The sequence below is a fragment of the Oncorhynchus nerka genome, linkage group LG10 (genome assembly GCF_034236695.1).
Source record: "Oncorhynchus nerka isolate Pitt River linkage group LG10, Oner_Uvic_2.0, whole genome shotgun sequence".
NCBI classification, from domain to species: domain Eukaryota; kingdom Metazoa; phylum Chordata; class Actinopteri; order Salmoniformes; family Salmonidae; genus Oncorhynchus; species Oncorhynchus nerka.
Window position 1 is genome coordinate 28,304,372 of NC_088405.1, and position 144,179 is coordinate 28,448,550.

The window sequence follows — 144,179 nt, forward strand, 5'->3', positions numbered from 1 at the left end:
TGAATTTATTATGCCACTGTGTCTTATTGTCTTGGCCTTAGGCCTCTAGCCTATATCACGGTCGCAAGAACAAAAAACAATGCAAATATCACAACACAGGTTGTAATGTGGGATTTTTTTTTCTGGCCTGGCTTCCCCAGTGATTTTACCCATGCACCGCTACTGGATCACAGAGAACTTCAACTTCATTCTATCAATTTATGAAATTATTCTGGTGAGCAAGAGTTGATTTTGTCTTCAAAATATAATTACATAAGAGAAGCTGCATGTTACTAATTATAGACAAGTTGACTAACAAATAGCCTACAAAATGTTGGAAATTATAAGCGGAAACGACTAAATCTGCCCAAAAATCTTTCCGCAATCTGATCATAGCCTATACCGCATTTTCTATATTAGAGGGTTAGGGTTGGGTGCAGGCCTCAGCTTTTCACTTTATCACATATAAACACATCTGTCTGGTGGTTGCGGATGGGTTATTAGCAATTGGGTGCGGGTGAACAAACAGCTGACCCGCAACACCACTACCAAGTAGCTATTTGGTTAACTATTTAGCAGTTTATGGCTTAGAAGTTTATGGTAGAAGCTGTTCGTGGTCCTGTTGGTTCCAGACTTTGCATCTGTACCGCTTGCCGTGTGGTAGCAGAGAGAACAGTCTATGACTTGGGTGGATGGAGTATGACAATTTTAATAGCGCCTGACCATATGGGATTTTTGGATCCGATTTTAGAGCAATATATCTGAATATTTCAATTATTATAGCTGGAATGAAAACAAAATGGTGCAGCCCTATAAAGGTAGTTGTAAACAGAAAGCATATTTCTAGAACATTAATGTAAGCGCCACATAACATTTAGGAGCACCAGGAAGACAATGTTTTTGTATGGGGCAAAACTGATTCTAGTGAAAGTTAGATAAACTGCACTGATTCCAGAAAAAAAAGTTGACTTAGGCTCTGAAGACTGAGCTACCCCATGCTAACCAGCTGGAAAACAATGACGACATATTTTTCAATGTACATTTTTCAATGTATTGGTATTTAGATATGTTTTCATAGATTGTAAAACTGTAGCCACTGAAGTAATTGCTATACATGTAATTGGGACGTCCCTACCCCCCATTGAAGCGAAAGGTGAATTTGGACTTGTCCCTGACAAGTGACAACCCAAACATCAAAACGTAGCTACGAAGCGCTACTTTGTAACCTGGTATTTTTTTAGTGTCTCTGGAAACATTTAAATGACAGAACTTGAGGAATACCCTTCGCCAAAACCAAATATAACACACGAGATTTCGCGGGCTTCACTAAAGGGCTGTAACGTTAATGTTACCTTGTAGTCTGAACGTTCAGCATGGCACTTGCTTTACATTTGGGCATAACATACATTTTTTTGTCATGTCACTTCACATAAACAGTATATGGCCAGTGCGCATGTTTTGCACTTCATAACTAAGATAGACTACACTACAGTCTGTCGTTTCCAATGGGAACAATGGGTCCCAGTGGGCAGAGCCTAGCAAGAGCTGTTCTAGCAAGCGTTTGCATAATTATTTTTCTGTGAAGTGCGAGTGTGCAATAACTCAATTCATCTTTACACTCCTAAACAACGCATTTTTTTTATTTGACTTTGGCAAAAGATAAAGTCTACAAACCTTTGTCCACCTTGTTCACAACATATTTTAGTTTTGGGAACAGAAAACTGTACTGAGTGACAAAATGTGCAGAATGCCGGCCAAAATCCATCTCGTTCCATCTTCTCCCACTGCCGGCCAATGGGCCTCCTCTCATGCCTCAGATTTAGTGAAATATCTGTGGTTATCGTGTCCAGTTTTGCTGTAGACCGCCAAGGCAAGATAGGCTTATAGCCATGCAAAGAGTGCCCTCTTCAGGACAAATAATAAAATGCAACAATAAAGTCAAATTCTATGAAGAACGGCTTTTCCCCCTAGCGTTTCTCCACATTTTATATCGGTCCTTTTCGGTAGATTAAATGCCAATAAAAATACATCCATATAAGGCTAATATCGGCCGGGCTCAAATTTGTAGGGCCTTCCTCTGATACTGCCCGTTATAGGGGTCCTGAGTGGCAGGGAGCTCGCCCCAGTGATGCTCTGAGGTATCAGTCAAACCTCTGTCACTGAGTAGGCTGATACCTATGGATTGTGTATCCATAAAATGGGGTAAGGCTGTACAGTCACATATGAATGTCAATATGTACGATAGGCTGAATAGTGAGGTGAATTCCCACTGTTAAAAGTCCCGCAATAAGAGCTACAATGCTAATGTAACCTGTGCTATACTGCACCGCTGTAACTCTGCGTTAGTACTTCGTAACTTCACATAGTACTTTAACAACTGTTACACTAATATGCGTGTAAACTCTTCGCAGTTGTGTTCTGTGGGTGTCACTGAGTAGAATGATAACCCATTTCATGAATCCACAATCCATAAGTACGTGAAATATAAGTATGCCCCCAATGCAATTCTTAAATCAATACATCCACAGTGCGATTTCATACAGATTATATTTTTCGGAGGTCAAATTAACTAATTATTGTCATTTGTTAATATTCCAAACTTGTTCAGCATGATCTAGTTCAATTATGTCATGATTTTGCTATTTGTATCCGTTTGCATCACTTTCAGTGAGGAATATTTTTATTTTGAAGGCGAACCGCAAAGTCCACAATTGTGGCTAGTCGTTATTGTAGCTAGCTTCACATAGGTCAAAACCACCTACCCACGAAAACAACCCCAAACCATCCCGGCTAACGTTACGTTCAACGGTGTTGCATTTATATCGTCTACCCATCGGAATATAAGGGAACCTAAAACGATTTATTTTGAAATTAAGAATATTTTTCATGTAATAATGTACGCCGGATAGCTACGCCACATTCCTCTGATAGCTACAAGTCGCCAATGTGATGTTATATGCGGTAAGTGTCAACTAGCTGACGTTACAAAGTAGCAAGTACAAGAAACCACAATTTATACATTATCGGGCTACACCATCTATTTTGAATCAGTTGTCATGCTTGCAATTTGTCTCTTTATCTAGCTAGCTATTTAACTAGATTTGTTGCATTGCCTGACTAGCTAACTAACATGTTATTCGAGCTAGCTAACACCCCTGTTTAATCTCTTTAACTTGATATTGTCAGTTAGCTAGCTAGCTCGCGATGTCAAACGCACCAACCGTTCGGTCAAATGAAGAATCTGTGGCCCTTTTAGCGAATGAACTCTGACTAAACTGAAGCTGTTGCTGGCTGTCATTTCCATTTAATATCTGGTAGCTAACAGGCTAAAGAAAGCCAGCTTGTTTTAGCAAACTATAACTTGCTATTTTTAGCAGCTTAGTTTAAGCCACACACGCAATGACTGGAGGAAATAAATTGACACCATAAACTCTGTTACTCAGTGGGGTAAAGCACTTAAGTAAAAATACTTTAAGTCTGTGCTTCGCTATTTATATTTTTGACAATTTACTTAACTACACTCCTAAAGAAAATAATGTACTTTTTAATCCATACGTTTTCCCTGACACCCAAACTTACTTGTTACAATTTGAATGCTCAGCAGGACAGGAAAATTAACCAATTCACGAGCATATCAAGAAAACTTCCATGGTCATTCTCTGATCTGGTGGACTGACTAAACACAAATGCTTTGTTTGTAAATTATGAAAAAACGAGAAAATGGTGCCATCTGGTTTGTTTAATATAGGGAATGACAATTGGGTACTTTTCCCACCACTGGTTACACCATACTTGATCTAGCTACCTGCAATTGTCTGTGTTGCAGTCTGGTCAATTTGACTCAGTTTGTTACCTTGCTGTGAAGGTTGAGTTAGTCTGATTTAATCAGGCTGTAATTAATACACAATTAATTGTTATATAGCATACAGCCTGAAACTAATGCTTGCCAAATCGTGTAAATGTTCCTTACAAGCCACAATGTTTTATACAATTACATTTGAACTTACTCTACCTGTTATCTGTGTGGGTTGTTCTTAAATGTCTCGACATTTGAGACAAAATATTCACAGTATTGTTTACCTGACTTTTCAGAGAGCTGGTAGGTTTTATATTGACTATTTGGTTCTACTTCATACCTATCAGACTATCAGTATGGTTGAAAGTATGGATTATATCCCCTGTGCTTCTCGTGCTCTGCACAGGTCGAGTTGGTTGTTGGATCGAATCCCTGAGCTGACAAGGTACAAATCTGTTGTTCCTCCCTGAACAAGGCAGTTAACCCACTGTTCCCCGGTAGGCCATCATTGTAAATAAGAATCTTCTTAACTGACTTGCCTAGTTAAATAAAGGGTTAGCTGCAGAGGCTGTGGCTTGAGGGTCATCAAGCTCTAGCCTAGCTAAGGCTGCACACAGGACAGCGCGTAGTGAGGCAGAGCTTCCTTCTGACTCTGCGTGATCCGAGGCTTGGAATGACTCCTCTGACCCATCTTTAGCGTTCACGATATGGGTAAACAACACTGGTTAGCACCTCCACCATGTTGTGCGTCATCACCCTGGTCACTAAAGTGCCGGTTAGCTGCCCGAGTGGAGAAGCCGGTCATCATCACGGCTATCTGTGTCCTTTGTTGCATCCCCCATGCTGGAGGGAGTGCTAGAGAGCCCCGACTCAGGGGGCTTGAAGGAATGCAAAAGCGTTTTTAGCTTCTCTATCTCAGAAGATAAGTAATCGATCTTACGAGTGAGGCTCTTACTTTTTTTTTTTTTTACAGGTGAAGGGGGCATCGGTTTCATGGGCTTTCCCTCTTTTTGTGGCCTTAGATGGGTCCTGGCGAACAATGCCAGACGCTGGTAAATTATCTGTGAAAACAAGGCCCTCTAATCTGGCTAGCCGCGCTTCTCTCACCTTCACAGGCAGGATGGCACAGTTAGGGGTCAGAAAGGGCTTCGGGTGGTCAACACCTAGAGAGGTGGGGCACAGGTCATGACCATCTTCTACTTGTAGTTCAGCCACAAGAGGATCAGCCATGCATGCCCAGCATCATTTTGATCTGGTGTTCTCTCAGCTCAGAATGTGTAGAAGAAAATTATAAAATATTTATTTTGGAATACTGATTTAATCAAATGAACTAGTAAAATAGTAACCGGAGACTGTATACAACAGCTACCACAATACACAGTAAGGGTAGAGAGCTACAATAATCTGGTGGGAGTTGTACAGCACCTGCAAAATAATTTTGGGTGAGCCTACTGTACCACAGGGCTAGAGCAGCAGAGATACAGTACCAGTCACAAGTCTGGACACACCTACTCATTTCAGGGTTTTTCTTTATTTGTACTATTTTCTACATTGTAGAATAATAGTTAAGACATGAAACTATGAAATAGCACTTATGGAATCATGTAGTAACCAAAAAAATATATTTTATATTTAAGATTCTTCAAAGTAGTCACCCTTTGCCTTGATAGCTTTGCACAATCTTGTCACCTGGAATGGGTTTCAATTAATAGCTGTGCCTATATTCTCTTAATGTTTTGGAACCAATCAGTGACAAGGTAGGGGTGGTATACAGAAGATAGCCCTATTTGGTAAAATAACAAGTCCAAATGATGGCAAGAACAGCTCAAATAAGCAAAGAGAAATGACAGTCCATCATTACTTTAAGACCTGAAGGTCAGTCAATACGGAAAATTGTGCAGTCGCAAAAACCATCAAGCGCTATGATGACACTGGCTCTCATGAGGACTGCCACAGGAAAGGAAGACCCAGAGTTACCTCTGCTGCAGAGGATAAGTTCATTGGAGTTACCAGCCTCAGAAATTGCATGCCAATTAAATTCTTCAGAGTTCAAGTAACAGACACATGACACTGTTCAGATGAGTTGCGTGAATCAGGCCTTCATGGTCTATTGCTTCAAAGAAACCATTAAAGGACACTAATAAGAAGAAGAGACTTGTTTGGGCCAAGAAACACGAGCAATGGACATTAGACCGGTGGAAATCTGTCCTTTGGTCTGATGAGTCCAAATGTGAGATTTTTGGTTCCAACCGCCATGTCTTTGTGAGACACAGAGTAGGTGAATGGATGATCTCTGCATGTGTGGTTCTCACCATGAAGCATGAAGGAGATGGTGTGGGGGTGCTTTGCTGGTGACACTGTCTGTGATTTTATTTAGGATTCAAGGCACACTTAACCAGCATGGCTACCACAGCATTCTGCAGCGATACGCCATCCCATCTGGTTTGGGCTTAGTTGGACTATCATTTGTTTTTCAACAGGACAGTGACCCAACATGCCTCCAGGTTGTTTAAGGGCTATTTGACCAAGACGGAGTGCTGCATCAGATGACCTGGCCTCCACAATCACCAGACCTCGACTCAATTGAGATAGTTTGGGATGAGTTGGACCGCCGAGTGAAGGAAAAGCAACCAACAAGTGCTCTGCATATGTAGGAACTCCTTCAAGACTGTTGGAAAAGCATTCCAGGTGAAGTTGGTTGAGACAATGCCAAGTGTGCAAAGCTGTCAAGGTAAGGGGTGGCTACTTTGAAGAATATAAAATGTATTTTGATTTGTTTGACATTTTTTTTAGTTACTACATGATTCCATATGTGCTATTTCATAGTGTTGATGTCTTCACTATTACTCTACAATGTAGAAAAAAGTAAAAATGAAGAAAAACCCTGGAATGAGTAGGTGTGTCCAAACTTGTGACTGGTACTGTACGTTTAAACGTAGGCTCCTTTATGTGAAACACGCATGAATGGCTGTTGTTTGGTAAACCAAGCTGACAACACAGTGGCAGCTCGGGGGAGTTGGTAAGCTAGCTGATGACACACATTGTTAGCTAGGCTGGTTTGGTAAACTAGCTAGCTAGTAGCGTGCTAGTAATACCAGGGGAGAGGGATGCCTAGGGGAGGCAATCTGAATTTCACTTCTTATAGTTGGCTAGGCTAACAACCTTCCTAGACGCAGTTATCTAGGGAAGTGATCCGTTCGAGTTTTAAATAGTCAAAGGACAACTGTCTTGCCCATGCCCCAATGTCCGATGACTCCAGACGGACGATGAGAAAGGTCCCAGTAGTCCCTGCGGCTGAGTGGGCCATTGAACTTAGAAAACAACTGAGTCAGGCTACACCGCTGTGGAGCCCAGAAACCAGGCATCCGATTGTGGCAGAGGGTAAGGCCTGACGTGCTTGAACCTCACCATTCTCACTCGGCCCAGCCCTACACACACCTTTGGTCCTACATCCAATCCTAACACAGGTTCTCGCCAGCCCCTGACGGCGATGCAGCTGTGGTCAATAACCCCACAAACAGGGGTAGGGACAGAAACTGAGTGGCGGAGGTCAGCCGTTGGCATCTCACTCCTAATACACATGGGTGGTGATGACCCTCTCACAAGGGTACAGGCTCTGGTTGGGTACAGGCTCTCACAAGGGTACAGGCTCCCACCATTCTCAGGGATTAGAATGACTTCAGTCACAGACCCTCTGAAAGCTTGCACCCTCAACAAGGAGATTGTAGGGTGCGATCACGAGTAAAAGCTTCAGAACAGCAAGATGGCTTTTACTCAACCTATTTCCTGGTTCCGAAGAAAGATGGAGGGTTCCGTCCAGTTCTGCATTTAAAATGATTAAATGTTCGCCTTCCAGGGCCAGGTATATCAGTTTGTGGTATTACCCTTCAAGTCTCTCCCTGGCTCCTCGCATCTTCAGAAGATGCATAAGCGCAGCCCTGAGCTCTATCCACCTACAGGGTAGATTCTTATTTATCTCGACGACTGGCTCATCTGCTTCCCCCCCCCCCCTCCATCGTGAGGGTGTGGCCAAGGGCACAGGGTTGACACTGAACCACGTCACCACACCTGGTCTTACCGTGAACAATGAAAAGAGGAACTTCATACCAAGCCAATTGGTCACCTTTGTCATGGCTCTGAACTCCTGCACTACGAGGGCATGTATAACACCTCAACACGTGGCCAGCATTCTTCTTCTTCCTCAACAATTACAGTTTAATAAGTTGGTGAAGGTAAGAACGTTCCAACAATAGATGGGCATGCTCAAGGTGGCCTCCATGGTGACCTGCTGTCTCACTACAAGTGTGGTTCAACTACCTCTGCTTGGACCCCAACCGGAACATAAACACCAAAATACGGGTGTCAAGCGTGTGCTAGTCTACTCTGCAGCCGTGGAGGAATAGTGCCTGCCTGACTACAGTTGTACTACTCGGATCAATTCCTGGGGAGCAGTGTGGCAACAGGTCTGTATGTGGAGAGTGGTGCCCCTGCTGGAGGAAAGCACACATCAACGTGCTGGAACTTCAGACAGTTTACCTAGCCCTAAATAACTTTCTGCCGGTTCTCAAGCCCAAACATGACCTGATTCAATCATACAATACATAGACAGTGTTCCACATCAACCATCAAGGTGATATGAGGTCTGTAGGGTCCCTACATGTGGCCCAACAACTCTTGATATGGGCCCTACCACATCTGGCCTCCCTACGAACCATTCCTTTTCCAGTCAAGGTGAACGAGGTGGCAGACTTCTTGTTGCAACAGAAACTGCCCCCGGGGGAATGGAGACTTCGCCCACAAGTATTGAAGATGATATGTCAGTGGTATGGAACAGCACATGTGAACCTGTTTGCCTCAGAGCAAACTTCCCACTGCTCCCTCTGGTTCTCTCTGGCAGAGTCTAAGAGCCCCCTGGGCATACAGTGGGGAGAACAAGTATTTGAGTATTTGATACACTGCCGATTTTGCAGGTTTTCCTACTTACAAAGCATGTAGAGGTCTGTCATTTTTATCATAGCTACACTTCAACTGTGAGAAACGGAATCTAAAACAAAAATCCAGAAAATCACATTGTATGATTTTTAAGTAATTAATTTGCATTTTATTGCATGACATAAGTATTTGATACATCAGAAAAGCAGAACTTAATATTTGGTACAGAAACATTTGTTTGCAATTACAGAGATCATACGTTTCCTGTAATTCTTGACCATGTTTGCACACACTGCAGCAGGGATTTTGGCCCACTCCTCCATACAGACCTTCTCCAGATCCTTCAGGTTTCGGGGCTGTCGCTGGGCAATACGGACTTTCAGCTCCCGCCAAAGATTTTCTATTGGGTTCAGGTCTGGAGACTGGCTAGGCCACTCCAGGACCTTGAGATGCTTTTTACGGAGCCACTCCTTAGTTGCCCTGGCTGTGTGTTTCAGGTCGTTGTCATGCTGGAAGACCCAACCATGACCCATCTTCAATGCTCTTACTGAGGGAAGGAGGTTGTTGGCCAAGATCTCGCGATACATGGCCCCATCCATCCTCCCCTCAATACGGTGCAGTCATCCTGTCCCCTTTGCAGAAAAGCATCCCCAAAGAATGATGTTTCCACCTCCATGCTTTCCCGGTTGGGATGGTGTTCTTGGGGTTGTACTCATCCTTCTTCTTCCTCCAAACACGGCGAGTGGAGTTTAGACCAAAAAGCTCTATTTTTGTCTCATCGGACCACATGACCTTCTCCCATTCCTCCTCTGGATCATCCAGATGGTCATTGGCAAACTTCAGATGGGCCTGGACATGCGCTGGCTTGAGCAGGGGGACCTTGCGTGCACTGCAGGATTTTAATCCATGACGGTTTAGTGTGTTACTAATGATTTTCTTTGAGACTGTGGTCCCAGCTCTCTTCAGGTCATTGACCAGGTCCTACCGTGTAGTTCTGGGCTGATCCCTCACCTTCCTCATGATCATTGATGCCCCACGAGGTGAGATCTTGCATGGAGCGGTGATTGACCGTCATCTTGAACTTCTTCCATTTTCTAATTATTGCGCCAACAGTTGTTGCCTTCTCATCAAGCTGCTTGCCTATTGTCCTGTAGCCCATCCCAGCTGTGTGCAGGTCTACAATTTAGTCCCTGATGTCCTTACACAGCTCTCTGGTCTTGGCCATAGTGGAGAGGTTGGAGTCTGTTTGATTGAGTGTGTGGACAGGTGCAGTTAATACAGGTAATGAGTGGAGAACAGGAGGGCTTCTTAAAGAAAAACTAACAGGTCTGTGAGAGCCGGAATTCTTACTGGTTGGTAGGTGATCAAATACTTATGTCGTGCAATAAAATGCAAATGAATGACTTAAAAATCATACAATGTACAGTTGAAGTGTACCTATGATAAAAGACCTCTACATGCTTTGTAAGTAGGAAAACCTGCAAAATCGGCAGTGTATCAAATACTTGTTCTCCCCACTGTAGATGCCTTAACAACCCACATGGCCAGAGGTCCTACTGTATGCTTTCCTTCCAACCCCCCTGTTCTTAGCAATGCTGCACAGGGTCTCTCAGGCTCAGCACAGTCTGCTGCTTGAAGCCCCCAGATAGCCAGCGAGATCCTGGTTTCCAACCCTCCTCAGTCTTCTGGAGGGAGAGCCATGGCAGCTCCCTCAGACAGGACCTGCTCTCACAGTTAGACGGCAGGATATGGCATCTCTGACCAGACCAACTACAGCTATGGGTGTGGCCTTTGAAGAGCTTGACCCTCTACTGATCAGCTGCGACTCTGCTATTATCGAGACGTTACAGAATGCCAGAGCCCCATCGACCAGGAAGATGTATGCTGGTCGCTGGAAGCTGTTTATTGAATGGTGCTCTACCAGGGCAGAGCTTCCTTCAGAAACTATTGTACTCAACCACTGCGCCACCCGGGAGGCCCTTAAGGGCGCTGTACTGAGATAGATAGTAGCTACTAAAAACAATTGGATACCACGAAATTGGGGAGGAAAAAGGGTTAAAAAAACAACAACTATTGTACTCCGGTCGCTCTGCCTCTACCTTGAAGGTGTATGCCTCAGGCATATTGGCTAACCATTTACACATCGATGGAAAATTGTCAGGGACCCACTACCTCATCTGCCAATTCAGAGGTTAGTAGTGCTATTCCTCGTGACCTTTTTGGTATGAGTCATCCGTACTTTCAACCATACGGACAATTGTAACTATGGTTCTACGAATACCTGGAAGACCGTCAGTACTTTCCCGTCACTGAATCTTTTGATGAGAAAATTCTCTTAGACAGTGCGTGGTCTGATGTACTGTTTTATATGAAACGCGGAGGCAAGACCTCCCACGCTGTCACGTCACCGGCGTAACATTGTTGTTATTATTACTCGACCTGCTCGGCGCGCCAGGGATATAATCCATACTTTCAACCGTACTGACGGTCTTCCAGGTCCGTAGTTACATTTGTAACTTCCGTTTTCTCTCGTCAATAGCTAGTGCAACCAAGCAGGCATGTCATAAAAATGGTACAGCACCTACAGAAAGTATTCATACCCTTGCTTTATTCCACATTTTGTTGTTACAACCGGATTTCAAAATTGATTAAATATATTTTTTTCTCACACATCTGCACACAATACCCTATAATAACAGTGAAAACATGTTTTTAGAAATTTCAGCAAATATATTTCACTTTTTTAAATGTAAAAAATAAATAAACAAACAAAAAACAGGTTGATTGTTCTCCATCCTCCCCTGATTCAGAATCTACAATTTTATTGTCATGGCATGCTTGGTTCAATAGCTATTGGCGAGAGAACGGAATATCCAATGCACATCTAACTTTACCTGGTGCCAAACCAACCATATACCGGCTGGGTCTCTAAAAAAAATATTTTCTTCAACTTTCTGGTGTGTACATTTACATGATTTTGCAGGCATTCGTTTCAGGCTGTATATAGCAATTAATTGTGTATTACAGCCTGATTAATGAGACTAAGGTTGAGTAGGCATACTAAGGAGCTACTTTTCAGTATGAACTCACTATGCCTTGTGAAAGTGTAGTGGTTGCAAAGAAACATCTACAAACAGATTTACAGCCATGTAGATACAGTTAAAGTCGAAAGTTTACATACACCTTAGCCAAATGCGTTTAAACTCAGTTTTTCACAATTCCAGACTTTATAATCAGAGTAAAAATTCCCTGTCTTAGGTCAGTTAGGAACACCACTTTATGTTAAGAATGTGAAATGTCAGAATAATAGTAGAGAGAATGATTTATTTCAGCTTTGATTTTTTTCATCACATTCCCAGTGGATCAGAAGTTTACATACACTCAATTAGTATTTGGTAGCATTGCCTTTAAATTGTTTAACTTGTGTCAAACGTTTCGGGTAGCCTTCCACAAGCTTCCCACAATAAGTTGGTTGAATTTTGGCCCATTCCTCCTGACAGAGCTGGTGTAACTGAGTCAGGTTTGTAGGCCTCTTTTCTTGCACACGCTTTTTCAGTTCTGCCCACAAATGTTCTATAGGATTGAGGTCAGGGCTTTGTGATGGCCACTCCAATACCTTGACTTTGTTGTCCTTAAGCCATTTTGCCACAACTTTGGAAGCATGCTTGGGGTCATTGTCCATTTGGAAGACCCATTTGCAACCAAGATTCAACTTCCTGACTGATGTCTTGAGATGTTGCTTCAATATATCCACATACGTTACCTCATGATGCCATCTATTTTGTGAAGTGCACCAGTCCCTCCTGCAGCAAAGCATGTGCCCCCACCCCCGTGCTTCCCGGTTGGGATGGTGTTTTTCGGCATGCAAGCCTCCCCCTTTTTCCTCCAAACATAATGATGGTCATTATGGCCAAACGGTTATATATATTTTTTCCCCTCCAAGGATGAATCAGACTTGTGGATGTCTACAATTTTTTATCTGAGGTCTTGGCTGATTTTCTTTTGATTTTCCCATGGTGTCAAGCAAAGAGGCACTGAGTTTGAAGGTAGGCCTTGAAATACATCCACAGATACACCTCCAATTGACTCAAATGATGTCAATTAGCCTATCAGAAGCTTCTAAAGCCATGACACAATTTTCTGGAATTTTCCAAGCTGTTTAAAGGCACAGTCAACTTAGTGTATGGAAACTTCTGACCCACTGGAATTGTGATTAAGTGAAATAATCTGTCTTTAAACAAATGTTGGAAAAATGACTTGTGTCATGCACGAAGTAGATGTCCTAACTAACGTGCCAACCTATAGTTTGTTAACAAGGAATTTGTGGAGTGGTTGAAAAATGGGTTATAATGACTCTAAATGTATGTAATCTTCCGACTTCAACTGTATATCTCACAATTCTTTGACTTGCAAGTTGCCACAGTGTTTTTTGTTTGCTCAATGTATGGTCCAGTTTAATCCTGATTTGAACTGATTTGGCCGATTTTTATTTTTTTTCATGGTTTGAATGTAGAGAGGACATGAGGCATGTAAGTTCAGGCAGAGAGTGTGTGACCTGATTTACTATTAGTTCCCATGAAGCTTCTCTAAATGGTCCTCCACCTTGGGGAGAGAGAAGTAAACATCAACACAGATATTTTTACACATGCTTTTGAAGAGCATATAGCAGGCTATGAATGCTGCCAGGCAACCTCTGAAGTATGAAAATAAAATCAACAATAGAAAGCAGCCCTGAGGACTTCCAAACTGTGTGTAAATGTCCAGAGAAAGGGAGAGGCTAGAATCAAAATGTGAGGTTTGGTTTCAAAAAGGGGGAAGGGTCATGGTGCTGTTCTTGTGAAAGCACTTATTATTACCAAAGATACTTCCTACTCTTGAGGGATGATAAAATGACGAATGTGTAAGGGGTCAGGGCATTATGTCAATGAACACAACAATTAATTGTTTTTTTATTATTGTCAGTATGGCCAGTTCACTTTGCAAAGGAATTATCTTTGCCAAGCATGTCTATGGACAAGCAGATGAGTTCAAAGCAGACAAGACAAGTCTGTTTTGTGTGCTTGCAGAAACAAGATTGCTGTATTTTGGATTCAAACTGAAGGCTTCTTGATTTTTAGCAAACAAACATTTTCACACAGCTCTTTGACAAGAGTTTTTATATCAACTTATTTTGGGAGTTATGGCTTTGCTTACTGAAAGCCTATACATTTATTTCTTATGTAGGCTATGAGGTAAATGGGACCCTTCCTACCTCGGTCTGTATGCATACTCTGAACCACATGATGGCAATGACTTCACTCTGTTCCTCTCCATGCATAATTAGAAACGCATGAAGTTCTACCAACACTCACATGATATGCCCAAGTTTGCCTGGCTAGCAACTAGTCTTGGAGTTCTAGTGCACTTGGATCTATGTTGAGTACTTGGATCTATGTTGAAAGAGGATATATTCCATCTAATGTTTACATCTGAAGATCTGAGTCGTACGTACATTTAGGGCATTTCCATGTAAAAGGACCCATGAGCACCAACGTGAAGTTCATTGGAATATGTCAAATTGGGTGTCAAATGAAAACTAATGCAGGGCATACAATACACGACTTTAAAATATCTAACGTCACTGAACCTCTCACATTAAACGACCGTCTTTCCTGTAGTTTTTCGTCTTGCCAACGTAGTGGTGCACACACTAAGCAATGTATCACAGATTGCGGATTTCACACACTACAAGATTCTTCAATTGGTTGTCAGGATTCTCGATACCACACTGTCTCATGAAAACGATGTGATTTAGATTGTTAACATAGCTAGAACGAGCTGTGGCTCAAAGCAGCCTCATAAACATTATCAGTCAGACGTTCACGCTTGCCATACAGAGTTGAATAGAAAAACATTGCTTGTGAACTTCAGAGTTGTAATAATTTGACACTTTGTACTTTTAAAACGTCTTAGGGATAGGGGACAGTATTTTCACGTCCGGATGAAAAGCATTGCCCAAAGTAAACTGCCTGTTACTCAGGCCCAGAAGCTAGGATGTGCATATAATTGGTAGATTTGGATAGAAAATCATCTAAAGTTTCTAAAACTGTTAAAATAATGTCTGTAAGTATAACAGAACCGATTTGGCAGGTGAAACCCAGAGGACAAACCATCCAGGGGGACAAAACTTGTGGTATTTCCTATGGGAAGCCCTATTTAATAGAAACCTGGTTGCAGTTCCTATGGCTTCCACTAGATGTCAACAGTCTTTAGAAATTGTAGAATGTTTTCTTTTGAGAAATGAAGAAGTATGGCTGTTCTTTGTAAGTGTCACTCCAGATGGACTCTCTGTTTTGGTGCGCATGAACTGGAACGCGCTTCACGTTGTTTTTATCCGGTATTGGAAACAGTTTTATCGATTATTTACGTTTTAGGATTCTTGAGGTTGGATTAGGAACGTTGTTTGAAATGTTTGTACCAAGTTTACAGGTAACTTATTAGATACTTTGTAGCCGTGTTGGGCGAGTTGGAACCGGTGTATTTCTGAATCAAACGCACCAAATAAATTGACATTTTGGGGATATCAAAGAAGGAATTTATCGAACAAAATGACCATTCATTGTGTCACTGAGACATTTGGGATTGCAAAAAGAAGATCATCAAAGGTAAGGCATTTACTATATCGTTATTTCTGACTTTTGTGTCGCCACCTGTCTGGTTAAAAATGATTTTCATGTGTTTGTATGCGGGGAGTTGTCCTCAGATAATCGCATGGTCTGCTTTCGCCGTAAAGCCTTTTTGAAATCTGACACTGCAGCTGGATTAACAAGAAGTGAAGCTTTATTTTGATGTATTACACTTTTATTTTCATGAATCTTGAAAATGGTTATTTCTGTAGTTTGAATTTGGCGCTCTGCAACTTCACTGGATGTTGTCAAATCGATCTTGCTAAAGGGATTGGTGCGCAAAGGGATCACTAACAGGTTAACAAAAGCCAAACACATACTAGTAGTAGTCATCGCTCCTTCTCGAGAGTCTACACATTTTGGGTGATGCGATACAGTGTCATTTTGGCTTATTCCCTAGCGAGCTCTAATTGGCTATTGCTGATCACTGTTCTCAACTTTTCATTGCACATCTCGAGCTCAAGAACTACAAGAGCATGGCAGATTTTGTGTCGATATTTGGCACATCTTGGACAGCTCAAAGACTAGATCTGTAGTCAGATTGCGTCGCTGACCCGCTCACGTTAAATGTGTGTCATGGTCAAAATTATTGTCACCCCTGTTTTCAATACTCTAGCACCCACCCCTTGCGAGGATAACGACTCTAAAATGTCCTGGTAGCCTAGTTGGTGAAGTTCATGATGCTTAAGGTCAACAAAAAACTGAGGACGATTTTACCAAAACTGTTAACAAATGTCACAGCTGCACAGTTATTCTGGTGCTATTGTAAAATGTTCAGTGGGAATTGTTAAACTTTTTAAAATGAATGGTTTTTGTTTTGTAACATGGAATTGCCCTTTACTTTTTGAGACTTGGATGACTTAATTTGTTCATTTTGTTGAATGCTTTTTTTGTTTTGAAGAACTCCACAACAACAAAGACTTGCATTCAGAAAACGATTCTCACAATTTTATATTTTTATTTCACCATTATTTAACCAGGTAGGCCAGTTGAGAACAAGTTCTCATTTACAACTGCGACCTGGCCAAGATAAAGCAAAGCAGTAAGACAACAGAGTTACCCATAAACAAACGTACAGTCATTAACACACAAAAAAAAACTATCTATGTACAGTGTGTGCAAACGTAGGGAGGTAGGCAATAAATAGGCCCTAGAGGCGAAAATAATGACAATTTAGCAATAATACTGGAGTGGTAGATGTGCAGATGATGATGTGCAAGTAGAGATACTGGGGTGCAAAAGAGCAAGAGGGTAAGTAATAATATGGGGATGAGGTAGTCGGGTGTGCTATTTACAGATTGGCTTTGTACAGTGATCGGTAAGCTGCTCAGACAGCTGATGCTTAAAGTTAGAGAGTGAGATATTAGACTCGAGCTTCTGAGATTTTTGCAATTCGTTCCAGTCATTGGCAGCAGAGAACTGGAAGGAAATGCGGCCAAGGGAAGTGTTGGCTTTGGGGATGACCAGTGCAATATGCCTGCTGGAGCGCGTGCTACGGGTGGGTGTTTCTATGGTGACCAGTGAGCTGAGATACGGCGGGGCTTTACCTAGCAAAGACTTATAGATGACCTGGAGCCAGTGGGTTTGGTGACGGATATGTAGTGAGGGCCAGCCAACGAGAGCATACAGGTTGCAGTGGTGGGTAGTAAATGGGGCTTTGGTGATAAAACGGATGGCACTGTGATAGACTACATCCAGCTTGCTGAGTAGAGTGTTGGGGGCTATTTTGTAAATGACATTGTTGAGGATTGGTAGGATATAGTCCGTTTTACAAGGGTATGTTTGGCGGCATGAGTAAAGGAGGCTTTGTTGTGAAATAGGAAGCCGATTCTAGATTTAATTTTGGATTGGAGATGTGAGTCTGGAACGAGAGTTTACAGTCTAACCAGACACCTAGGTATTTGTAGTTCACATATTTTACGTCAGAACCGTCCAGAGTAGTGATGCTAGTTGGGCGGGAGGGTGCGGGTAGCAATCGGTTGACGAGCATGCACTTAGTTTTACTAAGCATTTAACCTTTCTGGGATATGTGGGACGGTATCGTCACAGAAAAACACAGCCATTTTTCCAGCCAAAGAGAGGAGTCACAAAAAGCACAAATAGAGGTAAAATTAATCACTAACCTTTGATGATCTTCATCAGATGACACTCATAGGACTTGATGTTACACAATACATGTATGTTTTGTTTTCTAAAGTGTATATTTATATAAAAAAAATCTCATTTTACATTGGCGCGTTACGTTCAGTAGTTCTAAAACATGCGGTGATTGTGCAGAGAGCCACATCTATGTACAGAAATACTCATTATAAATGTTGATGAAAATACAACTGTTATACATGGAATTAGAGATATACTTCTCCTTAACCTCTTGCCTCTACTTGGGACGCTTGCGTCCCAACTAGAGCTCTGGAAATGCAAATGCGCTACGCTAAATGCTAATAGTATTAGTTAAAACTCAAAAGTTCATTAAAATACACATGCAGGGTATCAAATTAAAGCTACACTCGTTGTGAATCCAGGCAACAGATTTTTAAAATGCTTTTCGGCGACAGCATGAGAAGCTATTATCTGATAGCATGCACCAATACACTACAACAGAAAAGCACAGCAGGGGACGTAAACAAAATAATTAGCATTTCGGCGTTACACAAACCGCACAATAAAATAGAAAACAGTCATTACCTTTCACCATCTTCTTTGTTGGCACTCCTAGATGTCCCATAAACACTATTGGGTCTTTATTTCGATTAAATCGGGCCATATAAAGCCAAGATATCGTTATATGTAGACTGTGTGATAAACGAAAAAAACAGCGATTTCACAACGTAACGTCATTTTTTAAAATTCAAAAAGTAGACGATAAACTTTCACAAAACACTTCGAAATACGTTTGTAATGCTACTTTAGGTATTAGTAAACGTTAATAAGCGATAAAAATCATCCATAGGCGATTTAAAAATCATTAGCTGTCGTCTTGGAAAACATTTCAGGAGAGAGCTCTTCCGGAATGATCTGGGCGGAGACCGGAGGTAAGTGGTGCCCCTCTTTCGGTTCAACCAAGAATCAAAGATGATTCAATTCACAAGACTCTAGACAACATGGGGATGCTGTGGGAGTTGAATGCTCGGTCTTATCTAATTCGGCTCACTGTTAACAATTGCTGGAAGTGGCGCAAGGATATTTATTTCCATTTTCTGTGATCAGGTTTTCCTGCGCTTTCCGATGTAACGCACGTTATGTAATAGCCACAGTCGTGATTTAACCAGTTTTAAAAACGTCCGAGGGTTTCCTATCCACACATTCTAACCATATGAACGTACTATATTCCTGGCATGCGTAGCAGGGCGCTGAAATGTTGCGCGATTTTTAACAAAATGTTCAAAAAAGTAGAGGGTCGACTGAAGAGGTTTAATGCAACCTCTGTGTCAGATTTTTTTTATTTCTTTTACGGAAAAAGCAAACCATGCACTAATCTGAGTACAGCTTTCAGACAACAAAGCAGCCAAAAAGATATTAAATGTAATATCCGGCATATTGGGTAGTCCACATTAGTCATAAATAGCATTATAAATACTCACTTACCTTTGATCTTCATCAGAATGCACTACCAGGATTCGCAGCTCCACAATAAATGTTTGTTTTGTTCGATAATGTCCATCTTTATGTCAAAATAGATTCTTTTGTTAGGGCATTTGGTAAACAAATCCAAAAGCTCGTTCAGGTCCCATCAAAAGAAAAGTTCAAAAAGTTCTGTTACAGCCCGTAGAAACTTGTCAAACTAAGTATAGAATCAATCTTTAAGGTGTTTTTAACATAAATGATCAATAAGGTTCCAACCGGAGAATTCCATTGTCTGTAGAAAAGCAATGGAACGAGAGCTAACTCTCATGACCGCGCCTTGGAGCCTGTGGCAACCTGCCAGACACCTGGCTCAAACAGCCCCTATGAGCCCCCACTTCACAGTAGAATACTCAACAAAGTTCTAAAGACTGTTGACATCTAGTGGAAGCCTTAGGAAGTGCAGCATAACCAATATCCCACTGTATCTACAATAGGGGCTGAGTAAAAAAAAACAAATACAAGTCTCAGATTTCCCACTTGCTGGTTGGATGTTTCTCAGGTTTTCGTCTGCCATATGAGTTATGTTATACTCACAGACATCATTCAAACAGTTTTAGAAACTTCAGAGTATTTTCTATCCAATACTACTAATAATATGCATATATTAGCATCTGGGACAGAGTAGCAGGCAGTTTACTCTGGGCACCTTATTCATCCAAGCTACTCAATACTGCCCCATTGTCACCAAGAAGTTAAGAGCAGTTAGAGGCCATGGAAGGAGTGTTGTATGGCGTTGAAGCTCGTTTGGAGGTTTGTGTCCAATGAAGGGCCAGATGTATACAGAATGGTGTCGTCTGCGTAGAGGTGGATCAGAGAATCACCAGCAGCAAGAGCGACATCATTGATATATACAGAGAAAAGAGTCAGCCTGAGAATTTAACCCTGTGGCACACCCATAGAGACTGCCAGAGGTCCGGACAACAGGCCCTCTGATTTGACACACTGAACTCTATCTGAGAAGTAGTTGGTGAACCAGGCGAGGCAGTCAATTGAGAAGCAAAGGCTATTGAGTCTGCCGATTTAAGAATGCGGTGATTGACAGAGTCGAAAGCCTTGGCCAGGTTGATGAAGACGGCTGCACAGTACTGTCTTTTATCGATGGCGGTTTTGATATAATTTAGGACCTTGTGCCTGGCTAGGGTGCACGCATGACCAGCTCGGAAACCAGATTGCAATGTGGAGAAGGTACGGTGGGATTTGAAATGGTCGGTGATCTGTTTATTAACTTGGCTTTCAAAGATTTTAGAAAGGCAGGGCAGGATGGATAAAGCTATTTCACAGTTTGGGTCTATAGTCATGGCCAAAAGTTTTGAGAATGACACAAATATTAATTTTCACAAAGTCTGCTGCCTCAGTTTGTATGATGGCAATTTGCATATACTCCAGAATGTTATGAAGAGTCATCAGATGAATTGCAATTAATTGCAAAGTCCCTCTTTGCCATGAAAATGAACTGAATCCCTCAAAACATTTCCACTGCATTTCAGCCCTGCCACAAAAGGACCAGCTGACATCATGTCAGTGATTCTCTTGTTAACACAGGTGTGAGTGTTGATGAGGAGGCTGGAGATCACTCTGTCATGCTGATTGAGTTTGAATAACAGACTGGAAGCTTCGAAAGCTTCCGCTGTCATCCATGGTTACCTGCAAGGAAACACGTACCATCACCATTGCTTTGCACAAAAAGGGCTTCACAGGCAAGGATATTGCTGCCAGTAAGATTGCACCTAAATCAACCATTTATCAGATCATCAAGAACTTCAAGGAGAGTGGTTCAATTGTTGTGAAGACTTCAGGGCACCCAAGAAAGTCCAGCAAGCGCCATGACCATCTCCTAAAGTTGATTCAGCTGCGGGATCGGGGCACCACCAGTACAAAGCTTACTCAGGAATGGAAGCAGGCAGGTGTGAGTGCATCTGCACGCACAGCGAGGCAAAGATTTTTTGGAGGATGGCCTGGTGTCAAGAAGGGCAGCAAAGAAGCCACTTCTCTCCAGGAAAAACATCTGGGACAGACTGATATTCTGCAAAAGGTACAGGGATTGGTCTGCTGAGGACTGGGTTAAAGAAGTTTTCTCGGATGAATCCCCTTACCCATTGTTTGGGGTTTCCGGAAAAAAGCTTGTCCGGAGAGGACAAGGTGAGCGCTACCATCAATCCTGTGTCATGCCAACAGTAAAGCATACTGAGACCATTCATATGTGGGATTGCTGACCAACGATGCCTTTTCCAGCATGATGGAGCACCTTGCCATAAAGCAAAAGTGATAACTAAGTGGCTTGGGGAACAAAACATCGATATTTTGGGTCCATGGCCAGGAAACTCCCCAGACCTTAATTCCATTGAGAATTTATGGTCAATCCTCAAGAGGTGGGTGGACAAACAAAACCCCACAAATTCTGACAAACTCCAAGCATTGATTACGCAAGAATGGGCTGCCATCAGTCAGGATGTGGCCCAGAAATTAATTGACAGCATGCCAGGGCGGATTGCAGAGGTCTTGAAAAAGAAGGGTCAACGCTGCAAATATTGACTCTGCATCAACTTCATGTAATTGTCAATAAAAGCCTTTGACACATATGAAATGCTTGTAATGATACTTCAGTATTCCATAGTAACATCTGACAATAATATCTAAAGACACTGAAGCAGCAAACTTTGGAAAATAATATTTGTGTCATTCTCAAAACTTTTGGCCACGACTGTAGAGTGTCTCCCCCTTTTGAAGAGGAGGATAACCGTGGCAGCTTTCCAATCTTTGGGTATCTCAGACGATACGAAAGAGAGGTACAGCTATTCTCTCCTATTCCATCTAGACCTATAGCCTAATTGCATAGACACTCTAAATGTTTATCACCCGGAGAATGCTCAATGCAGTCCAAATTTCTCCCCCTCTTCATTATGAGGCTTTACCAAAAATGATCTATTGAAATTATAAGATAGTTGAGTGACCACACTAAAAATGGAAATACAAGTCCTCAAAGATGGAAGGCAGGCGGGAGGATCAGGTGGAACCATTCTAGCCAATGAGAGGGCAGATACGTGTGTGAACAACAGTCACAACTCTGATATTGTCATTTTCTTTGTTGCTGAAATGCCACGTGTCTAACTTAGACCATTTTGTGTGTGTGTGTGAATTAGTTATGTTCTTATTTTGCTGAGTAAATAACTCACGGACACTAGAGAAGCTTAAAACCTCTTAGAGCTCCCCCCTACTTTGTGCAATTTCCGCCTGAAGACATACCCAAAATCTAACAGCCTGTAGCTCAGGCACAGAACCAAGGATATGCATATTATTGGTGCCATTTGAAAGAAAACACTCAAAGTTTGTGTACATGTGAATTGAATGTAGGAGAATATAAAACAATAGATCTGGTTTAGATACAAAAATAAAAAACATGTTTTTTTTCATTGTTTTATCTTTAAAATGAACAAGATAAAACAAACATTCAGAGAGGATGATGGGGACAATTTCAGTGAAAAGTATAAGAGGGCAACAGTACTTGTGCAAAGTTTCAGAATGATAACTTCCAAAATGAGTGTGCCACATGACATTTATCATGAAGTCACCCAGGTGTCCCACACAAGTAGCCCAAATGTACCCCAGTGGCCAAATTGATGAAGTTATACATTTTGGAACAAATAACTATATACAAAATACAAAAATGGTATTCTAACCCCACCCCCCCAAAAAAAAAATTGAGAAAAGAAAATGGGGGGGAAAATTATTATTGATTGAAAAATATATGAAAAAATATATATACATTTACAAAATAACATGGGTAACTATTTACACACTTTCAATATTTGTAAGACCCTCAGTCCTCTGTCAAATCAAATCTATTTATATAGCCCCAGCCTAAACCCCCAAACAGCAAGCAATGCAGGTGTAGCAGCACGGTGGCTAGGAAAAACTCTCTAGAAAGGCAAAAACCTAGGAAGAAACCTAGAGAGGAACCAGGCTATGAGGGGTGGCCAGTCCTCTTCTGGCTGTGCCGGGTGGAGATCACAGTGGTTGTCGAGGGTGCAACAGGACAGCACCCCGAGTAAAAATGGAGAGTTTAGGGTTCCATAGCCGCAGGCAGAACAGTTGAAACTGGAACAGCGGCAAGGCCAGGTGGACTGGGGACCACAAGGAGTCATCATGCCAGGTAGTCTTGACGCATGGTCCTAGGGCCCAGGTCCTCCGAGAGAGAGAATTAGAGAGAGCATAATTAAATTCACACAGGACACCGGATAAGACTCCCATTTGGAGTCAGTGTCACTGTGAAAGAAAATGTTTAGTTAGAATAGTTTCACATATGAGCCCTGTATCAACAGGTATAATAAACAGATATATATAGAGAGTACAGGGAACATAAGGTTGAATATATTATTATGACCTGTTAGATCTCTTTTATATTATGTTTTATATATCTAGATCTACTGTCTTTATTATATTATAACAGACCAGCTGTGTCTGTCTCCATTTCACTTTGGCCATTGTTGTGGGCCTCCCCTCCCCTCAACAGCCTCAAATAGGCTATTTCATGTGGGTTGGGGTGGGGCGGCAGACACACGCATCTCACATTTCATGACATTACATGTTTATATATTGCTTCTAAAATGTAAATAAAATCACAAATAATATTTTATTTGATTAATTTCAAACAAGGGCATTAGCATAATAAGCATAATAAGAACTTACCAGTCCAGAACGATGTCCTCTCCCGCTCAAAAAATATTCCTCCACAATCGCTAAATGAATCGTCCTACAACAATCTCAGTCTCATTTTCCCAATCAATTTATTCTAAAATTGTGTGTACATATCTAGACTTAGATTTAGCTTTCCCTGACTTAGTCGCCATAATGATTGATATATAAACAGCTGAATCTGCATGTTTACCAAACAATGCAGTGCGTAATACAGTGGGGCAAAAAAGTATTTAGTCAGCCACCAATTGTGCAAGTTCTCCCACTTAAAAAGATGAGAGAGGCCTGTAATTTTCATCATAGGTACACTTTAACTATGACAGACAAAACGAGGAAAACAAATCTAGAAAATCACATTGTAGGATTTTTAATTATTTTATTTGCAAATTATGGTGGAAAATAAGTATTTGGTCACCTACAAACAAGCAAGATTTCTGGCTTTCACAGACATGTAACTTCTACTTTAAGAGGCTCCTCTGTCCTCCACTCGTTACCTATATTAATGGCACCTGTTTGAACTTGTTATCAGTATAAAAGACACCTGTCCACAACCTCAAACAGTCACACTCCAAACTCCACTATGGCCAAGACCAAAGAACTGTCAAAGGACACCAGAAACAAAATTGTAGACCTGCACCAGGCTGGGAAGACTGAATCTGCAATAGGTAAGCAGCTTGGTTTGAAGAAATCAACTGTGGGAGCAATTATTAGGAAATGGAAGACATACAAGACCACTGATAATCTCCCTCGATCTGGGGCCCCACGCAAGATCTCACCCTGTGGGGTCAAAATGATCACAAGAACGGTGAGCAAAAATCCCAGAACCACACTGGGGGACCTAGTGAATGACCTGCAGAGAGCTGGGACCAAAGTAACAAAGCCTACCATCAGTAACACACTACGCCGCCAGGGACTCAAATCCTGCAGTGCCAGATGTGTCCCCCTGCTTAAGCCAGTACATGTCCTGGCCCGTCTGAAGTTTGCTAGAGAGCATTTGGATGATCCAGAAGAAGATTGGGAGAATGTCATATGGTCAGATGAAACCAAAATATAACTTTTTGGTAAAAACTCAACTCGTTGTGTTTGGAGGACAAAGTTTTTCTGCAAAGGGACCAGGACGACTGATCCGTGTAAAGGAAAGAATGAATGGGGCCATGTATCGTGAGATTTTGAGTGAAAACCTCCTTCCATCAGCAAGGGCATTGAAGATGAAATGTGGCTGGGTCTTTCAGCATGACAATGATCCCAAACACACCGCCCGTGCAACAAAGGAGTGGCTTCGTAAGAAGCATTTCAAGGTCCTGGAGTGGCCTAGCCAGTCTCCAGATCTCAACCTCATAGAAAATCTTTGGAGGGAGTTGAAAGTCCTTGTTGCCCAGCAACAGCCCCAAAACATCACTGCTCTAGAGGAGATCTGCATGGAGGAATGGGCCAAAATACCAGCAACAGTGTGTGAAAACCTTGTGAAGACTTACAGAAAACGTTTGACCTCTGTCATTGCCAACAAAGTATTGAGATAAACTTTTGTTATTGACCAAATATTTATTTTCCACCATAATTTGCAAATAAATTCATAAAAAATCCTACAATGTGATTTTCTGGATTTTTTTCCCTCATTTTGTCTGTCATAGTTGAAGTGTACCTATGATGAAAATTACAGGCCTCATCTTTTTAAGTGGGAGAACTTGCACAATTGGTGGCTGACTAAATACTTTTTTGCCCCACTGTGTGTTTCTCCTTCCGGTATGAAACTTCAAAAGCGAATGACTCTCATTACGCTGGAGCTTACTACATGGGTTGGTCTTGCAACACATAAACATGACCTATTGCCGTTTAGTTCAGCTCATTGGCTATCTACCCAGCTAGATTTCAAGACGATTAGTGGTCATTGGGTTAAAAGACAGTCAATCAACGAAACAGAGGGCAAATCATTGGTGCACAATGATGTCATGACTTGTCTTCAAATCGGTTTCTTTCAGTCAATACGTCCCGCGAAATGGCCCATCATGTTTGATTGTGTTACAAACAAACCAGTTGATTGTAGTGAAACCAAACATGACTGGAAAAGTCACGTTCTGTGTGAGTTATTTACCTGGAATGTGTCGTCGAAAATGGAATGAGACGGAATTCACGACACAAGCGGTTCACAAAATGTTTTGTGTTAGGCTATAAAAACAGATTTGATCAAACAAAAGATCATTCATTGTGTAACAATGAGCATTGAAATTGCAAAAAGACGAAGATCGTCAAAGGTAAACGATTTATTTTAATGCAGTTTGTGATTGTTACGCCTGTGCTGGTTAAAATTGTTGTTTTTAATGGGGCTCTATGGTCAGATAATCGCATCGTATTCTTTCGCAGTAAATCCTTTTTTAAATCTGACAATGCAGTTGGATTAGCAAGATTCTAGGCTTTCGATACATGTGAGACACTTGTATTTTCATGAATGTTTAATATGACTATTTATGTAGCGGTCACCATATGTTGTGGAATTTCAGCCCACTAGCGGGTTCCGTGCGCAGAGAGGTTAAGGGCTTGTAAGTAAGCATTTCACAGTAAGGTCAACACTTGTTGTATTCGGCGTATGTGACAAATAACATTTGGGCGGGAGCTTCCAAAACTTCAACCTGAAAAATAACAAACATCACGTAAAGGTAGACTCAGCGTGAAGCGAACCCATGCACGTGCGCAGATACTGTGTGAGAGCGAAGTCTTGCATCTCTCACATTTCAATATCTGTGGTGCTACTCGTGGCAACGTCATTTTGCTGAGTCTATCTTTAATGCACAAGACATATCTAGCTTTAATGTAGGAGTAGCAATGCTTTTTGATGAAATCATGAATTAATCAAACAGGCCTGAGCCGCGCATCGGCTGTCACTCACAAGCCCAGCATGGAATAATGCCATAAGCAACAACCGCTTAAACAACCTGTGGTAGCCTGTCACTGTCACCAATAGCAATGACAACAACAGTGACACATCAAAGGACACCGACCGTGATCTGCTCACTCTGTGTAGGATAACTATTTTTGTAAAACACATAGAGCAGTCACACACAGCATACTGATAAAAGCCACACATTTACAGCCACACACAGCCAGTAGGCCCCCAATAACAAAAACACAACAATTTTAAGCATATCCAAATCGAAATGTACAACTATTACTTCCCATTGCAAACATACTTTTAACACGTTCCGTACACAAATGTTTCACAAGTTAAAGAGATAGAGATAGCTAACAGCTGCAAAAACAGTGAGCTGCAAATCACCAAATCATGATAATTTGATACTTCTTGTTGAAAGTTAATCTTGAAGGGTGTTAACAAATTAGCAAAAACAACCTCTTTGATAACACTTGTGGCTGCAGCTGCTATACACTACAGCAAAATGTAGCTAGAGACCAGGATTATTCAGTCTTTTCTTGCCCAGATATCTCTTTTAATCCATTTTAAATTCAGGCTGTAACTCCACAAAATGTGGAAAGAGTCTGGGAGTGTGAATACTTTCTGAAGATACTGTTTTTAGTAAACATATTAACATGCACCATTAAATTAATGCATTTAACGAAACAGGAAACAACTACTGCATGTGTAAATTGCTTTGGAATAATGTTGCTCTTGACTCGGTTTCAATTGAAAAGTGGAATTTGACTACTGTAGGTGTTTCCACATACTCACTTCCTCCATATTAATACACTGTTCTTCAATCTCTTATCTTCTGTCTAGGTCAACATATAGGCTTTTTGTCTTTAGGTTTTGTGCGTATGCTGTACTATACTGTAAAACAGTATATATGTATATAAACAGTTTTTATGCTGTCCTGTGTGTGTGTGTGTGGACCTGACATGGTCATAATTTAATCATGAATTCACAGGTGGGTTCCTCATTAACAGGTTGCACCTGCGAGCATTTGTTATTGTGCTGTTAAGCTCAGCTCTTCAGAGTATTCAAGGCAAACAGACTCATTAGGGGTGTATTCACTTGGAACAACTTGGAAGCAAACGGAACGAAACTGGGAGGGACCTACCTGAATTTGTCCAATAGAAACCATAGTTTCCGCTGCAAACTGTTTTCCTTCTGTGCAAAATGTTTTGCTACAGTACACAACTAATGAGTACACCCCATGTCTCATCCTGACCAGGTGACAGTATTCACGTAAAATGTGCTGATAAGGCTTTATTACAGGCTTATCACTGCTGATGCATAGCTTTGTTCTGTGTTGATCCCTGGTACTTGGTTGAGAACCTAATCGGTTTGCATAGGTGGGTTAGCTGACAACCTAACAATGTTCATGCTTCAGTGGTGCAGAAGTCCGTGAGATGTTGTGATTCTGGATAGCCAGTTAGCTACCAACAATGACAAACTGCCATGTAGGGAATCGTAAGTGACTCTTTCAGCTAGTTTCATCTTTGTCTTGTTTTGAGGTGTTTTGACGAATTTCATGACAATGAAATGCTTATGATAATATGGCAAAAATTCTCTAGCTAGCTAACCAACAACTGTAACAATGTATTTCAGACAACAAGTGCTCATTGTGCAAATGTATTTGTTTTCAATAAATATTGGAGACAAAATATACACTGAACAAAAATATAAACGCATCATGCAACAATTTCAAAGATTTTACTGAGTCAATTTAAATAAATTCATTAGGCCGTAATATATGGATATCACATGACTGGGAATACAGATATGCATCTGTTGCTCTGAGATACCTTAAAAAAAAGTAGGGGCATGGATCAGAAAACCAGTCCATATCTCGTGTGACCACCATTTGCCTCATGCAGCTCGACACATCTCCTTCACATAGAGTTGATCAGGCTGTTGATTGTGGCCTGTGGAATGTTGTCTCACTCCTCTTCATTGTCTGTGTGAAGTTGCTGAATATTGGCGGGAATGTTGTGCATGTCGATCCAGAGCATCCCAGACATGCTCAATGGGTGACATGTCTGGTGAGTATTCAGGCCATGGAAGAACTGGGACATTTTCAGCTTCCAGGAATTGTTTAGTGATCCTTACGACATGGGGCTGTGCATTATCATGCTGAAACATGAGGTGATAGCGGCAGATGAATGGCACGACAATGGGCCTCAGGATCTCGTCATGGTATTTTTCTGCATTCAAATAGCTATCAATGAAATGCAATTGTGTTCATTGTTCGTAGCTTATGGCTGCCCATACCTTAACTCCACCTCCAGCATGGGGCACTCTGTTCCCAACGTTGAGATTAGCAAACCACGACGACCTACCATCTGCCCGGTACAGTTGAAACTGGGATTCATTCGTGAAGAGCACTTCTCCAGCATGCCATGCAAGTGGCCATCGAAGGTGAGCATTTGTCTACTGAAGTCGTTTACGATGCCGAACTGCTGTCAGGTCAAGACCCTGGTGAGGATGACGAGCATGCAGATGAGCTTCCCAGAGACTGTTTCTGACAGTTTGTGCAGATATTCTTTGGTTGTGCAAACCTACAGTTTCATCAAGACGATCCTGCAGGCAAAGAAGCCAGATGTGGAGGTCCTAGGCTGGCGTGGTTACACATGGTCTGCGGTTGTGAGGCTAGTTGGACATACTGCCAAATTCTCTAAAATGACGTTGGTAGAGAAATGAACATTCCATTCTCTGGCAACAACTCTGGTGGACATTCCTGCAGTCAGTATGCCAATTGCATGCTCCCTCAACTTGAGACATCTGTTACATTTTAGAGTGACCTTTTATTGTCCACAGCACAATGTGCACCTGTGTTATGATCATGCTGTTTTATCAGCTTCTTGATATGTTTGATATATTTTATTTCAGCTCATGAAACATGGGACCAACACTTTCCATGTTGCCTTTTTTATATTTTTATTGTTGTCAACAATCTAAGTCAACCCTGTGTCTTTGGCTATGCCGGATTAAGTGATATGACATGCTATTCTATAAAATAATTTCTGTGTAATTAATATTACCTGATTGAGCTAATCATGTAAATGTAATTAACTAGAGAGTCGGGCACCACGAAATAATATTTATAGAGCTGTTATCTTCCGAATGAATTCTTAAAGACCTAGTAATATTTTACAACAATAGCAGTCAATATTAATCGTCATCTTAATTCAGTCTCATCTGAAAGTTGTACATTCTTAGTTATCTGCATGAACCCTGGCTAACAAGTTGAATCAGCAATACAAAATTGGGTTTAAATAATTATTTATTTAATAAATACCTAGCTAATCACACAGAATTACACGTACACATAATTAAATCATAACTTTATTACAAATTACGTCATAAAAGAAAACGTCCCTAGCAGGCGGAACAGATATGACAACTTGTTACACAAAAGAAAAGGGGCTGGGTTTGAGTGAAAGAGCGGGAAGACTGAGGAACAAAGGGAAGAAGCTGTGCTATCGTAAATACAGTATGTTATGCATTCTAAATTACCGCCCATTTGGAAAAGGAAAATGCAATATATATTTACTCCGAGCTGCGCTTCGGTAGGTTGGTGGTAGATGGAAGGCCATGTTGCCCAACCGAGTCCTTTTGAAGAATGTCTCTGGTTGACAATTGAATACGTTGTAGTAACGTCGTTAGGTGATAGGCGGGATACTCTGTCTGTTCCTTCCTAACCCTCTTTTGCATCTGCTGTTGCTAACTCAACGGCTAGGAGGTATCACTTCTATAGTGAATAAGATTTCAAAGTTCATACCATTCGCAACCAAAGCTCACGCTGATGTTGGCTTCATTCTGTAGTTATTATCTGAACCATTCTGACATCGGACTGTCGTCCTACATCCTCAGAACAGAAGGTTATATTATCGTCAAGGGCTTATATATGAAGGGAGAGGAGGGCTTGTTTGAAAAGTTTTATAGCCCATGTCCATTCACAGGGGCGGGCCACTGATTGAGCAGAGCCCTAACTTATGAAAACCCAAACCTCACATTTTAGAAGCTATAATCACATTTCATCCCATCACAAATAATATCATATTCAAACATTTAAATTGAACAACAATTCCATGTGAATCCGATAACTCTGATGTGTAGAGTTTCCACTGTAGAGTTTGTCATCTTATCATTGATGAGAATGTCTCAAGATGACAACCGAACTGACATCATATTCATTAAGTACCACCGCATATGTTCAATTGTTCGGATTACCAGAATATAGTTCATTTCCCCCCACCTTCTGATGTTCCCAGAATCTCTGTTAACCAAGGGTTTTGCAAATTAACCTCAATAGGGTAGAGAGAGGAAAAGGGGGGAAGAGGTATTTATGACTGTCATAAACCTACCCCCACCCCCAGGCCAACGTCATGACACCTGTCTGTTTTGCCCCATAGTTCCACACGTGTTAGGTTGGTTCTTAAGAAACAAAACCATCTATACCATCTACTATTTGGGATGTTAGTCCTTGGCTTTCACCAAGGGATAGCAGCTGAATTTTCCATATAACGTCAAGCTACATTTATCTCCATGTGCCAATGAGTTGGCTATGATTAGTGATTGGGGGGAAAATCGATTAGTTACATATCGGAATATTATTTTTTCATAGCTCGTTCTACATCTTTTTATAGGGAGCCAATTTGTTTTCAGCACTTATAATCATGTCTGAACAAAACTCGTTGTCCCTTTGCAGCAGACATGTTTGAGCAATTTGTTTGGGACATCGAATCGCAATAAAATCACAGTATCGAATCGCAATACATAGAATTGTGAGAATCGCAATACACACCGTATCGGCACATAAGTATCGTCATAATATCATATCGTAAGGTCCCTGGCAATTCCCAGCCCTAGCTAAGATGTGACCATCCAGCCACTAATTGCTCTTTCAAGTTAAGCTACTACTGAAAGAAAAAATACTGTAGCAGAGACTGTTTTATAGATTCTGTCTCACATCTACCATAGCTGGGGGAAATATGTTTGTAGATAGTATTTGGGTGAAGGGAAGTTGTAGGCTATTCAATACTTTTGACAGTCAGATTTGCATGAAACCAACCAAACAAACAGGGTCAAGGGTTAATATTTTCCTTGAATCTTATCTCTTTAGTGGTGAGTTCTGAGCCTGTTTATCTGCCAAGATTGAAGATGTGATATTCCTCTGTGACATCAGCAAATACTCTTTCCCAGGGGCCAGCGTGTTACCTCTACTATCTGTATTCAGACACCATGACACAACACACAGATTCGTGACTTGCTGTTCCGAACCCACTGTCTTCAACTATTAAGCCTGGCAGATTGATTAAAGCACTGACGGTTCCTCCACCACTGCTTTCTGATCTCATTAGGCCATTACATCATTCATTATCTCATGAGGAAATGTCAAAAGGTTGAAGATGAACACTTCAATGTCAGTGTCCAGAGATGTTTTTTTCCTGGTACTAAGGGAGGGAGGTTGAACTGAAGTCAAGGAGAGAGAGAAATCACATGGAAAAGACCCCTGTTGATAGGGCTGGAAGCTGTTAAAAAACAGTGGAAAATTGGCCAATTCAACTGTCGCAAGCTATGCTTGTGGAAGATGGTTAGTTAATGCCACAACAGAGAAATGTTAACTAACACTAAAATGATTGCTCCAATGAACTAAATTTGATGCTGGCTTCTAACTTAAGGAAAAGCTTTTACTAACTAAAACTACCCTAGTCTTTTGGCAAACTGACCTTAGACTGGAAAATTGTAGCTCTATAAGGTCACTGTGCCCTCAGTTATCTTAGTGGATTCATTACTTCCTACAGAAGGTCCAAAGACACATGCATTGTTTTCAGAATCCTGTAATTGACCTTAATTGCCAATTTCCCCTCAAAAACAGGATAAATGCAATCATACAGCAGATTGATTGCTCTGCAGTGGATGCAGATTTGATTTGATTGCTTATTCTCATTTGTATTGAAAACCTCAGATAATTTGACTGTATATGGGTTGTCATCTATCTTGTTTGAGTTTGTCAAAAGTACCAATGGCCTTGTGCATTATCATGAAAGAAGGAAGCTTACTTATTTTTAAAACTTACTATTTCGCAGCCAAGATGGAAGCCTGTTCAGTGTTCCCTTTCCTACAAAGTAGGCTATTTTATTTATTTCCTAGAAGACTAAAAAGCTATACCGCTATCAGGCCTGTATAGTATGAATTGTAGATACTCATATATCCTCTTCTTTGAAGGCTCGGTCTTTTCATGTTTTTATTGTGAAATTTTGACAATTGAGGGTTTGCTGAAAGACTAAAGAGAGACCTTATTCCACGTCTCAGTCACTGTTCCCATACGTCTTGCTTATAGACTAGCCTACATGCCTGAGACTAACTCAATTACTTTCCTGGCTACTGAATGCTATGCAGAACTTCGATCATGAGGCTACAGTACCAATATTTCAAATGTTAATCTAATTTTGATTGATCAACTGCACATACTGTACAGAAACAATAAAAACAATTTAATGCAGGTTAATGCAAACATTTTTTGAAAGTTAATTTAGCGTAATATTGAATGAGGTACATTGGAGTTAATGTAGGAGGCGCTAATGATGTGAGCCTCAACCACTTGTCAAATAAGTGACAGTGTGGTTGATTCATCGACGTGTGAAAATGCTGTCAGTGTCAGATAGTTTCCAACAAGTATGTCTAACAGTTTGTTTTAAGAGGTGTCCTGACCATACAGCATTTAAAGAATCTGTACTTACTGTAGGCCAAAATATTTTGCCAACAGTAGTGCAAACCTCTCAGTAAAGTGAAACCTGCATTGCTGATGCTAAGAATGTAATCTCTAAACTCCTACTCATTCCCAGCATCTCCTCTGCCAATCAAGTTGTCCAAAAATGTAACCGATCCCCAACATAGGCCGCTTTAGCTGGTTGCTCTCGCTCCACAGTACTGGAGAACCTTCACGTAAAAAAAAACCTGAACAAAGAGACTTTGTCTCTGCTTCTATAAGTAGCTTCTGTGTTCTATGAGACTGCAGGTGTTGTCGAAAGCCTTCAAGGCACACAGGCCTACTACATACAAACGAGTAGGCCTATACCTGAATAGAATTGTGAAAACAAGTCTATTATAGTAATATGAAAAGTATTCCAACACATCAGAACACTCAACCTCATGAAAGACCTCAGGGAGCCTAGTTCATGTTTGCTATAACCAGTATTACCAGTATTACGTGTTTGTATGTGTGTGTCTGAACTTTCTCTACCCAACAGTGTTGAACTGCAGCTGCTTGCTGTTAATTTTCACCCTGGTATCGCCAACTTGTCAAGCATGTTCGGTAAAATGCATTCTATGTGGCTTTGTGGGGCAGGTAGTAGGCTAGGTGATACAGGTGAGAGAATAGTGTTCACACATTTTATTCACCATTGTTCTCAGAAGGTAACGTTCTGTAATGGAAGATTACCGTTTCAAATAAAGCATTGTCCCAGAAAAGCAAAAACACCCAGAGGGAAGGAGGAGGGGAAAGCAAACAAAAGGTTGGCCTGAATATGTTTCCATGACTGGAATGTCATTTTGACATTCTTACTTGTAATGTTGGTTGTGGTGGCTTATGTTGATTCAACATGTTCAAACAAATATACTTTAGGCATAGAAAGAGGAAACATGATACGCTCACTGTTGAAATGTGCTCTATATGCAAACAGACTGTCTATATAATGTATCTATATGGCACAAATAAGCCTAGCTTATTGGTTCAAGTTTAGTTACCTGAGTAACATTCTAAATTCCTTCCTTTGTGTGTTTGATTTGTGATGATAAGACTGTGTGGCCTAGGTGAGACGTTAAAACAATTAGTTCTATAACAGGAGCTGACCCGTTTTCAAATCCCCTTGAGCTCTCCCCAGTGTGTTTTCTACTATGTGCATCCAGCTCCCTGCGCTATGTTTACTGTGCACTTTTTCTGACTCTGGTTGCCTGTGTTTCCACCACTTGACAGTGTGTCCTTTTCAACAAAAAAAATGAAATTTTCCAATGATATCCATTGTTCTTAAAGGATGAATAAGGTAAATGGATGGAGATCAGATCTTTTTGTGTTTTGCGGACACACGCTATCTCAGAATGGGTGGGGTTCAGGGACGCCGTTCAAGCCAGAGAGCGATAGAGAGACCAAGTGGGAAGGAGGAGGAGTCTGAGAAAGAGAGAGCCTTGTTCAGAGGAACTGCTGCAGAGCTGTTCTTTCTCTCTCAGAGCCACATGTGTTTTGTGATTAGAGCAGGTGAAGAATGAAGAGGAGGCACAGGGGAGATAGGGGTAAGTCCTATGGCACAGGTGTTTTATGCTTACATAATTATTTCGATCTCCGACCGGGAACTTTAGAACCTGGAGGAATGAATGTGACTTCAACATTCCAACCAATGTTATTATAGTTTATAGACTTTTCCTTGAAATTCAGTTTAGTTAGGTTTAAGATCTGATTTACTTGTTTTTTTATGTTAGGGACCGGAAGTAGCCTGTGTGTTTAATGTTAGAAGACATTTATGTATAGTGTTTCGATTTTTGGGGGATGTAAGGTTTTGCCACTGTGGAGCAGTAATACACACTTTGATGGGTCAGGTCATAGGTTAGGTTATTTTTCAAGTGGAATCGATGCGTTCAGCCCCCCCGTGTTTTTCTGCTTCTCATTAAGAAAAATTATATTTGGATCTTGGAGGTGTGGTTTGATGTGGGTGTGTTATGTTCACTATATCGTACCCTGGCAATTAATGTTTGTCCCTCCCTTGAGTCACCATATCCACAGCATAGCCAATACCACTTCCTCAAAATAGTCCGAATTAATCCAAGATAAACCAATAAATCTGTAATTTATTTTGATGTTTTGCAGTGGATGTGTTAGCCGCACAATTTTACATCTAGCTCAGGTGTTTGGTGCAGTATTTCTGAAGTAAAAAGACGTGCATGGATAACCTAGTCAGTGCACTGCAGACAGTATTGATTCCGCTTCTGCTGTCTGTGCTTAGAACTGATTTCTGAGAACATGTCATCAACTTTATCAGCAAGCTGTCGACCTATTGTAAATAAAGCACAAGCAACACGCTGTTTCAGTGCCCAAAATCACTAGCTAGTTAGCTAAGTTCCATCTATGTTTGTCAATGAAACTACCTAGTAGTTGCTAGCAGGCACATTGAGCAGGCAGGCCGATCAATATACAATATATGTCTAAACGACAACGAGACAAAATAAGGAAGTGGATAGAATGATATGATTATCAGTCAAATTAACAAATGTATATAATATTGATTACTATGTACGGCGCCTTCAGAAAGTTTTCATACCCCTAGACTTATTCCACATTTTGTTGTTACATCCTGGAACCAAACATTTACAATTTGGACTTGTCAGACCAAAAGACATCTTTCCACCGGTCTAATGTCCATTGCTCGTGTTTCTTGGCCCAAGCAAGTCTCTTCTTCTTATTGGTATCCTTTAGTAGTGGTTTCTTTGCAGTAATTTGACCACGAAGGCCTGATTCACACAGTCTCCTCTGAACAGTTGATTTTGAGATGTGTTTGTTACTTGAACTCTGAAGCATTTATTTGGACTGCAATTTCTGAGGCTGGTAACTCTAATGCAGCAGAGGTAACTCTGTGTCTTCCTTTCCTGTGGCTGTCCTCTTGAGAGTCAGTTGCATCATAGCGTTTGGTTTTGGCGACTGCACTTGAAGAAACTTTAAAAGTCCTTGACATTTTTTGGATTGACTGACCTTCATGTCTTAAAGTAATGATGGACTGTAATTTATTTTTGCTTATTTGAGCTGTTCTTGCCATAATATGGACTTGATATTTTACCAAATAGGGTTGTCTTATGTATACCACCCCTACCTTGTCACAACACAACTGTTTGGCTCAAATGCATTAAGAAGGAAAGAAATTCCACAAATGAACTTTTAACAAGGCACACCTGTTCATTGAAATGCATTCCAGGTGACTACCTCATGATGCTGACAAACCTTTGACTGGTTGTGTGTGTGCGAGGTTTTGTTTGTACAGTGTACTGTTAATTTGTCAAAGATAAGTTTCTGTATAGTTTTAGTTTTTCAAACGGGTTTGTGAATAGTTTTTATTTCAGTTTATGAACGTCTTTCATTAGTAGTTTCGGTTTACTATAACCTTGCTTCCAACAACATGTTTGTCAGCGAGACTGTCTATTGTTTCTTTGTCAACCAGAGTCTGAGCAAAGTTTATATTGACAATAATCTGTAGCTCTATATTTTTGCTGTGTCTATTTGGCTTGAATTGGTTAGTCTCATCCCTGAAACATACGTTTTAGAATTGTGAATGAGTCACTCTGCTACTGGCGCCCTGTTTGTGTACTTGGCATGCTTTGGGGGGAAAGGTTAAACTCTGGTCACAGACACAGCCTTTTGCTTTTCTGCCTTGTTAGTTACTCAGTGGTGTAAAGAACCTAAGTGACAACTTTTACTTCACTACATTCCTAAAGACAATTATGTACTTTTTGCTCCATACATTTTCCCTGACACCCAAAAGTACTTGTTACATTTTGAATGCTTAGCTGGACATGAAAATCGTCCAAGAAAACATCCCTTGTCGTCCCTACCGCCTATGATCTGTCAGACTCCCTAAACACAAATCCTTTGTTTGTAAATTGTGTTGGAGTGTGCCCCTGGCTATCCGTGAAAAATAAAATACAAAATTGTGCCATCATGTGTTTAATATAAGCAATTTGAAACTATTTATACTTAAGTATATTTAAAACCAAATACTTTTAGACTTTTACTCGGGTAGTATTTTACTGGGTGACTTTCACTTTTACTTGAGTAATTTTCTATTAAGGTATCTTTACTTTCACTCAAGTATGACAATTGAGTACTTTTTCCACCAATGTCGTTACTCTTCCATTCCACGGCCAAACCTCGAAGGGAAGAATTTACAGCATGAAGCAGTATGGTTGGACTATGTATCATTGATGCGTTTTCCACTTGTCCTTGTTTCATTTTGTGATCAAAATAAATTTTTCCAGCATCAGAAATGTCAGCGTACTGCCATGTAGTCTGGTTTCTGGCCACTAGTTTTATTTATGAGGGGCTGTAGGCCTAAAAACATCCTTGATTTTAGATTTGAAAAAACTCACGTTATTTCCATATATATAATGTGTCTAGGGCCGGGACAATACCTGGCAAGGAAACAAAACATGAAGCCCTAATGTTGGAAACAAACATTATATTGTCATCCAGAGTCATATTTATATATTTTCCATGCTATAGCACACACATTTTGACATACAGCATGTTTTTAAAGGACCAAAGAGTTTGGTCTGCTTCGTGTTTTCATGGAAAACATATACTAGAATCATCACAACCCTAGATGTATCTGCCATGACTTTTCATTATTAGCTGTAAGCGCGCACACAAAGCTGTGTCAGATGGTTGAGTAAGAATATACATGATTCTTCTAACACAGTTTGGTGTTCACTGTTTGTATGAGTCGGGCAGCAGGTGCTGTTATGTCACTGAATGCCGAGCATCAGCTACAACACTATTAAGTAAACAGAATTGCACTGCCATATGAGCAGTTCAGTTACTTTGCTACATATTTTTTTTACATTTTAGTAATTTAGCAGACACTCTTATCCAGAGCGACTTACAGTAGTGAGTGCATACATTTACCCCTGTGGGAATCAAACTCACAACCCTGGCAGTGCAAGCGCCCTGCTATAATACCAACAGAGCTACACGGGACTATTAGATTGCTAATGTTTTGCAAGCTGTTGGAGTGATGAAATTACGGTTTCCTTTATGCCTCTCCTGCAGCTATGTACAACTATAGACATGGCATATCAACTCGCCATTGGAATTACATTGGCATGAAGTACTCCTGAATCTTCAAAGTCAACTGTCAAGTTATTTTCCAACTCTTTGTTCACTACACGAAATGTGTTGTATTTAAGTGTTCTGTGTTCATTGCTCCCGGGATACTTCCGTTCCGAAGTTGGTTGAACAGCAGTAAACTGACCACCACTACCTGTAAACATACTCTCTCTCCGTAGACAGTAAATTGCTAAATAAACTTTGTCCAGTTGGTCAATGCAGTGCTTGTAAACATTGTTTAAAGTTGTCTGTGTATTTACTCATCATGACAATGCTAGGCCTTGCCTTATAACAGGTAGGTAGCCTAGTGGTTAGAGCGTTGGACTTGTAACCGAAAGGTTGCAAGATCAAATCCCTGAGCTGACAAGGTAAAAATCTGTCGCCCTGAACAAAGCAGTTAACCCACTGTTCCTAGGCCGTCATTGAAAATAAGATTTTTTTCTTAACTGACTTGCCAAGTTAAATAAAAGTTTTAAAAAATACTCACACACTTTGGGACAATGCTTTATTAGAAAAAAGTAGTCTCATTACGGAACGTTACCTTCCGAGAACGATGGTGAATAAAATGCGTAATCACCATTCTCTCACCTGTATCACTTGGTCTACTACCTGGCCCACAAACCCACATAGAATGAACTATGCAAATATTTACTCAACATGGTTGGCCAGTAGACAGCATGCAGCTGCAGTTGAACACCTTTGGGTAGAGAGTTCAGACACATGGTGAAGTTAGAAAGCACAGAGACATGATCTTTGATGCAGCGTATTTTCTCTGGTCGCACAGAAATGCAGTTCATACGGGTGTTCTCATGGTTTCCATAGACCAGTCTGGGGGGGATCCTTACTGTAACAAATGGTTTCAGGGGAACTAAACTATTTTTTTAACCTGTGTGGGGAAAAAAATTATTTATATATATTTTTTTTTTAACCCATGCAAACTCGTAACTAGTTATTCCTTTGTTCAGGTGAAGGGTGGCTTTGCGCATCCTCACATGTTATGTCATATGTTTGCATCTTACATTTAAGGCTGCCTTACCCCATGTTTTAGTATACTTCCCCTAGGGTCCACTATATCCAGTGGTGGAAAAAGTACCCAATTGTCATACTTGAGAGTAAAAGTAAAGATACCTTTTTTTTTAATAGAAAATAACTAAAGTAAAATTGAGTCACCCAGTAAAATACTAGAGTAAAAGTATTTGGTTTTAAATATACTAAAGTATCAAAAGTAAATGTAATTGCTCAAATATACTTAAGTATTGAAAGCAAAAGTATAAATCATTTCAAATTCCCTTAAGCACTTTGTTTAAAAAAAACTACGGATAACCCGGGGCACACTCCAACACATACATAATTTACAAACAAAGAATTTGGGTTTAGTTCGCAGTAGGGATGACCGGGGATGTTCTCTTGATACGTGTGTGAATTGGAGCATTTTCCTGTCATACTAGCCATTTAAAAATATAAGTAAAGTACAGATACCCCCAAAAACTACTTAAGTAGTACTTTACACCACTGATTACAGCTCTTGTCCCCATGCAGTGCCATTCATTTGAATGTTGGTTATCCTTCCACAATGTCACAATGGATGGCAGAAATGTCAAGTTATGCATCACTAGATTTGATTTATTACCTGATTTAAGGGTATTCTGTGCATCTTTCATATGGTCTGGATGCCTTTGGAATACTGTACAACAAAATGAGTTTGTATTGAAAAATGCACACGTCAGGGGAGATACCTATTTAGGCCATCCCTAGCTGCTGGGCTGCTCAGTCCTGTCCCTGGGGGTCTGACTTACTGTTGTCACTCTGGCCTTGCTCTAACACACCTGAAACCAATAATGAATGTTTAACTAAGATCCTAAAGTCCTCCCTCGCCCTCCTTTTGTCAAATCTGACCACGACTCCATTTTGTTGCTCTCAGCCTTTAGACAGAAACTTAAACGGGAAACAACCCTGCTCAGGTCTGTTCAACGCTGGTCCGACCAATCTGATTCAACGCTTCAAGATTGCTTCGATCACGTGGACTGGGATATGTTCCAGATAGCGTCAAACAACAACATTGATGTATACGCAGATTCGGTGAGCGAGTATATTAGCAAGTGCATCGGTGATGTTGTACCCACGGCAACAATTAAAACCTTCCCCAACCAGAAACAGTGGATTGATGGAAGCATTCGCGCAAAACTGAAAGCGCAAACCACTGCTTTTAATCAGGGCAAGGCGACCGGAAACATAGCCGAATACAAACAGTGTAGCTATTCCCTCCGCAAGGCAATCAAACAAGCTAATCGTCAGTATAGAGACAAAGTAGAGTTGAGGACAATGCAGTGCCACCATCACGACCCGCTACCAAAACCTGCGGACTTTCCTTCACCGCAGCCAATGTGCGTAAAACATTTAAACGTGTTAACCCTCACAAGGCTGCCGGCCCAGACGGCATCCCTAGCCGCGTCCTCAGAGCATGTGCAGACCAGCTGGCTGGTGTGTTTACTGACATATTCAATCATTCCCTATCCCAGTCTGCTGTTCCCACATGCTTCAAGATGGCCACCATTGTTCCTATTCCTTAGAAAGCTAAGGTAACTGAGCTAAACGACTATTGCCCCATTGCACTCACTTCCGTCATCATGAAGTGCTTTGATAGACTAGTCAAGGATCACATCACCTCCACCCTCCCTGACACCCTAGACCCATTCCAAATTGCTTACCGCCCCAATAGGTCCACAGACGATGCAATCACACTGCACAATGCCCTAACCCATCTGGACAAGAGGAATACCTATGTAAGAATGCTGTTCATCGACTGTAGCTCAGCATTTAACACCATAGTACCCTCCAAACTCGTCATTAAGTTCGAGACCCTGGGTCTCGACCACGCCCTGTGCAACTGGGTCCTGGACTTTCTGACGGGCCGCCTCCAGGTGGTGAGGGTAGGAAACCTCTCCACCCCGCTGATCCTCAACACTGGGGCCCCACAAGGGTGCGTTCTCAGCCCTCTCCTGTACTCCCTGTTCACCCATGACTGCGTGGCCATGCACGCCTCCAACTCAATCATCAAGTTTGCAAACGACACTACAGTGGTAGGCTTGATTACCAACAACGACGAGACGGCCTACAGGGAGGTGGTGAGGGCCCTCAGAGTGTGGTGTCAGGAAAATAACCTAACACTCAACGTCAACAAAACAAAGGAGATTATCGTGGACTTAAGGAAACAGCAGAGGGAGAACCCCCCTATCCACATCGATGGGACAGTAGTGGAGAAGGTGGAAAGTTTTAAGTTCCTCGGCGTACACATCACGGACAACCTGAAATGGTCCACCCACACAGACAGCGTGGTGAAGAAGGCGCAACAGCGCCAGAAGGCATCACCGGGGGCAAACTACCTGCCCTCCAGGACACCTACACCACCCGATGTTAGAGGAAGGCCAAAAAGATCATCAAGGACAACAACCACCTGAGCCACTGCCTGTTCACCCCGCTATCATCCAGAAGGCGAGGTCAGTACAGGTGCATCAAAGCTGGGACCGAGAGACTGAAAAACAGCTTCTATCTCAAGGCCAACAGACTGTTAAACAGCCATCAGTAACATTGAGTGGCTTCTGCCAACATACTGACTCAAATCTCTAGCCACTTTAATAATAAAAAATTGGATGTAATAAATGTATCACTAGTCACTTTAAACAATGCTTTAGCATCTACTGCATCTTGCCTATGTCGTTCGATCATCGCTCATCCATATATTCATATGTACCATTTCTTATTCATTCCTTTACACTTGAGTGTATAAGGTAGCTGTTGTGCAATTGTTAGATTACTTGTTAGATATTGCTGCATGTGTAACAGTATAGACTTTACGTCCGTCCCCTCGCCCCGACCCTGGCGCGAACCAGGGACGCTCTGCACACAGACAACAGTCACCCTCGAAGCATCGTTACCCATCGCTCCACAAAAGCTGCGGCCCTTGCAGAGCAAGGGGAACCACTACTTCAAGGTCTCAGAGCAAGTGACGTCTCCGATTGAAACGCCACTAGCGCGCATGTGACCAATAACATTTGATTTGATTTGAATAACGGGTGGTTTGAATTGTTTTTTTGTGGGGAGGGGGGGGGGGGGGGGGTATTGATATTTGTGGGTCAAACTTTCTCACTTATCATTACTCAGGATTATCCATAATCATGGTAGCGTCCACATTCATGTAGAAGTGTTTAGAAACATATTATATTCTTATTTACAATAAAAGTTACCCCAAAAGGGTCATATTAGATTGTGTAGAAATGCAGGAAATTATCTTTAGATGCCCAAAACATTCTGAGGGAGGACCCCAGACCATCCACCAGGTTGTCCCTCCACTTCTAAAACCAAAGTTATACCCCCGAGTTGAATACATTTGTGGTTTTCTCCTCGGCAGCATGGCTAAAGTCTGCTGTGGAATAATAACACTGGCTGCCCTGTAAGATAATTCAAGGAGCAAAGGTCCACTGCACGCAGCTGACTCGGTGACGGCAAATCTCTAATCTCTCTCTCTCTCTCACACACTTACACTCCACCTCTCTGGGTTACCCTTTCCCCTACTTCACTCCTGTCGTGAATTGCCTCTCACACTGAGTCAAAACAGGCTGCTACATACAGTGGGGCAAAAAAGTATTTAGTCAGCCAACAATTGTGCAAGTTCTCCTACTTAAAAAGATGAGAGAGGCCTGTAATTTTCATCATAGGTACACTTCAACTATGACAGACAAAATGAGGAAAGAAAATCCAGAAAATCACATTGTAGGATTTTTTAATGAATTTATTTGCAAATTATGGTGGAAAATAAGTATTTGGTCACCTACAAACAAGCAAGATTTCTGGCTCTCACAGACCTGTAACTTCTTCTTTAAGAGGCTACTCTGTCCTCCACTCGTTACCTGTATTAATGGCACCTGTTTGAACTTGTTATCAGTATAAAAGACACCTGTCCACAACCTCAAACAGTCACACTCCAAACTCCACTATGGCCAAGACCAAAGAGCTGTCAAAGGACACCAGAAACAAAATTGTAGACCTGCACCAGGCTGGGAAGACTGAATCTGCAATAGGTAAGCAGCTTGGTTTGAAGAAATCAACTGTGGGAGCAATTATTAGGAAATGGAAGACATACAAGACTACTGATAATCTCCCTCGATCTGGGGCTCCACGCAAGATCTCACCCCGTGGGGCCAAAATGATCACAAGAACGGTGAGCAAAAATCCCAGAACCACACGGGGGGACCTAGTGAATGATCTGCAGAGAGCTGGGACCAAAGTAACAAAGCCTACCATCAGTAACACACTACGCCGCCAGGGACTCAAATCCTGCAGTGCCAAACGTGTCCCTCTGCTTAAGCCAGTACATGTCCAGGCCCGTCTGAAGTTTGCTAGAGAGAATTTGGATGATCCAGAAGAAGATTGGGAGAATGTCATATGGTCAGATGAAACCAAAATATAACTTTTTGGTAAAAACTCAACTTGTCGTGTTTGGAGGACAAAGAATGCTGAGTTGCATCCAAAGAACACCATACCTACTGTGAAGCATGAGGGTGGAAACATCCTGCTTTGGGGCTGTTTTTCTGCAAAGGGACCAGGACGACTGAGCCGTGTAAAGGAAAGAATGAATGGGCCCATGTATCGTGAGATTTTGAGTGAAAACCTCCTTCCATCAGCAAGGGCATTGAAGATGAAATGTGGCTGGGTCTTTCAGCATGACAATGATCCCAAACACACCGCCCGGGCAACGAAGGAGTGGCTTCATAAGAAGCATTTCAAGGTCCTGGAGTGGCCTAGCCAGTCTCCAGATCTCAACACCATAGAAAATCTTTGGAGGGAGTTGAAAGTCTGTGATGCCCAGCAACAGCCCCAAAACATCACTGCTCTAGAGGAGATCTGCATGGAGGAATGAGCCAAAATACCAGCAACAGTGTGTGAAAACTTGGAAGACTTACAGAAAACGTTTGACCTCGTGTCATTGCCAACAAAGTATTGAGATAAACTTTTGTTGTTGACCAAATACTTATTTTCCACCATAATTTGCAAATAAATTCATTAAAAATCCTACAATGTGATTTCTGGATTTCTTTTTCTCATTTTGTCTGTCATAGTTGAAGTGTACCTGTGATGAAAATTACAGGCCTGGGAGAACTTGCACAATTGGTGGCTGACTAAATACTTTTTTGCCCCACTGTACAGCCAGCCATTACAAAGAGCATTTTATAGCTGTTCAAATCTGTCATTCATGGTGGTGGGCTAACCTGTTGTTATGGACATGTTGGAATGTTAAAATAAGTTATATTTTTTGCTCATCAGTCTCATCAGAGTTGAAGCCTTGCCAGTTGTATTCATGAAAGCAGGCAGCTGGTGCCTATAGGCCTGTATCCCAGTCTGTAGGGCGGTTGGCTGAGGTAAGGGTTGAATGGATCTGTTGGCTGCTTGCCCTGTGACTGGGGTGGGGCCCAGTGCTGAGCACTGACCCTCAGCCTGGCTGATTTATGAGTTCCTCACTGAGCCTCCAGAAACACAGCCTTTGCCTCCAGCTGAACCATGGACTCCCTGAAACATAAGCAGGGACACCCTGTGTCCATTGCTGTCAAAACCGTTTATAAACACACCCCAGCCAGCAGATGTGGATTGTTGCAGTTTACACTACAGTGGATAAAGTGAGCTGTTGATGTTGTGCTTTAAGTTAAAGCAATAGAGGCATACTGTTGAGTGGTGGTTGCTACAGCTGGAAAAACGGGAAACCGAGAGTAGTGGGGTAATATTTACAATATGTGACTAGTGGTTAGAGCATTTGGCCAGTAACCGAAAGGTTGCTAGATCAAATCCCCGAGCTGACAAGGTAAAAATCTGTAATTCTGCCCCTGAACAAGGCTGTTCCTAGGCCGTCATTGTAATTAAGAATTTGTTCTTAACGGACTTGCCTAGTTAATTTTTATTTAACTCCATAAAGATTAATGCCTATAGATCAGTAAAAGTAATAGAAAGGTCTGAGAATTGTCTATATCAAAGGCAGATATTTAATACCATTGTAAAATGAACAATACATTATACAAGGCATAAAGCTTAAGTTACAAAGCATTTCAAGGTCTTATTCTGGGCATGATCACAGAGGGAGAAAGAGAAGTCATAGCCTTAAAGGCCATGCTCCAATAATCCCAGGGGCGGAGAGCAAAAGAAAGAGGGTATATCTCACCAGCGCAGCGCAGGTCAGGATCAAAGGGAGGGAGACAATGCATCTGAGAACCCTTTTTATTACAGTTGTTTGGATTCAAAATCTCAATTCAACAGCATTACTGTTGAGTTAACCTCCAATCAGATATCAGACCTACAGGATGTAAAGACAACAGAACCTCTGCTACCCAGTGAGACTGAATGGGAGTTACACCATGCCCAAACTGGATGCGCGGGTGCGTCCGCCATCGTGCGCAAATTGATTTTGTCCCCCCACACCAAACACGATCACGACATGCAGGTTGAAATATCAAAACAAACTCTTAACCAATTATATTAATTCTGGTTGAAAAGCATTAAACGTTTATGGCAAATTAGCTAGCTAGCTTGCCGTTGCTAGCTAATTTGTCCTTTTTAGCTAGCTTGCTGTTGCTAGCTAATTTGTCCTGGGATATAAACGTTGAGTTATTTTATCTGAAATGCACAAGGTCCTCTACTCTGACAATTAATCCACACAAAACGGTCAACTGAATCTTTCTAGTAGAGATCGACCGATTATGATTCTTCAACACCGATACCGATTATTGGAGGACAAAACCTCGATACCGATTAATCGGCCAATTTGAGAAAATAATTAATAATAATAATAATAATAAATAAATAAAATGTATTTGTAATAATGACAATTACAACAATACTGAATTAACACTAATTTTAACTTAATATAATACATCAATAAAATCAATTTAGCCTCAAGTAGATAGTGAAACGCAAAAACAAAGTGTTGGAGAAGAACGTAAAAGTGCAATATGTGCTATGTAAGAAAGCTAACGTTTCAGTTCCTTGCTCAGAACATGAGAACATATGAAAGCTGGTGGTTCCTTTTAACATGAGTCTTCAATATTCCCAGGTAAGACGTTTTAGCTTGTAGTTATTATAGGACTATTTCCCTCTATACCATTTGTATTTCATTAACCTTTGACTATTGGATGTTCTTATAGGCACTTTAGTATTGCCAGTGTAACAGTATAGCTTCCGTCCCTCTCCTCGCTCCTCCCTGGGCTCGAACCAGCAACACAACGACAACAGCCACCACATCAAAGCAGCGTTACCCATGCAGAGCAAGGGAAACAACCACCCCAAGCCCAGAGCGAGTGAAGTTTGAAACTCTATTAGCGCGCGCTAACTAGCCAGCCATTTCACTTCGGTCACACCAGTCTCATCTCGGGAGTTGATAGGTTTGAAGTCATAAACAGCGCAATGCTTGACACACTAAGAGCTGCTGGCAAAAAGCACGAAAGTGCTGTTTGAATGACTGTTTACGCGCCTGCTTCTGCCTACCACCGCTCAATCAGATACTTGTATGCTTGTATACTCAGTCAGATTATATGCAACACAGGATACGCTAGATAATATATAGTAATATCATCAACCATGTGTAGTTAACTAGTGATTATGATTGATTGTTTTTTATAAGATAATTTTAATGCTAGCTAGCAACTTACCTTGGCTTACTGCATTTGCGTAACATGCAGTCAGTCTCCTTGTGGAGTGCAATGAGAGAGAGGCAGGTTGTTATTGCGGTGGACTAGTTAACTGTAGGTTGCAAGATTGGATCCCCCGAGCTGACAAGGTGAAAATCTTTCTTTCTGCCCCTGAACGAGGCAGTTAACCCACCGTTCTTAGGCCGTCATTGAAAATAAGAATGTGTTCTTAACTGGCTTGCCTAGTTAAATAAAGTTTAAATAAATGTGTTAAAAAAAAACGGCGCCCAAAAATACCGGCCATTCCGATTTAATCGGTCGACCTCTACTTTCTAGTCATCTCTCCTCCTTCCAGGCTTTTTCTTCATTGAACTTTATATGGCAATTGGCATTAACTTTCATAATAAGGTGTATTATCCCGACCGACCTCAGTTTATCTTTCAATCACCCACGTGGGTATAACCAATGAGGAGATGGCACTTGGGTATATGCTTCTATAACCAATGAGGAGATGGGATAGACAGGACTTGTACCGCGTTCAGCGTCACAAATAAAACGGACTTCTTCTATTTTAGCGATTGGCAATGCAGACGCTCGTTGGCGCAATGATTGAATAACATGTATTTATACATTTATTTTGCGCGAGCGGTGTAGTCAGCATGTTAGAGGGAGAATGCAGGATTCCTAAAACAACACAAAGGAAATCCTAGCATACAGGTTATAAGAATCACTTTGGGGGATGGGTTGCCCAGCAGTAGCAATCATATTGCTTGGTCTGTAATTTGTTCAGTGGTTTTAGGTGGTAACTGTCTAAAAGATGACTGACTTAGGTTAGTTTTAGGGGATACTGAAGCATGTCCTGTCACTTCTGCTCATCAAAGTCTTTGATAAATCAATATGTATCAAACTGTAGGGAGATTCCTAGCCAGCAATATTTACGTTTTTTTTAGGGCTGTAATATACAGTATGTTGACAGTTTACAATGGGATCTCAATGTCATTGTCTGTTGTGGGTTTACTGGTAAATGGCTGTCAGGTACAATCATAGATATTTCTCAGTGGCTTGGTACATAAAAAGGCTAAAGCCACACAGGATGTGTGTCCTCTGAAAGGATTGTCTACTGTAGAGATCAAAGATGGAAACATGCTTCTATTGGGTTGTTCCTATGAGTGTTGCTGTCGTAAAAATAGCTTTTGAATGATGTGTGTAATTGATAGCATGTGTTCATCTGAAGGAAATAGAGCTTAACTGGTTTCAGTGTTGATTTCAGTGAGCTACCTGTGGTACTAAAGGCCATGTTACAAGCTAATTATCCTTTTCTATAATTCAACGATTGGTCATTGTCTGCTCTAGGTTGAATCTCAAGTCTCAACCCTTTTTCTCTCCTTTCCCAGGAAAGAGGCATACGGGAACCCCATTGAAGTAATGAGGTGAAGAAGCACAAAGCAGGCTAAAGCAGCTGGCTACTAGCTACCTTCCATACTCTGCTAAGTCTGAGACTGGGTCCTCCGGGTGTCCCCATCCAATGCTCCTGAAGCGCCATGAGCCACAGCTGGGGACGATTTACTACTCCATAGACTGCCATATCTCCTGCAGCCTTTCCCTCTCTGTCCTCGGGCCCCCCCTGGCCCCTTCCCCCCTTCCCCATTGGCCCAGATGAAGAAGGTGGGGCAGTGGTCGGCGGAGGAGGTGTCCCATTGGCTGAGCGAGGAGGGGATGCAGGAGTACGGCGACTCCCTCCAGCAGGCGGACGGCCCCGTCCTGCTGCGGCTCACCCCGGATGACTTCCTGACCCCGCCCCTCTCACTGGTCTCATCAGATAATGGGCGGCAGCTCTTGGAACGGCTGGAGACCCTACGGATCGAGCATCACATTGAGGAGCACCAAAAAAACGGCCACGCCAATGGCCATGGGAGGCTGCCCAACGGCACTGCCAAGCCCCTGCGGAAAGGTTCGCTGGGGCTTAATGGCTTCCGGAAGGAGATGGTCCAAATCCCCATCCCCATGTTGGAGCCTGAACGCTCTGGGTTCCCCCAGGAGTGGGGCAAGACAGGCGTAGCGTTCCTCTACGCAGTCTGCTGCTTTGTCACTACCACTGTGGTCATCTCGGTGGTCCATGAGAGGGTGCCGGCCAAGGAGCATACCCCACCGCTGCCCGATAAGTTCTTTGACATTTTTGACCGGGTGGAGTGGGCCTTCTCTATCTGCGAGATCAATGGCATGCTGCTGGTGAGTCTGTGGCTGCTGCAGTGGACCCTGCTCAAGTACAGGTGAGACAACAGTAGTGTGATAAGAATAGCTGGGGCAGTGTTTACCTTTTTAAATTGTAACCTTCAACTTTAAACTTATTTTTCTGGGATACCCAATGGCTACATTACAGGCTGAATAAATTGCAAATGTCTGCCAGATCTCACCACGCCTGGATATGCATTTAACATATGAGCTAACCACATATGATATAGCAATCTGATGCTCGACTTGGCAGTCAATGACGTGGCATGCAACCATAGGTTGTTGCAATGCAACGTCTGCAATGTAGTCAGCCTGGAATGTGACCGTAGATAACTAACCAATAATCTGTATCTCTGTGTCCAGATCAATAATCATCCGTCGGTTCTTCTTCATTGTGGGTACCCTCTACCTGTACAGATGTGTCACCATGTACATAACCACTCTGCCTGTTCCAGGGATGCACTTCCAATGCTCTCCAAAGGTTTGTTTCCTTCCAAATCCAAGCAACAGTAGGCTGTCAGTTGCGAACACTCACTGTGACCTACCAGCGCCCATATCTATTTCCATCAATGATGTGTCATTGCTGCTATAGTATTCTGATTCTCGGGGCTATTCTTGCATATAAACATTACAGTTGGATCTTAAAAACAACACCCCTTAAAGACAAACTCAACAGAAAGAGATCTAGACCTTGTTTTCATTTTAACGCCCCCCAGTCCTCTTCACGGGACATTGATCACATGAAAAAGATAAAAACGATTCTGTTGCATGTGTACAACTTAAAAGAGCTATTTTTTAAACTGCTTGAGTGCTCATCAGGCATGAGTTTCCTTTCACTGTTTTTGCTTCTCACATCCTAACCCTGTGACTAAAGAGCCAGATGAGGTCAAGTTATACTGAGGTAGCATGTGGTTCAAGTGTGAGTCACTTGATCACTTATATATACTATATAGTTCTCTATTGAAAGTCTTTTGAAGTGTCGAAGAATGGAAGTCACAAAATGGTAGCTCCTCCCACCATAGAACAAAGCGGTGGGTGGGAGTTCAGTGTATAGAAACTTTCCCACTCCCTCTGTTGCCCAAGGCCATTGGGAGTGATGTGTATTGTTCCCTCGTTCCGCCCTCCAACTTTCCTCCCCTCCTCCCCTCCCCTCCCAGCAACAGATGAAGGTCTTTTTATGTACTGTCATGTCCTGGGCTTGGTTTCCTGTTCTAAACCTCTATCTGAATTGGAACAAGCTGTCCTCCATCACAGAGACCAACTGTGAAGTGGCTTCCTCTCTCTCTCTCTGTGTGTGTGTGTGTTCACGTGTTTAGTTGTGTGTGCGTGCACGTGCTTAGTTGTGTGTACATGTTTTTTTGTGCGTGTGTGTGTGTGCATGTGTTTATTTGTGTGTTTCCGTGCACAATGCACATTTACGTGTGTGTATGTGTGTGTGTATACTACACTGTGTGTACATAGCACATGCGTGCATGCAATGTAGTGTTGGTTGAGTCACATGCTGTACCTGATCCACAAAGTTTCTCTTCTGTGTTCCCTATTTGAGTTCAAATGTAGCATACATAATGGAGAACAAAAAAGTTAAGAGAGCGCATACAGACATGTGACTAGCTGACTGGACATTGTTGAATGATTGACATGTCAAATTGACACATAACGGTATGCGTGTCGTTGCAGCTATTTGGGAACTGGGAGGTTCAGATGAGGAGGATCATAAAGCTGATCGCCGGCGGAGGCCTGTCAATCACCGGCTCCCACACCATGTGTGGAGACTACCTGTACAGCGGCCACACAGTCATTCTAACACTATCATATCTCTTTATCAAAGAGTGTAAGTATTACATAGGTTAGCGTTAGCATGGTTGTGTCGATCTCTTTATCAAAGGGTAAAAGTAGGCTACAGGTTTACCGTCATGCTAACACCATCACTTTACTCTATCATTATAAACTTAGCACTTCTGTCCTTTTCTCTGTTCTCTTCTCTTTCACAATCTGAGATTACCAGTTGGCTGTTTTCCACTGCTCATACAAAAGGTTTTAGAATTGCAGTAAAGCTTTTCCCAAGCAATAGAGAGATAAGCTGACTTCTTGTGTAAATTCTGTGCTAACAGTGTCACATGATGTTGAACTGTACTGTTGTGACGTTAGCCATGTCTTTTATGCTGCAGTGACATCTAGTGGATGGTTGTGGAAGTCTGGTTTGAAAGACTACATAGTTTGTTCCAAAGCAATGTGTTAGGTAAATGCATTTCATTGTTGATTATTGAAACAAAATAATGTCTCTCTGTATATTCCATTAACCCTTCCCTGTCTTTCTCTGTTGTCAGATTCCCCTAAGAGGTTTTGGTGGTACCACTGGTTCTGCTGGACTCTGAGTGCAGTAGGCATCTTCTGCATCCTGCTGGCCCATGACCACTATACTGTGGACGTGGTGGTGGCTTATTTCATCACAACACGTCTCTTCTGGTGGTACCACACCATGGCCAACCAGCAGGTGGGGAGCCAGCACGCCGGTCTCCATTATCTGGTGTTAAATGTAGCTTAATTTAGCTTAAGTGGCATTATTCTACTTGTATTTATTTTCTCTGTTGTGTTTTCATTCAGGCGCTGAAAGAGACGTCCCAGAGTAACCCATTCTCCAGAGTCTGGTGGTTTCGACTGTTCCAGTACTTTGAGGGAAACGTCAAGGGCATTGTCCCTCGAAATTATCAGCTGCCGTGTTCATGGCGATCGTCTCCGTGGAGCCATGGGGTAAAGTACAGCAAAGTGGACACCCAGTGACCCAGGTCACGTGAGGGGTGGGAGCTGAGCGAGAGACCTCCTGAAGTTGTGATCGTCTGAAGGAGATGGTGTCGTGTTGCCAAGCCAGTGCTGTTCCCTTGACTTGTTGGGCTCATTTTAGAAAAATCCCAGTTCTGGCTAGCACTGTGACCATAGTCTTACTTTAACACTACAAATAATTTTATTTTGGGAAAGGTTTTTGAATACTTAGCACACTACTTTGATCATGTATTTTTTGCTTGGGACACTTTGCAATGTTTCGTTGACTACAGCAGATCTGGTTAATATTTAAATATTATATTTCGATTATTTTTGTTTTTTTGTTTTGACCATGGCTGTAACAAGTAGTTTAGACTCTTTTCCTCTGCAAATAATTTGAGAAATTCTGGTCCGATAAGGTCTACCAAGTGCAAAACATGTCACTGAAATGTTTATTTGATAACCAAAATGCCATATGTTGTCTGGGGGAGTTTTAGATGCAAAATATTTTTTTCTTTTTTAACAAATTACTTTTTTGTCAACTACAACGTGGCAATGGTGCAAAAAAAGTTTTTTTCTAACAATTGCAACTTTATTTTTCAAAACAAATAATGTCCCCAAAAATATTTTTAGATTTGTACCTTTTTCAAGATTGAATGCTGAAAGCAGAAGAATCTGTGGTATTTAGAATTGTTCCAGTGCCTTCCTTAGCTTGATTGTACTATGTGTCTGTGTTCCTCTGCCTCGCGCGTGTCTGTCTGACTGCCCACAAGGTCGGCATGAAGCGGTTCCAAACGTTCAAGTCCTGTTCGCATGAATGTAAGAATAATGATGCCAGCCTTATATGGTAATTAGTCTTCCCAAAACCAAAAACATTGAGATGAGTGAAATGTCCTGTCAATTTATTTATGTTTTCATATGTAATATTTTTTTCCATAGCCGGTGATGTTATAGCAGTTAATGAAGGACCGTTAAGTTGTTTGGTTATGTCCTAATCATTTACTGACCCTTAGCCAGTCTTGACCATGTTCTAATCTTGTTCCAATCCTATTCTAACCATGTCCTTGCAAGATGGTCCTGGAGGGTTTTCAGTCCTCTAACATGTCATTAAGACTTTAAAGCTCATTGACTTGCTAATAATCTTGTATCAAAGGTTAGTTGCTAACTTTGAAAGAATGATGGAAACCCTCTGGACCTCAAGGACTGTACTGGAGTTGTGCAGCACACCTACAAGTCTTTGTAAGAGATACTGAATCCCTATTTTGTCAAACAGTGTTCTCGAAACAGACCCAGAAAATACATCTTACTGGCTGTTGTCGACTTGGCCAATAGAGTAGTGTGTTCCTGAATGCAGCCTGCCAGAATGTCTTACTGATAAATAGGGCCGGAAGGACACCAGTATCCCTATTTTTTCCGTTGCAAAAATGAAAACCCGAAGCAGGCTAACTCTTTGGTCCTTTTAAAAACCTACTGTATGTTAAATATTGTTTGCTATAGCTCCCGAGTGGCGCAGCGGTCTAAGGCACTGCATCTCAGTGCTAGAGGTGTCACTACATACACCCTGGTTTGAATCCAGGCTGTATCACAACAGGCCGTGATTGAGAGTCCCATAGGGCGGCGCACAATTGGCCCAGCGTCGTCTGTGTTTGGCTGTTGGAGGCCGTCATTGTAAATAAGAATTTGTTCATAAATGACTTGCCTAGTTAAATAAAGGTAAATTAAAATATATACATTTGACTGTAGATGGCATCCTAATGATGTTTGTTTCTGACATTAGGACTGTTTTCCTGAAGAATTGAATCCCGCTTCGTGCTTTGTTTCCCTGCCACGATACTGACGAGTATATACTGGTATCGTCCTGGCCCTACTGATAAAGACAAGCTTCTTGTCATTATTTATCTGTCTTATTGACATACATGTTGATCTTAATGCAGTTCAGTGGTGATATGCCATCTTTGAACTTTGTCAAATGTATAGGGCTTTTCAATGTTGACTTGTTTAAAAACAGAAGTTTGAGGCAAAGTGTATTGGTACTGTCCTGAACTACATTGGCTGGCAAGTTTGCAATGCCAAAAATAGTTTAGTCACAACTATCTACTAAAGAAGCTGACAAATTGTACAAAGCCAATGGTGTTATCAAGTGGGCGAGGGGGCCAAATGCACAGTACTGGGGATCTAATGTACGGACAAATCCACACAACAGACAACGTACTGATTACCATGAATGTGAAAATGGTCTCTAATGATCCTCGATACACTTGTGCATTAAAATGATTGTGTGTTACCATTCCAACAGCACAACATGTTTTCTCCTGAAGTAGAGCTGGTTCGAGTAAGAAATTACCTCAGTTCAGCTGTCTGACTGGAGAGACTGAACTGATTATAACATGGCACTTTCTGTTATGAAAATGCAGCATGGCCCAGTTTAATAGAACTGAATGGTGAGACAGGACAGGTTAATATAATGGACCTCAATTGTATTTATTCTTTAAAAAGAGCTCTAGCCTCTAATCATTGTTGTACATTTTTACGTCATGTTTTTTTTGTGTGTCCTAAAGAGTATCAGTACTAAATTGATAATGATGACATAATTTGAATGCTGAATTGATGTGCTATTTCTTCTATTGATGAATGTTTTGACAAATTGTAATTTGGCCTCTTAGCTTGAGGAGGAGGCAGCGGTGGTTGTCCTCTAAAGAAAAGGTTGGGATACCTTCGTTCAAGGGGTATAAAGTCGTATGTTTATGGCTATATTAAAAGTGCATAAACTAATGAGTTTAACATGTACCCATGTGAGACTAAATGCTGTTCTCATTGACAGCTGCGGCTATGTCAAAAATGTATGAATGTGAATGGCAGATCAGATGTCTCTATATAGGCTTATTGATGTAAACCTCTCTAAAGCCATCTACAGCTGTAACATGAGAGGAGTTTGGGGATATTCCCCTTGAGCCCCTTCAATCCAGACTTTTCTCTCTTAAAAAGGAAGCCAGTAGTGGTGGAATGTTTGAACCATTTCTGAAATCCTTCGACGTTTGATGCACGCACATTAAGGCCATATTTTGACTTGAAGTGCACACGCCTAACTTAAACCAGGCAGTGAAAGTCGGAATATGTGCCTTGATAAATATATATATACAGTACCAGTAAAAAGTTTGGACACCGACTCATTCAAGGGTTTTTCTTTATTTGTACTATTTTTTTTACATTGTAGAATAATAGTGAAGACATCAAAACTATGAAATAACACATGGAATCATGTAGTAACCAAAAAAGTGTTAAACAAATCTAAATATATTTTATTTGAGATTCTTCAAAGTAACCACCCTTTCCCTTGATGACAGCTTTGCACAGTCTTGGCATTCTCTCAACCAGCTTTATGAGGTAGTCACCTGGAATGCATTTCAATGACCAGGTGTGCCTTGTTAGAAGTTCATTTGTGGAAAATGTTTCCTTAATGCATTTGAGCCAATCAATTGTGTTGTGACAAGGTAGGAGTGGTATACAGAAGATAGCCCTATTCCATATTATGGCAGGAACAGCTCAAATAAGCAAAGAGAAATGACAGTCCATCATTACTTTTAAGACATGAAGGTCAGTCAATCTGGAAAATGTCAAGAACTTTGAAAGTTTCTTCAAGTGCAGTCGCAAAAACCATCAAGCACTATGATGCAACTGACTTTCAAGAGGACCGCCACAGGAAAGGAAGACCCAGAGTTCATTCGAGTAACCAGTCTCAGAAATTGCAGCCCAAATAAATGCTTCAGAGTTTAAGTAACAGAGACATCTCAACATCAACTGTTCAGGGGAGACTGCGTGAATTTAATTAAAAATGTTTAATTTCACCTTTATTTAACCAGGTAGGCTAGTTGAGAACAAGTTCTCATTAACAACTGTGACCTGGCCCCGATAAAGCAAAGCAGTGCGACACAAACAACAACACAGAGTTACACGTAGAATTAACAAGCGTACAATCAATAACACAATAGAAAAAAAGAAAGTCTATTCCTTGAAATGAACATCCCAATAAAATAGAACAATTAAATAAAATCTATTTCAATAGCCATATGGTAGCACACACACGCCACCTTACACATCTTTTAGGAGTTAAAGGGTATGAACTCTTGTGCAAATGGTGCAGTTATTACAATTTAGCAGATTAACACTGGAGTGGTAGATGTGCAGATGATGGTGTGCAAGTAGAAATACTGGTGTGCAAAAGAGCAGAAAAGTACATAACAATATGGGGATGAGGTAGGTAGATCAGATGTGTACAGCTGCAGCGATCGGTTAGCTGCTCAAATAGCTGATGTTTAAAGTTAGTGAGAGAAATATAAGTCTCCAGCTTCAGCGATTTTTGCAATTTGTTCCAGTCATTGGCAGCAGAGAACTGGAAGGAAAGGCGGCCAAAGTAGGTGTTGGCTTTGGGGATGACCAGTGCAATATGCCTGCTGGAGCGCGTGCTACGGGTGGGTGTTATTTGTGACCAGTGAGCTGAGATAAGGCAGAACTTTACTTAGCATAGACCTATAGATGACCTGGAGCCAGTGGGTCTGGCAACGAATATGTAGCGAGGGCCAGCAGACTAGAGCATAAAGGTTGCAGTGGTGGGTGGTATAAGGTGCTTTGGTGACAAAACGGATGGCACTGTGATAGACTGCATCCAGTTTGCTGAGTAGAGTGTTGGAGGCTATTTTGTAAATGACATCGTCGAGGATCAGTAGGATACTCAGTTTTATGAGGGTATGTTTGGCAGCATGAGTAAAGGAGGCTTTGTTGCAAAATAGGAAGCTGATTATAGATGTTATTTTGGATTGGAGATGTTTAATATGAGTCTGGAAGGAGAGTTTACAGTCTAGCCAGACACCTAGGTATTTGTAGTTGTCCACATATTCTAAGTCAGAACCATCCAGAGTAGTGATGCTAGTCGTGCGGGCAGTGAACGGTTGAAAAGCATGCATTTAGTTTTACTAGCGTTTAAGAGCAGTTAGAGGCCACGGAATGAAAGTTGTATGGCATTGAAGCTCGTTTGGAGGTTTGTTAACACAGTGTCCAAAGAAGGGCCAGATGTATACAGAATGGTGTCGTCTGCGTAGAGGTGGTTCAGGGAATCACCCGAAGCAAGAGCAACATCGTTGATATATACAGAGAAGAGTCGGCCCGAGAATTGAACCCTGTGGCACCCCCATAGAGACTGCCAGAGGTCTGGACAACAGGCCCTCTGATTTGACACACTGAACTCTGTCTGAGAAGTAGTTGGTGAACCAGGCAAGGCAGTCATTTGAGAAACCAAGGCTGTTGAGTCTGCCGATAAGAATGCGGTAATTGACAGAGTCGAATGCCTTGGCCATGTCGATGAAGACGGCTTCACAGTACTGTCTTTTATCGATGGTGATTATGATATCGTTTAGTACCTTGAGCATGGCTGAGGTGCACCCGTGACCAGCTCGGAAACCGGAAACCAGGCCTTCGTGGTTGACTTGCTGCAAAGAAACCATTACTAAAGGGCACCAATAAGAAGAACAGACTTGCTTGGGCCAAGAAACATGAGCAATGGACATTAGATCGGTGGAAATATGTCCTTTGGTCTGATGAGTCAAATTTGAGATTTTTGGTTCCAAAAATACAGATCTCCTTATGTGTGGTTCCCACCGTGAAGCATGGAGGAGGAGGTGTGATAGTGTGGGGGTGCATTGATGGTGACACTGTCTGTGATTAATTTAAAATTCAAGACACAATTAACCAGCATGGCTACCACAGCATTCTGCAGCGATATGCCATCCTATCTGGTTTGTGCTTAGGCTGTGTTAGGGCTAACACCTCCAGGCTGTGTTAGGGCTATTTGACCAAGAAGGAGTATGATGGAGTGCTGCATTCGATGACCTGGCCTCCACAATCACCCGACCTCAACCCAATTGAGATGGTTTGGGATGAGTTGGACCGCAGAGTGAAGGAAAAGCAGTCAACAAGTGCTCAGCATATGTGGGAACTCCTTCAAGACTGTTGGAAAATCATTTTCAAGTGAAGCTGGTTGAGAGAATGCCAAGAGTGTGCAGAGCTGTCAAGGCAAAGGGTGGCTACTTTGAAGAATCTCAAATATAAAATATATCTTGATTTGTTTAACACTTTTATGGTTACTACATTCCATATGTGTTATTTCAGAGTTTTATTCTACAATGTAGAAAATAGTCAAAATTAACAAAACCCTTTCAATGACTACTGTAGGTGTGTCCAAACTTTTGACTGGTACTGTATATAACACATTTTTTGTCTCCTGGCCATAGTTTGGGAGAGAAGTTAGTCCATGGTTGCAAACTAAGCTGGAAAAACATTTTTATTTTAGAATAATGACAGCTAACGTAATTATGTATGTTTAATTTGTGTGAATCAACAATACAATTTTTCATGTGTTTCTTTTGTGTATACCAGATAAGCTATGATAAATGGATAGGACAGATAATTATATCTGGGAGGCTTTCAAATAAAACAATTTATCATTCAGCATTTTAGCAGTGTCCTCTGTCCATGATTGGAAGTTATGACCAGACGGAACCCAAGATTGTTGTGGTCTTCTGTCCCACCCGGACGAAGAATGGTGTAGCACAGAGGTTCATAAACATTTTCACTCTGGGGCCCCCTTCCAGCATTGTGTATACACCACCTGTATACACCACGTCTATTTCTATAGGTTCAGGCACTGTTCATGACACAAACTGTTCACACACCTCTTGTTGGCAAGGAGAACATTTTGCAGGTTTCAATCTTATTTCCTGCAATTCTATACATTTTGCCATGTCTATTGTGCATGCATTCATGTGATATTTGAGTGACTCAAACATTAAAACCAGCTCTATGGGATAAAAAAAACACTAGCAATAAATTGTTAGCTGACATGGGCCAGTTGATCTGGATATTTCTTAGAAATTATAAATAGTTCTCCTCTAAGGTATGCAATGACATGACAAGAGGAAAACAGATGACCCACTACCCAAATTCGAAATTGCATCTTGTGCAATCTACTATTAGAACATTCAAGAGTAATTTGGTGTCTTGTTGATGGTGGTAGAAAACGCTGCTCCAGTATCTCCTGTAAGTGTTCAATTGCGTTGATATCTGGTGACAGAGACGGCCACGGCATATGGTTTACATTGTTTTAATGCTCATCAAACCGTTTAGTGACCACTCGTGCCCTGAGGATGAGGGCATTGTCATTCTATTAGGGCATAGCAATGGTCGACAAATACCGGCCTGTCCAGCAATTATTTATTTTTATACATGATCCTCAGCATGATGGGATATTAATTGCTTAATTAACTCAGGAGCCACACTTGTTTGGAAGCACCTGCTTTCAGTATACTTTGTATCCCTAATTTACGCAAGTGTTTCCATTGTTTTTGCAGTTACCTGTATGTGCCCTAAATGTAAGTGCCCTACATTCTAGATGTTGGGGAGTTTGCATAACCTCCAGTGTATTTCTAATGGCTTGTGAAAAGCTGGAGAACCCTGAAGTTTGATTCACTGGATGAAAGAAGCTGCAGATTATATTTATCTCAAGTGCTGGGTCCTCGGCTCACTCAACTATTTACTGGCAGTCTGGAGAGATTGTGCTGGCCAGCCAAGCCTGACTCCCACACACTACTACACAGTCTTACTTCAATAATTAGGCCAGAGTGATCATGGTCTCTGGGAGTGTTGGAGAGTAAATCTTCTTTAGAATGAAGGCTTGTACATTCACTCTTCTGTGTGTGCTCTATTTACTATGAACCCTATCATTAATTTTGGGGCCCTGGGTCTGAACCCCGTCCTGTGCAACTGGGTCCTGGACTTCCTGGCGGCCACCCGCAGGGGGTGAAGGTAGGAAACAACACCTCCACTTCCCTGATCCTCAACACAGGGGCCCCACAACGGTGCGTGCTCAGCCTCTCCTGTACTCTCTGTTCACCCATGACTGCGTGGCCAAGCACGCCTCCAACTCAAACATCAAGTTTGCAGACGACACAACAGTAGTAGGCCTGATTACCAACAATGACGAGACAGCCTACAGGTAGGAGGTGAGTACCCTGGTGGAGTAAGGCCAGGAAAATAAACCTCTCCCTCAAAGTCAACAACATGAAAGGGGTTGATTGTGAACTTCAGGAAACAGCAGAGGGCGCACAACTCTATCCACATCTACGGGACCGTAGTGGAGCAGGTGGAAAGCTTCAAGTTCCTTGGCATACACATCACTGACAATCTGAAAGGGTCCACACAGACAGTGGGGACAGCGCCTCTTCAACCTCAGGAGGCTGAAGAAATTTGGCTAGGCCCCTAAGACCCTCATAAAACTTTTACAGATGCACAATTGTGAGAATCCTGTAAAGGCTGTATCACTGCCTGCTATGGCAACTGCACATCCCGCAACCGCAAGGCTCTCCAGAGGGAGGTACGGTCTTCCCAACGCATCACCGGGGGCAAACTACCTGCCCTCCAGGACACCTACAGCACCCAATGTCACAGGAAGGACAAAAAGATTATCAAGGACATCAACTTCCCGAGCCACTGCCTGTTCACCCCGCTATCATCCAGAAGGGGAGGTCAGTACAGGTGCATCAAAGCTGGTACAGAGTGACTGAAAAACAGCTTCTATCTCAAGGCCATCAGACTGTTAAAAGGCCATCACTATCCGGCTACCACCCGTTTATTCAATTCAGCACCTTAGAGGCTGATGCTCTATATACATAGACATGGAATCACCTGTCACTTTAGTAATGGAACACTAATCACTTTAATAATGTTTACATACTGCTTTACTCATTTCATATGTGTATATTGTATTCTGTTCTACTGTATTTTAATCAATGCCACTCCGACATTGCTCATCCTAATATTTATATATTTCTTACTTACATTATTTTACTTTTAGATTTGTGTGTATTGTTGTGAATTGTTAGATACTACTGCACTGTTGGAGCTAGAAACACAAGCATTTTGCTACACCCGCAATAACATCTGCTAAACATGTGTATGTGACACAAACAATTTGATTTGATATAAGCTGAGCTATAGAGAGACACTGTCCACAAGGACATTGTGTCTTTTCTGGTATGGTGCACTTTGCAGAATGGGTCAGTCTGTCCTCTAATCTGGTCACTCTACTGTCCACTGTCATCATGTCTTCTACCAACATTTGACCATCCCAAGGCTATGCTGTATACACTCAGTTGCAAATCATCTTGAATAATACAAAGATTACTTAAAAGTGCTCTGTTACACAGTACTACAATCACAATATGATCAACGTGTCACAAATTAACTATTGGTGTGTACAATTAAATGACCAGAACCTGACCCTGTCTGATACTATATCATGGCCAGAATAAACCAATACTAAAACAGTCTAGATGAAGCCATTACACTGTGATGTCAGCTCTGCCGTTCCTTTCACCAAGATGCTGCCATGGCAAACAACACTCTGCTGGAGGAGTTCACAAAGCCATTCTATTTCAAGTAGTAGTGCATTCTCAAGACATAATACCAAACATAGTCTGGGAGCACGTTCTTGGAGAGCAAATGGAGAACGAGATTTATTTATGGGATGACTGGAAAGAAGGTATCATGGGAAAACAGGATTTGTGCGTCCAAAGCTCCATGGGGATACTTTAGTGACCATCTGCACTGTGTTCTTATTCCTTCACTGTATGTGTCTCTAGTCTAGAGCAGGGATGGGCAACTTAATGGGGGTTGGAGGCATCATTGTTTTTTATGCAGTTTTGCAGTTTTGAATATGATATCAATGGGTGCCCTCCCGGTTGGTAATTGGTCCATGATTACTACAAGTTTAGATAGTCTAGCGGCCAACTAACTTACCATTCTAAAAACTGTTAGCTGACAAGGGGTAATTGAGTGACTGTCAGCAACTGACATAACACAAAACCTGGTGATGCACAACCAAATTTTGAAATTGCAACTTGTGTACTCTACTATTCTAATTCTCAACAGTAAATTGAGACCAGACTGAGCCCCCCCCCCAAATAAATAAATAATATATATATACACACTATATGACCAAAAGTATGTGGACATTCTGGGAAGGCTTTCCACCAGATGTTGGAACATTGCTGCAGGGACTTAATGAGGTCGGCCACTGATGTTGGGCGATTAGGCCTGGCTCGCAGTCGGTGTTCCAATTCATACCAAAGGTGTTCGATGGGGTTGAGGTCAGGGCTCTGTGCAGACCAGTCAAGTTCTTCCACACCAATCTTGACAAACCATTTCTGTATGGACCTTGCTTTGTGCAAGGGGGCATTGTCATGGGGAAACAGGAAAGGGCCTTCCCCAAACTGTTGCAACAAAGTTGTAAAGCATAGAATCGTCTAGAATGACAATGTATGCTGTAGCGTTAAGATTTCCCTTCACTGGAACTAAGGGGCCTAGCCAGAACCATGAAAAACAGATGGTGAAGCGTGATTCATCACTCCAGAGAACATGTTTTCATTGTTCCAGAGTCCAATGGCGCGAGCTTTACACCTCTCCAGCCAATACTTGGCATTGCGCATGGTGATCTTAGGCTTGTGTGCGGCTACTCGGCCATGGAAACCCATTTCATGAAGCTCCCGACGAACAGTCATTGTGCTGACGTTGCTTCCAGAGGCAGTTTGTAACTCAGTAGTGAATGTTGCAACAAGGACAGATGATTTTTACTCGCTACGCGCTTCAACACTCAGCGGTCCCGTTCTTTGAGCTTGTGCGGCCAACCACTTCACAACTGAGCCATTGTTGCTCTTAGACATTTCCACTTCACAGTAACAACACTTACAGTTGACCAGGGCAACTCTAGCAAGGCAGATATTTGAGGAACTTGTTGGAAAGGTGGCATCCTATGACAGTGCCATGTTGAAAGCCACTGAGCTCCTAAGTAAGTCCATTCTACTGCCAATGTTTGTCTATGGAGATTGCATGCCTGTGTGCTTGATTTTATACACCAAATAGCCGAATCAAATTATTTTGAGGCGTGTCCACATACTTTTGTATACATAGTGTATATATATTAAAATGGGGGGGGGCTAATCATCCACGTATGTCACTTATGCCTGGACAGAGTAAGTAGAAAGTCTTATAGAGACACTTTTACCTTGTAGATTCTCAGCATCAGTGAAACTAAACATGCTCCTGTCCTCCACAATCTTATGGTGCCAAGGAAAGTGACTTCCTCCATATATCATCCTTTACCCAGAAGGCTACTTTCATCTCTGGCTCTGGGTTTCATCTCTGGCTGTTAGCGGGTTTCTTTTGGTTGGGGGAGGGTGGAAATGGGACATGTTTCTGACAGTGTCTGAGCAGATGTCAGAATGTCTGTCTGGTCTCCAGTGACGCCTGTCAGAGCGTGTTTGTCAGTGTCGCCTAGATACAGCTTAGTCTATAATGAAATGCTCTAATTCAATGAGTCATAGTAGCTGTAGCTGGCTACTCTCCTGTATGGATCATTCACGGTCATATGGATTATAGTGGCGACTACAATTGACACATGTCTCATGCTGTATGTACTGTATGTAATGGGTAGTTTGAGTAATGATCTAGTTTAGTTAGCTAAGTGTTCAATCCACAGTGGTTCTCAACATGTGGTCTCAGACCCAGACATTGGCCCTCAGGCAGTTCCAAGAGATCCATGATAAAACAAAGCTGTCAAGGCAAAGGGTGGCTACTTTGAAGAATCTCAAAAATAAAATATGTTTGTTCAACATTTTTTTGGTTACTACATGGTTCCATATGTGTTATTTCATAGATTTGATGTCTTCACTATTATTCTGCAATGCAGAAAATAGTACAAATAAAGAAAAACCCTTGAAGGAGTAGGTGTTCTAAACATTTGACTGGTAGTGTATATTTCTGAAATAAATCATGTTGATTTTCTAGTGGGTATGACATTGCCCAGTGGGTCAGTGTTGAGTCTTTTAGCTCTTACTGGGATTAGAACAATCACATTAGAAATCAAAGTATTTCATACTCTTATGAGGATCCTTCAACGAGAACAAAAGCTCTTAAAGCTCTAGAGCTGTGCAACACCCAATTACCCTCAAGAGTTACAGATAATTAATTTAATTAGAGATAGTTTGCTAAGGAAAATAATTCTGCAGCAACAGGAAATGTGAATTATGTGGATTATAATTGAATTTTTTTGTAGTGGTTGATACATTTTTCACAAGGTTAAATCAAGTCTGAAATTTCAAAGTGGAAACAACAAACTTCAGAAGCCTATTTAAGCCTCAAATACACTAGAAATTTTACATTTCCAGCATTGTGGGAAAGTTCTCCTGCAATAGGGTGGTCAAATTAAGATCCTACATCTGTATGTTTCATATAGAAATAAGACATATACATTACATTACATTTAAGTCATTTAGCAGACGCTCTTATCCAGAGCGACTTACAAATTGGTGCTTTCACCTTATGACATCCAGTGGAACAGCCACTTTACAATAGTGCATCTAGGTCTTTTAAGGGGGGGGAGAAGGATTACTTTATCCTATCCTAGGTATTCCTTAAAGAGGTGGGGTTTCAGGTGTCTCCGGAAGGAGACAACCCAACATACAGTAATCATATTGGCAGAGAGCAGGTACATTGTTTTATGAATGTAGGCCATTTGGGTTATTGATGTCTCTAGGGTCAATGGACCAAAGATTCATTGTATATGATTTAATCTCGGATGTGAAAATATCTATTGAAAACGCTATACTCTGTAACCTACAGAGCTGCTGGCTCTTCCCAATGGTTAACTGGAGGTTACAGAACCAGTAAGACCCAGGTTAGGGAGAGTCTTTAACTTTATTGGAGTTGAAGGTGATTTATCTACTGAACCCCTCCACTGACTGCAATGAGGTGTCAATTTTGAATGATGAGAGTTGTTTGCTGTGGGAGAATAACCAATAACATAAAATGTTGCAATTGCACATGCAATCACAGCCCTGGAATAATACAACTATTGTGACTGTTATGAATCCCTTTTGGCCCGACAGTCTAGGGGGGGATGGTAGTGAGACCCGTAACATAACTCATGCAAATTATAAATGTGACAAAGTGAGAACGAAATAACCAGGACAACTGAAATCTAGTCAAACTCAGGGTTTATTGTAAAACACACAGTAATGGGGGGAGCAGGAAAAGGGGCTGAGCTGGACCCAAGGAAAGAAACAATAAGTATTCAAAAACACCCCTAAGCTAGACTAGCCTACTTTAACAACAGCTAACTAACCAAAAATACAGTGGGTGGTCCACCCAGTTCTAACTAGTGTATTTAACAAAGTCTACCTACGGGTAGTGTATGCCCATGGGCGACTTGTCTTGGTTTCCCCTTTTCCCACAAGCAAACAAACACCATAACCAAAACAATACTCACAGGTGATGACAAAGTGCTATGGAGGTGCTCAAACAAAAGAGAGGTTAATACACAAAGAGAGAGAGACCTACAGACATGTCATTTACAGAGAGATTGAGCTCTTGACCAAACTACTGACAGGGTTTTTAAACCAAGGGAAAGGAACTGTGATAGGGTAGGAAACAGGAGGAGGTGTGTCTTCTGATTGATGATTGATTGTTGACTGATTGGGGAGTGATGATTTTCACCTGTGAGGGGAGAAGGAGAGAAAAGAACACAGGATACACACACACACAGACACAGGATACCTGTATCCGTAACAGTGACATAGTTGTGGACTAGTGAGGTCATGCCAGTAGAAACTACACACAAGGAGGATAGACATTCCTTTAAATGGATGTAGGAGCCTATAACTGTTTATGGTCATGAAGCTACCAGGTCCATTAGGCCAATGCTTAGAGGCTTTGCAATAAGCCTGCTAAAACTTTTGAATCCATATACCACCCTTTGTACTACTATTCCCCATACTGTATTACACCACTTTACTGTGAGACATCCCTGTGAGACATTCAATGTGAGTGTATTATGCAATACATGAACAAATTACCCAAGCAACTCCAAGGAATCTCCCTACCTCTTCTCTCCCTCCCTCTCTTCTCCCTCGTCCCCCGTCTCTCCATCCGTGATATCAGTGGTAGAGATGTCGGCACTGCCAGTCCAATTTCCGCGAATCACATTAGCGAGCAGTTGTCTCTGAAGGCCTGTTCTGTTATTCCAGGTGAGCTTCGCTGGCACCGTGTGAAGTCAAATGAAGAAGCCACCACTGGCTCCTAGGCAACTGCAATGAGGCGCAAATCAGAAAACAATGTGAGGGGAATTACTGATACACCGACTACTATTTCTTTCAAGAACAATCAGCTTTTCGTTTTTGCATGCCTGTGCAAATTACATTTGCACTTGATTAGCAAGGAAACATGCAGCTTCATCTCCCACAGGAGGATTTCTTGAGATATCAAGGTCGGGGCTGATGTGTACAGTAGAGCAAACACAACTGTAATATGCATTGTCTAAATTCAAGTGATAACAGTTGACTGATAGAGAGTAGTTGCAATTGCTCTCTATGACATTTACTGACAGTGATTGCTTGTCAAGAGTAGTCAATGCAATGCTTTGAGGTTTAGACATTGACTCATAAACTAGACTGACCATCCTCCTGAGGCGGGCAGATTCACCCAAACACACACACACACACACACACACACACACACACACACACACACACACACACACACACACACACACACACACACAAAGAAGACGCCATGTCTCCAACTGCTCTCATCATCTTTATCACACACTACCTCAGGCCGGGAAACATCACTCTTGTTTATAGGATGAGGATAGAAACATGAGGAGTAGAACAGTGTGACATTTCATCACAGATCACATTATGCAGGATTAGTCTGTATTTCAGGTTATTTTATTCATATTATTCTATAGTACACATCTCTCCCCAGGTTTCTCCCCACCTGGCTCTCTGTTTCTCTGGTACCTCTATCTGTTTCTATCTCTTCCCTATCTTTATCTCTTCTCCCGTCTTACATTTTCTATCTTGCTTCCCAGCCCTTGTCCTTCTCGCTCTACTTCTCCTAGCCTTCCTCTGACTCCCTTAATTTCCCCCTGTCTATAAATCACTCTCTCTCTCTCTCTCTCTCTCTCTCTCTCTCTCTCTCTCTTTCTCTCTCTCTCATTGTACTGTATGTTAAATACTATGAGTCGCACAGTCTTATCCCTCTCTCTTCAAACATTGAAGAAATTTCAGTTAACTATCACATTTTCCCCTTTGTATTTCCTGGCATGTTTATAACTGCTACCAGTTAGAAGTGGTAGTAAATGCTGAGGGGAAATAGTTAACCCTGGGCAGTTAACTTCTGGGTTGTTGACACCGTGCAGGTGGTGGCCTGCTGAGTGTCAAGCTAACGCAGGAATGTGGATACCCTCTGGGCATGGGATAGCTGAGATCAACTTCACAGCCTGGGACGGGGAGGGGGATAGAGAAGCGTTACTAAAACACAGTGTTTACTTTACATACATCCACACTTGGCACAGGACCGAGACAAAAAAGGACAACTCAAATAAATATTGTAATGTCTATTCCGTTCACTTTTTTCCAGGCCCAACAACTGATGTTCAATTCAGCTTTCAGCAATGTAAACACAACATTTTGAAATGCAAACACAATGTTTCGACAGACGTATTTGTAAGAGAACTAGCCCATATATCCCAACACAGTAAATACAGTCCACCTGTACAGTCCCTGCAGAAGTCCACGCTGAAATAAGTTCACTGGGAACAGAGAAACATTAGAGCAAAGCTATGGCCTCTGTTCAGCAGTAGAAGAGAGGTACACGTAAGCACCTGGGCTGTAGCTCACTAATGCACTACAGACGGGTTGAAGAGACGGGGTTCACTTTAGCAGAGGTTGGAGGTCAGTGGAAGACTTTCCCCCATATACAAGTCTTTCCCAGCAGCAGCAGGGGCCTTCTGATTTACGTCTGTCCCTTAGACTGCCTGCGTCTATCTTTAGCCAGGCAGACTTTTATGAGAGTGTTTAAGTGAAGGCCTGCTGTGGCAGAGATGGCAAGCAGGCCCGACCCCAGCCGCTAGCAACAGGGCCTCTGCCGTGACTGACGTAATTTCCTACCTTTGCATAAACATACCCGGAATGCCTGCTTCTTAACAGTGTCATGGTGGGCATGTTTGGCTGGTTGGAGGGAGGGAGGCTTGCTCGGAATGAAAGGTGGCCAACAGAGATAGGCATGTGCTGGAGTGGAACAGAACTACTTTCATTAGTCTTATGTTTTGAAATACAATATTTCTTCCTGCTTTTGCAAGAATACCTGCAATTGACTACAACTGAAATGGAATTCCGCCTACTGCAAACCAGGTGTTCAGTGATCATGTTGTGTACTCCACGTATACAGTGTTTATCTTCCACAATCTTCAACAGAGATTCCTCCATCAACCATAGCAAACACTCAGAACACAGCATGGTACCTAATGCTCCATGAGTCACCCGGTGTGTTTACGTCCCTATTACGTAAGAGCATCTCTGGAGAAGAGAAGTATTCCCCACCAGTGTTGCCACATGTTTCCTTCTCCCAGTAAAATACACAGCAACTTCTCTTCCCTGACAGCTTCGCTCTCTGAGACTAAAACAGTATGGTATGGGTGGTGACCTTTTCAAACGGCTGCTTACCCTACCCAGACAAATGTTTACACACACGCACGCGCGTATGAGAATTGGGTTTTCTGGTTTTCTGGAGCAGCCAAACAGAACAACCAACAAGAAATTCAGATAGAATAGATATAAGAAATAGTAATAGTAAAATCGTAGAATTAGGATAACACATTTCGATAAATAAATTCCCAAGTATTAGCCCAACAGTGCAGACTTAAAATTCTGCTACATATGTAAGAGTGCTGTTTTTGAGAGAACAAGCAGAAGCAGATGGACAAAGACCAATACTAGGACCATAGATAGAGCAGTTGAAGAATATAGTTATTTGAAAACACTGCTTTTACGACAGCATGGAAAATATGGTGAAAAAGCATGTTGGAGTACAGTAAAAAGTACCCTGAAAGGACACTGAAACCAAATGATTGTCCTGAAGAAACCTAGTAAATTACCTTGAAAAGGACACAGAACGATGAATGTCCTTTCACCCCTATCAACAATATGGATATACTGGAGTGCCCTAAATGAATGCACCGAACATTTGCCAGTGGGCTAAAGGGTACAGTTAGGATCTAATCTATGATTGATTGATCTACGATGCCCAAGGCACTGTTCCAGTCATGACCCTGTCACCCAGAACCAGATCATATCCACCATATCAAGCCTATTGACACAGCTTTACCACACGTAGTGAAGGCTGAACGTCTGTAAAGATGTGCTCTTCAAGCCAAGAGCATTTCTCCTGTGGCCAAGGTCTCAAGCATGTCTCAAAACGATCTCTTGCACAGCATATCAAAAGGTATTGCTCTTCAAAGCATACACTATTTCAGTGCAATTCATTTGAAGTACTTTCTCCTCACTTTGAAAACTAAAACATTGGAGATTGGAATTCTAATTTAAAAGGAAACGTGATGAGCAAAGATGTCTATGTCTGTGGTAGTAGTTGGAAAGCAGCCTACCTTTCCTGTCACTTGCATTACTTTTGAGCCACCCAGACTCTATGGACTTGGGAAGGAGAGTAGGAAAACAGGGGCATAATACTATGAACTCCACGTGCAAATGATGGATCCCCTGGCACTATTTTTATCTCAGAATATTAATGAAACATTCCCCCTGCAGCCCAAGTCACTCTTTGAATGAAAAAGAAACAGAACGACACTGCAGTGTACCATTGCCCTGATGGAGCAGTGTCAGACAGTTTGGGACAGGTAGGAAAAGCGATCGAGGAGCAATTGGAGAAGCAGGGCCCAAAATAATCCTATTTCAGCTCAGCAGACACAGAGAGGAAACTCTCGCATCTCCTCAAAAAGAAGACGATATGTGAATAACTTGGGGCTGAGTGGAGAGAATGACAGAGCAGAATCAGACTGATGAGGCTGCCACTTCATATTACCCCTCTGAGGTTACGCTGAAGAACCCTATGTCCTCATCAGACAGAGGACAGCATCAACACTGAGACTGACTACATACAGCAGTGGCAAAATGAATACACCTGTCCATTTTTGGCTATGAGAATCGAAGTTACAGACTTTACTTCACTTCTTACTGTAATATTCACAAATGCCTCCCAAACATGATGTTTTTAAGCAGCTAATTGGTAGAGAGGTCATAACATTGTATTGCAGTGATGTGAGGTCGGTGGCTGTGTAAGCACGGGCTATTATCAGAGCCAGATTTACTCACAAATAAAAGTAGATGAAGCCCAATTTCACCATACAACAGATAGGTCCAACAATCAGAGTGACATAGACTATTAACTGAAACGGACAAAAAAGATATTGCGAATGTAAATACCAATGTAGCCTAGATACACATTAGCCTTTGATGGAGGCATATATCATATCATCTGACAAAATGACAACTCAGCTCAGCCATAGACCAATGCAGCATCCACAGCTACACCCAATAGGTGGCACTAAAAGACTAAATTCAAATAATTCGCAACGCAAACACCATAGGCTTTACAATAGATTTACAATTTTTCCAATGCGCAAACACACACACACACACACATAATATCATTATTATGTGAAATATCATTACACAAACATATATAACAAAAAAGTTTTCTAACGAAATGTCGATATCAACAATCGAAATGACTGAAAAATGCAGTTCAAAACGTCAAAAAAAAGTGTCTCATCAAAATGAAATTCTAGCTTGATAAATCAAAACCATTCAAAGGGATGTTGTCTATTCCCAAGATTCAAAAGTAGCCTAACCCGCAAATTGCTAAGGAAAATGCATTTAGGCCTACTTTTACTTATAAATTTAAGTCGATTTGTCTGTCCCTCTCGGTGAAAGCGATGTAGAAGTCACAGCAGAACCCCATGTCCATTATTGCATTTTGCATGCACACAGTATGGCAGCCATGCACATATAATGGTTGTAGTGCATTTAGGCACATCTATCTTGTGTAAGCCAAGGCTAGGGCCCGCATTGAGGGACAGGAGAAGCCCCATTCCCACTACGAAATGCTTCAGTCTGGTTTTAGACCCCATCATAGCAATGAGACTGCACTTGTGAAGGTGGTAAATGACCTTTTAATGGCATCAGACCGAGGCTTTGCATCTGTCCTCGTGCTCCTAGACCTTAGTGCTGCTTTTGATACCATCGATCACCACATTCTTTTGGAGAGATTGGAAACCCAAATTGGTCTACATGGACAAGTTCTGGCTTGGTTTAGATCTTATCTGTCGGAAAGATATCAGTTTGTCTCTGTGAATGGTTTGTCCTCTGACAAATCAACTGTAAATTTCGGTGTTCCTCAAGGTTCCGTTTTAGGACCACTATTGTTTTCACTATATATTTGACCTCTGGGGGATGTCATTCGAAAACATAATGTTTAATAATAATAATGTTAACTTTCACTGCTATGCGGATGACACACAGCTGTACATTTCAATGAAACATGGTGAAGCCCCAAAATTGCCCTCGCTAGAAGCATGTGTTTCAGACACAAGGAAGTGGATGGCTGCAAACTTTCTACTTTTAAACTCGGACAAAACAGAGATGCTTGTTCTAGGTCCCAAGAAACAAAGAGATCTTCTATTGAATCTGACAATTAATCTTAATGGTTGTACAGTCGTCTCAAATAAAACTGTGAAGGACCTCGGCGTTACTCCGGACCCTGATCTCTCTTTTGACGAACATATCAAGACTGTTTCAAGGACAGCTTTTTCCATCTACGTAACATTGCAAAAATCAGAAACTTTCTGTCCAAAAATTATGCAGAAAAATTAATCCATGCTTTTGTTACTTCTAGGTTAGACTACTGCAATGCTCTACTTTACTACCGGAAAAAGCACTAAATAAACTTCAGTTATTGCTAAATACGGCTGCTAGAATCCTGACTAGAACCAAAAAAATGTATCATGTTACTCCAGTGCTAGCCTCCCTACACTGGCTTCCTGTCAAGGCAAGGGCTGATTTCAAGGTTTTACTGCTAACCTACAAAGCATTACATGGGCTTGCTCCTACCTATCTCTTTGATTTGGTCCTGCCGTACATACCTACATATACGCTACGGTCACAAGACGCAGGCCTCCTAATTGTCCCTAGAATTTCTAAGCAAACAGCTGGAGGCAGGGCTTTCTCCTATAGAGATCCATTTTTATGGAATGGTCTTCCTACCCATGTGACAGATGCAAACTATGTCTCTACCTTTATCTCTTTACTGAAGACTCATCTCTTCAGTGGGTCATACGATTGAGTGTAGTCTGGCCCAGGAGTGTGAAGGTGAACGGAAAGGCTCTGGAGCAACGAACCTCCCTTGCTGTCTCTGCCTGGCCGGTTCCCCTCTTTCCACTGGGATTCTCTGCCTTTAACTCTATTACAGGGGCTGAGTCACTGGCTTACCGGTGCTCTTTCATGCCGTCCCTAGGAGGGGTGCATCACTTGAGTGGGTTGAGTCACTGATGTGATCTTCCTGTCTGGGTTGGCGCCCCCCCTTGGGTTGTGCCGTGGTGGAGATCTTTGTGGGCTATATTCGGCCTTGTCTCAGGATGGTAAGTTGGTGGTTGAAGATATCCCTCTAGTGGTGTGGGGGCTGTGCTTTGGCAAAGTGGGTGGGGTTATATCCTTCCTGTTTGGCCCTGTCCGGGGGTATCATCGGATGGGGCCACAGTGTCTCCTGACTCCTCCGGTCACAGCCTCCAGTATTTATGCTGCAGTAGTTTATGTGTCGGGGGGCTAGGGTCAGTTTGTTATATCTGGAGTACTTCTCCTTTCTTATCCGGTGTCCTGTGTGAATTTAAGTATGCTCTCTCTAATTCTCTCTTTCTCTCTATCTTTCTCTCTCTCGGAGGACCTGAGCCCTAGGACCATGCCTCAGGACTACCTGGCATGATGACTCCTTGCTGTCCCCAGTCCACCTGGCCGTGCTGCTGCTCCAGTTTCAACTGTTCTGCCTGTGATTATTATTTGACCATGCTGGTCATTTATGAACATTTGAACATATTGGCCATGTTCTGTTATAATCTCCACCCGGCACAGCCAGAAGAGGACTGGCCACCCCTCATAGCCTGGTTCCTCTCTAGGTTTCTTCCTAGGTTTTGGCCTTTCTAGGGAGTTTTTCCTAGCCACTGTGCTTCTACACCTGCATTGCTTGCTGTTTGGGGTTTTAGGCTGGGTTTCTGTACAGCACTTTGAGATATCAGCTGATGTACGAAGGGCTATATAAATACATTTGATTTGATTTTGACTACGTCCACAAAGCAAATCTAAATGTGTGCTAAATTGTACAAATTGTAAGCAAAATATGTACTATCTTGATTAAGAAAGCCATATCAAGCTATTCGTTAAGCTCTGTCTCTGACTCTGCTGGTGATCCTTCAACATTTTATAAAACATTAAATGCACTGAAGTGTACAAATTCTTCTTCTTCCCTGCCTAAGAAAGTTCTGTCTGACTCTGGCATCATAACTGAGAAGAATGGGATAAGTGATTCTTTTAACTATCGTTTTATCTCGGCAGGAATTTGATTTGAGAGAAACGGTGGTGTAGTTGACCCTGGTCAGTCAATCGACTGCTCTTGCCTCTGCCAGCCTCTAGCTGACTCGAGGGTTAACCCGTCAACTTCTAGTGAATTTTTGTTTTAATTTCAACAATTTCCTATCTGTGATGTGCTAGATGCCTTGCTGAAGATTGATATAAAAAACATCCACTGGAGCTGATGCTTGATCAAATTTTGCTGAAGTTCTCTGCCTCTCTTATTGCTGAATCATTAATCCATATTTTTAACTGTATATCTGGTTCTATCCCCAAGTTTGGAACGCGGCCCATGTACTCCCCCTCCAAAAAGGTGGTGAACCTTGTGACCTAAATAATTATCGGCCTATTTCTAAACATTCTTGCTTGGCTAAAATATTAGAATACTTGATTAATTCTCAGCTAAGATGAAATGTGTTCTAAATGTACGTCAGTCAGGTTTTAGACCAGGTCATAGCACTATCTCTGCTGCATCCCTAGTTGTAAATGACATGGTTAACTGTATGGATAATAGGCAACATTGTGCTGCCATCTTCATTGACCTGTCAAATGATTTTGATACGGTTGATCACTCACTGGCTGTCCTCTATTGGCCAAGACCAGGCTGCTTGTAACTGGTTTAAAAATTAATTGACAGATAGAACTCAATGTAGATCTACTGATGGTGTTAAATCAGGTTTCCTGGATATTACGAAAGGTGTCCCGCAGGGGTCGATTCTTGGTCCTGTACTTTTTACTGTTAACAATATCGACTTGTCTATAAAGAACTGTAACCTGCACGTGGATGCTGATGATATTGTTGTGTATTCTATTGCCCCCACGGTTGACCAGGCTCTATCTGAACTACCGTCTGCCTTCATTATATTACAGAACAACTTAATTGACCTGAAATTAGTACTGAATGTAGGTAAAACTAAGTATATGTTGTTCTCTATAGCGCATAAAAACAAATTTGATGATTTTCAAATATAATCTAATTTTATTGGTCACATACACATATTTAGCAGATGTTATTGCGAGTGTAGCGAAATGCTTGTGTTCCTAGCTCCAACAGTGCAGTAGTATCTAAGAATTCACAACAATGCACACCAATCTAAATTAAAAGAATGGAATTAAGAAATATATAAACATAAATATTAGGACAAGCAATGTCGGAGTGGCATTGACTAAATTCAGTAGAATAGAATACAGTATATGCATACATGTATGAGGTGAGTATAGCAGTGTGCAAACATAATTAAAGTGACTAGTTTCCATTATTTAAAGTGGCCAGTGATTCCATATATATGTGTATAGGGCAGCAGCCTCAAAGGTGCAGGGTTCAGTAGCCAGGCGGTACCCGGCTAGTGATGGCTATTTAACAGTCTAATGGCCTTGAGATAGAAGCAGTTTTTCAGTCTCTCGGCCCCAGCTTTGATGCACCTGTACTGACCTCGCCTTCTGGATGATAGCGGGGTGAACAGGCCGTGGCTCCGGTGGTCGATGTCCTTGATGATTTTTTTGGCCTTCATGTGACATCGGGTGCTGTAGGTGTCCTGGAGGGCAGGCAGTGTGCCCCCAGTGATACGTTGGGCAGACCGTTCACGCTCTGGAGAGCCCTGCCGTTTTGGGCTGTGCAGTTGTCGTACAGCCCGACAGGATGCTCTCAATTGTGTATCTGTAAAACTTTCTGAGGATCTTAGGGGCCAAGCCGAATTTCTTAGGCCTCCTGAGGTTTACACATATGCACTTTGGATGGTGTCCATATTGATCGTGTCCATACTTACAAATATCTGTGCATCTGGATAGATGGAAAACTGTTGTTTAAAAAGTATATTGATGAGTTAGTTAAGAAGCTTAGAATATAAATGGGCTTCTTCTATAGAAATAGGTCCTGCCTCTCGCTAAATAGTAGAAAGCAGATTATTCAGTCAACATTCCTATTGGTCCTAGACTATAGCCACATCTTTATGAACGCAGCTGACACTTCATTAAAGCCGTTAGATGCGCACTGCTCTTTATTACGGGAGACAGTTTTAGTACTCATCACTGCATTCTCTACCAGAAAGTTGGTTGGCCCACTTTGACGTCACATATTTTAGGTTGATACATTGCTATGTTTTCATTTATAAAAACCCTTTTACAAAAAGTACTATACAGAACATCATTACTAAACTTTACACATACGAGTTACCACACCCGCTCTCAGGGATGCCTAACTCTGGAAAATCCTGTGGTCTCTACTGAGTTAGGTAAATCAGCTTTAAGTTTTCTTGCACCTTATTTCTGGAGCAATCTTCAAAATGTTCATAAATGTGATGTGCTGGTGCCTCTAGGTCCATTCAGAAAGCTGATTGAGGATCTTATTACTGATGAACGTGTTTGTTTGTTATGACGGTGTTTTTCTTTCTGATTGATTTTTGTATTTATATTTTGATGTCTGTATTTTCTGCAATTTATGTAATTTATGTAATTCAGGGCTCATCTGTAAAAGAAAACTTGGTCTCAGTTTGAAGGTTGAATAAATAAAAAATAACAAAAATGTCCAAGATGTGTAAAAGTGTGGGTATAAAGTATTAACTGGTAATGAGTGGACTGTCCAGTGCTCACTGTTTGCCTGCCTGACAGATAGCAGTGAGGGAGATTGATGTTGGTTGTCTTGCCTGTCATGAATAAAGTAATATATTTTATGCTGTATGCTGCCTCTGTCTGGTCCTACCTTTCATTATAGTTGCGTTCCACTCTTCAAACCCTCCAAACGGCACGTTACATGACTATTCCAACTTGGAAAATAGTTTGAGGCGCAGTATAGTAGTGTCAATTTGTCAGGTTGTTCTAGTATTTTTCAGTTCTAGCCAAGGGATGTGAGCGCCAAATTATGTACTGTAGACATGCTCAAATTTGCACAGCCTACCCCAGGCAATAGCCAACAACGTTTGCCTAAAACAACACGTTTTAGGCAATATGAATGTGCAAAATATAAAATAGGCTCTAGCTACTTCAAGCTAGGCAATGACCCTGTTCATTGACAGTCACTGGAGTCAGGAAAGGCAGCATGCGTCAAGGATTTGAATGGATTCGAATGGATGGAATGAAAGACATGAATACCCTAGTGCCTTTCCTGAGCTTTTGATGCAGTTTTAGCAAATGTTTAGACTTTGAGCACAAAAACCACCAGAAAAATTTAGATAAAATAATAGATGACAAAAAAGAATGATTTAATTAAAATATAATTGTATTTTTTATTTGTCTTTTCATAACAGCTTTTTTATTAGATTATCACAGTGTGAGCACTGTCTATCCTGACTGCACATCACTGTTGTATTGTCTTAGCTATACATAGCATGCACTTAAAATTACAATAATTGCATAAGGACTAAAGTAATATTGCCATCACATATGGCCCAACATGGTAAGTTGACCTGAAATTAACAGATGTTTGAGTATATAGTACAGCATTTACTCTGTCGTCTTGTTTTTCCCCATCCGTCTGGATCCTGTTGGGCCTGCGGTCACATCATCTGGGTCATTTAGCCAGTTACATGGCACACCTGGATGGTGAGGGGAGGGGAACATTCCAGCCTCTGACCTCTGAACTGTTGCACATCTCACATGCCTGTTCCCTGTGTGTGTCTCTCTAGACACCCATCTCGCACAACTGTTCTGTAAATACAATACAAGAGCATCTGTCCACCCTCAAGCTGATTATCATGGAAAACATAATTTTGCTTATACAATTTCCAATTTGAATAGACTATAGAACCCCGAGAGAGGAAGACACTACGGCAGGTATGAGGGATGCATGACATTTTTTTAAGTATCATACTTCAATGCTCTTAAATTCCAGAGGAGAGAACATTGGCTCTGTTTCCCTTGGCCCATGTCAGGGTTTCTTTGCTGTGGTGTGATGTAATGATGTAATGATGTGGGTATTGAGGCTCAGAGACAGGTAGCACAGTAGTCTGCAGTCTCTCCATGTCCCCGTCCCCTCTTCGGACTCCTCTGAGGCAGACGCCCCAGCCTCCAACCAGGTGCTGGCATCACTGCATCACAGGCACCAGCAGCCACCTTATCGACCGCCACCATCACCCTCAACCACTCTAGGGTTTCCATATGGGTGGCAGGCAGCCATGAAGGTGTGTGTGTGTGTTAGAGGTTGTGTGTGCGTTAGTAAATATTTGTGGTAGGGGGTGGTGAAGGATTTATGGGGATGTCTGTGCCAGTATACTGTAAATGTGGACATGTAAAGTTGTACCTATGAGTATATGCATCCGTGCATATGTGTGTGCATTCGTGTGTGTGCGTCTGTGTGTGTGTATGTGTGTGTGCGTGCCTGCGTGCCTGCGTGCGTGTGTGTGTGTGCGTGTTACAGGAAAGCAGTGACTAACGTCTGCCCCGCTCATCTGTAAACTGATCTGTCCCCAAGGCTATCGGGAGGGCTTAGTCTGCCCAGACGCTTTGGGAGCACTGCAATAACATTGACTAAACCATGCATTACAGCAATACAATGGCTCAAAGTGAAATCACTTGATAACAATGGTACCACTCACATCCAGTCATAATCTCTGAGACAAACAATGAGACTAAACTAGGCATACTCAACACATTCAGAACTGATGTTCAATGCTTTAAATTGCCACAAACAACACTCCGTTTCTCAATTACCCTGACATGACCTCGAAATGTCAGACCCAGGCCTATGTACAAATGTCATTGGATGAACATTCTTTCATCCCTATCAACAATATGGATATACTGGAGTGCCCTAGATACTGTAAATGTAGAGAATATTTGCCAGTGGGATAAAGGGTACAGTTAGGAACTAAACTATGATTGATTTATCTACGCCGCCCATTGCGCTGTTCCAGTCATGACCCTGTCACCCAGAACCTGTCACATCCAGTTGGATCACAGTCCATAGACCATATCTATAGCTGAGTAACTCACTGCGGAAATGGAAGCGAACTAAACTTCCGGAGGACCTATCATCCTTGCACCCCCCCCCCCCCCCACCTTCTCTTCCTCTGCATCCTCTTCTTAAGCCGTTTTCTATCACTCTAGCTTCTGCCTCCAACCCTGGTAAACTATTTTCTCCACTTTCTCCTCCTTCCTTAATCCTCCTCCCCTCCTTTATCCCGATCTGCGGACGGCTTTGTCAACCACTTTGAAAAAAAGTTTGACGTAATCTGTTCCTCATTCAATCAGCTTACTGAGTCCACTGGTCCCACTCACACAGAACTACGCCACGCCTTGGCCTCTTTCTACTCTCCCTCCAGATGAAATGCTGTGACTAGTGATGTCCGGTTGCCCAACAACCGGCCAATTTGAACCCATCCCCTCCTACCCTTCTCCAGATCTTCTTTCATTCCTCACTCATCAACTCATCCCTGACCACTGGTTGCATCCACTCTGACTTCAAGATGGCCAGAGTCGCTCCCCTCCTCAAAAAAACAAAACTCACCCGACCCCTCTGACATCAAACACTACAGATGGGTATACCATCATTCGTTTGTTTCCAAAACACTTGAGCATGTTGTCTCTGACCAACTATCTCTTTATCTTTCTCAGAATGATCTTCTTGACCCTAAATTGTCAGGCTTCAAGGCGGCTCACTCAACTGAGATCGCTCTCCTCTGTCTCACAGAGGCTCTCCTCTCTGCCAAAGCTGACTCTCACTCCACTGTTCTCATCCTCCTTGATCTATCCGCTGCCTTCGACACTGTGAACCATCAGATCCTCCTCTGCACCCTCTCAGGGTCGGGCGTCTCAGGCTCTGCACACTCCTGGATTGTATCCTACCTGGCAGGTTGCTTCTACAAGCATTTCACTACACCCGCAATAATCTGCTAAATATGTGTATCTGACCAATATAATTTGATTTGATTTGACTGCACCACATGCTCTCACTACTGGTGTCTCCCAGGACAAAACTGAGCTGCTCTTCCTCGTGGGGAAGCTCTGCCCGCTCCAAGACCTCTCCATCCCCCTCCCAGAGTGCAAAGTACCTTGGTGTGACCCTGGACAACACCCTGTCATTCTCTGCAAACATCAAACCAGTGACTCGCTCCTGCAGGCCCTCTTCTCTTTTCTCTTTACACCAAGGCACTCTGCTTTGTCATATCCTCACATGGTCTCTCCTAACATTGCTCTGCGCATGACACTAAACTACTCTTCTTCCCCCCTTCTGCCTGGCAGACATCTCAACTTGGATGTGGGCCCACCATGTCAAGCTCAACCTTCACAAAACTGAGATGCTCTTCCTCGAGGGGAAGCCCTGCCTACTCCAATAACTCTCCATCGTGGTTGGCAACTCCACGGTATCCCCCTATCACAGTGCAAATAACCTTGACATGACCCTGGACAACACCCTGTTATTCTCAGCAAACATCAAAGCAGTGACTCACTCCTACAGGTTCATGCTCTACGACATCCGTAGAGTATGACCTTTGCTCACAGAGGAAGTGGCGCAGATCCTGTTCTCCCGGCTTGTGCCATCAAACCACTGAGACTTATCCAGAATGCGACAGCCCACCTGCTGTTCAACCTTCCTAAGTTCTCCCATGTCACCCGCTCCGCACACTGGCTTCCAGTCGAAGTTAGCATCATCTTCAAGACCCTGGTGTGCCTACGAAGCAGCAAAGGGAACTGCCACTCCCTACCTTCAGGCTATGCTAAAAAAATGACATTCCAACCTGAGCACTCTCAGTCCAAGCTCTTCTCTGTCCTGGCACCCCAATGGGGGAACAAGTGTCCCCCTAAAGTCAGGACAACAGAGTCACTGCCAATCTTTCTAAAATGTCTGAATCCCTACCTCTTTGAAGAGTGTCTTCAATAACTTTCATTGAGCCCCCGACGTCCCCCTCCCATTGTACGTAATTCTGAATAAGAGCCTCTACTGAATGACAAAAATGTTAAATGTAACTGACACAGCTTTACCCCACGTAAAGAAAGCTGAATGTCTGTAAAGATGTGCCCTTCACGCCAAGAATATTTCTCGTGGCCAAGGTCTCAAGCATGTCTATAAGTGATCTCTTGCACTTGCACAGTATATCAAAAGGTATTGCTCTTCAAAGCATAGCCTTTTTCAGTGTGAGTCATTTGAAGTACTTTCTCCTCACTATGAAAACTAAAACATTGGAGATTGGAATTCTAATTTAAAAGGAAACGTGATGAGCAAAGATGTCTATGTCTGTGGTAGTAGTTGGAAAGCAGCCTACCTTTCCTGTCACTTGCATTACTTTTGAGCCACCCAGACTCTATGGACTTGGGAAGGAGAGTAGGAAAACAGGGGCATAATACTATGAACTCCACGTGCAAATGATGGATCCCCTGGCACTATTTTTATCTCAGAATATTAATGAAACATTCCCCTGCAGCCCAAGTCGCTCTTTCGATGAATTCATTGAGCTGAAATGGATTTAGTCAGAGGATGAAAAATAATGCAGAGAAATGGTTGGCTCTGTTTGAAGATTAGGTTTACAGATTAGGCTTACAGTGTGTGTGTGTGTGTGTGTGTGTGTGTGTGTGTGTGTGTGTGTGTGTGTGTGTGTGTGTGTGTGTGTGTGTGTGTGTGTGTGTGTGTGTGTGTGTGTGTGTGTGTGTGTGTGTGTGTGTGTGTGTGTATGACAACATTGGTCTTTCTCTACATTTACCTATTGCAAAACTCAACATAGCCTCCCAGCAAACATGACCCCATTGTGTGCAGGGGCTAGCCCACACAAAGCCCACAGCAATCCCACATCAGCACAACACGTTCTAGCGGACACCAGCCTGACATGGGTTGGCCCACACCACTCCCAGCACGGACTAGACCATACCAAGCCTACAGCAGCCCAACACGGGCTAGCCTACACCAGCCCAATACGGGCTAGCCCACACCAGCCCAACACGGGCTAGCCCACACCAAGCCCACACCAGGCCAACATGGGCTAGCCTAAACCAGCCCTGCACAGGCTAGCCCACATCAGCCCAATACGGGCTAACCCACACCAAGCCCACACCAGCCCAACATAGGTTAGCCTACACCAGCCCAACACAGACTAGCCCACATCAAGCCCTGCACAGGCTAGCCAACACCAAGCCCAGCTACTTCATAATGTAGAGGTGGGGCTCATTATAATATTTGGGGGCGTGGTTAGCAAACAATCCAATTCATGTTGTTATGTTAAAAAATTGCTGCCACCATTCAAACCATAGAGGGTTCGGAACTTTAAAGCCAGTTATCTCTGAATAATCTTTTATCAGATAGAACCTTATAGTTCACAGGTTATTTTTGTGCAACTGTTATTATAGTTGTCTTTCTGATACAATGTATGATCCAAAAGTTTGGCCTTATTTCAGATAGTGATGTTATGTTTGGTACTGGAGCTCCGAGGCATATGTCAAAATCTCTAAGCAGCTAACTTTGAAGCAGTGTGCCGATGCGTTTATCACTATTAGAAGTACATCATCGATGACGTCTAAAGCTTAATTTGATCACAAGTTTTTCAAATCGTGTGTTGCAAAATGCGAGATCCCACTGATTTCACTGTGGATCTGGTGCTTTCTTCGATTCCAAGCTGCTTTAAAACACCGACATCTACTGGACACCATACTTGGAAATATACACTGAAAAAATATATAAAACACATGTAAAGAGTTGGTCCCATGTTTCATGAGCTGAAATAAAATATCCTTGAAATTTTCCATACGCAGAAAAAGCTAAATTCTCTAAAATGTGCACACATTTGTTTCCATCCCTGTTGGTGAGCATTCTCCTTTGCCAAGATTAACCTTCCACCTGACAGTTGTGGCACATCAAGAAGCTGATTAAGCAGCATGATCATTACACAGGTGCACCTTGTGCTGGGGACAATAAACTGCAAATGTGCAGTTGCCAGAGAGCTGTTGCCAGAGAATTGAATATTCGTTTCTAAGCCGCCTCCAATGTTGTTTTAAAGAATTTGGTCGTATGTCCAACTGGCTTCACAACTGCAGACCACGTGTATGGTGTCGTGTGGGCGAGCGGTTTGCTGATGTCAACATTGTGCCCCATGGTAGCGGTGGGGTTATGGAATGGGCAGGCTTAAGCTATGGACAACAAACACAATCGCATTTTATTGAAGGTAATTTAAATGCACAGACATACCGTGACGAGATCCTGAGGCCCATTGTCGTGTCATTCATCCGCCGCCATCACCTCATGTTTCGGCATTATAATTGTATAAAAAATGTTTTAACCTTTATTTAACTAGGCAAGTCAGTTAATTAAGAACAAACTCTTATATACAATGACGGCCTACCAAAAGGCAAAAGGCCTCCTGAGGGCACGAGGGCTGGGATTAAAAATACAAAATAAATCAAAGAAAAATATAGGACAAACCACACATCACGACAAGAGAGACAACACAACACTACATAAAGAGAGACCTAAGACAACAACATGGTAGCAACACAACATGATAGCAGCACAGGGTACACACATTATTGGGCGCAGACAACAGCACAAAGGGCAAGAAGGTAGAGACAACAATAAATCATGCAAAGCAACCACAACTGTGAGTAAGAGTGTCCATGATTGAGTCTTTGAATGAAGAGATTGAGATAAAACTGTCCAGATTAAGTGTTTGTTGCATCTTGTTCCAGTCGCTAGCTGCAGCGAACTGAAAAGACGAGTGAACCAGGGATGTGTGAGCTTTGGGGACCTTTAACAGAATGTGACTGGCAGAACAGGTGTTGTATGAGGGAGGATGAGGGCGGCAGATTTCTCAGATAGGGGAGAGTGAGGCCTAAGATCTGCTTGACCCTAACTTGTCAAGCTTCAAGGCGGCTCACTCAACTGAGATCCCTCTCCTCTGTCTCACAGAGGCTCTCCGCTCTGCCAAAGCTGTCTCTTTATCTGAAATGATACCCTTTTTAAAAATGTCTTCGTAAAATACGTTTTTTTTTAAATCAATTAGTATATTTGAGTTTAACCACAATATTTGTTGTATTATTTGTTCTGTCTTTTCAGGTGGATGAAACTGAAATTGCAACCAACTTTTTAAAGCTTGTTTAAAAAAGATTTATATTTTGGAGATTATTTCCTTTTCAAACAACAGAAAGTGAGCAGTTGTAATCTGAATAAAGGGAAAAAGGCCATTCTTGAACATAGGATGAGACATTCCGACCAATTTACTAGAGAACTAGTTTGGATTTAAGTATAACTTTTGTATGACTGATGTATTTGATGAGAGGTCTAATGCTTTAATATTTAATCATTTCTGCTCTCCGAATTCATATTCGTTATATAAATAGGCCCTTTTAATTTTGTCCGGCTTGCCATTCCAAATAAAATTGAATATTTTTTGTTCATTTATTTAAAAAGCCACTAGGTCACTAGGTGTAGGCAAAACCATAAGCAAATAGGTAAACTGTGATATGACTAAAGAGTTAATCAGGGTGATTTTTCCACAAATAGACAGGTATTTCCTTTCCTTGGCAGCAAGATCTTATCTATCTATTTTTTGCTAACTTTCTATCAAAATTTATTGGAGTGAGATCATTTCTTTCTTTTGGGATTTGTATACCGAGTATGTCCACATCTCTGTCAGACCATTTAATTGGTAAACTACATGGTAATGTAAAATGTGCATTTTTTTGTGATCCAATAGGTAATATAGTACACGTTTTTAATCCAGAGAGGATAGCAAAAGTATCTAGATCCTCTATGAGGCCGTGGAGAGATTATAATTGTGGTTTTAAAAGAAAACATGAATCATCAGCGTACAATGACACCTTAGTTTTTAAGCCACGCATTTCTAATCCCTTAATATTATCGTTGGATCTAATTTTAACAGTTAACATATCGATGTCAATAATAAATAGAAATGCCGATAGTGGACAACCTTGTTTTACTCCTCTAGATAGTTTAAAACCTACTGAGATGTAGCCATTATTTACTATTTTACACCTAGGGTTACTATACATAACTTTAATCCATTTCATAAAATATTCCCCAAAATTGAAATATTCTAGGCATTTATATATAAACTCCAGTCGTACTTTATCAAAAGCCTTTTCAAAATCAGCTATGAAAACAAGGCCTGGTGTCCCCGATATTTCATAGTATTCTATTGTTTCCAGTACTTGTCTTATATTATCTCCAATCTATTCATCCATGTAAAAAAAAACTGTCTGATTAGGATGAATAATATCTGACAATACTTTTTTAATTCTATGCAGCAAGCATTTCGCTAGGATTTTTGCATGACAACACTGAAGTGTAAGAGGCCTCCAATTTTTTCAATGGACTGGATCATTTCTATATTGAAGATTGAAAAATTATTTTGTCCATTTTTCCCCATATTTCATCCAGTTCGCTTTATTTTTATAATATATTACACTGGATCTTTCTTGAAAAAGTTCCTCCATTTATTTTTATTTTTCCTCCTTCTTATTCTGTGCCTCTATGGTACAGTTTTTATTGCTATCTAACTGGACTGTTAGTCCTTCAATTTCCTTTGTTAATATGGACTCTTTTGATCCAAATTGCTTTTGTTTTATAGATGAGTACTGAATTGCATGGCCTCTAAAGGCACATTTAAAAGTGTCCCATACAATAAGGGGATCTACTGTAACTAAGTTATGTCTGAAAAAGTAATTTATAAATTCTTCTGTCCTAGTTCTAAACAATGTATCATCTAGTAGGCTTTGATTAACTTCCCAATATTCTCGCCCATGTGGAAATTCTGTAAGAGTAATATATATGCCAATTATATGATGATCCGATCGCATTCTGTCCCCTATCAACACTTTTTAAACTTTTGGTTCCAGAGAGAATGGCATAAGAAAGTAGTCAAAATGACTAGCTTGATTAAGCCTCCTCCATGTATATCTCACTAGGTCAGGGTATTTAAGCCACCATATATCCACTAATTCCAATATATCCATGACATTCACGATTTCCTTAAGTGCCTGAGGGTGATAGTTTGTAGTGTAATTTCCTTTACGGTCCATAGAGGTATTTAAGACCGTATTAAAATTTCCCACCATAATAATAGAGTCTAGTGTTGGTTGTAGAGTTAATACATTCTTATATATATTTTCAAAGAAGCTTGGATCATCATTATTTGGACCGTATAGGTTAATAAGCCATATCTGTTTATTGTCCAATAACATATTTAAAATAATCCATCTACCTTGATGATCTGTTTGGACAATTTGCAGATTTGGATCAAAATTACTGTTAATTAATACCATTGCCCCTTTTGAATTTTTTTGCCCATGGGAGAAATATATTTCGCCCCCCCATCCTTTTTCCACAAAACTTCATCTAAAATGATTTAATGGGTTTCCGGTAAACAATAGATGTTATATTCCTTCTCTTTTAGCCAGGTAAATACTGATTGTCTTTTCTTATTATCTGCTAAGCCATTACAATAGTAACTGGCTATACTTATGTCACCACTTACCATAAAGAGACGCAACTTTCCATTCTATTTATCAAAATATGTTTACAGACCATTAAAAAGTAACATGATGATTGAGTGTCTATATAGCTGTACCATGATATTTGCATTGCTACTAAGTAAACCTCCAATTGGTCCCCACTATTCCACCCGCTAAAATCCCTCCTCATCCCGAGTTGGGTTGTCATCCCAATTCCAGGCAGAACATGTCCAACCCTCCGTATCCCATAGCCCTGAAGAGACTGGGATCCATCCTTCAAAAAGAGCACACAGTGCCATTTACAGAACAGAAGTAGATCAACCGCCAAATGCATTTCTATCGCCATCACCTCAATCTGTATTATATATAGCCATAATATATATATATATTTAAAAAATAATGTTTCTTATTTTCCATAATTAGCTATTAATATTTGTAGTAATGTAGGCAATTTATGCAAAGGATTTTACCTCTTCACCAGTCTCGCCATTACCAAAATGACATTATTGCAAGCAATTATTATATTAGAAAACAATTGTTGTGAATCATCGTAAATTGTCGCTAACATCTTTTACTCCTTCGCAACAGTTGTGGGATACGTACATACACGCACACACTCATACACACTCAACCCTTTTCCCCCACACAACCATAGGTTCGCATTCTCAACACATTCTCATTCTCAACATTTTAACATTCATCCCAGAGCCCAACTCAAGAAAGGTCTTGATTTACGAATGCATATGCATTCATAAATCATGTATATGCATTCGTATATATCATGTATATGCATTCTGAATCAGGGTTAGTTTGGCAGCTGGGGTGAAAGAGGAGCGATTACGATAGAGGAAACCAAGTCTAGATTTAACTTTAGTCTGCAGCTTTGATATGTGCTGAGAGAAGGACAGTGTACCATCTAGCCATACTCCCAAGACACACCTGTGGGGAGAGGAGCATTCTTCTTACCAAACCACATGACCTTTGTTTTGGAGGTGTTCAGAATAAGGTTAAGGGTAGAGAAAGCTTGTTGGATACTGAAAAAGCTTTGTTGTAGAGTGTTTAACACAATATCCGGGGAGGGCCCAGCTGAGTATAAGATTGTATCATCTGCATATAAATGGATTAGAGAGCTTCCTACTACCTGAGCTATGTTATTGATGTAAATTGAGAAGAGCGTGGGGCCTAGGATCGAGCCTTGGGTTACACCTTTGGTGACAGGCAGTGGCTGAGACAGCAGATGTTCTGACTTTATACACTGCACTCTTTGAGAGGGGTTGTTAGCAAACCAGGCCAAATAACCCTCAGAGACATCAATACTGCCTGCGGCTATGGAACCCTGACCTGTTCACCGGACGTGCTACCTGTTCCAGACCTGCTGTTTTCAACTCTCTAGAGGCAGGAGTGATAGAGATACTCAGAATGATATGAAAAGCCAACTGACATTTACTCCTGAGGTGCTGACCTGTTGCACCCTCAACAACCACTATGATTATTATTATTTGACCCTGCTGGTCATCTATGAACATTTGAACATCTTGGCCATGTTCTGTTATAATCTCAACCCAACACAGCCAGAAGAGGACTGGCCACCCCTCATAACCTGGTTCCTCTCTAGGTTTCTTCCAGGGTTCTGGCCTTTCTAGGGAATTTTTCCTAGCCACTGTGCTTCTACACCTGCATTGCTTGCTGTTCGGGTTTTTATAACCTTCCATAACCTTTGCGGAAACCAGATTGCATACCAGAGAGAATACTATAGACATCAAGAAAGCCAGTCAGTTGATTGACAAGTTTTTCCAACACTTTTTATAAGCAGGACAAAATAGAAAAAGACCTATAACAGTTAGGATCCGCTTGATCTCCCCCTTTAAATAAAGGACGAACCATGGCTGCCTTCCCGGCAATGGGAACCTCCCCAGAGAGGAGAGACAGGTTAAAAAGGTCAGCGATAGGCTTGGTGATTATAGGGGCAGCAACATTAAAGAAGAAAGGGTCTGATTCAGATGTTTTTTGGGGGTCAAGTTTAAGGAGCTCCTTTAGCACCTCAGACTCAGTGAACGCCTGCAGCGAGAAACTTTGTAGCGGGGCAGGGGAAAAAGAGGGAGCGGCATCGGGGCTCGTCGCATTAGAAGGGGTGGGAAATGAGGAAATGTTGGAAGCGCAAGGAGGCAAGGCAGAGTCAAATAGTAATCCTGACTTAATGAAGTGGTGATTAAAGAGCTCAGCCATGTGCTTGCCAGCAGCATACCACCCTGCATACCCTGCTTAGCTTCTGAAACTAAGCAGGGTTGGTCCTGGTCGGTCCCTGGATGGGAGACCAGATGCTGCTGGAAGTGGTGTTGGAGGGCCAGTAGGAGGCACTCTTTCCTCTGGTCTAAAAAATATCCTAATGCCCCAGGGCAGTGATTGGGGACACTGCCCTGTGTAGGGTGCAGTCTTTCGGATGGGACGTTAAAACGGGTGTCCTGACTCTCTGAGGTCATTAAAGATCCCATGGCACTTATCGTAAGAGTAGGGGTGTTAACCCCGGTGTCCTGGCTAAATTCCCAATCTAGCCATCAAACCATCACGGTCACTTAATAATCCCCAGTTAACAATTGGCTCATTCATCCCCCTCCTCTCCCCTGTAACTATTCTCCAGGTCGTTGCTACAAATGAGAATGTGTTCTCAGTCAATTTACCTGTTAAAATAACGGATAAATAAAATATACAAATATAAAAAATGTGCTTCTTGTCAGTAACAACCACATCATCAACTTTAAGGGACATGGACAGATGTGAGGAGGAGGGTTAATTCTCCAGGTCTTTAACCGTTTTCCAGAACTTCCTGGGGTTAGACCCACAGAGGGAGAATTGCTCCTTAAGGAGAGTGCACAATTATGAACTTGAAAATGTATTAATAAACCAATTAGGCACATTTGGGCAGTCTTGATACAACATTTTGAACAGATATGCAATGGTTCATTGGATTAGTCTAAACCTTTGCACATACACTTCTGCTATCTAGTGGCCAAAATCTAAATTCTGCCTTTGCTGGAATAATACATGATGTCCTTTCTCTTGCATTTCAAAGATGATGGTACAAAAAAATATATATATATGCATGTTTTTGCTTTGTATTATCTTTGACCAGATCTAATGTGTTATATTCTCCTACATTAACCCTGTCTCAGTAATGACCAACACATCTGGATTGGAGCTGTGAACCCACACTTTCAATTTATCCATTTCAGGTAATATGCTTCTAGTGTTAACGTGCAGAAAACCCAGGCTTTTACGAGAGCAGAAATCAGTGAAACAGATATCAGAGCACAAGTCAGAATTGGGGCTAGCAACAGTAGATGGGCCAGGGTGTACATGCACATTTCCAGATATCATCAACAGTAATACAATCAAGGCACAACAGAGGACAGTGGGAGCTCTGCACTGTTGATTTATGACATTTGAATGTGCATTAGATGGCAACAAGATCATATCTGTATAATGCACGGCCCCATGTCACAAGGATCTGTACACAATTCCTGGAAGCTGAAAATGTCCCAGTTCTTCCATGGCCTGCATACCCAACAGTCACCCATTGAGCATGGGTGGAATGCTCTGGGTCGATATGTACGACAGTGTGTTCCAGTTCCCGCCATTGACAAGGAGTGGGATAACATTCCACAATCAACAACCTGATCAACTCTATGTGAAGGAGATGTGTCACACTGCATGAGGCAAATGGTGGTCACAAGAGATACTGACTGGTTTTCTGATCCACTCCCCTACCTTTTTAAAATATATCAGTGACCAACATATCCATATCTGTATTGCCAGTCATGTGAAATCCATAGATTAGGGCCAAATTAATTTATTTTAATTGACTGATTTCTTTATATGAACTTGATTTGATTTTTAACTCAGTAAAATCTTTGAAATTGTTGCCTGTTGCATTTATATTTTTGTTTAGTATCAATAGGATTTTGTGCAAAAAGGTTCACTTGACTGGTAGTTTAACAGGTAGAGTAGGAAACTATGGCACATTCAGGGTTGTTAGGGTAAGAGGTTGAATCCTGTCTAATGCATGCTATTTAGATTTGTTTTTATGTGAAACTACACTTTCTGCACTGTTGAACATTTAGTATAGCATAAGCTTCTGTCTTAACAAATCCTAAATAATGCCATAGATTCCGTTTTTTTTAAATAGTCAACTTGAAGGCAAAAAAGTGCAGCATGATTTAAGATGCTAACCTGATATTCCAACTCATTATTTAAAAGATAATAAACGAGGAACTATGCATTCTATTGAAAATAATGAACAACGTGGAAGGTGTGTTCCACGACACACAGAGTTGCATTAATTTCTAGAGAACACATAGAGGCCCGAGTTGATTATCCCTTTTATACCATGGCTATAATTGAACACATTTGCCACTAGAAATGTGTTAATTTGCTGGTAGGAATGTTTTCAACATCCACTGAACTAGCTAGCAAGTTAACTAGATAGCTACAGTAGTTGCTGTGATAACCAAACAAACAGACTTGCTAGTTTAGCTAACCAAACCATCAGTCCTAGCTCGCCATTATGAATATCAAATTCAACAATACCCATAATTCTTTCAATTCAACATTTGCTTTAAAAAGCAGCTGAAACAAAACATGTAAGAATTAACTTTAGCCATTAGATTCTAATGTGTCAATATACTGTGTGATATTTAAGCAATAAGGCAAGAGGGGGTGTGGTATATGGCCAATATACCACTGCTAAGGGTTGTTCTTCCGCATGAGTGCCTAGATACAGCCATTAGCCGTGGTATATTGGCCATATACACCACAAACCCCCAAGGTGCCTTATTGTTATTATAAGCTGGTTACCAACGTCATTAGCGCAGTAAAAATAAATGTTTGGTCATACTCTGCTCGAACCACCCAGTTTATATAGGGAAATAATGCACGCCCTATAATGCCCTTCAAGCCAATAAGAAACAAGTTTTCAACAATACCATAGTATAAAACGCTGCTAACGGAATTGACTTACCGCTGCCCCATGGGGATTTGCTGAAAACAGAGCAGAAAAACATGTCCATATGATAACACTCTGCTATGTATTGCTGCCCAGTAGATGTCACTAATCTGCATTGTGAACAGATAATGAAGCTCCGAGTAATTAACCGTTTTTCCGAACAATGTGGTGAAAGCGCCAAAGCCTTCAGAAAGTCTCGATTTCCAATACTAATTTCAGGCGTTGTGAGGGCTGTCCTTGGGGCCACCTGCCTTGGGGCCAATGAGGAGCTGATGCGCAAAGACATATCGGCCCAATGTGGGCAGCCTACATGGGTCCAGTGTTTTAACCTGCATTGGGCCCACATCGTGGCAATATGGGCATGTTTGCTGGGAAAATATGGGCTTATTTTAGGCAAAGTGAGGGCTGGCTGATATGGGCTGCCCACACTGGGCTACACTGGGCCAATGCCTTGGGGGCCAATGTGAGGCTGATGAGCAAAGGCACATTGGATTTGCCAAATGTTGGAAGCCTAGTGAGGCCAATATTGTAGCCTACATTGGGCCCACATCATGTTTGCTGGGGTACTACTCTGCTACAGACCACCAAGGATTGTGACAGTGATGTGCTGCTTACAGTTTACATATTACAGTTTATTCTATAAAACATTGTGTTCGGTTGGAGGGACTCTAAATGTTTGATTGAATAATGAAATGGTCCTTGTATGGACCCACAAATTCCATGTCTAAAGTAATTGCATGGGTTGTTTTTGCCTAAAGGAGTTGCATATAGGCTAGTCTAATGACAAAACGGCAGGGTGGGTATTTTTGGGGATGCCCAAACTAGCACTCTAATCTAGCAACCTTGTAAATCAGATCCCTAGCCAGATCGAGTTTCACTGGGCTGGGTCAGCCTCTTGGATCAAAGGGCGTTCCAGAAGCTTTGTGTTGGTGATTGTAACGGTGAGAATTTGACAACGCAAAAAAATCTCTAGGCTGTGTTGGGGCAGTCAGTGATGCAGAGTCGCCGTTACAGTCTGGAGCGCACACCGAGTTTCTCTGCAGCATGACGGCCTGCGTCCCCAAAGAGGAAGGGCTGCTCTAATTGGTTTGTCAATGAAGGATCATCAATAGTTCCCAACTTCCCTGGAGGGTCAGGGTCTCTGTATGTGGACCAGTGCTTCTTGGATTTATCAACCGCCGGCTCGACTGTTTTAAACACCGATTTAAATCCCCTCCTCTCAGCACCTTCCGAAAAAAACACGTGGATTACAAAGGGATCCTTCTCAATACGCACGGCGGAGCTTCGTTTATCCCATTGTAAACAACGGAATTCTGACCGTAAATATCGGAATTGTGTTTTTCGAGGGGAAACAAGTGAAGTCTCCGCAGATTTCATCATGAGCGACCTGGAAGAGGACTTTTCCAAGATTTTAATGTTGAAGGAGGACAGGATACGGGACTTGGAGAGGCGTCTGGCGGACAGGGAGGACGAGATCCAAGAATTGAAGAGGAAACTGCACAAATGTCAGTCCGTATTGCCCAGCGCTCAACTTATAGGACCGAGGACCAGGACTCGGGCGCAAGGTATCTCGGCGGAGCCTCAAAACTACCAAGACCTGTCGAGACAAGCCTTTCGGAAATATGTCAAGTCCGACTGGTAAGAGAGTATAAAGTGGTTGTTGTTGGTGTCGATTAATTTAGGGTTTATATACCGCAAAAATAGTATGTTTATCCATCGTGTGCAATTTATGCTTTTTTTTTTTAGAAAAAACTGAACAAATGTAGCCTAATGGTACGGGTTGCATTTAGACTAGCCTACTTGAAACAGATAGGTAGACATGAGTGTGATGTCAGCCCATTGGATGTCAATCATTCACAATCACAACAGGGCTGAGCCCTCCTACTGTGGAGAAGGAGACGCGCTTCCGTGAATGGGGTAGCGGGAACGCATTCATTCTTGGGGCGGATGGGGTAGCGCCAAGGTAGGCTTCCGAAAGAAGTTTATGATTGATCCGATCCATCTTTGCATTCCCACCGGAGGTAGAGTGGAGGAACCACGATGCATTATTGGTTTTAGTAGCTGGATGCTGAGCGCCCGAAGTGCACGTCTGAGGATATTTAAAGGGATAGTTCACCCAAATGACAAATGGCATCAGTTACCTTACCCTGTAAGCAGTGTATTGACAATGTATGACAGAAATATATTGTTTGGTTTATTTTCCCTGGCACTGTTTCAGAATACAATTGTGGCACAAATCCAATTTAGCATTGGCACAAATCCCATTCAAGCCATGGGACCGATATTATAATTTTTAGTTAATCATGTTGAAATCATCTATAAGTGTATGGAAAGCCGTATTAACATATATTCATTATATTTTTTATATCAATAACTGTATTTTTTTACATCAATAATGGAATTTCAATATCAATAATTAGAATTTTTCAAATCAATAATTGTATTTTTAATTTCAATAGATCCCCATAGGATTCAATTGAGAAATCGTTTTTATATTAGTAATTTAAATGTTATGTCAATAATTAGAAGTGTTGATATCAAAAGGTTTATAATCGATATCAATAATTTGAATTATTGATATAAGAATTATCATTTTTCAGCTAAACATTTACACAAATTCTAATGTCAGACAAACCAGAATGACTTTCCAAGAGGTGTTGGGTGTTCCTGAATGGTCTAGTAGTCTCAGTCCTGACCTTAATCTGATTGAAAATCAGTGACAATCATTGAATATTGCAGTGATTCCCAACCAAATTGACTGAGTTTGAGCAATTTTGACAAAAACGATGCATATATGTTGCCCTAAGAGTTGTGCAAAGCTGGTATAATGTTATTCAAAATGATTCACAGCTGTTATGGCTACCAAAGGTGCTTCCACCAATTATTAACTCTGGGGTGTGGATACATATGCAATCAAGACATCTTAGTTTATTATTTTCAATAAATTTGGAAAATGTTCTATCATTTTTCTTTCACTTTGAGAATGTGGAGTAGGTTGTGTACATCAGCAGGAAAATAATCAAATTCAGTAAATGTTTTGATTTAATTTTAAGGAAAAATATCAAATGTAATACATGTTTTGATTTAATTAGTAGGAAAAATATCAAATTTAATAAATGTTTTGATTTAATTTTAAGGTAGCAAATTGGGAAGACTGCAAGGGGTGTGTAGACAGTGACTCTGTAGGAGCATGCAAATGTAATCCCGCCCCCATGAACCAGTCCCTGGTTTGAATCCAGACTGTATCACATCGGGCCATGATTTGGAGTCCCATAGGACGGCGTACAATTGGCCGGGCTTCGTCCGGGTTTGGCCGGGGTAGGCCGTCATTGTAAATAACAATTTCTTCTTAACTGACTTGACTAGTTAAATAAAGGTTAAATAAATCAAATAAAAAGGTCATTATAATAAAATGTTTGATATAAATACATTATTCATATCAATAATTCAATTATAGATATAAAACATTTGAACAATTCATATTGACAATTGAAAATGTTATATAAACAATTCACATTTTTGATATTGATAAATACGTTTTTATATAAAATATCATTATTAATATAAAAATGCAATTATTTATATATATTTTTTAATTAATATATGTTAAAACTGCATTCTATAATAAGGGACTTTGTTGAGCTTCACAATACATCTGAGATACTTTCGGCTGGCTTAGACATAAAACAATTATAATATTGGTCCCATGACCTATATGGGATTTGTGCCAAAAATTCTTAAACATTTGCATTTGGAAACAGTACCAGGGAAATAAAACCAGTGCATGGATTGCTGTCATACCTTGTCCATAGGCTGCCTACAGGGTAAGGAAACCAATTTAATTTTGAAATTTGAGTGAACTATCCCTTAAATACTCCAATAGATAACTCTTTGTTTGACAATATGCTCTCCTCATCACCTTGCTTTGTGCCTTTGTAGCTTCAGTGTTTGATGTTCTAAAATATTAGGGTTCATTCTTTGAAGTACCGACTCCCTTGGTCTGGTAACTGACTGTGAAATTTTACATCCTGATAGGAAACACAGAGGAAATTATTGGATACAGATCTGTTATTTTAGAATGGGATGAAGGCCTCTTCTGTAGGCCTAATCAGATTGATTCATTGATATCCGGCCTAAGAAGTTACTAAGCATACACTTCAGATAAAGTATTGATCAAAATATTTGAGTATATTCCTGACAATTTAACAAGGGCAAGTCAACATATCACAGTCATGCACAAATAGCACCTACATTTGTTTTCTGTTATTTTATAGTCTTCCTGAACAACACAAGCTCATTCATAAAGTCTGCTTCACTGTGGATTTCACTGTCATTTCCTTTTTACTCTCTGAAGGTTGTTCCTGTGACATTGACACACACGCACGCATGCACGCACACACACAAACACACACACACACACACACACACACACACACACACACACACACACACACACACACACACACACACACACACACACACACACACACACACACATCACATATCCTCAGTACAGTAATACAAGTTAATCAGGACAAATGGCTTGTAATAGGGTCATTCCACTTCAAAAAGCACAAGAAAGAGGATTTTGAAACCCACCATTTCAGATTGTCCTGAAATTGCTTCTGTAGTTAATAACAGATCAAATTGAATCCATGAAACATTTTGTTGAAATTGAATTAGATCTCTGAGAAATTAAGTTTATTGATTGCACCCAAACTAGCCATTTTAATTTATAGGATCCAGCTAATATTTAACAAATAGAGGTCAAAAATATCCAATTTGGACCAGACTTCTTACTACCAATGAGTAAGACATGAGGATTTGTTGTTGTTGTTGTTGTCAAAAAGCCACCCATGCATCCCCCACCTAGGGTTGTGGCTGTCATGAAATTTTGTCAGCCGGTGATTGTCAAGCAAATAACTGCCAGTCTCACGGTAATTGACCGTTAATGAACATAAACACATTTAGCATCGCCTGGCTTCCACACATGGCCTACAAGCCTTTGAGGCAGACCTTTGGAACATTTAAATAAAAAAGTTGAATACATCCATGTAATGTAGCCTACACCGTCACAATAAATCCATGATTTATTTTAGACAGGTCTAAAGAAACATGATATTAATAAAATGTAGTCTATTGCAGAAGCACAGTATAGCATACTCTGAGTTGTCCTTATGTTAGGCCCTGATCCGGCTATGCCAGATGGCTGTGGGCTACACTAGATAATTTAACAGACAAGATTTGCTTAGAATTCCGTGATATTGTTTTATATTATTTTATAGTGTTAAGAATACAGTTAAACACAGCTGAATAAAATAGAAAGGATATTTTCTCCAAATGATTTGAGGGAGTGCGCACATGCGACATTTCTGTGTTGAGCGGCTAACAAAGAAACAGGTACTCCTATATGCTTCATTTAGAGTTATTTATGTAACTTTAGTTGTGATACAAGGCTTTGGGCTATAGGTTTAGATTTTTAATGATTTGAAAAAAGTTGCATGAAAGCATTTTTCAACGCCAATACCGATACCGATTATTGGAGGACCAAAAAAAGCCGATACAGAGTAATCGGCCAATTTTCACATATATACTATATATTTGTAATAATGACAATTACAACAATACTGAATGAACACTTTTATTTGAACTTTAACATAATATATCAATCAAATCAATTTAGTCTCAAATAAATAATGATACATGTTCAATTTGGTTTAAATAATGCAAAAACACTGTGTTGGAGAAGAAAGTAAAAGTGCAATCTGTGCCAAAAAAGCTAACGTTTAAGTTTTTTGCTCAGAACATGAGAACATATGAAAGCTGGTGGTTCCTTTTAACACGAGTCTTCAATATTCCCAGTTAAGAAGTTTTAGGTTGTAGTTATTATAGGAAATATAGGACTGTTTCTCTCTATCCCATTTGTATTTGATATACCTTTGACTATTGGATGTTCTTATAGGCACTATAGTATTGCCAGCCTAATCTCGGGAGTTGATAGGCTTGAAGTCATAAACAGCTCTGTGCTTCAAGCATTGCAAAGAGCTGCTGGCAAACGCAGGAAAGTTCTGTTTGAATGAATGCTTATCAGCCTGCTGCTGCCTACCACCTCTCAGTCAGATTGCTCTATCAAATATCAAATCATACACTTAATTATAATATAAAAACACACAGAAATACAAGCCTTAGGTCATTAATATGGTCAAATCCAGAAACGATCATTTCGAAAACAATACGGAACCGTTCCGTATTTTATCGAAAGGGTGGCAACCCTATGTCTAAATATTGATGTTACATTGCACAACCTTCAATGTTATGTCATAATCACGTAAAATTCTGGCAAATTAATTACGGTTTTTGTTAGGAAGAAATGGTCTTCATACAGTTCGCAACAAGCCAGGCGGCCCAAACTGCTGCATATACCCTGATGCAAATGCACTTTTGTTAAATCATCACACGTTTGGCGAAGTAGACTGTGATTCAATGATAAATTAACAGGCAACACATTGAATGCAATGCGGGACAAGCTAGTTAAACTAGTAATATCATCAACCATTTGTAGTTAAATTGTGATTATGTTAAGATTGATTGTTTTTTACAAGATAAGTTTAATACTAGCTAGCAACTTACCTTGGCTCCTTGCTGCACTCGCGTAACAGGTGGTCAGCCTGCCCCGCAGTCTCCTCGTAGATTGCAATGTAATCGGCCATAATCGTCATCCAAAAATGCAGATTACCGATTGTTATGAAAACTTGAAATCGGCCCTAATTAATTGGCCATGCCGATTAATCGGTCAACCTCTAGGCTGTACACACTTCATCAGTCTCTCATTCACAATTTGATAATGCCTCAAATTTCCCGGCGGGATCCCCTTTGTGTGGCCATAATGCCCCTTAATAAAAAACATGCCTTTTGCGGCCAGTGGCCATTGTGCCCTTGGGCTGAATATAATAATTATAAATCCCTTCTCCTGGCTGGATGCTTCAAAGCCCCTCTCACTCACATGGCTCTCTCAAATAGGTGAATTATTATTAGCCAAGGCCCGTCGCGTGATCGGGTCTGTCTCAAAGGCTACAAGTGAAGACAGACACATCGGGGACACAACTGCGTGCGTCCTTATCCAATTCCAAGGCGCATATTGAAGATATTGGAAGAACTGTCTACATTTACTTTTTGTCAGTCAACATGATGAGTAGGCCTAATGAACAGCAAAAGCACTAGCCTATTTCAATCTACTCTTCCCCCATAGTAGAAAAGTTGACCTATTCTATTCTGTGCGAGAAATAAATATTACAAACTTAGTCTTGGACAGTTGTGTGATGCAATACATCCCAAATAAATACAAAAAAACTTTTTTAAGCAATGAGGCTGAAGCAACAGTGTTTAGCTTAAAATGTTGAAAAATTATTAGGCTATTTCTTCATATTATAAGCACAGCAATGTGCACATGGCAGTAGGCTATAAGTCCGAATGATCCATAGCGGGAAAACCCCATTCTCAAAAGTGACCACAAATGCGATTATGCATGTAATGCTTTTGTTATAAAGGTGTATTTTTATGGTGAAAATGATCTTCCCCAAACTTGAAACTCATGCGCTGTGTATGTACAGTATGCCAGTTAGGCTCTACAGCTGTTGTAAAGCGGATTAGTATGCTTCATTTTAAGAAGTTATTTGGCCACTTTAGTTGTGATACAAACCTTATCAAAACATATAGGCCTATTGGCTAGGCTACATAAGGTGTGAAACTATGATTTGAAAAAGTTGCAAAAAAATGCTATGCGCTGTACTGGACACAAGTTGGGCAAGTTGTCTTTACATATACTAAATAGTATGTGTGAAATGTCTTTTGATTTAGAATGGACCATTATCCTACATCTGTCTCGAAACAGGGGAAGGGGAAAAATATAAATGTAATCTACTGTATTTACTTAAATAACAAATGGAGGACGCATTTTCATCCAAGCCAGGTAGGCTATAGTCCTGTTTTAAAGAAAATAAATGTGTTTAATAGTAGGAAAGTTAAGAAATAAATATAGTAGGCCTATCCTGTAGAAAGCTGATGGGGTCCTCTTCTTTGAATTGAGGCCATCACTCTGTTTTCTCACGCAATTGCATAGCCTGTAAATAGTGTGCAATATGAGCTCATGGGCTCTCATGAAGTGTTTGATTAACAGAATTCTGAGTACCAGGCAGTTAGTTAGTTTGGTAGGCTACTAATGACGATCAGCATCATCAGAACTTGGAGAAGACTAATTACCGTGACTAAACGCTCACATTACTTTAAGACATGAAGGTCAGTCAATCCAGAAAATTTCAAGAAGTTTGAAAGTTTCTTCAAGTGCAGTCGCAAAAACCATGAAGCGCTATGATGAAACTGGCTCTCATGAGGACCGCCACAGGAAAGGAAGACCCAGATTGACCTCTGCTGCAGAGGGTAAGTTCGTTGGAGTTACCAGCCTCAGAAATTGCAGCCCAAATAAATGCTTCACAGAGTTCAAGTAACAGACACATCTCAACATCAACTTTTCAGAGGAGACTGAGTGAATCAGGCCTTCATGGTTGAATTGCTGCTTAGAAACCACTACTAAAGGACACCAATAAGAAGAATAGACTTGCTTGGGCCAAAAAATACGAGCAATGAACATTAAACCGGTGGAAATATGTTATTTTTGGTTCCGAACCACTGTGTCTTTGTGATCGCAGAGTAGGTGAACGGATGATCTCTGCATGTGTGATTCCTACCGTTACGCATGGAGGAGGAGGTGTGATGGTGTGGGGGTGATTTGCTGGTGACACTGTCTGTGATTTATTTAGAATTCAAGGCACACTTAACCAGCATGGCTACCACAGCATTCTGCAGTGATACGCCATCCAATCTGGGTAGCGCTTAGTGGGACTATCATTTGTTTTTCAACAGGACAATGTCCCAACACACCTCCAGGCTGTGTGCTGCATCAGATGACCTGATGACCTGGCCTCCAAAATCACCCGACTTCAACCCAATTGAGATGGTTTGGGATGAGTTGGACCGCAGAGTTAAGGAAAAGCAGCAAACAAGTGCTCAGCATATGTGGGAATTCCTTCAAGACTGTTGGCAAAGCATTCCAGGTGAAGCTGGTTGAGAGAATGCCAAGACTGTGCAAATCTGTCAACAAGGCAAAGGGTGGCTACTTTGAATAGGGGGCGGCAGGGTAGCCTAGTGGTTAGAGCGTTGGACTTCATGTTCAAATCCCCGAGCTGACAAGGTACAAATCTGTCATTCTGCCCCTGAACAGGCAGTTAACCCACTGTTCCTAGGCCGTCATTGAAAATAAGAAATTGTTCTTAACTGACTTGCCTAGTTAAATAAAGGTCAAATTAAAAAATATATATTTTCATTTGAATAACACTTTTTTGGTTACTACATTATTCCACATGTGTTATTTAATAGCGTTGATGTCTTCACTATTATTCTACAATGTAAAAAATAGTCAAAATAAAGAAAAACCCTTGAATGTGTAGGTGTGTTCAAACTTTTGACTGAAACTGTATGTAATGTATTCCCTGTGAGTCTGGTGAAGGTTATTTTCCCCTGTTCAAAGAAATGTGTCATTCAAGTTGCTTGCATTATTTACCATGAATTAGTGTGAAAGTACTAGATTTTGACCACTAGATGCCGCTTTTCCTGCTATACTGCCACACTCTTTTATACATTTTGCTGGTCTCTTGCGTTTATTATTTAGATCACAACATTTCCTTCGCAACTTTGGATAGAAAACCAGTAGCTTCTGCCGACAATTCAATACCAGTCTTCCATAAAACCAATTCAGTTTTTCCTTCTCTTATGCTTCATCTGTGTCCACGGCCTCTTTGTGTGTGCTAGATCATTCACGAGGAACAAGCAAACCCTTAAGTTACCGCAGTTCTAATGGTTTCAATGTTATGGCCTATAATGCTCTTCGATGGCAACAGTCCCAAATGCACACTGTATATCGTTTTGCAACGGTAATGGTATTGGGCTGGGTTGGGTTTAATAGTAAATGTCACTAATAACACTATAGATGGAGCTGCTTTCTAAGACTTTTATTGAAAAACATGCGACTGCCATGCAATGGTTTATAATAGTTTTTATTTGTTTAGGGTTGTCGCCACGTTTTACCCCCTAGCCCATTTCTCCATCAAAGTTTTGGGATTGTAGCAAAATTCTTCATACAGTTTGATAATCCCCCCAATCTCGGAGATCTTCTATGTGTTGGACTATTCAAGGAGAGTTGGGGTTGAAGAATTAGGTTTCTAAGAGAAGGACAAACTGAATTGCTTTCATGGAGAACTTGCTTGAATTGTAATGATGGCCACAAAATGTATTTTCATCATCAACAAAAGCTATTGGTTTTCTAAACAAAGTTGCAAAGAAAATGTTGTGATCTATCGGATGTTTGTAGCATTTTTTTTCTATAGATGTTTTGGGGTTTGACTGCTCTGGGGGTTGATCACTTACATCTCGTGATCTTGACTTTTAGAGTTGCAGAATTGTGATTGGAAAGTATATACAGTGTTTTTGGCTTATAGCTGGCTGGCTGTTTTGATTCAAATAATGCATCCCGGCTCTGTTGTTTAATCTGCCGGGAATAATTACAACAAGTACTGCATGCTGTGTCTAGAGATGGCAGAAGAGGCTCAGGGACTGTTCTTAACCACTGCCTAGATGTGGTGTTTATTTGTGCGCTTTACAGCAGCCGTGGCATCACCCTAGTGGGTGCCACATGTTCAGCAATGGAGGACCAGAACCTACAGAGGAGTGGGTCCTATAGAGGAACTGACTATTAGAGAAGCAGACGTTGTGAACAGTTTGTCAGACTGTCTTTGTTTCTCTCTGGCTGTACCATCAATGCCCCCTCTCATGAAGCTACACTGCCTTTCCAATCCAAACTGCCTCAGCTCCCAGCCTTTCATCCCAAGCCAAATAGAGACATTCAATCTCCATCTGTACCATCTCAATTTAAATGTGTTGTTTGTTTGTTTTGCTTTTTATGCACTTTGAGATGATTTAATTGAATGAAAAGCGCTAAACAAGTTAAATAAATTATTATTGTTTGATTATTATTATCTAAAAATAAACTCAAGAAATAAGCAGAATGTATGAAAGAGTGTGGCAGTATAGCAGGAACCGCTGCATCTGGTACATTCACACTAATTTATGGTAAATAATGCAAGTGACTTCAATGACTAATATCTCTGAACAGGTAAACATGTTTTGACCATTTCATTTGATTTCTCATGTGTTCATTTGTAGGAAGAAGTTTGGTCCCGATCGGATTTTGGGTACTATATTTATTGAATATTATCTGAATGCTACACATTAAAATGGCCAATTTAGATGCACTTAATTAGCTTAATTTCTAAGAGATCAAATTACATTTCAACAAAATAATGTTTCAGTAATGCCTATCTTACCTGTTTCTAACTACCTAAATTATTTTAGAACAATCTGAGATGGTGGGTGTTATGGCTTGCTGAAATGACATGGAACGACTCAATGCCAACATGATGTGCACAGTGAAATTACAGAGCCAAATTGTGTTAACATGAGCTAATTTGTGGTGAGACAATTTTCCACTGTCTCTTGTCATGGTTAATTTACATTACTGAAACTCAAGACTAGATTTGGGTTATTATCTGCCTACAGTTATCAAAGACTAACCATTATGTGGGTCTGGATTAGATTGGAAACAGAACCCACTGCACAAGCAATAAAAGGCCAATATAAACTGACTGTCAGGTAACCAGATAAAAGGAATTTACATTTTTACACAAAGAAATTGCTCTGAAAGAACTAAATGACAAGAAGATGACATGAGTGTTAATGAATTATACAGTGCTCTGTCAGGCCATAATGATCCTTCTGAAAAAATAAGAATAATGAAGAAATGTTTAGAAATAATGTTTTGATAACAAATGTTGCTGGTGTTCCATAGCGATCAATGGGAAAGCTCAGTGATTTTCAGAAGTTAGGAACTAGTATCATGCTGATGAACAAAATTGAGATTTTTCCACAGTTTGCAAGGCAGCTGGCTCCTGGAAACATGTGCCACTTTAGCATGACGCCATTTGTCAGAAGACAATGTCATTATCCATAAAGAGTAATGCCATGAAAGTGAAAAATAATTCCTTTCAAGTCTTCTGGTATTTGTTCTCTTCTATTAAGAAGAATTACCTTCAGGGTTGCTGATACAGTAGTGGTCCAAGGCCACAGTTAGCTGATGAAAAGGATGGCATGTCTTCATTCCTAGAGGATGGGATGTGTGTTGTTATTTAACGGATCTGGCTTTGTCTACCTGCTCGTGGCTCTGCTAGGGGTCCGAGACTCTGAGACAGAGTGACCTCTATTAGTGTCAGAACCTGGCACCAGCCATCATCGGATTACAGAGCCTGGAGCAATGGATCCTGTAATGGATCCTGTTCCTATTGATCGCCATAGGAAAGGGCTGAGCTGGAAGTAAGGGGAGATGAAATTTAAAGCCTGTCTCCGACACAGAGTTGGTTTGAAGGGCATAGGGAGGTTTGCAAAGCTGGGAGGGCTGGAGGGGAAAGGAGGGGATGAGAGGAGGAAAATCAAAGGGAGAAACACATGTTTAATGTGTAAAGTAAATTTGGCCATAAAGTATGTGGATGAAACTTCTAGATGTAGCCAGAAGGAGTATTGTCAGCTGCCATTTAGGTTATTATCTACTTATCTGGTTGCTGAAAGTTGACCTATTGACCGTCATTGTGGAGTAGAGGTGTACCTAATGCTTCATTGTCAAGTTTGCTTCATGCACAAGTTTGTAGACATTTTAGCAAAAAAACTAACAAAACTGCAATATCACATTTGCATAAGTATTCAGACCTTTACTCAGTACTTTGTTGAAGCACATTTGGCAGTGATTACAGTCCTGAATCTTCTTGGGTATGATGCTACAAGCTCGGCACACCTCTATTTGGGGAGTTTCTCCCATTCTTCTCTGCAGATGCTCTCAAGATCTGTCAGGTTGGATGGGAACATTGCTGCACATCTCTCCAGAGATGTTCGATCAGGTTCAAGTCTGGGCTCTGGCTGGGATACTCAAGGACATGCAGAGACTTGTCCCGATGTCACTCCTGCGCTGTCCTGGCTGTGTGGTCAGGGTTGTCGTCCTGTTGGAAGGTGAACCTTCGCCCCATTGTTCCTGAGTGCTCTGGAGCAGGTTTTCATCAAGGATGTTTCTGTACTTTGCTCCGTTCATCTTTCCCTCGATCCTGATAGTCTCACAGTCCCTGCCACTGAAAAACATCCCCACAGCATAATGCTTCCACCACCATGCTTCACCGTAGGGATGGTGCAAGGTTTCCTACACACGTGACACTTGGAATTCAGGCTAAAGATTTCAATCTTGGTTTCATCAGACGAGAGAATGTTGTTTCTCTTCGGTCTTCGAGTCCTTTAGGTGCCTTTTGGCTTCCGTCTGGCCACTCTACCATAAAGGCCTGATTGGTGGAGTGCTGCAGAGATGGTTGTCCTTCTGGAAGGTTCTTCCATCTCCATAGAGGAACTCTGGAGCTCTGTCTGAGTGACCATTGGGTTCTTGGTCACCTCCCTGTCCAAGGCCCTTCCCCCCCGATTGCTCAGTTTGGCCGGGCGGCCAACTCTAGGTAGAGTCTTGATGGTTCCAAACTTCTCCCATTTAAGAATGATGGAAGCCACTGTGTTCCTGGTGACCTTCAGTACTGCAGATATTTTTTGGTACACTTCCCCAGATCTAGGCCTCGAAACAATCCTGTCTCGGAGCTCTACAGACAATTCCTTCAACCTCATGGCTTGGTTTTTGCTCTGACATGCACTGTCAACTGTGGGACCTTATATAGACAGGTGTGTGCCTTTCCAAATCATGACCAATCAAGTTGTAGAAACATCTCAAGGATGATCTATGGAAACAGGATGTACCTGAGCTCAATTTCGAGTCTCATAGCAAAGGGTCTGAATACTTAAGTACATAAGGTATTTCTGTTTTTTATTTTGAATATATTTACAAACATTTTCTAAAACCTATTTTCACTTTGCCGTTATGGGGTATTGTGTGTAGATTGATGAGGATTTAAAAAAAAAAATCCATTGTAGAATAAAGTTGTAACGTAACAAAATGTGGAAAAAGTCAAGGGGTCTGAATACTTTCCGAATGCACTGTATGTAGAGGGGTAAGGTGACTAGGCAACAGGATATAGGATAAACAGAGTAGCAGCAGCTTGTATGTGACTGGGTGTGCGGTTGTGTAGAGAGTATAAATGCATGTGCATATTATATGTGAGTGATTGGTGTTTGGGTGTGATGTGTGTGAGTGTGTAGGGCCCTGTGAGTGTGTAGGGCCCTGTGAGTGTGTAGGGCCCTGTGAGTGTGCATAATAAAATAAGAGGTCATTAAAGATGCAAGGTGTACAGATAGTCTGTGTAGCTAATTTGTTAGCTATTTATCAGTCGTATTGTTTGGTGATAGAAGCTGTTCAAGAGCCTGTTGGTGTCAGACTTGATGCACCTGTACCTCTTGCCATGCAGCAGCAGAGAAAATCGTCTATGGCTTGGGTGTACGAAGACTTTGATGAGTCTTTCCGGGCCTTCTTTTCACACCGCCTGATATAGATGTCCTGGATGGCAGGGAGCTCGACCCCAGTGATGTTCTTGGCTGTCTGCACAACCCTCTATAGCACCATGCAATCGAGGGCGGTGCTATTGCCAAACGAAGCAGTGGTGCAGCCAGTCAATATGCTCTCAATGGTACAGCTATAGAACCTTTTAAGGATTTGAGGGCCCTTGCCAAACCTTTTCAACCTCCTGAGGGGGAAGAGACACTGTCACACCTTCTTCACGGCTGTGCGTGTGTGTTTAGATCCTTTTAAGTCTTTAGTGATTTGGACACAGAGGAATTTGAAGCTGTCTACCTGCTCCACTGCCTCTCAGTCAATGTGGATAGGACATGCTCACCCACCCTGTTTCCTGTAGTCCACGATCAGCTCCTTGGTCTTGCTAACGTTGAGGGAGACGTTGTTGGTCCAGCACCACACTACCAGGTTACTGGCCTCCTCCCTGTAGGCTGACTCATCGCCATCGGTGACCAGGCCTACCACCGTCGTGTCGTCAGCGAACTTGATAATGGTGTTGGAGTCGTGCGTGGCCACACAGTTGTGGGTGAAGAGGGAGTGGAGGGGACTAAGCACACACCCCTGTGTTAAGGGTCAGCGTGGCAGAGGTGATGTTGCCTACCCTCACCCTCTGGGGTCGGCCCATTGGGATCCAGTTGAAGAGCAAGGTTTTCAGACCCAGTGTCCTAAGCTCGGTGACAATTTTGGAGGGGACAATGGTGTTGAACATTGAGCTGTAGTCAATGAACAGCATTCTCACAAGGTATTCCTCTCATCTAGGTCGGTGAGGGCAGTGTGGAGAGCAATCGAGATTGCGTCGTCTATGGATCTGTTGAGGCGGTATGCTAATTGGAGTGGGTCTAAGGTGGCTGAGATGGTGGAGTTAATGTGTGCCATAACAAGCCTTTCAAAGCACTTCATGATTACAGAAGTGACTGCTACAGGGAGGTAGTCATAGTGGCTTGAAGCCTCAGAGTTCTTAGGAACAGGAATGATTTTGGTCATCTTAAAACTTGTGGGGATTATAGACTGGGACAAGGAGAGGTTGTAAATTATTGTGAATATGCCTTCCAGCTGTTTTGTCCATGCTCTGAGAATGCACCTTGGAATACCTTTCGGGCCCACGTCCTTGCGGGTGTTGACCTAATTAAAGACCCTCTCACTTCAGCCTCAGAGAGCGACATTACCCAATCCTCTGGGTCGGTGACAGCCCTCACACCTGTCTCGATGTTGTTGTTGTCAACATGTTGCATAAAATGCATTGAGTTTGTCTGGTAGAGAGGCATCGTTAGGCAGATCACGGTTGGGTCTTCCTTTATAATCCTTAATGGGCTGTAGCCCCTGCCACATGCGGTGGGTGTTGGAGCCTGTGCAATATGATTCCACCTAATTCCTAAATTGTCCTTTTGCTCATTTGATGACTCTGCAAAGGAAATAGCAGGCCTTCTTGTACTTATTTCAGTCTTTTGCTGTAGCATATCACTTGGCCAGGACAAAGCTCTCTGTGCGGTAGCCCTGTTCTTTAGTTTAGCACCAACCTCAGTGTTAATCCAGGGCTTTTGATTGGAGAAGCAGCAAACCCTCACCATGGGTACAACATTGCTGATTCATTTCCAATGTCCCGAAAAACATATTCCAATCAACGCTAGCAAAGCAGTCCTGTAGCATAACCTCTGATTCTGGCGACCATTTCTCAACTGAGCGAATAGTGGGTACTTTCTGTTTCAGCTTCAGCTTGTAAACAGGAAGTCAATGTATGCAGTAATGATCTGATTTACCGAATGGCGGACAAGGGAGGGCCTTGTATGCTTGCTTATTATCTACTTATCTGGTTGCTGAAAGTTGACCTATTGACCATCATTGTGGAGTAGAGGTGTACCTAATGTTTCATTGTCAAGTTTGCTTCATGCACAATAGCAGTGGTCTAGGACTTTATCCCTGCTTGTGGCGTTGGAGACGTGTTGATGGAAGATAGGGCATCACATGTCTTAGTGACGCCAAATTAAAATTGCGGCAACCAGAAAGGCAGCCTCTGGGTATAGGTTTTCCTGCTTGTTTATAGCCTTGTGTAGTTTGTTAAGCGCCAGCTTGTTCTTTTTATTGTCCTGTATACAGCAGTCACTATAACAGCTGAAAACTCCCTCGGGAGATAAAGGGTCGGCATTTGACCATCAGGTATTCCAAGACGGTTGAACAGTGGGTTGACACGTCCACCGCACTGGAATTAGCACACCACTTAGAGTTGATGAAGAGGCAAACCCCTCCCCTCTCGATTTCCCTGACTTCACTGTCCTATCCACCCGGTGAATGGAGAATCCATCGAGTTGGATAACCATGGGGTTATCTTGTCCGAGAGCCAGGTTTTTGAAAAGCAAAGAATATTGCAGTTCCAAGAGTCCCGTTTGTAGCCAATCCGCGATCGGAGGTCATCCATCTTATTATCTAGTAACTGTACATTATCCAGTAGAATGGAGGGAAGAGGTGGCCGGTTTTCCCTTTGCCTTAATCTCACCAGGATCCCCCTCTCTTGCCTCTGTAACACCAGTTCTTCCTCTTGGGTAGCCCGGAAATTGGGTTGGAATTACAGAGAGTCCAGGGCCGATAAATCGAAGTAGAAGCAGGAATTGGGGTAAGTAACTGCCGATCTAATGTTCAAGAGGTCTTGTCGGTTGTAAGAAACAATAACGGATACATTTCGTGAAAATAGAGTAGAAATAAATGACAAAATACCAAAGTTGGGTCAGAGTTTGCAAAACAGCGGCCATCCAGAAGATGTAAATAATTCCTAGGGCCAGGAGTTGATGTGATCAGTGCCCTACTCCCTACAAATATAAAAACATTGGTTTAAGCATGGGTTAGACTGAGTGTTCATCCACTATACTTCTTATTCCAGTCTTTTTTTTCCGTAAAGGGAAGTATTGGGATGCAGGGCATGTTTTCCTGGTCATATTACTTGGCCAGGAAAAATTCCTGTACCTAGAATGCCTCATACAGTTGTAGGATCTTAATTTGAGCCAGTTTGCTACAGCAGGAAAATAATCCTGCAGCCACAAGAAATGTGAATTATTGTGTGGATTATAATTATTGGACATTTTTGTAGGGGTTAATACATTTTCCGTAAGGGAAAATCAAGTCTGGAATTTCAAAGTGGAAATGACAAACTTCAGAAGCCTTTTTAAAAAAAGTTATCCTGCAACAGGGTGACCAAATTAAGATCCTGAATGTGTAGGTCTGTAGGTTTGTGTAATATGGTCTTCAGTAAAGTATTTTGTTTACACTAATACTTTATTTCCTCACAAATGACATCTGAAGCTAAAAGGGAAACGAGGACAAATTTGGCACTTAAACTGTTCCTTTACATAAGTGATAAGCATTCTTGTTTTACCATATCATATATTATGTCCGAGTTGTTTAAACTTTGTTGTCCCTGAAGCACCCACTAAAAGGTTCAGGCTCTTGATCTTCAAGCCAACTCTCATCGCCACACTATTACAGCCAATATGATATATCACTGTCACCGTATCATAGCCAGTCTTACAGTGTGATAATAGAGCTGTAATAGCATTGTCATAGCACATAATAACATGGCAAAAACAGCTGTTGAATGGTTGGGCAACACAAACTCTTCTATCTAGACCTTTCGAAAACATGAAGAAGGATCCTTCAGACACAGTTTGTGGTGTGTGATCACAGTTTGTGGTCCTCAATAGCTTAGTTTGTAGAGCATGGCGCTTGCAAAGCCAGTATAGTGGGTTTGATTCCCAGGACCACCCGTATGTAAAATGTATGCACGCATAACTGTAAGCCGCCAAAAGCATATATTATTATATATTATTATTATTATTATTAATGAAATATTATGAATAATATTATTAAGATATATATTACAGTTCAGCATGGTAAGGATCCAATAATGGGATTTCTCTAGATCATTGGTTTCTGAGTTTCATTGAACAAAAGTGTGTTCACCAGACATTCTATGAGCTGTCAGATATTCTCCCTAACTGCTCAGTCACTGGTATCACATACAACCACAAGAGGGCAGCTTTGATCTTTTTTTCAGGTCATTATACTGTCTGGTGACTGGCCATGGTGGAATGATCAGAGCTACAGCTCTTTCTAACCACAAATACGATTCTAACCATTAACCCCAACCTTGACCTTAAGCCTGACCCTACCACTAATTTAAGAATAAAAAGCTAATGTAGGCTACTTGTTTGTCATTAGTGACGAAATTACAATGGTGTTTCTGACATGACCATCTAGTGACCACCATCCTTTGATTTTGCAATATAACACATCCCTGCATTTTGATTTAACATAAACCCTCATCTGCATTTGCCTTCATCAGTGATGCAACGTCTTCTGGATGAGACCAGTGAGCATAAGGTCTAATGAAGTTCAGTGTGTTTTAGATGCATTAATGACATAACACAAGCGGACACCACAGCTCAGAGCGAAGACTGCAGATTAGATAAGGAAGGTGCTGGTCATTACCTCACCAGAGGGCTACAGTTACCTCCCACTCAGGTCACCATCATCATCCTCATTATCACCCCCATCCCTCTGCCTTGATATGGTGTAAATGAATCAAGACTTCTATAGCTTTTTGACCCCTCGTGCATCAGACATCTGAAAGGACTTAAAACGGTACACTACATGACCAAAAGTATGTGGACACCTGCTGATCGAAATACTCATTCCACAACCACAGGCATTAATATGGAGATGGTCCCCCCTTTGCTGCTATAACAGCCTCCACTCTTCTGGAAAGGCTTTCCACCAGATGTTGGAATATTGCTACTGGGATTTGCTTCCATTCAGCCACAAGAGCATTACTGAGGTTGGGCACTGATGCTGGGCGATTAAGCCTGGCTCGCAGTCGGCCTTCCAATTCATCCCAAAGGTGTTCGATGTGGTTGAGGTCAGGGCTCTGTGGAGGCCAATCATGTTCTTCCACACCATTCTCGACCAACCATTTCTGCATGCACCTCGCTTTGTGCACGGGGGCATTGTCATGCTGAAACAGGAAAGGGCCTTCCCCAAATTGTTGCAACAAAGTTGGAAGCACAGAATGGTCTAGAACGTATGCTGTAGCGTTAAGATTTACCTTCACTGGAACTAAGGGGCCTAGCCCGATCCATGAAAAACAGCCCCAGACCATTATTCCTCCTCCACCAAACTTTACTGTTGGCACTATGCATTCGGGCAGGTAGCGTTCTCCTGGCATCCGCCAATCCCAGATTCGTCTGTCGGACTGCCAGATGGTGAAGCTTGATTCATCACTCCAGAGAACGTGTTTCCACTGCTCCAGAGTCCAATGGCAGCGAGCTTTATACCACTCCAGCCAATGCTTGGCATTGCAGGCTTGTGTGTGGTTGCTTGGCCATGGAAACCCATTTCATGAAGCTCCTGACTAACAGTTATTGTGCTGATGTTGCTTCCAGAGGCAGATTGGAACTCGGTAGTGAGTGTTGTAACCGAGGACACACGAAGTTGTAACCGAGGACACACTTAAGCATTCGGCGGTCCCATTCTGTGAGCTTGTGTGGCTGACCACTTCACGGCTGAGCCGTTGTTGCTCCTAGACATTTCCACAAAAACAGCATTTACAGTTGAATTTAGCAGCTCTAGCAGGGCAGCAATTTTACAAACTGACTTGTTGGAAAGGTGGCATCCAATGACGGTGCCACGTTGAACGTCAGTGAGCTTTTCCGTAAGGCCAATTGTACTGTAATGGTTTGTCTTTGGAGATTGCATGGTTCTGTGCTTTATTTTATATACCTGTCAGCAATGGGTGTGGTTGAAATAGCCGAGTCATTTGAAGGGGTGTCCACACCTTTTTATATATAGCATATTAGCAATATTGTAATAACGCTACTTCTTCTGGAGTGGCTGCCGATCCGAGTTCTCTGGAACCCTCTTTCCGACAGCTAAAGGTTCGAAGCTTCTGAGCATGTGCAGAATTCTCTACTTTAAGCAGTCTCTCTTCTACTCATTCTTGTTGATGTTTTGTACACTCAGTGTATGTGCTTTGATTGAAACAAAACACAGTTATTCTACAGTTTGTTAACACTATTTGCTCTAAAATTAGCACACTGTACATAGTTCTAAACATCATGGTACTTTGAAACAACACTGTACATAACTCAAGAAGATCTACATTCATATTTCCATAAAAATGATTGAGATCAAATGGTTGGCATGGAGGCGTTTCACAGGTACAACTTGAAGAATTATCATTCATGATTGATGATGGGAAATGTGATGGGAGGGTGACCTTGAAAAAAAGTTTTTGCCTGCACTACAGATGGCTATAGCAGTCCACTAATAAATGACTTTTTTATTCATATTTTGGGGGGATTCTGATTTTTTCAGGGGGGGCTGCAGCACCCTCAGTACCCCTACTTCCCCCGCTATGTATGTATTTCAATGACAATTTACCTTAGCCAAAGACTGGTCCAGTTCCCCTGTAAATGTTGTTCTCACAGGATTCACTCATGTGCGCACAGGCTGCATTGTACCTCGGATTCCTGTAGGCGCCCTTCTCGCCTTGCGCTCTCTCCAGGTCGCAGTTTGACGCACTCGGGGAGGACCAGCCTGCCTGACCACTGACACTCTCATCTAGACATATAAATACAAACTTTACATTTCCAGACTGCGGTGCTCTCGGCGGTTCACTTTCAGTGTCGCCTCATCTACTGTATTTGCCTATTTGAAATATTCAAACTCTATCATCAACGGAGAGCAAGCCGTTTGGGAATCAAGGACTGGAGGGAGGATATATGTTTAAAGCTGTTGATGCGGGATACAGCTTTCAGTCAGGGTAGAAGAGGAGAAGGAATAGGCTACAGTATCAACTGGATAGCTTTGGATAAAGTTTTCTGAAGTTCCCTTGGCGTCTGGGATTAACATGGGTACCTTGCGCGACCTCCAATACGCGCTTCAGGAGAAGATTGAGGAGCTGCGGCAGCGGGACACGCTCATTGATGAGCTAGAACTGGAGCTTGACCAAAAAGATGAACTGATACAAAAACTACAGAACGAACTGGATAAATACCGGTCCGTTATCAAACCGGCCACGCAACAGGTCGTCAAACAGACCGAGCTGCACGAGCACCAACGAACTAAGAGACAGGCGATATCTGCTGAACCCACCGCATTCGACATCCATGATCTTAGCCATGTCACGCTGCCTTTCTACCCCAAAAGTCCACAGTAGGTGTACAGTTACAACAGGGGTGCATGTTTCTGCATTACTGTATCATGTTTTGACGTTGTGTGATACAGCCCGTGGCTGTGCTTATCCATTGCGCCCTCTTTTAAGTGTGCGTATGGCGCATCAGGTGTGAGATCTGTCATATTCTTGCCATTTCAAATCAAGGGTTTCCCACCTTGAATGATTTTTCTTTTTGCACTTTGCCATTGCGTATCAAATGATATACCTTATTTAGCTGTAATGGCTCAGTGAGTAAATTCTTTAGAAGCCGAAAGAAGAATGTCAAATAATTAATTAATTAATTCATGTATCCACCCAACCATTAATATTAAAGATGCACAATGCAGGAATGTGTCTGCTATTTCCTGGTTGCTAAAATTCTAATAGTTCGCCTATTTTCAGTTTATGACAAAACAAGCACGTATAGTGTAGAGAACCATTGTAGCATCTAAACCGCGGTGAAATATTTTTTCCATATACAATAATATTTTTAGCTGTTTGAAGCTGGTGTACAAAACCGACAGTAAAAGAGCAAAAACAAAACAAAACTTAAAAACGGGAAGAATATAAATATTGCACATAGAGCAGATCTAATGCTTCTTAGACTTGCTTTCAATGAGAATGACAGCTCTTCAAGTCAAATTTCTATGTGAATTTTGTGGGTCCCCAAAAAGTTATGTATTGCATCTTTAATTCATTTTCGCTCTCTCTCTCGCTCGCTCTCTCTCACACACACAAACACACTAGCCTGGCAGAGTCAGTCAGTAGGATATATGCAAATGTATGTGGGTGAGTACATAAACAGGAGAAAGATACAGGGCAGAAAATACCAGCTTTATTCCAGTTTTTTTCTGTTGAATAATAAACTCATTTAGCTTTCTGTAGATGAATCATGTCTGACACCCAACAGATGCACCGTAAAGGGATTACCATGAATTCGACAGTCATTTACAGGCAGCTCTGTGGCAAATTCTGTGTAATGACACACAGTACAATACCGTAAAAATGTATTATATTGTAAAAAAGCAAATGCTACAATAATCGGAATGAATAAATGGATGAATGAATGAAATTCATTGATGGGAGGGGTTTGTATTTCACAATATTTTTATGTACTTACAAGGGATTGGTGCAAGCAGGTTGGCTACTAGGTAAAGTATTTACACATTACATCATATTAATGAATATTTGGTGTTTTATGTCACTTGCACTTCTAGAGGCTTTAGCAAACACTTCCATACTGGCAGCAACTACAGTGCAAAACAGACCAAAAGGATATGGGGAAAACCATTTAAGGTTCAAGACTAGCTGTCACTCCAATCTGTCCACTATATATTTTAAATTGATGGGGCACTATAAACACATATAGTGCCTTCAGAAAGTATCCACACCTCTTGACTTTTTCCACATTTTGTGGAACATTTTGTGTCACTCACTGGTTTACACACAATTTCCCATAATGTCAAAGTGGATTTGTGTTTTTAGACATGTTTACTAATTCATGAATTAAAAAATTAAGCTGAAATATCTTGAGTCAATAAGTACTCAACCCCTTTGCTATAGCAAGCCTAAATAAGTTCAGGAGTGAAAATGTGCTAAACAAGTCACATAATACGTTGCATGGACTCACTCTTTGTGCAGTAAATCAAATCAAATCAAATGTATTTTTAAAGCCCTTCTTACATAAGCTGATATCTCAAAGTGCTGTACAGGAACCCAGCCTAAAACCCCAAACAGCAAGTAATGCAGGTGTAGAAGCACAGTGTCTCGGAAAAACTCCCCAGAAAGGCTCGAACCTAGGAAGAAACCTAGAGAGGAACCAGGCTATGAGGGGTGGCCAGTCCTCTTCTGGCTGTAATAGTGTTTAACATGATTTTTGACTACATCATCTCTGTACCCGACACATACAATTAGGTCCCTCAGTCAAGCAGTGAATTTCAAACAGATTCAACCACAAAGACAAGGGACATTTTCCAATGCCTCACAAAGAAGGGCACCTATTGGTAAATGGGTACAAATAAAAAAAGCAGACATTGAATATTCCTTTGAGTATGGTGACGTTATTAATTACACTTTGGATGATGTATCACTACACCCAGTCACTACAAAGATACATGCATCTTTCCTAACTCAGTTGCCGGAGAGGAAGGAAACCGCTCAGGGATTTCACCATGAGGCCAATTGTGACTTTAAAACAGTTAAAGTTTAATGGATGTGACAGGAGAAAACTGAGGATGGATCAACAACATTATAGTTACTCCACAATAATAACCTAAATGAGTGAGCGTAAATAAGGATGCCTGTACAGAATAAATGTTTTCCAAAACATGCATCCTGTTTACAATAAGGCACTAAAGTAAAATGGAAAACAATGTGGCAAAGAAATTAACTTCATGTCCTCAATACAAAGCGTTATGTTTGGGGAAAATCCAACACAACATGTCACTGAGTACCACACTCCATATTTTCAAGCATAGTGGTGGCTGTATCATGTTATGGGTATGCTTGTCATCAGCAAGGACTATGGAGTTTTTTTGTTGTTGATAAAAATAAATGGAATAGATTTAAGCACATGCAAAATCCTAGAGTAAAACCTGATTTCCAACAGACACTGGGAGACAAATTCACCTTTCAGCAGGACAATAACCTAAAACACAAGGCCAAATATGCGCTGGAGTTGCTTACCAAGATGATTTTGAATGTTCCTGAGTGGCCTAGTTACAGTTTTGACTTAAATCGTCTTGAAAATCTATGGCAAGACTTGAAAATGACTGCCCAGCAATGATCAACAACCAACTTGACAGAGCTTGAGTATTTTTTTCATGAATAATGTGCAAATATTGTACAATCTAAGTTAGTAAAGCTCTTAGAAACTTACTCAGAAAGACTCAAGTGGTTCTAACATGTATTGACTCAAGGTCAAAATATAAATGAGATATTTCAGTATTTCATTTTCAATACATTGGCAAACATTTCTAAAAACATGTTTTCACTTTGTCATTATGGGGTATGTGTGTAGATGCCCCAAAATATATTCATGAGCCAGAAACAACAATACCATGCACCAGCTAGTTGTCAAAAGGTTTTTGCCACTCCGAGAACACAGCACGGTACTGTATTCTGTGGGGTGGAATTACAATACCATTCGGAAACAAATAAATACATTTTCCCACAATGCACCGTCATTTACAGTATGCTGCAGTAAATGGTTTCAAAATCAAATCAAATAATTGTATTTGGTCACATACACGTGTTTAGCAGATGTTATTGGGGGTGTAGTAAAATGCTTGGGTTTCTAGTTCCAACAGTGCAGTTATATCTATAAATTAATACCTAACAATTTCACAACAATACACACAATAAACTCAAATCGAAAGTATAGGAATGGAATTAAGAATATTTAAATATTTGGACGACCAATGTCAGAGCGGCATAGACTAAGGTTCCATTATTAAAGTGGCCAATGATTTCAAGTCTATGTATATAGGGGAGCAGCCTCTAATGCGCTAGTGATGGCTATTTAACAGTCTGATGGCTGTGAGATACATGCTGTTTTTCAGTCTCTCGGTCCCAGGTTTGATGCACCTGTACTGACCTCGCCTTCTGGATGATAGCAGGGTGAACAGGCAGTTGTTGTCCTTTATGGCCGCTTTGGCCTTCCTGTGACATTGGGTGTTGTAGGTGTCCTGGAGGGCAAATCAAATCAAATCAAATTTTATTTGTCACATACACATGGTTAGCAGATGTTAATGCGAGTGTAGCGAAATGCTTGTGCTCCTAGTTCCGACAATGCAGTGATAAACAACAAGTAATCTAACTAACAATTCCAAAACTACTGTCTTATACACAGTGTAAGGGGATAAAGAATATGTACATAAGGATATATGAATGAGTGATGGTACAGAGCAGCATACAGTAGATGGTATCGAGTACAGTATATACATATGAGATGAGTATGTAGACAAAGTAAACAAAGTGGCATAGTTAAAGTGGCTAGTGATACATGTATTACATAAGGATGTAGTCGATGATGTAGAGTACAGTATATACGTATGCATATGAGATTAATAATGTAGGGTAAGTAACATTATATAAGGTAGCATTGTTTAAAGTGGCTAGTGATATATTTACATCATTTCCCATCAATTCCCATTATTAAAGTGGCTGGAGTTGGGTCAGTGTCAATGACAGTGTGTTGGCAGCAGCCACTCAATGTTAGTGGTGGCTGTTTAACAGTCTGATGGCCTTGAGATAGAAGCTGTTTTTCAGTCTCTCGGTCCCAGCTTTGATGCACCTGTACTGACCTCGCCTTCTGGATGATAGCGTGGTGAACAGGCAGTGGTTCGGGTGGTTGATGTCCTTGATGATCTTTATGGCCTTCCTGTAACATCGGGTGGTGTAGGTGTCCTGGAGGGCAGGTAGTTTGCCCCGGTGATGCGTTGTGCAGACCTCACTACCCTCTGGAGAGCCTTACGGTTGAGGGCGGAGCAGTTGCCGTACCAGGCGGTGATACAGCCCGCCAGGATGCTCTCGATTGTGCATCTGTAGAAGTTTGTGAGTGCTTTTGGTGACAAGCCGAATTTCTTCAGCCTCCTGAGGTTGAAGAGGCGCTGCTGCGCCTTCTTCACGACGCTGTCAGTGTGAGTGGACCAATTCAGTTTGTCTGTGATGTGTATGCCGAGGAACTTAAAACTTGCTACCCTCTCCACTACTGTTCCATCGATGTGGATAGGGGGTGTTCCCTCTGCTGTTTCCTGAAGTCCACAATCATCTCCTTAGTTTTGTTGACGTTGAGTGTGAGGTTATTTTCCTGACACCACACTCCGAGGGCCCTCACCTCCTCCCTGTAGGCCGTCTCGTCGTTGTTGGTAATCAAGCCTACCACTGTTGTGTCGTCCGCAAACTTGATGATTGAGTTGGAGGCGTGCGTGGCCACGCAGTCGTGGGTGAACAGGGAGTACAGGAGAGGGCTCAGAACGCACCCTTGTGGGGCCCCCGTGTTGAGGATCAGCGGGGAGGAGATGTTGTTGCCTACCCTCACCACCTGGGGCGGCCAGTCAGGAAGTCCAGTACCCAGTTGCACAGGGCGGGCCGAGACCCAGGGTCTCGAGCTTGATGACGAGCTTGGAGGGTACTATGGTGTTGAATGCCGAGCTGTAGTCGATGAACAGCATTCTCACATAGGTATTCCTCTTGTCCAGGTGGGTTAGGGCAGTGTGCAGTGTGGTTGAGATTGCATCGTCTGTGGACCTATTTGGGCGGTAAGCAAATTGGAGTGGGTCTAGGGTGTCAGGTAGGGTGGAGGTGATATGGTCCTTGACTAGTCTCTCAAAGCACTTCATGATGACGGAAGTGAGTGCTACGGGGCGGTAGTCATTTAGCTCAGTTACCTTAGCTTTCTTGGGAACAGGAACAATGGTGGCCCTCTTGAAGCATGTGGGAACAGCAGACTGGTATAGGGATTGATTGAATATGTCCGTAAACACACCGGCCAGCTGGTCTGTGCATGCACTGAGGGCGCGGCTGGGCCTGCAGCCTTGCGAGGGTTAACACGTTTAAATGTCTTACTCACCTCGGCTGCAGTGAAGGAGAGACCGCATGTTTTCGTTGCAGGCCGTGTCAGTGGCACTGTATTGTCCTCAAAGCGGGCAAAAAAGTTATTTAGTCTGCCTGGGAGCAAGACATCCTGGTCCGTGACTGGGCTGGGTTTCTTCTTGTAGTCCGTGATTGACTGTAGACCCTGCCACATGCCTCTTGTGTCTGAGCCGTTGAATTGAGATTCTACTTTGTCTCTGTACTGACGCTTAGCTTGTTTAATAGCCTTGCGGAGGGAATAGCTGCACTGTTTGTATTCGGTCATGTTGCCAGACACCTTGCCCTGATTAAAAGCAGTGGTTCGCGCTTTCAGTTTCACGCGAATGCTGCCATCAATCCAAGATTTCTGGTTAGGGAATGTTTTTATCGTTGCTATGGAAACGACATCTTCAACGCACGTTCTAATGAACTCGCACACCGAATCAGCGTATTCGTCAATATTTTTATCTGACGCAATACGAAACATGTCCCAGTCCACATGATGGAAGCAGTCTTGGAGTGTGGAGTCAGCTTGGTCTGACCAGCGTTGGACAGACCTCAGCGTGGGAGCCTCTTGTTTAGGTTTCTGCCTGTAGGCAGGGATCAACAAAATGGAGTCGTGGTCAGCTTTTCCGAAAGGGGGGCGGGGCAGGGCCTTATATGCGTCGCGGAAGATAGAGTAACAATGATCCAAGGTTTTACCACCCCTGGTTGCGCAATCGATATGCTGATAAAATTTAGGGAGTCTTGTTTTCAGATTAGCTTTGTTAAAATCCCCAGCTACAATGAATGCAGCCTCCGGATAAATGGTTTCCAGTTTGCAAAGAGTTAAATAAAGTTAGTTCAGAGCCATCGATGTGTCTGCTTGGGGGGGGATATATACGGCTGTGATTATAATCGAAGAGAATTCTCTTGGAAGATAATGCGGTCTACATTTGATTGTGAGGAATTCTAAATCAGGTGAACAGAAGGATTTGAGTTCCTGTATGTTTCCTTCATCACACCATGTCTCGTTAGTCATGAGGCATACGCCCCCGCCACTCTTCTTACCAGAAAGATGTTTGTTTCTGTCGGCGCGATGCGTGGAGAAATCCGTTGGCTGCACCACATCGGATAGCGTCTTCCCAGTATGTTTCCGTGAAGCAGACAACGTTGCAGTCTCTGATGTCCCTCTGGAATGCTATCCTTGCTCGGATTTCATCAACCTTGTTGTCAAGAGACTGGACATTGGCAAGAAGAATGCTGGGGAGTGGTGCGCGATGTGCCCTTGTCCGGAGTCTGACCAGAAGACCGCTACGTTTCCCTCTTTTTCTGAGTCGTTTTCTTGGGTCGCTGCATGCGATCCATTCCGTTGTCCTGTTTGTAAGGCAGAACACAGGATCCGCGTCGCGGAAAACATATTCTTGGTCGTACTGATGGTGAGTTGACGCTGATCTTATATTCAGTAGTTCTTCTCGACTGTATGTAATGAAACCTAAGATGACCTGGGGTACTAATGTAAGGAATAACACGTAAAAAAAACAAAAAACTGCATAGTTTCCTAGGAACGCGAAGCAAGGCGGCCATCTCTGTCGGCGCCAGAAGTTGTTTGTTTGCCTCCGGTGATGCGTTGGGCAGACCGTACCACCCTCTGGAGAGTTGGATGTTTGCCTCCGGTGATGCGTTGGGCAGACCGTACCACCCTCTGGAGAGCCCTGTGGTTGTGGGTGGTGCAGTTGCCGTACCATGCTGTGATACAGCCCGACAAGATACTCTCAATTGTGCATCTGTAAAAGTTTATGAGGGATTTAGGGCACCTAAGCCAAATTTCTTCAGCCTCCTGAGGTTGAAGAGGCACTGTTGCGCCTTCTTCACCACGCTGTCTGTGTGGGTGGACCATCTATTTTGTCAGTGATGTGTGCGCAGAGGTACTTGAAAGCGTTCCACCTTCTTCACTGCAGTCCCGTCAATGTGGATAGGGGGGTGCTCCCTCTGCTGTTTCCTGAAGTCCACAATCTGCTCCTTTGTTTTGTTGAAGTTGAGTGAGAGGTTATTTTCCTAGCATCACACCTCCTCCCTATAGGCTGTCTCGTCATTGTTGGTAATCAGGCCTACTACTGTTCTGTCGTCTGCAAACTTGATGATTGAATTGGAGGCGTGCGTGGCCACGCAGTCATGGGTGAACAGGGAGTACAGAAGGGGGCTGAGCACACACCCTTGTGGGGCCACAGTGTTGAGGATCAGAGAAGTGGAGGTGTTGTTTCCTATGTTCACTACCTGGAGGCGGACCCAGTTGCACAGGGCAGGGTTCAGACCCAGGGCCCCAAACTTAATGATGAGCTCGGAGGGTACTATGGTGTTGAATGCTGAGTTTTTTTTACTGTTGTTAATACCTAAAATTACTGTATAAATTACACTTTCCCATTACGGTATGGGTTGAAATCTAGGATCAGTCAGTATGTGTAATATAATGTATAATGAACAAAAATATAAACTCAACATGTAGTGTTGGTCCCATGTTTCATGAGCTGAAATAAAAGATTCCAGAAATCTTCCATACACACAAAAAGACTATCTCTCTCAAATGTTGTACACAAATTGGTTTACATCCCTGTTAGTGAGCATTTCTCCTTTGCCAAGATAATCCGTCCACCTGACAGGTGTGGCATATCAATCATCTTATTAAACAACATGATCCTTATGCAGGTGCACCTTGTGCTGGGGACAATAAAAGGCCACTCTAAAATGGACGGTTTTGTCACACTACACAATGCTATATATCACAAGTTTTGAGGGAGTGTGCAATTGGCATGCTGACTGCAGGAATGTCCACCAGAGCTGTTGCCAGAGATTTTAATCTGAATTTCTTTAGCATAAGCTGCCCCCAACATAGTTTTCAAGAATTTGGCAGTACGTCCAATCAGCCTCACAACCGCAGACCACGTACGAGATCCTGAGGCCCGTTCATCCGCTGCAATCACCTCATGTTTCAGCATGATAATGCAAGGCCCCAATGTCACAGGGCTCTGTACACAAATGTTCCAGTTCTTCTATGGCCTGCATACTCACCAGACATGTCACCCATTGAGCATGTTTGGGATGCTATGGATCGACGTGTACAACAGGGTGTTCCAGTTCCCGCCAATATCCAGCAACTTCACACAGCTATTGAAGGGGAGTGGTACAACATTCTACAGTCCACAATCAACAACGTGATCAACTATGTGAAGGAAATGTGTCGCACTACATGAGGGTAATGGTGGTCCCACCAGATTCTGACTGATTTTCTGATCCATGCCCCTACCTTTTTAAAATATCTGTGACCAACAGATGCATATCTGTATTCCCAGTCATGTGAATTCCATACATTAGGGCCTCAGGAATGTATTTCAATTGACTGATTTCCTTATATAAACTGTAACTCAGTAAAATCTCTGTTTCTCTACACACACACTCCTCTTATTGTCTCTGCACACATGCACATACGTACAGTACACAATCAACACTCACCTCTCTCTCCAACAAACTTGTGTGTGGTCTCATGCATTTAGAGACACATTCCTCACCTCATGTTGCATTGTTTGTCTAACATGCCACTCAAAATCAATACACACCTCAAGGTGGATGAGAAACATTTGATGCTTGTCTCTGGAAATCAAACCCTGAACAAAAAGGGTTATTGATGCTATAATTATTTACTGTCTTCAACATTGAGTTGAGGTTTAATCAATTTAAAAAGCCTGGAAATCACTTACCTTGAGAATATGATTGTGGTGGTGATGATATGTTTTCTCAGATTTTCTGTTATCCTGATAGGCTTATCAGATGTGTGGTACCTGTAGCTATAAAAGGTGTTTTAGTCTACATGAAACATCAAAGACGCATAGAAATCAGCTGAATAATAAGCCTTGCTGAGTGGCCAGCTGTGTCCATTGAAGCCAGATAAGAATGGTTCTGTCCTGGTGGCCTGCTGCACATGTAATATGATTTTAGGGTTTCATTGAGGAAGAGTCAACATGAAGGGAGGTTATTATTTGAAGAGGGAAAAGTATTTTTTCTTAGTTGTATCTGTCAGCATTGTGCAGCATATCACCCAAAGCCCCTTTTAATCCTCTGACCTCATTCCTTTGTTTTTCTTCAGTGAGGCACATTAAATTGGTTGTGTTGGTCAGCTGGGTATCTGTCCTGGTGCCAGATGAGGACACGAGACGGAGGCCAAAAAAAATGCACTAATTTTCCTTCCCCTTATCTGTGTTGGTGTCAGCAAGTAGGGATCAAATGATGTTTTGGAAAGTCTGTATGCCACATCCTTTGTCTCTATATGATATCTCTGAAACGTGTGAATGACAATTACTTCATGTGAAAAGTGTTGTACCGTCAGTGTTTGAAAGGTTATACTTCACTTTCATTCACCTTATGACAACTTCATAACAGTTTTGGCGCATTTTTTAAGTAAAAGCATGTTGTCATCATAGTCATTGTCTTGAACAAGCAGACATTTATGGTTGTCAACGCAGAGGCCTTTGACAACCATTGATTAATGAGTTTCAATTGAGCTGCCCCTCTATCAATTAGAACAGAGCACTGTGATGTTTACTCAATGGCTTGGAAATCAATGTCTCTCCTCTGTTTGACCAACTTTCAATATTTATTTATTTGTCTGTATTGGTTTAGAAAAAAAAGAAAAAACAGCAGACTGCTCTTGTCGGTAATACTTTGTTTATTCAGCGTATGTGTCGGCCTATTGGCCTTCAATCAGAGGGTTTAGAAAACCTGTTTTTAAAAAGATGTGGCCTTTAAAATGCTGAGGTATATTAATGGCCTTGTTCTTTCTCTCCCAGTTTTACTCTCTTTATATTTAAAACTAGTTCTCTGGATTATGTCTGTTGGTCTCTCTCTCTATCTCTATTTTCACTCGCTCAGCCTCTCTCTCCCTTATTCTTCTAAAAGAGCATATTTTCTCCTTTTAAGGAAGACAGACCGTGTTCAGTCCCCAAACCTGACTGAGTGTGTGTATCTTCCCTTCCAACGGAGAGAAAGAGAAGAGGTAGGAGAGGAGGAGGAGAGGAGGTTGGGTGTGTAATGGGGTGGCTGGCTAGAGTATAGAGGACATGAAACAGAGAGATGTTACTGGACTGCAGGCTCCTTCACTCTGGGGTCCGTAGTGTAGTAGGGAGGCCAGGAACCCTCACTCCTTTCCTGGGTGTAAATCTGTCAAAGTTAGGGTTAGGGTTAAGGAGAGAAGCTTCTGGAGGTATGCTAAAATGTTACCCCTCCCTACTGTGCTTCTCTTTACTCTCTCATGGTTATGATTAAAGGGTAGATTGAAATATAGTGTTGTTTTTAAAGTATGCTCCTTTTATACCTTCATAACATCAAAAAAGGATAGGCATAAAATGTATGCACGCATGACTGTAAGTAAGTCACTTTGGATAAAAGTGTCTGCTAAATTACATATATTATTGTATTATATTTTGTCAGTCTGGCTGTATGTGGTCACTCCTAAAGAGGAAAGGGGACTACCTAGTCAGTTGTACAACTGAATGCCTTCAACTGAAATGTGTTTTTAGCATTTAACCCAACCCCTCTGACTTCCACATCTTCGGCACCCAGGGAACAGTGGGTTAACTGTCTTGCTCAGGGGCAGAACGACAGAACGGGGATTCGATCCAGCAACCTTTTAGTTACTGGCCCAACGCTCTAACCACTAGGCTAGGAACAGAGGGGTGTTTGGTGGTGTCTTGCCACAGAATTCTGGGCGGGACTTTAGAAGCTCGGGCAACACTTCAAACCGTCTCCCTTTTGTGAGTTCTATTCTCAGCATCCTTTGAGAGGTAGAAAGGGTTTCCTGTCCCTATTTTATCCAAGCTTCTCTTTGAAGACAGCAGTTCTCGTTGGATTAACCCTGTTACATGTGATTAGCCTCTTTTACAGAATTGGATGATAGAGAGCCGCATGACACTACACTGTCTGCTTCCCTGTGGAAGGATTTCAGTACATAACAGACACAGAACATCTCAGTATACAGCATATTACACCCAATCTTGTCTAATCTAATTCTATGTTCTGTTCAAAAGTAGTGCACTAGGGAATAGGGTTTTATTTGAGATTTTGTCAAGGGGCTGCAAAGCATCAACGGAATCAGGTGCAAAATTGTGGTGTTTAGGTGCAGAATGTGAGCTGGGACCATGGATATTAACAAGATGCTAACTAACACTGACATATAAACAGAGACTCTTAAAATAAAAAACAATAATATCAATAGGATTATCCAAAATGCACCTTCACAGGTATTTAATCTGATGGGTTCTGATTTATAAACTTCAAAAATGGTTAATCACCATTTGGTTGTTACACCAGAAGTTAATGGTTGTCTGTAGGAGGAATGCATATGGTGGAGTCAATTAAGGTTGGATATGAGCCAGGGGATTGGAATGTTACTGTGTGAGGGAAAGGCAATCACATGGTTGTGGTCACTGATAAAGGTGGGGAGTTGTGGATTAGAGAGGAATGGTGGCCGAGGTCAGGTCAGGTCACATTAAGGGAGAAGGAGCAGTTTATTACCCACATCACTTAACTTCCTGCCTAGCAATAAATAATGAATGTTTAGAGGGAAGGAGGAGACTTAATCTAAATTGGGGTGTATATACACTTGTGCTGTTGGGAACACCATCTTGGTCTGTTCAGCTGTCTGACCCATTGGGTGAATACATTTGGTTTGAGCTTTTAATAGTTTTACCCTGTCATTTAGAACCTAACACATCAATTAAAGGTCACTCTATAATCGGATCACCCACAATAATTTAAACATGAATGTTCCATACCATAGTACATTTCAACATATGAGGACATAATATTACATAAAAAGCATTTAACGAATAACGATTATGAAAATAGCCCTCAACATTCTAATTACTGAGCGTGCGTGCCGGTCACATTCGCATAGTTATCCATCAGGTGCGCGTGCTCAGTAATGAGAACGTGCAGTTCACTCACACAATCTGCGGTGGTGAGTAGGGGCTGGCAATACAATACTTTAAACTCTATTAAACAATGTTTACATTTCTTCTTGTGTGTGATATTTTGTGAAATAACTGTTGGACATGTTAAGCGATAGGAATATGTTTGAAAATGCTAGCAAAATGAACAAACAGCAATGATTTGCAAATTGTGGTTGGCGCCAGATGAGGGAAATGCGTTGGAGTGGAATGTCAGAAGTGTCATTACACTCCTCTTTGGGTGCTATACCTCAAGCTCACCTATGGGTTTCTGCATTGCCACATAAACATTTGACACAACTCCACTTTTTTTTATGGCCCCCCGGTTCCTGCACTGCTCCCCCTCCCTGCATCTTTGCCCTCCTTCCTTTTCCCATTTTCTCCCCCTCGTTTAGTTTCTTCTCAATGGTCAACCTCTACGTACATTTCACTTTCTCTCCATCTGTCACTTTTTCTGAACCTCATTCTGAGAAAATACTCAATCAACAAACTGTTCTCTGCAAACTCATGTCTGAAAGGATTGTACAGATTTTGGGCATTTGTTCAGCTTGGCTCTGCCTAAATTGACATCCCTCCCTGTCCCCATCTCTTTTGATATGACTATGTTATTCTCTCTGGCTTTCTTTGAATTTTGCTTCTAAAGCAGCTGGGAAAATGAGGCAGTTTAGAATAGAAAACTTTGTATTAGCCTTGTACTCTGTGTTTTTTGGTTCATGCAAACACCAGGGGTGTAGGCCTATTCACTAACAAACTAACAGAACGGAAGCAAACAGAACATAACAGGGACGGAATTTATCCAATATAAATATTTGTTTTCTGTGCAAAACATTTTCTGTATTTTACTTCTTCGGGATCGGTGTCCCTTCCACAGGACGTTTGAGCTAATGTAAGCTAATGCGATTAGCATGAGGTTGTAAGTAGCAAGAACATTTCCCAGAACATGGACATATCTGATATTGGCAGAAAGCTTAAATTCTTGTTAATCTAACTGCACTGTCCAATTTTCAGTAGCTATTACAGTGAAAGTATACCATGCTATTGTTTGAGGAGAGCGCACAATTTTGAACATGAAAAGTTATTAATAAACAAATTAGGCACACTTGGACAGTCTTAATACCAAATTTTGAACAGAAATACAATGGTTCATTAGATCAGTCTAAAACTTTGCACATACACTGCTGCCATCTATAGGCCAAAATCTAAATTGCACCTGGGCTGGAATAATACATTATGGCCTTTCTCTTGCATTTCAAAGATGGTACAAAAAAATACAAAAGAAAGGTTGTTTTTTTCTTTGTATTATCTTTTACCAGATCTATTGTGTCATATTCTCCTATGTTCCTTTCACACTTCCACAAACTTCAAAGTGTTTCCTTTCAAATGCTACCAAGAATATACATATCCTTGCTTCAGGGCCTGAGCTACAGACAGTTAGATTTGTGTATGTCATTTTAGGCTAAAATTTAAAAAAAGGGGTGGATCCTTAAGAGGTTTTAACTGTTTCAGTTGCAAAACGCTTTGCTATGGTGTGTGACTAATGAATACACCCCTGACATTTATTACTGCGCTTTGGCTCATACTATCCCTTAGCAAGAGGTTGCACAGCATATTCGTAGCATAAAATAACTGTGTTCACATCTCTTAAACGAGCTAGTTGGATTACCATTGTAGCAAAGTCTAAGCAAATTAGTCCTTACAAAGTGTACTTTTAATAAGATCAATCCACTTCTGTTCGGCATTGATTTCCTGTGTTTCTTGTCCCAGCTGTTGAAGCCAATCAAATACTAGTCACCTTGAAACCACAGAATTGAGAACATGTTTTTTTAATGGGTTATTTCCTGAAAATTCATTTGAAAAAGGATTTCAAATTCAGCAGGCTCAAAATACACCACAGTAGACATTGAACTGCTGAATCTAAATTAAGTCAACTTTTTGTAGGGTATTATGCAATCGTTCAGTGTTTCCACCTTTCTTTTTTAGGCACATTAAGGTGTAAAAAAAGAGGCAAAGAAATGGCTAGAGGGTATCCACTCCACCTAAACAATGCTAAGGAAAACACAAATTCCTTACAATTACATATTACCATATTAATCCCATTTTCCCTACTTCCTCCTCTTCTAACCCCCAGGTCTAAGGACCTGATCAAGGAAGCCATATTGGATAATGACTTCATGAAGAACCTGGAGCTGTCTCAGATCCAGGAGATCGTGGACTGCATGTACCCTGTGGAGTATGGCAAAGACAGCTGTATCATCAAGGAAGGTGACGTGGGCTCACTGGTCTACGTCATGGAAGGTAAATACCGTAGCTTTACTCTCTCCCTGCGTCACACACTGTGATGTGTATGTCTGGTATTGGGGTTGTTTGAAGCTCTTAAATGTTGTTTGAAACAGGAAATGACAAGCATTATTGGGAATTAACGTTACAGTTAGGAGATCAGGGCTTGACCCCTCTGTCCAGACTGGATCTCAAGGGATTTTGGAATGTGCCATTTAGTTTAATGCTTTACCACAATGACATTGTATTAAACAAGTCCTACACAAATAAAACCTTTACAGAGCACTTTTTCCTTTCCGTAATCACCACAGGCTTGACTTCTAGGATTCTGGAATGGGGCAATTTAGACAAATGTTTGTGTCTAAAATTTTAGGAAAGATAAGTGAATTTAAGTGATCTTGTCAGTGAAAAAGCCACTGCCCTGCACTATAAACCTCTACCGACCCTTAGCAATAGTAATTTGAAACATTATTAAAAGTTATCTGTTTGCAATAGTGTTATCTTTGCTTGTCTATGGGGGATACTACTCAGAGATAAATGTGTGTGTGTAATAGTTAGTGTGGCATTTAAAGTTAATTAGAGTGATTATTGATTGACGCCAGTGGAGGAGCAGTCCACTGATTTAAATTATGTCATCTGCAGCAGCTTTTATGGATTCTAGGTGCCTTATTGGATAAACATTTGGTAAGATTTTTTATTTATTTTTGTCATGCAGTAAACATTGTGTTGTCAATTTAAATGAACCCAAACAGGCTTTTGCTCTCTTTAGATCTGGAATCCCCATCACGGCCAATGCTGACTGAATATATTTGACAATATAAAATCAATACAGTCCCAACATCTCTGAAATAGCAGCACATAGTGTACATGAATTGAGTATATTGGGGGAAAAAGTCTGGTACACATTTCTATTGTGGTCCTCTAGCTCGGCTAATCCTCTCCACCTGTAAAGACGAGTGGCATGTGTTGAAGGAAGCACACTATGTTGACTGAGCTGTCTCATTGTCACTGACACAGTGTCACTGACATTGACGGCTCTTCAACAGGAAGGCTGCTAAAATAAACTCCTCGCATATTACTTTGAGTTTAGGAGAGACAGCTCGTTTCTTCGCCTGTAGACTTGATTATGTATATGAGAAGGTTAGCCTTCATCAGATTGACAGCATCAGCGAGATTGTGGGTGTGCAGATGTTTTCAGATTGTATTGTTTATATACAGGATGGGTGTGTGTGATGTAGGTGGAATCTACTCAGGGGTAATTTGCCTCAAGGTGGGCTGTGTATAGATAGGGCATTGGGCCACCACGGGCTGCCAGAATAGCTTCAATGCACCTTGGCATAGATTCTACAAGTGTCTGGAACTCTATTTGAGGGATGCGACACCATACGTCCATGGGGAATTTCATAATTTGGTGTTTTACACACACACTCGCGCGGACACACACACCCTTTAATTAACCCCCCTATATGCTTATTTGAGACCCCTCTTTCAAAGTCTCTGTGATCCCTTCTTCTAGCCATGGTAGCCAAAATAATGGGCAAGTGGGCATTTGTATACATGACCCCAAGCATGATGTGATGTTACTTGCTTAATTAACTCAGGAACAGCACCTGTGTGGAAGGACCTGCTTTCAACATACTCAGCACCCCTCATTTACTGAAGTGTTTCCTTTATTTTGGCAGTTACCTGTACCTCATTGATCAATACCACCTATACTTTCCCATTAGTTTGACTTAGACACCAAACTAGTTCTGAAATCAAGACACACACACACTCACACACACACACACACACACACACACACACACACACACACACACACACACACACACTAGTGTGTATGTGTTTATGTGTCTGCATTTTTCACTGTGTGTGTGGTATTCGATATCACCATCTGCATCAATAGAGTTGGATCTCCTGTTGAGTGCAAGTGTCTCCCTCACCACATGATAATACATCTCCCCACAGGATGGACACATTCAGACAGATGATGTGGAGCATGCTTCAGAGGGTTTGTTTGGAGACCGGGTTTTTCTCAGTGACAAACACATAGTAAAAGGTGCTTTCTCAATAAAAGGTTTATGAATTGGCTTGAGAGGCTTGATACTTTGAAATTTAAACGTTTTAAATATAACCTTTATTTGAATGAAAGGCGATTAAAACGGTGTTGGATACAGCCTTTATTTACCCTGCTCCCTCCTTTCATTCAACCACTTCTCAGCTCTTTCTTGACATCTTCAATTTTAATGACTTACCTGAGCTCTTTTGTGTGTAGGAGACCTCTCCTAACCTTCTGTCCTTACTTCAGCTTTAGGTTTCTACCTATACTCAATCTGCTCCAGTGGTAAATGTTAGTAGTTTCACCCTGAGGTCAAGAGCCTTGATTTAAGTGGGAAAAGGTCCAGTCTGTGACCTTTAAGCAGGACTGTCGACAGGACTGCTGGCCGTGGCCTTGCCAAGCCTTTGACAGCCAGCATCCTCTGGCCTTTATTTCTGCTGTCAGTAGCTATGTTTCCATTAACTTGTCCAATGATTTTTTTTGTCGACATTTAGAAACTTTGCATAGAAAATAGATTTGACAATTGCCTGCTATGGTGCGTTCCCTTTAACTATCTTTGCTTCGATAAAAACAGCTGGACATAGTGATGTAAAAGCCAGCACGGATAAATTGCAATAATTTACAAATATTTGCCGTGTTCTAATAATTCTCATGTGCCAATTTATCTTCACGGACGGTACCATGGTGAAACTTGCCCTCCTGTAGATCTGCACTAATTGGATGGGGAAACTTGCCCACCTGTAGATCTGCACTAATTGGATGGGGAAACTTGCCCACCTGTAGATCTGCACTAATTGGATGGGGAAACTTGCCCACCTGTAGATCTGCACTAATTGGATGGGGAAACTTGCATCCAGCCATCCAGAAAAGCAAGGCAAATTAATTCATCCATTCTTTAAAGTCAGGACAAGGATCCTGCAAAGAAATATAATTTTTATAGTTGAAAGTATATTTAGCAGGCAGTAGGCATTTAGAATTAAATGTGGAGTGGAGCTTCATACCGACGTCTTGACATCACGTGTTCTGCTTACCTTCAAATCATAATTTATTCGAAAAACACAGTTTCTCTCATCATTTGTCAGAATAAAAGTAAACAAAACCCACCCGTGTCAAATGGATAAAAATGTTGTTGATCTTTTGAAAACGTCTCCTATATCTGCAGTTTACAATGCTTTTGTCGAATAAATCTGGGTCAATGGAAACCTGCCTATGTCACAACCTGGTCTAAGTATTTTGTGTTTTCTTTATTATTTTGGTCAGGCCAGGGTGTGACATGGGTTTATTATGTGGTATATTTAGTCTTGTTTCTTTTTTGTAGGTATTGGGATTGTGGTATAGTGGGGTTTTCTAGAATAGTCTATGGTTGCCTGAAGTGGTTCTCAATCAGAGGCAGGTGTTTATCGTTGTCTCTGATTGGGAACCATATTTAGGCAGCCATATTCTTTGAGTGTTTCGTGGGTGATTGTTCCTGTTCCTGTGTTACTTTGCACCAGTATAGGCTGTTTCGGTTTTCGTGTTACTGTTTTTGTATTGTTCGGGTTTATTCGTTATTAAACATGTATGAAAATTACCACGCTGCATTTTGGTCCGATCCTTTCTACACCTCTTCGTCAGAGGAGGAGATAGAAGAAAACTGTAACAGCCTACTGGTGTAACTCAATTGTATCAGTGTTTGTGACGAACTGTTAGCCCCGGGGTAGCCACTCTCCAGCAGGGGATAGCTCATCAGCATAAAATCAAATCAAAGTTTATTTGTCACGTGCGCCGAATACAACAGGTGGAGACCTTACAGTGAAATGCTTACATACAGGCTCTAACCAATAGTGCAAAGAAGATATTAGGTGAACAATAGGTAGGTAAAGAAATAAAACAGTAAAACAACAGTAAAAAGACAGGCTATATATATATATATATATATATATATACACAGACATCGGTTAGACAGGCTGATTGAGGTAGTATGTACATGTAGATATGGTTAAAGTGACTATGCATATATGATGAACAGAGAGTAGCAGTAGCGTAAAATAGGGGTTGGCGGGTGGTGGGCGGGACACAATGCAGATAGCCCGGATAGCCACTTTGCGGGAGCACTGGTTGGTCGGCCCAGATGAGGTAGTATGTACATGAATGTATAGTTAAAGTGACTATGCATATATGATAAACAGAGAGTAGCAGCAGCGTAAAAAGAGGGGTGGGTGGTTGGGAGGAGGCACACAATGCAAATAGTCTGGGTAGCCATTTGATTACCTGTTCAGGAGTCTTATGGCTTGGGGGTAAAAACTGTTGAGAAGTCTTTTTGTCCTAGACTTGGCACTCTGGTACCGCTTGCCATGCGGTAGTAGAGAGAACAGTCTATGACTGGGGTGGCTGGGGTATTTGACCATCTTTAGGGCCTTCCTCTGACACCGCCTGGTGTAGAGGTCCTGGATGGCAGGCAGCTTAGCCCCGGTGATGTACTGGGCCGTACGGACTACCCTCTGTAGTGCCTTGAGGTCAGGATGGGGAGTGTACATTCAGCCCTTTAAAATGGAACCAGTTTTTTGAGGATTGAATAGTTGCAGAACTTGGGCTGAGGTAAACTTACTGTGCTGTTCAATTTGATGAACAATGGCCTAAATGAATGAGTTTGACATAAGTCTCTGGTCCAGTGTAGTTGACATGGAGCTGCTCTTGAACACTGGGGGTTCTGATTGGGTGATTGGGATCTGAACGCTCTTACAGGTTGATAATGGGGATAATAATGGAGGTAATTAGATCCCATTATTATCAAGTGTTTCCTTGACAATGCAATTTACAACTCCCATTAAGTTATAAATCTGTTATAATCAAATACATTTCTCACTTACTTAGAGGGCCTCAGCTGAATCCGTCTCTCTTGATCCCAAGTTTGTCCAGACTTTCCCTTCTTTCCCTCTTTTCAAAATTTCTATGAGACTAGTTCAAATCTACACTATTGGATTCAGGGGATTTAAAGTTAATGGCATATCCTGAGGGATTTAGCATTGTGTTGACACAAATCGGACACACTCTCCAATTATGTTTTTCTACCACACTTTAAGAAATGAGAAATGTTGCATTGTGATGTATTGGTTCCTATTAGAGTTCAGTTGTTGGATTGAAGGTCTGTTTTAGATGTCACCACCACGTTCAGAACCAGTCAGATAAAAACTGACACACTTTGGCAAGTAATACACACTGTCTGAGGCTTATGCATAGTCCTTTGAAAGACGTTGTCGAATAACAGAGCATTTGCATTTTTTGACCTTCCGAAAGGTCAACTTTGCTTGACGCTTGATTGTATTGTTAATGTTGTGAAATACCTTAAGTGTTCCTATGATACTCTAGTTGATATTGTGCTGATATACCCCAATTCATATGTGTTCTCCTTAACTGTTCCTTTTCTAGTTTTTGTTTGCATATTAATATAATATAAAAGCAATCAGAAAATGATGCAGGTGTTTACTTTTTTCACTTCTTATTCTATGATGCATATTTGATTAATGTGATAGGCTTACACCCCTTAGTTTCCCTGCCATCCCCTCCCCTCCATGTCACCTTATAGGCTACTTGATCTCATAGACTCAATGCAATTGACTTGAAATGCCAAGAGACAAATACTTGTTCCTGTACACTATTATGTGTGATATTCGCTGCCATAAATGATGTATTTGTGTAGCTGAACTTGAATTGTTTTAAGAAATGATGAAAGAGATTGGTGTGTTTTAAAAATGATTTTATCATGGCATGGGGTTGTTCATTGACAGATATCGATTTGTTTAAAATCTATCACTTAATATTTTTGAGCAAAACGCTATGTATCTGTCACGTTCTGACCTTAGTTCCTTTGTTTTGTTTTTGTTTTAGTATGGTCAGGGTGTGAGTTGGGGTGGGCAGTCTATGTTCCTTTTTCTATAATTTGGGATTTCTGTGTTTGGCCTGGTATGGTTCTCAATCAGAGGCAGCTGTCAATTGTCAGTTGTCCCTGATTAAGAACCATACTTAGGTAGCCTGGTTTCACTTTTGAGTTGTAGGTGATTATTTCCCGTGTCAGTGTTTGTTCCACACGGGACTGTTTTATTTGTTTCGTTCATTCTCTCGTTATTTTAGTGTTCAGGCAAATAAACAAGAAGAACAGTTACCATGCTGCGCATTGGTCCTCCGATCCTTCCTACTACTCCTCCTTGTCAGAAGAGTGTGACAGTATCTGCCTCTCTCAGATAAATAAGTAATACTGCAAGGTTTTGCACAGTCACATATAACAAATAACTACATTTTTAATAAAGAACTGTCAAATGATACATCAATATTTAAAAATAATTATTCAAAACTGTAACGGTTTTCTTGTGTCGAAGGAGAGGCGGACCAAAACGCAGCGTGGTTATTATTCATGGTTCTTTAATAAAGAAACTATACATGAACAGACTAACAAAACCAAGAAATGTGAAAAACCAAAACAGCCCTATCTGGTGCAAACACAGAGACAGGAACAATCACCCACAAAACCCACAAAACAGGAACAATCACCCACAAAACACCAAACAGGCTACCTAAATATGATTCCCAATCAAAGACAATGACTAACACCTGCCTCTGAGAACCATATCAGGCCAAACACAGAAACAGACAACATAGAATGCCCACTCAGATCACACCCTGACCAAACAAAACATAGAAGCATACAAAGCAAACTATGGTCAGGGTCTGACAAAAACAGTAATATGAGCTCTGTATGTAAAACATTTACATTTGACATGTTAGTCATTCAGCAGATGCTCTTATCCAGAGTGTATTCATCATAAGATAGCTGCAGTATGGGAGACAACCACATATCAAACTCAAATATACAGGATATGAACATTCCAGTGCAGCTTAACAATCTCAACAATGGTAGCATTTAGTAAAAAAATCAAACATATTTTCATACACATCATCTATAAACTAAAAATCTGAGAACAGTAATATTTTACAAACATGAAACAATCATTTCTGATGAGAAAACACAAATGTGAGTAATTGGTGGATATTTGTTGTTAGATGTAGGTTTTCATGGAGTCAACCTTGCCATTGAGCACCAAGCCCAACTCTCTAAAAGGCACACAAACCAATTTATCACAACTCAGTGAAGTGAAGACAACCCTGGCTTCAAGCTCTAAATGAATCTCAGAGAAAACCACCCAATTAAGTTTCATGTCTTTACTTACAGCATGTTTTAAGACGTACAAATGTTTGATGAAATATGTGAAATGTCCAGATCGGGCTTAATGGGTACCAAGTGTACCCTTTAAGCCCATGGGTTTTCCAAATAAGTCCATCTCTTAAATAATACTTTTAAATTCATTTCCATATGTTCAAAACTTACAAACTGACATTTCTTATGTAAAATGTGATTATATTAATCTAAAGTTATTAAAATAAACAGATTAATACTATTCATAATGGAAGTAGCAATCATAACAGGGGGGTGTCCAATCATATCCATAGAGATAAATGTGGAATTAGAATTTTGTTCTTGCTGACCACCTGATTCAACTAATCAACTAATCATAGACTTGAATCTAGACACGATTAGTTGAATCAGGTGTGTTATTGCTTGGCCATGGATTAAGGCAGCCCCTCACACCTCCCTAATATCCCTCAAGCCTGATCTTATCCTTCTCTCTGCATCAATGACTACCTGTCCACTCCAAACGTCTTGGTGAGAGTACAGACGTTTTTTAATGGTTTCTAATCTTGGTAAAGCCACCATGGCTAGATGTACAATATGCATACAGTGCCTTCAGTAAGTTTATTTTTATTTTTTACTAATTTCTTCATTGTATAATAATATTGAAGTCATCAGATCTATGAAATAACACATATGGAATTATGTAGTAACCCAAAAAGTGTTAAACAAATCTAAATATATTTTAGATTCTTCAAAGTAGCCACCCTTTGCCTTGATGACAGCTTTGCACACTCTTGGCATTCTCTCAACCAGTTTCATAAACTGGTTGAAACTATAGTTTATTAACAAGAAATTTGTGGAGTGGTTGAAAAACGAGTTTTAATGACTCCAACCTAAGTGTATGTAAACTTCCGACTTCAACTGTACAGTACCAGTCAAAGGTTTGGACACCCCTACTCATTCAAGGGTTTTTCTTTATTTTGACTATTTTCTACATTGTAGAATAATAGTGAACACATCAAAACTATGAAATAACACATATGGAACATTCAAAATTATGAAGGGATGGTTCACTCGTCTTTTGAGTGAACTTCTGGAAGTGACTGATGGAAGACAACACACCCCCTTCAACATGCATACTGCAAAAACTCATTTTGTCTCTTCTTATCTTTGGTTGATATGAAAAAACAAACATGGTGGCTTGCACAAACTACCCATCGTCTGATGACTTTAGATTTCTAGAAAGTGTTTGACTCAATTACTTTGATCAATTGTGAGTTCACCCGTGATGTGATGAATGGTAAATAGTAATTGCTATTAGTTCATTCATATTATTCATTTTTGCGCTGAATACAACAGGTATAGGTAGAACATACCGTTTAATGCTTACTTACAAGCCCTTAACCAACAATGCAGTTCAAGAGAGTTAAGAAAATATTGACCAAATAAACGAAAGTAAAAAATAATACAAAGTAACACAATGAAATAACAATAACGAGGCTATATACAGGGGGTACCAGAACTGAGTCAATGTGCAGGAGTGCAGGTTAGTCGACGCAATTTTTACACGTACTGTAGGTAGGGGTAAAGTGACTATGCATAGATAATAAACAGCAGGTAGTAGCTGTGTAAAAACAATTGGGGGGGTCAATGTAAATTGTCCAGGTGGCCATTTCATTAATTGTTCAGCATTCTTATGGCTTCGGGGTAGAAGCTGTTAAGGGGATTTTTGGTCCTAGACATGGCGTTCCGGTACCACTTGCCGTGCGGTAGCAGAGAGATCAGTCTATGACTTGGGTGACTGGAGTCTTTGACCATTTTTGGGCTTCCCTCTGACCGCCAGGTATATAGGTCCTGGATGGCAGGAAGCTTGGCCCCAGTGATGCACTGGGCCGTACGCACTACCCTCTGAGGTGCCTTACGGTCAGATGCCTAGCAGTTTCCATAGCAGGCGGTGATGCAACTGGTCAGGATGTTATTGATGGTGCAGCTGTATATCTTTTTGAGGATCTGGGGACCGATGCAAAATCTTTTCAGTTTCCTGTGGAGGAAAAGGTGTTGTCGTCACCGCTTCACAACTTCCTTGGTGTTTTTGGACAATGATAGTTTGTTGGTGATATGGACAACAAGGAACTTGAAATTCTCGACACTCCCCACTACAGCCCCGTCGATGTGAATCAGGGCGTGTTCTCCCCTCCTTTTCCTGTAGTCCACGATCATCTCCTTTGTCTTGCTCACGTTGAGGGAGAGGTTGTTGTCCTGGCACCACACTGCCAGGTCTCTGACCTCCTCCCTATAGGCTGTCTCATTGTTGTTGTTAATCAAGCCTACCATAAAATGTATCAAATGTATTTATAAAGCCCTTTTTACATCATCCGATATCACAAAGTGCTATACAGAAACCCAGCCTAAAACCCCAAACAGCAAGCAATGCAGATGTAGAAGCACGGTGGCTTGGGAAAACTCCCTAGAAAGGCCAGAACCTAGGAAGAAACCTAGAGGGGAACCAGGTTCTGAGGGGTGGCCAGTCCTCTTCTGGCTGTGCTGGGTGGAGATTATAACAGTACATGGCCAAGATGTTCAAATGTTCATAGATGACCAGCAGGGTCAAATAATAATAATCACAGTGGTTGTAGGGGGTGCAACAGGTCAGCACCTCAGCAGTAAATGTCAGTTGGCTTTTCATAGCCGATCATTCAGAGATACAGACAGCAGGTGCGGTAGAGAGAGCGAGAGTCAAAAACAGCAGGTCTGGGACAAGGTAGCACGTCCGGTGAACAGGTCAGGGTTCCATAGTTGCAGGCAGAAGAGTTGAAACTGGAGCAGCAGCACTACCAGGTGGACTGGGGACAGTAAGGAGTCATCAGGCCAGGTAGTCCTGAGGCATGTTTCTAGGGCTCAGGTCCTCGAAGAGAAGAGAGAAAAGAGAGAAAGAGAGAGTTAGAGCAGATTTAAATTCACACAGGACACCGTATAAGACAAGAGAATTTAAGACAAGAGACCATCATTTGCAAATAAATTCATTCAAAATCCTACAATGTGATTTTCTGGATTTTTTTTTCTTCTCATTTTGTCTGTCATAGTTGAAGTGTACCTATGATGAAAATTACAGGCCTCTCTCATCTTTTTAAGTGGGAGAACTTGCACAATTGGTGGCTGACTAAATACTTTTTTGCCCCACTGTACACATGGTTAGCAGATGTTAATGCGAGTATAGCGAAATGCTTGTGCTTATAGTTTCGACTGTGCAGTAATATTTTTAATTATTAAAGTGGCTAGAGATTTGAGGCTGTATGTTGGCAGCAGCCACTCAGTGTTCGTGATGGCTGTTTAACAGTCTGATGGCCTTGAGATAGAAGCTGTTTTTCAGTCTCTCGGTCCCAACTTTGATGCACCTGTACTGACCTCGACTTCTGGATAGTAGCGGGGTGAACAGGCAGTGGCTCGGGTGGTAGTTGTCCTTGATGATCTTTTTGGCCTTCCTGTGACATTGGGTGGTGTAGGTGTCCTGGAGGGCAGGTAGTTTGCCCCCGGTGATGTGTTGTGCAGACCTCACTAACTTCTGGAGAGCTTTATGGTTGTGGGCGGAGCAGTTTCCGTACCAGGCGGTGTTACAGTCCGACAGGATGCTCTCGATTGTGCATCTGTAAAAGTTTGTGAGTGTTTTCGATGACAAGCCTAATTTCTTCAGCCTCCTGAGGTTGAAGTGGCACTGCTGCGCCTTCTTCACCACGCTGTCTGTGTGGGTGGACCATTTTAGTTTGTCCGTGATGTGTACGCTGAGGAACTTAAAACGTTCCACCTTCTCCACTACTGTCCTGACTGATGTCTTGAGATGTTGCTTCAATATATCCACATAATTTTCCTCCTTCATGATGCCATCTATTTTGTGAAGTGCACAAGTCCCTCCTGCAGCAAAGCACCCCCACAACATGGTGCTGCCACCCCTGTGTTTCACGGTTGGGATGGTGTCTTTCGACTGGCAAGCCTCCCCCTTTATCCTCCAAACATAATGATGATCATAATGGCCAAACAGTCCTATTTTTGTTTAATCAGACCAGAGGACATTTCTCCAAAAAGTACAATCTCTGTCCCCATGTGCAGTTGCAAACTGTAGTCTGTCTTCTGTATGGCGGTTTTGGAGCAGTGGCTTCTTCCTTGCTGAGCGGCCTTTCAGTTTATGTCAGTAAAGGACTCGTTTTGCTGTGGATATAGATACGTTTGTACCCGTTTCCTCCAGCATCTTCACAAGGTGAAGGTCTGTCTGTTATATTCCTTTCTAGGAGACAGAATGCGTCTCCTTCCTGAGCGGTATGACGACTGCGTGGTCCCATGGTGTTTATACTTTCGTACTATTATTTGTACAGATCAACATGGTACTTTCAGGTGTTTGTAAACTGCTCCCAAGGATGAACCAGAACTAAATTCTGAGGTATTTTCTTTAGATTTTCCCATGATGTCAAGCAAAGAGGAACTGAGTTTGAAGGTAGGCCTTGACATACATCCACAGGTACACCTCCAATTGACTCAAATGATGTCAACTAGCCTATCAGAAGCTTCTAAAGCCATGACATCATTTTCTGGAATTTTATGAGCTGTTTAAAGGCACAGTCAACTTAGTGTATGTAAACGTCTGACCCACTGGAATTGTGATACAGTGAATTATAAGTGAAATAATCTGTCTGTAAACAATTGTTGGAAAAATTACTTGTGTCATGCACAAAGTAGATGTCCTAACTGACTTGCCAAAACAATATAGTTTGTGAACAGGAAATTTGTGGAGTGGTTGAAAAACGAGTTTTAATGACTCCAACCTAAGTGTATGTAAACTTCCGGCTTCAACTGTATCCTTTGCGTCGGACTCGTTAAAGAAAAATCTTCGTCCAGTTCGAGGTGAGTAATCGCTGTTCTGATGTCCAGAAGTTATTTTCGGTCATAAGAGATGGTAGCAGCAACATTATGTACAAATTAAGTAAACTGAATAAAATAAAAAAAATTGCACAGTTGGTTAGGAGCCCGTAAAACGGCAGCCATCCCCTCCGGCGCCATTCTAGGTATCCCTTTAGTGTACGCTCAAACCGGTGTGATTAGAACACCAGCTGAGAGTTCGATAAATATGACTGCTTGTGTTATGTCAATCTTATGTCAATCTTATGACTTATCTTTCCTCACTTAGCACTAAGACTAATGTAGCCTACATTTTCCTGTTTAGATGATTGTGTAATGCTCTTATGCTTCTTCTGTGAATGTCTGATCATTTCATCCAACAATAAACTGGTTACATTCAGGACATAACGTTGTAAGGACTGTTTGTACAAAATGGTTCTGTGAAAAAAACTGTTCGGCCTGCTCAAATGCTGACTGTTGCGTCAATCGTAGCTGGACGGGACCACTGCGCTGCAGGGACCACTGTAGAATGATCACACCCCTGTGTTGGTATGTGTCAAAGGGTTAAAATCTCTATTGGCCTCATGATGAAATCACTGAGCTGTTTCTTTCCTCTCCGGCAAGTGAGTTAGGAAGGGCGCCTGTATCTTGGTAGTGACTGGGTGTATTGATACACCATCCCAGTAGCGATTTAAATCACTGGGGAAGCCAAACCCTCCCCCATGTGTTGTGATAATTGCGTTGTTTGTTCTATAACCTGTTACTTTATATACTTTGCCACCATGATATATAGGCCTAAAGGCAGAGACAATAAGAAGACACAATGGCAGAATAAATTCAACCACACCATTGTTTTTTTGCCCCATTTTTTGTGTGATTACAATCATGTCTCATCGCTGCAACTCCCCAATGGTCTCGGGAGAGGCGAAGGTCAAATCATGCGTCCTCTGACACATGACCCGCCAAGCCACGCGTCTTAATACCTGCTCGCTTAACCTGGAAGCCAGCTGCACCAATGTGTCGGAAGAAACACTGTTCAACTGACGACCGTAGTCAGCCTGCAGGCGCCCGGCCCGCCACAAGGAGTCGCAAGAGTGCGATGAGCCAAGTAAAGCCCCCCCTGCCAAACCTTCCCCTAACCCGGACAACGCTGGTCCAATTGTGCACCGCCATATGGGACTCCCGGTAATGGCCAGTTGTGACACAGCCTGGAACCAAACCCAAGGCTGTAGTGACGCCACAACACTGTGATGCAGCATGTTCAAGCAAGTTAATGTTTTCCAACATTTTGGACCACCAAACAACTATTGATTTAGAACCACAGACAGTTACCGCAAGTAGCAAGGAAAACAGGAGCTACCCCCACTATTCCCGCACCATTTCAACATCATTAACTCACCTCTGCTTAGTCTAACACAGTGACAGCTAAAATATACTAAAAACAACTTAAGCTAAATATAATGTGGCTGTCCATGGTTCTGATTTTTGTGTGTGTGTATTTGTGTGCATGTGCGTGCATGTAGAAAAACATGTTGACTCACCCTACTTGTAGAGAAACACCAATGCCATCTTCCTCTCTTTCATGTTGACGAAACGGTCTACCACTCTATCATACAGTGCACGCTTTTATTTATTTATTGTCCTTGGCTACCTGGCTAAAATGCTTGCTCGCTAGCCTAACTTCCATTCATGGGCAACTTTAGCTAGTTAACATTAGCCTTCTAGATCTAGCTACATATTGAACTTCCATCCTCTCAGACCAGGGGCACAACAATGTATAAATTAATGGTTGGATCAGAATCGCCATTATAATCAGTGGCCAACACGGAGAATTAAGTAAAACCCCTATCTCCATCCATGGCTAATTTAGGAAAGGGACAATTTTAGCTAACTAGCTAGCCACCAGAGGACAACAACACAATGATATGCAACAATTCAAGTTTTTCTGTCAGTGACGTATGCTCTCAACGGTATTTGATTGGAGTGACGCAGTTGGAAATCTCCCTGGTCTTTGTGGTTGAATCTGTGGTTGAAATTCACTGCTCTACTGAGGGACCTTACAGATAATTGTATATGTGGGGTACAGATATGAGGTAGTCATTCAAAAATCATGCTAAACACTGTTATTGCACACAGGGTGAGTCCATGCAATTTATTATGTGACTTGTTAAGAACATTTTTATTCCTGAACTTATTTAGGTTTGTCATAACAAAAGGGTTGAATACTTATTGACTCAAGACATTTCAGCTTTTCAATTTTTATAAATCTATGAACATCTCTAAAACATAATTCCACTTTAAATTATTGGGTATGGTGTGTAGATCAGTGAGACATCTCAATTTAATCTATTTTAATTCAGGCTGTAACACAACAAAATGTGGAATAAGTCCAGGAGTGTGAATACTTTCTGAAGGGTGTGTGTGTGTGTGTGTGTGTGTGTGTGTGTGCGTGTGTGTGTGTGTGTGTGTCCTCTCCTTGAGATTGGATTGCTGATTTAATCAGGAGGTAACGAAAAATATATAATTTTTTCTCTCTAATACACTTTTCTCTCATTTGATTTCTACTTTATATATAAGAATGAAAAAGTGAATTTGCAGTTTGTAAAATATGCATGACATCTGTGCTCTGTAGAAAAAAATGAAAGTAATTTCGGAAATAGTGCGATAAAGAAAATAAGCTTTTTGCAGAGAAAGAAAGAGTTCATGGTAAGAAAAAGAACAGGTTATATCAACTGTATATGTTCCATTCAAAGTGCTATTATTGATTTGCTTACTGGAATGAACACACATGCACATGACCAAACAGACTGAGAATAGCAACACAGAGAGTAACCCCCCCCCCCCCCCCTCTCTAATCCTGTTTCCCCTCTCTCTGTCCTCCCGTCTTCCTCCGTCCTTCATCTACCCAATGAGAACTATCTGGTCTCGTTTCACCTTTCATTCCCAACTTCTCTTTGTCACTCTCTGACCTCCCTTTTCACCCTAATGTTTCCTTGTCCTTATTATTCATATCTTTCTGTATCTATCTGTCCCACTTTTCCCTTTCAATCCACTTCCTGTCTTTTCTTTCTGTCAGCCCCCGTCTTTCTTTTTCTCTATGTTTAGTATTTATCCCAGGTGGCTATATTGATTCATATTCCCAGTCCGGGGTTAGATGAATATGCTTTAGAGGGAGACTTAATGAGTCATTTGTGCGAGATCCCTGAGTCTTTAACTCTCTCTGTATAAACCTGCTGTTTAGAGCTCCTCAACAATAAGGTGATACATTTACACTTCGTAAAGTTTGCATGTGTGTATATGTGTGCCAACCTCAAGCTTCTTGAACTCCCCTTTGAAAAGTGGGTCATGAGTTTCTATAACCTCCCAGTGTTGAAGTTTGCTTTAGGCACAGATCTAGAATTACCCTCCCCAAATCCTAACCTTAACTATAAGGGTCAAAATACAGAAATAAGGTCAGTGTCCAGGGGCGACTTAATCCTTCTCCTAACTATAATCTTTAGAGGCCATGTCTTCTCCTCCTCCCCTAACCACTGATACAGGGTCAGCTAGTTTTTCACACCCTGAAGGTTAAGGTTACACATTGGAGGCAAGGTAATCTGATCCTTGAGCTGTGGTTTGGGAGACCTTCTACCCCCAACGTACGAGTGGGACTGGTGACTGTGTGTGTGTGTGTGTGTGTGTGTGTGTGTGTGTGTGTGTGTGTGTGTGTGGGGTCTATATCTGTGCCTGTTTGCCTAGAGTGTGTGTGGTAGGCCTATGTTCTAGTCTAGGGAAGAGACTGATGGAGCTCTGGCTGGCTTACTCTCTCTTTTTTTGCTCAGGTTCAGCATGCATTAAGACCTTTTTTGGCTTTGTTGGAAGCTGCAAAACATCATGGCTGTATGGAGAGCAGCAGTCATTACCGCCATGTGAAAATATCCAGCTTTGAAGCACTGACCTCTGTTGTATGGTATTTTCGGTAATTGCATTTCCCGTGCTCTGGATGTTAGGGCAAGGTACTTGGAAGAACATATTTGAATAGGGTTTCAGAATGTTCAAAATAGTATAGCCCATTAGTCAAGTTTGCCACTTAAATCAAGCCCTATTTTTGAGATAACAAGCAAGGTAAAGATAGGTAAAAGGCAGTTTTTTAGTCTCCTTGTGCTGAAGCTGCCCCAAAAAGCATGAAGTCTAGGCTGCCCTGAGGCGTAAAATAAAATACACCCTCTGCTGTGTTCCTTTGTATGCCCATGTCGTTTGACAATTGTGAAATTATCATGTCAAATCTTTTATGTTTGCTAGAATAGGCCAGCGTGTT

At 41.6% G+C, this 144,179-nt stretch overlaps 2 protein-coding genes across 5 annotated transcripts in view; both read left to right on the plus strand.

Moving 5' to 3' along the window:
• The first annotated feature begins 2,713 nt into the window (after positions 1-2,713).
• LOC115135102 (phosphatidylcholine:ceramide cholinephosphotransferase 1-like) lies at positions 2,714-58,631 on the plus strand. Of its 3 annotated transcripts, XM_065023190.1 has the most exons (7): positions 2,714-2,940; positions 6,256-6,506; positions 48,532-49,407; positions 49,733-49,850; positions 51,047-51,200; positions 51,697-51,863; positions 51,974-58,631. In XM_065023190.1, exons 3-7 carry the CDS (start codon positions 48,794-48,796, stop codon positions 52,148-52,150), a joined length of 1,230 nt encoding a protein of 409 aa, XP_064879262.1. In that variant the 5' UTR covers positions 2,714-2,940; positions 6,256-6,506; positions 48,532-48,793; the 3' UTR covers positions 52,151-58,631. The 3 variants fall into 3 exon arrangements, with proteins under 3 accessions (XP_064879262.1, XP_029525244.1, XP_029525243.1); XM_029669384.2 differs by lacking the exon at positions 6,256-6,506; XM_029669383.2 differs by lacking the exons at positions 2,714-2,940; positions 6,256-6,506 and adding an exon at positions 34,810-34,894.
• A 33,423-nt stretch (positions 58,632-92,054) lies between these two features.
• Positions 92,055-144,179, plus strand: part of LOC115135103 (cGMP-dependent protein kinase 1-like) — a 137,468-nt gene continuing 85,343 nt past the window's right edge. The window contains exons 1-2 of one of the 2 annotated variants that reach the window (XM_029669386.2): positions 92,055-92,731; positions 127,621-127,787. In XM_029669386.2, the coding sequence (XP_029525246.1) occupies positions 92,472-92,731; positions 127,621-127,787 (427 nt within the window). In that variant the 5' untranslated portion in view covers positions 92,055-92,471. Of the gene's footprint in view, positions 92,732-112,297; positions 112,941-127,620; positions 127,788-144,179 lie in introns of those variants that run through there. The other variant, XM_029669385.2, reaches the window with a different exon arrangement.

Bases quoted from the DNA above. Each gene is read 5' to 3' on its own strand.
- LOC115135102 (XM_065023190.1), top strand. From the start codon at position 48,794: ATGAAGAAGGTGGGGCAGTGGTCGGCGGAGGAGGTGTCCCATTGGCTG. The intron at 49,851-51,046 runs GTTTGTTTCCTT...GTGTCGTTGCAG, and splicing joins ACTTCCAATGCTCTCCAAAG to CTATTTGGGAACTGGGAGGT. The intron at 51,201-51,696 runs GTAAGTATTACA...CTCTGTTGTCAG, and splicing joins ATATCTCTTTATCAAAGAGT to ATTCCCCTAAGAGGTTTTGG.